We start from the raw sequence: 144,179 nt of genomic DNA on the forward strand, positions 1-144,179 counted from the left end.
TGGATTCTGGCCCGATCACTTAGAGTCACTCCAGGTTCAGTGCATGCATAATGATTTGTAAATTGCACTTGCATGTCTTGCCAAGAGTGGATAGAATTTGGTGGTAAATTTATATACCACCAAAAAGTTGTTTCAGTTAGTTTGAGACATGGAAAACATTCTCAAGTTTAAGAAATCATTGTCAGCTGCTAGTCTACACTGACAATTAAACCAAACTAAATGTTCCTCAGCAGAAACTCTATCATTGTCTGAGAATAAGGTAAAGTCGGGTATCTTAAACGTTCTAGGTAATGGATTGGCTCTATCAATCCATTCAGGGTAAGGTTTTTGACCTATTTGCCTCTAACTTTTCCTAGAGTTATCTCCTACTAGTCTTTGAACCAGTGCATCAACTTATGCCGCCAAAGGGTCCTGAATTTCTCCCTAGGTATCCCATATTCCCATTCCCCATACCTCCTATTTGATCATACATAGGCGTAGGGTTAGGAATGAAAGGTCATTGATTTTGATAATCTCCCATAAGGATATCCTGACAATGCATAAAATTATGATTGGCTGCTCCTCGTGCCATTTGTGGCGGGAATGTATGCTCATTTGTGGGCATCCCCTGCTGATAAGTGCCAGTTGCTTGGAATGGAGCTTAGGTTTGACCATAGCCTGGAGTATTCCTATAATGAGGCTTACTAGCCGTAGTTGGTTGGTTATGCATATAAGCGTAGGGTGTATAAGGAATCCCAGCCATTATATTTGGTTGGTTAAGAGGCACATGTGCATGAGGTGAGCGGTTGTTGTTTGAAAATAAAAGTACCTTGCCTTTGTCCTCCTTGTCATGGTCTAGATCGGTGTGTATTGTCACCAACTTGTCCACCACCTATGATAAACGAAGGTTGATGATGTCCTAACGCCTGGTGCCATCCTGGCTCCACGCCCGCTGCCATTCCATCACTTCTTCTAAGGTTTCCATGATTACCCTCTTTAAGGCTCAAGGGTATTGCCCTTGTTTGGCGCTCATGGAAGGAAGTTTGTGGATCACTTGAGACTAATGGATCTCTAGTTTCAAGATGGGAGAAATGTACCCTTGGTGGGTAACCTATAGGAGGAGAATCTGGCGTTATGCCACGACTTCCTCGTGTTCTATTTAGTAGGACTTCTTCTAAGGTTTTAACCAACTTCTTATTGAAGTGATAGTGTTTTTCGACTAGTGGTTCTAAACGAGTAACTACTTCAGTAGCGAGAGATTTAGACATTGTCGTGAAAGTTGCACTCATAGTAGTATCATTGATATCTACAAGTATTCGATCAATTTGCCTAGAGTTAATATCTCTATTCTCCTCACTTATCCTTTGGAGGATATATGTCAAGACTCTGGCAGACTCATTGGCTAGAGTTTTATAGTTAGAATCAAATTGTTGTATTTGACTCTTTATGGTCTCTAATAATAGTTTTACTATTTCTGTGAATTTTTCATACAATTGATGTACAAATCCACAACCAGTACTACTTGGAGATGAGATTTTCCTTTGAGGAGTCTCTCCATTTGACTCTTCTAGAACATGATGAATTGGTTCACCATTGTTCCCTTGTACCCTTGTACCCTTGTCTCTGATGGGATTTAACCACTAGTTTCCATGTTCTGGAAACTTGATTCACCTTGAGCAACTTCTTTATTCCTTTGAAAACGTGTGTCTGACATTTTTATGAAAATGACAATAACTGTTTTAGACAGTTAAATTGTAAAAATTATGAAGAAGAAATTTCATAATTTGATTATGAATCTTTCTCCTCCCACCGTGGTCGCAAAAAAACTTGTTGGTGCAAAATAAGTTTGTTGACTTTACAAACAAGTCAATGCACATCCAATAGTTTTAACTGAATGCCACAGAAGGCTTAGTCCTTGGGGGTTTTTAATTAGATAAAACCTTGCTAACGTACTTTGTTGTAATCTAATTTGTTAAACTACAACGCCTAATAAATTTAGGATAAAAGCAATAAATAGAACAAGATGGAATAATTAATCTATTAATTATAGCCAAACATTCCCATTCACACCACAAACTTTAAGAATAAATTTTGCAACACATATGAGACAGGCCTGGCTGGACAACTAAAGAGAAAACACGAAGATCATTACCTCTATGAGTTCTTGCTTCAACTGGAGAATTAAAGAATTTGTCGCGATTACATATTCTAAATCTAGTGAACTTAACTATAACCCCAGAAGGGTGTTGGCTAGGCTAACATCCAATAGTTGTGTGTTGTGTTTATTGCCTTCTGCTTGATGATCTTCCTTATATTTATAGATCAATGTGCGTAAGTTCCTTTGGAGGGAAAACATTTGAATCATCTTTGATTCAAATCTCAATCGTCTTCTGGCGCTGAGTAGTTGTTGCGCACGTTATTTCTTATGTGAGCTCATCTCGTGATCATTCTCTCAACTGCTTGTGCCCTTGTTTTTCCTTGACTTTCATCTCATGAGACCTTAATTGACTTTAACCTTCATTAACTTTCTTTCATGGGCTTTATATTATGATTGGACATTCATATTAGAATAGAGATTAAACATTTTGAGGTCTAATACAATGTACCATAATAAATGTTATCATGCATCTAGAAATGGTAGTAAAGAAAAGTGACTATTTATATTATTAGATCTTAGTATTTTGTATTTCTTCAATCAACGAACTGAGAAATAAATTAAATACTTAAAAATGACAGTACGCATATTCTTACCAAGATTACCTCTAACGGACGACAAGCAGTAATGGAGGAAACCATGGAAGAAGAAACTATGGGTTTTCCCTAACAAATCTTAGGGTTTTAGAAAGAAAAAGGATAAGTTTTTAAAAAGAACTAATTGAAAATCGGAGAAAGGGGAAGTTGAGAAGGATTGAAGGAGAAGAAGCAGATAGAGAAAGACATGAGATAGAGAAGGAGAGATACTGGTAGAGTGAGAAAGAGAACGAAAGGTTATGAGGAATGCCCCTTTTTTGGAAAATTACACCAGTGTCTTGTTTTTTTCCTTCTCAATGGCACGTGAGAATTCTCCAATCCACCCCTATTTCTTCAGTTTAAACCCCTCTTAAAATATCGAAGATACCCTTGGAGTCCGAAAAGGAGTCTGACTGTTGGACATTGAGCTAAGCTCTATTTACAGCATAAAGCTCAAGTATTCTGCGTAAGGAGTGCAGTCCAAGCAAGACACATGCGACAGATGATGTGATCAGCGGCGGAGCTACACTGTAACAAGGGGTAGCACCTGCTACCCCTGAATTTGTGAAAAAAGTTGAGTTTACCTTTTTTTTAAAAAAAAATCAGAGAGAAAAGTCGAAAAAAGCGTGTTTCCTATTCTGAACCTTAGCTGTTTCTGAACTTCTTCCCCTTTTTCTCTCTCCTCCAGTCCTCCTTACCTCCCCTTCTCTCTAATCTCTCTCAAAATTAACCGGTGACAAATCTAATTCTGTCTTAAAGCTGAAATGCCAAGTTAGGGGACTAAGGTTGGGGCTTTTAAATTATGATGACGAAGATCTCGGGCTGCCGAGTTGCTCCATGCCAAAGTCAGTGCTTGGACTTCTAGAGTTGGTAGTTTAAAATTCTTTCTTTCTAAAGTTCTTTAATTGGTTTTCCATTGAATTTAAATTGTTGATTATAAATTACGGTAAATGATTCGGAATTTTGGGTTTATGAATTTGTTGGTTCGTGATTAAAATTTACAGATTTGGGAATTTTATTAATGAGTGAAATTATAGTTAATTTGTAATTTTTGGAATTTATAAGTTTGTGAGTAAATTTTAGTCTTGTTTACTTTGTTAGTATATTCTAATTTGTAAATCTCTTATCTACATTGATTATAGCTACAGAATTATACATTTAAAGTATACAACAAATTTATAAGAAAAACTAAATTAACAACAGATGATATAAGTGAACAATTGTAATTGAGCTCTTGTTATCAATGTAGTCAACAATGGAGAGGAGAGAGAAATAAAGGGGGTGAGAGATGGAGGAAAGAGAACCAGAAGAACTCTCGTGGGAATTGTGAAGAAAGTAACAAGTTGGCTAATGTGTTTTTTTTTTTGGAATCTGAAATGAATTGTGTTTGAAATGTATTTAGAAACTACAATAATGTGTTATCACTCAAAGGCGTATGAAATTAAACCAAATTTAAAATCAAATATTTTCGATTTATAAACGGTTGAATTGGCATTTTTATTTGGTATTGATCCTATCGCAAAATTACGCTACCCCGTGCTAGAAATCCTGGCTCCGCCCCTGGATGTGATGAACATTTTGTGCGTGGTTGGTAGTGTTCTTGCCGCTGCATGTTTCTTTGATCTTCACATTATATATATCCTTCGCTCGTTTATTTGGCAACTACCTGATGGCTATCATCCATGCTCATTAATCATCATCATCATCCACCACTTTATGAATATCATCGTTATTTTTTCTACGAATTTTTCACCAAATACCCATGAGTTACTGCGAAATTCACCATCTGCTATCAGAGTTTTGAAAATTAACCAAATAACTCCAAACCACAAAAGAATTTCCTATTTAATCGCAAAATTTTGGTGGCCACAGAAACCCCTCTACTCCTAATGAACATCACCCTTAGCCACCAGCATGGTCAAAAAGAGAGTGATGACCATTAGTTATTGAGGGATCTGGTATATTTTTGTAAGCTCGAGGTATTTGGTGATTTTTTTAAAAGTTCTAGTATATATGGTAAATTTCGTAAAAACACGGGGATATTTGGTGAAAAATCTATATTTTAGAATCACAATCAAGCCCCGTAAAATTAAAAAGCTAGCAGCATTGAACTATAATTTTACAATACATTAAAACAACGCACATCATCTACAACATATTTTCCGTCAGTTTATCAATTTTTGAAGGCTCCATTCAATATATCAATCTAAAATCCATATATATAAACAACACATATGAAAGGTATAAATTTCTGAAAGTCCTTTACTTATTTCAATTCCAATTTATTTACTTATTTCGATTGCAGTTTATTTACTTAATTCAATTCCAATTTATTTATAGAAAGTCACTAACATTTTTTTTTTTTTTATGATGGAGATTCTAATACGCGTTCCGGGCTATAAATCTCTATTATATACGCCAAGGGATGAGGTGTGGTGTCCTTTTTTGAAGTGACTAAAATACCCTCTAATAATTTAAAACAATGTTTTTCTTTTTACAAAAAATTGAAAAATGAGAATCAATGAAGCTTGCCATACGAGTAGGTCAAAAATGAAATATGCAATAACATTAATAACTTGACAAACTAGACTGACACAATCATTCACGAAATCAATTAAAATCTCCAACCAACAAAAGTTAGCAATATATCGTGATAACATAATATTTCATATTTACAAAGTTCAAACAATATGGTTTATTAACATTTATAATTGTTAAAGAACTTTACTAAAGTCATTGAAATGGAAATTATTAATTCATCAACCAAATTTTACAGTGACGATATTGAACAGTTCGTTAAAAATCAATCACCTTTAGATTAAAAAAACCTCAATAATTTTCATCACTATCAAAATAATTTTAAATAACAAAAAAAGTCAATTTGTATATAATAACTACATAAGATTGTCGACGCACGCATCGCGTGCATATGCAACTAGTATTATAATATTGCAATTAACTTCTTGCACATATTTTATTTTCTTTTTTTTTTTTGTTTGATCTTCATGTATATTTAATTTTTCATGATTGCAATATTATCCACCTTGTATATTAATTTTAGTAATGACCTGATTAAATTTTCTAACGGCAATACTAGATAACAACCATACTAGGTAACTTGTAATTTGTTTGTTAAATTAATGTGGTAAAATTAAAAAAAGATATTTGATGTTTAAAACATACTTTTAGCATTATTGTCTTTTTTTTAGGTTGCAATAATTCATTAATTTCGTGTATACATTTTTATTTTCAATTTAAATTGTCATTAAATTAAGTAAGGGTATTCACCCCCAATCCAAATCTTTTTATTATGTGGTTTATTAGTTTTTTTTTACTCTGTTTTACAAAAATAAAATTGGATAGGTCGTAAGATTTTAGATGACTATAGGTATTCATCGGGTCTAACCAGTTTTGGGTTGATTTCACCTCGGGTGCAATCTGTACAGGATCTGAATTATCGGTTCGACCCATTAAAGATTGAGTTATGGTTAGTATAGTATTACAGGTCGCGTGTGGGTTTTTGATTATTGGGTCATGTTGTTTCATGCTGAGTTATAGATGCGAATGAAGTCGAAACCCGATCTTCTCGAGTCTAACAAGTTTCAAATTGACTTTAGGCTATATATCAACTGGGTTTGGAACAAAACTCTCTCGAGTCGAACCAGATTAATTATGGGTTAGGTTATGGTTAATCCTTGGGCCACAGTGGCGGATCTAGTGTGGGCTCAGTGGATTCAACTGAACCCATGAAGATCCACGAAAGAAACTGACATTTACAAGAAAAAGAAAAACAATCTATATAATAAAAAAAATAGAAATTGCACAATAAAGAGTTTGATCTTGTGACCTTAAGTTCATATACTAAAGTCTTAATCACTAGACCAAGTGGTATTTAGTGTTAACATTTTAAACCACAATATCAATAAAGGATAATTTTCCTTACTCGGGGGATAATACAAGCCTAATAACTAGTTTATAAGAAAAAGCGCCAAATTCATTTAAAGGTTCTGAAGATCAGTTTATTTCTTATAGTTCGCATAAAGCTTAATGCCTTGGTGTGCTGAAGGTCCCGGGATCGATCCCAACAAGGACTATGTTGTATTTTTTTACTTCCTTTTTTTCCCTTTTTTTTTTTATTATTACTACAACTCATGTTTTGTTTCTTGGTTTTATTATTTCTTTTAATTTGATCCTCCATTTTCATGCTTTCTTTCTTCACAAATAATCCCCTCCCATCAAGTACTAATATACTAATAGGAAATGAATCTGGTTTAATTTCCACTTTCTTCCAATTTTAGTTGCTCAAGCGACCAATTTAGATAGCATTTATAATCTATTAGCCAAATTATATTGCAAAGACCTTGATACTGGTGAGTCGTTAATTATTAATAGCATTAATAATTTAGTAGTCAACATCTATAAGTGTTTTTAACACCTTTAAATACAAGTATTAATAGTAAAAATTTGTCACGTGATTTGCTTGCGTATAAGACTAGTTTTTGTTCTTTTTTAAACAAGTTTGAACTCACATTGTTCAATTCGTGGATCCGTCACTATTGAATCATAATAGTATTTGATATCAATAGTGGTTGGTATAAAGAAGGGTGGATTTAGTTAGGTCTAAGTTGGTTCGGGAGGGAGGGTAAACCTACATAATCCTTATATCTATATTTTAAAGAAGAAAAAACAAGATTAAAAAAACTGCAATATGCCTATAAGAAAGATATCGATCTTGGCTCTTTGCACCTTGCTCAGATTTTAAACTACGCATCTTATTGTTTACCTTATCTCCAGTCAACTTTCGACATATAATATGGTACTTGTTTGGATTAGCAAAAAAAGATGCATGGAAAGGACAAATCAGGATAGTATTTTAACCTTAATCACCTATACATCTCCAACTAATGAATTATGGGTGAACTAAACATGAGCCTATACAATGCCAAGTAACCGATCATACCGATGCAATATATACTAGGTGGTAAAGTAAATATTTCAATTGATCCCAAAAAAATGTAAATGTTTCAATTGATCAAAAAAAAAAAAAAAAAAAAAACGTAAAAGTTTCAAAAGTAACTAGTGTTTGGGCAAAGCATGAGTTATTTTTTAGTCATGTTAACTCAAAAAAATTATCTTCGATGTAACTTGTTACACCATAACTTATCGTATATCAATATATCACACGTGTGAACTCTTTCATGTCGTTATAATTGACTTCTATGTCATTATTATACTTAGCTATATGCTATTATTACTCAGTTTTATGTCATGTGTACTCACTTTCATTTTTCAGCAAAGATGTATCATTTTCTCGTATTTCATTTTTATTTGTCAACTTTTTATATGTCATATCATTATCACTAATTTTTATATCATTATTGTCGTATTTCATATCATTTTTGAGCTGTCTCATGTTATTTTTTTATAAATTTATTTTATGTCAATTGTGAAACTCTTTCATGTCATTCTAACTTACTTATATGATTTTTTTTTAGCAAACCCAGTTATATGTCATGATTACTCGATTCTGTGTTATTTTTCACCAAACTTGTATCAATTTTCTCTATTTTATTAGTATAGTCAACTTCTTAAGCAATATATCATTATTACTCATTTATGTGTAATTATTACTCATCTTTATGTCATTATTTACATTCTACATGTAATTTTGGAGTTATTTTTTAAAGGTAAGATGAAGTCTCTTGCAAGGAAGGGGGGAAATTGGGGATCCCACCTTGCAAGGGGTGAGACTCAATCCCTTGACCTCTGGGAATGGAGGTGATGCCAATACCACGGCTATCACCTGCTGCTCATGTAATATTGGAGTTGTCTCATGTTATTTTGTATTAATATGTCATATCATTTATAGAACTCTTTTATGTCATTATTTTTACTTTTTGTGACATTTTTTAATAAACTTATGTTATTTTGGAGGTAACGTAGGTGATTAAGTAAAAAAAAAAGGAGGAGAGAGAAGATTGTAATCAAAACTTTAAATTCATTAAGTTTAGGAAAAATTGATTCAAACAGTCTCAATTATGAGCACTCTAACAAAAATAGTCACAACTTCAATTTAATATTGTTTGGTCCTAACTTTAGGGGGTATTTTACAAATTTGGGTCAGGTTAACAATTATTAATCGGTTAAACATGTGAAAATTTTTGTTGACTTTTTTTATCAAAACAAAGGGGGATGTGTGGCACTTGGCAGGGAGGGTGTTTCAAGGTAATGGGATGGGGTCGCGGGGGAGGGGGTTTTGAGGACGGGGGAGAGGGTGGCGGGGGACGGGGAGAGAGTGGCGCAGAATGTTGTTGATATCAAACTTCAAATTCCACATAAACAACTCTAAGATATTTGGGGTAATTTATTTGAAAAGATTAAACAATATAAAAGATTATAAAAATAATAGCTCACATATAATAAGGAAGCACTTATTACTTAACCTATTACATGAAACTCTTACACTACTCTTTTAAAATCTTTTAATTTGCTCTCTCTTTTGGAGCTTGGCACAACTCACATTAGTTTGTTGCACACTTTGCAACCAATGCACTAATCTATTTATACTACTATACCATATTATTCATCTTTCAACTTTCACACTAAAATTGTTATTTGTCAAACTTTCCAACTATAGCATGTACGTGGGGGTAATAGGTGGCTTCAAAAAAATTCACTCAAGCATTAAATGGTAGCACCAAATCTTTTACCAAAGAGAAGAGAGTGGACGGTGATGTTTAACACCCCCCCTCAACGACTACTATCTCTCATAGTTAGTCCAGAGGTCATGCCAAGTTGTTTACGAAACTTTTCAAACTTTGGTCCTCCAAGACCTTTTGTGAATATATCAACAACTTGGTCCTCCGTGTTCACTTGTTCAAGTTCAATCTTACCCCATAGAACCTTTTCTCGGAAAAAATGATAACGTACCTCCGCATGTTTTGTTCGCGTGAAAAACAGGATTTTTCGCTAAATCTATTGTAGACTGATTATCACATGCTAAATTGATTCCCCGATCAATTGGTTGATGCAGATTCCTGAGTAATTGCGTCAACCACACACATTCTTGTGTAGCCATAGTTACCGCTTTATATTCTGCTTCCGTACTTTATAGTTACACTGTTGGTTGTCTCTTGCTACACCAAGAGACTGCTCCAGAACCAAGATTAAACACATACCTAGTAGTCGACGTACGTGTGTCGAGATCACCAGCATAGTCAGCATCACAGTATCCGACAACTTCAAACTCTTTGCCATTACGGTATATGATTCCATAGTCGATGGTCCCTTTCACGTACCTCAATAACTGTCGTACTGCCTTCAGGTGACGTTTCACCGGTTTTTACATGAATCGACTAATCACACTTACTGCATATACAATATCTGGTCTAGTTAATGTGAGATAGATAAGACTTCCCACCAATTGTCTATACATGGTTACAACTTCTAGATCTTTGCCTTCGACTAAACATAACTCTGTATTAACCTCCACTGGAGTTGACATAGGCTTGCAATCGACCATTCCATATTTTTCTAAAAGATCACGACCATATTTCTATTGGCATAGAAATATCCCATCCTTAGTCCCCTCCACTTCAAGACCAAGAAAGTGTTTTAATTCTCCGAGCTCCTTCATTTGGAATCGTACTGAAAGATTAGCTCTTGTTTGTTGAATCTCCTCTTCAAAATCTCATGTGATGATAAGATCATCAACATATACAAGAACTATTGCCAACTTTCCATTTTGATCTTTCACAAATAAGCTCGAATCAGCTGGTGCTACAGAATAACCACTATGTAACAGAAACTCCGCTATCTTTCCATACCAGGCGTGTGGTGCTTACCTCAAACCATAGAGCGCCTTCTTTAACTTGCATACATAGTGTGGATAAGAATGATTCTTGAACCCTTTAGGTTGTTCCATGTATATTTCTCTATCCAACTCGCAACGTAGAAATGCATTTTTGACATCCATATGCCAGAGCATCCAAGAATTACTACCTGCAAGTGCTAGTAAAACACGAACTGTAGTAATCTTAGCAACTAGACTAAATGTTTCATTGTAGTCAAACCCATATTGCTGAGAAAATCCTCGAGCTACCAACCATTCCTTGTACCTTTCAATGGTACTATTAGGTCTAGTCTTCACTTTGTATACCCATTTGCAAGAAATAGGTTGAACTTCTTTAGGCTTTGGCACTAACTCCCAAGTCTCGTTCTGGTGCAGAGCTTCAATTTCTTCTTCCATGGCTTTTTTCCAATCTCTTCTTTGAGCTGCCTCATTATAGCTACTTGGCTCTTTTACATCCTCAACCATTGCAGCATTTGCATATCTTTTTTTTTGGTAAAAGGTAAGTAGATTTCATTAATGCAATTACCAACAAATGTTGCCTGCCTAATAACAGAGCAACCAAACCATTGCCAGCCTACAAAACAAAAGCTGCAACATTACAAGGCTACAACAAAATAACCTAGTTAGACATAATATAATTCAGTCTAGCTAGACCTTCAAGCCACTCCTTCTCTTCCGGACTTCATTTTTCATTAATTAGCTGCCTAACTCTATTACAGAAATTATGCATAACAGTATCAATAAGTACATCAGGTCTTGGAACTCTTTTCTCCCAATAGGCACAATTTCTAGAATGCCAGATTTGATATACCAGGGCAGCTAATGCAGCTAGAAAAATGCTCCTCTTTCTCTTGCTTGCATATTTCCTCTTCCATTTTCTCCAGCAGCTGTTAATCTGATCCATAGGAGTAGATGAAATAGCCAGCCATCTGCATATCTACACATAATATTGCTGACTAATACAGACATTGAAAACAACAATGATCCATGCTCTCCTCTTGAAGTCCATACATCATACATAAGCTGTCATTAACTACTCCAATTCTAAACAAGTGAGCTTTAGTTCTCAGCTTACCAAGAGCAGCCACCCAAGCAATACAAAATGCTTTGGGATGTTATATTCATTCCATACCCAGCTACTCCATGGTACATTCCTAGAATCACCTTGTAACCACTTGTAACCCTCCTTTATGGAATAAGAATTCTGCAACTGAGTAGTGAAACTTGTCTTCATTTGCTCTTTAACACTGCAAACCTGCTTCCAACCTCAACCTAAATCGTCATTTGTAGGCTTGTAGTCCCACCAATCTCTCGTTTTAAGGTACACATGATGCACCCATTTGACCAAGATCATTTCAGGCCTGTTGGCATCAAACCAAACATACTTCTCTAGAGCTGATATGTTCCATGTCACACAATTTCTTATCCCAAGACCACCCTGACTTTTTGTTTTGCATACCCAATCCCAAGCAACAAGAGGTGGTTACATCACATAATTAATTTATACAATAACATAACGCAGCAGCTGAACATATATCACGAACTTTCCAGACTAAGCTAATCTTTGAACTTCAGTTCACTCCTACAAAACAACTGAATCTGCCCCCACCAGGACAGGTTCGAAGGAACAAAACGGTCAGCTTACGCTGGTACACAAGTCCCACCATTTACCGATTGCGGCATAGGTGTCAGGTTCCTTTAGATAGGGTACCTCCTGATTTACACTCTCATTGGATCTACTTGAAGCCATCTACACAGAATTCTAATGTTTATACAATCATCACATACATACTCTATACACATAAATTTGATGCACATAAACACATATTCACATCATCACATAAAGTTATTATTATTATTATTTTTTTTCGAAAATATACTTAAATATATATATCATTATTAATTTCAAAATCCAAAATACTTGGTTTTTGAAGTTTTCAAATTGTTTGCTCTAATACCAAGTGTAACAGCCCTCTCTAGTTAGCAGCTTATTTAAGACTAACTCTAATTAATTAAAGGATTAAGCTACTAATTAGAGATGCTGTTAATACAGATTCCTAACCACCCTGCCCTTGGAAGGTTAAGAACCTGCATATATATGAGCTTAGTTTACGAAATCCACTTAAGATACTTAATTATTACATCGTAGTCTAAGTATTTAAAGGTTTGAATTCAAAAATTTAAGTTACATCACAACATTAATTTATACAATAACATAACGCAGCAGCAGAACATATATCACGAACTTTCCAAACTAATTAAGCTAATCTTTGACCTTCAGTTCACTCCTGCAAAACAACTAAATCTGCCCCCACCAGGACAGGTTCAAAGGAACAAAATAGTCAGCTTACGCTGGTACACAAGTCCCACCAATTCCCAAATAATAAGGTGGCGAAAAATAGATTTTCATTTTTAAATAGTATCATAGTCAATGAAACTCAATATTTCTTTTCTATAAATATCATAATACTCCTTCTTCGTAATTAAACTAGTATAATGGCGTCCACACAACATAACAAATAACTTTCCATTAACAACACTTATACTTTTCCAATACTCACTTAAATACATTAATACAATATTCAAAATACTTTTACTTTGGGAAGGAACACGAATGGAGGGCAATCAAAGCCCATATCTCCAAACTTTTTGAGGGACGTCTCCCTACTTTTCCTAACTTATGCTTGCAAGACTTCCCAGGTCATGTCCCTATATAACAGAGCAATACCTGCTCCAGAGCAATACCCGCTCTAAGGACTCAAAGAGCAAACTCGCTCTACAAATGTTGTTCATCACTGCTAATGCAGCTACTTCCCTTTTAAAAATGGTTCTATGCGATGAATTACTAGGACTTCTTGAATTTAGCCAAAGTTTAGGGTTCCAACTTCATATATATATAAAATACAGTAGGTATTCATTAAGAGAAAAACATTGAAAGGTCGAAGGCACAATGGTTTACAAGTCCAAAAGTGATTAAGCGAAAAGTCGAGTTTTTTTTAGGTGTTGTTTACTTCTCAAAAGAGGTTATATTCAATCTAAGAGGAAGATGTGATACAAGGTTGTGATACAAGGTTGTGAAACAACAATATAAGTACTTTTACAGTAGGTTATCATAGGAGGGCAGCAACAATGGAAGCACTTAATACCAAAGCACAATCGAAATAGAAACATGGTTTAATCAGTTTTAGAGGAAGTTGACATGCAACGATTTTTGATTCACAAATCATCAACAACAAATTATAATTAACACATTGAAATCACATACTTATAACTTATTATCAAAACAGTAAGTTTCCTTATACAAAACATATTCGTAGCTCCATAATTTTCATAAACAAGTGTTATGACAAAAATTGAGAAAGTAAGCTTCAAAAGTGGTTCTTGTGTACCTTAACTTGGTGTTTAGGAAATCAAATCTTGCTTAGCAAATTTTACCACTTCTCCAGCAACCTCCTAAGATCTTAATAGAAACATTCATCACCTTAAAGTTAATAATGAACCCAAAGAAATCAAGTTTAAAACCAATATACCTCATGCATGCTGAATTTCAGCCATAACTCACCTTCCTTAGTTTTTCTTAGGTTTACAGGGATGGAACCTCAAAACTAACGCTTTCCCAGTGAGGAGGACTCCTTGATGAACCTAGGGATGTGTTTGCATGCAAGAATCAGAGCAAGGAACAAAGAGAAGCAAGCTGCCAAAGTCTTCCCTGCAGCTCGCCAGATATGGTGTGAGAAGAGAGAGAGTGATGAATGTGTGTTTCTTGTGTTTGTTTGTGAAATGATTCTGATGATACTGAATGAGGACCGACCTTCCTCTCACATATATGGAGAATGGGTAAGGATAAAAGCGTGATTTTCGGTTTAGTCTTAGGGGTAGAATCGTCATTTCCCATGCTTATATACTAACCAGAATTTCTTAAGGGGTCAACTTGGATTTTCCTTCTCAGTTTCTTACTAATCCTTAATTATTCTTAACTGAATCTCTCCAAAAAATGAAGATATATTAACCTAATAAATCCCTAAATCTCACTTCCTCGAATAACGAATCGATATCAAATACTAATACAATTCTCATAACTCCGAGACGATACTCAATGTTCTTAGCATAATTCATGAATTACTCAATTATCACATAGCTCATGTTATTAGTTAGCTAATAACACATAATATCCACATTAGCAACAATTTCACTTAACATACATTTACACTTTAAGATTTCGGAGGCTATCAATCACAATTTAAATTAATCATCATTAGCTTAATTGATTGTGGATTATAAATTCTAATATTAGCTTAATAAGTCAGGCTATTACAATAAGATAGATGTCTAGAGCTCCAACATCTAATCTTCATTAACATTCTGTCTACTAGCATTTCACAATCATGCTTGTTTAAAATTTTCGAATATAAAGGAATCTCTAAGTATCTCACAAGGAGGGGTACTTTCCTAAAACCAGTTACATCTATGATCTCCTGCTGTATCCTTTCATCCACATTACCATAATATATGGCAATTTTCTCTGGATTAGCAACTAAATGAGAGACTTGACCAAAATTCTGCAAAGCTTGAATTAATAGCTTTACTGAATTGAGATTGCCTTTGCAAAAGAGCATCAGGTCATCAGCAAAAATCAAGTGATTTACCCGAGGTCTATTGCATCTGTAATGAAACTGAAAATCCTCGTTGCTTGCAATCTTTTTTAGTAACCTTGACAAGTATTCCATTCCAATCACAAATATGAGAGGTGAAATGGGGTCACCTTGTCGAATTCCTGAAGCTCCTTTAAAGAACCCATGGTTACCCGACCCCCATTTACATGCAAGGTGTAGCTAGGGGATGTTATGCATTCCATCATCCACCTTGTAAACTGCTCCGGAAAACCCAAACCAATCATCATGTCCTGAATGAAACCATAGTCAATAGAATCATATGCTTTCTGCAGACCAACCTTTATTGTGCATCTAGGGGGAAGATTCTTCCTGTTATAACCTCTCAAGATATCCTGACATATCATAATGTTTTGTATTATCACTCTCCCACTTACAAAGGCCCTTTGAGCTTCATTTATCAAACCTGGGAGAACCATTTTGATTCTACTGCACAACAATTTTGAGATAATCTTGTAAACAGCATTGCAGCATGCTATAAGCCTAAAGTGCTTAACACTTGTAGGTTGATCTATTTTGGGAACGAGGGATAATGTAGTGCAGTTTAATTGTTTCAGCAGCTTGCCATAACTGAAGAAATCTAAAACAGCCTTAGTAACATCTTCTCCCACTATATGCCATGCTTGCTTAAAGAAGAAACTTGTGAATCCATCAGGCCCTGGAGCCTTATTGTTCCCAATTTCAAACAAGAGATTTTTCACCTCCTCCTTCTGAAACCTCATACAACGTAACTCTTGAGGGTCCCATATTTATCACTATTCTTCTAATTTTCAGTCTTAGCCCATTTGCACTACCAAACAACTTCTGATAGTATTCCACAAAGGCAGCTGCAGTAACATTTTCTCCCTGGACCACATTACCATGAATGTCTTCAATACTAAATATCCAGTTATGTATTCTCTTTTTCCTCAGTTGTGCATGAAAAAAAAGTTGAATTACAGTCTCCATCATTCATCCAACGAGTTTTTGCTTTTTGAGCTAGTAAACTCAATCTAGCTTTATTCAATCTTGTGAAGGATTCTCTAGCAATCAACTCATCTGTAGTTGATGCCTCCCCTTTCTTGAGTTTCAACTGAATTTTTTTCAAGTTTGTTCCTTGCATCATCAGCCTCAGCCTCTATATTTGAGAGACATTGCCTATTTAATGTTTCAAAAGGCATTTTCAGTTTCTTAATTGTTGAGACCACTTAAAACGTCAAAGTACCAGCAAGAGGATCTCTCCAATTCTCCTCTACCATACTTAGGAACCTATCAGATTCACACAATATATTGAAAAATCTAAAAGGCTTGGCCCTTTTATTTAATTATCTATGGATTCTCACAATACAAGGACAGTGATCATATCATCCTTTTGGCAAGAAAGAAGCTTCAGTGTATGGAAAGCATAGCTCCCATTGTCCATTCACTAGGACTTTATCAATTTTGGTGGCCACATAATCATCCTCCTGCTGCTTATTGGACCAAGTAAAAAAGGGTCCAGTCATTTTAGCATCACCTAAGCCACAACTATCCACACAATTTCTGAAACTTTCTATTTCATTAAATGGAACAGGCTGACCTATTCTTTCATTCAAATTCAAGATACTATTAAAATCTCCCATCACCACCTATTAAGTGTTCATGACATCTATACTGCACTTAATCAAGTCATTCCACAATTCACATGTTTTTTCTTTCTCATTATGGCCATACACCATACTCAAACATAATTGAACTCCAGATGCCTTGTGATTCACTACACCATAGATCATATGATCTGTCACCATTCTCACATCAACTGTAAAGCAAGAGGGTATTCATACTAGCCAAATCCTACCTCCAGGATGGGTAGAATAATTAGTAACAATTGACCAATTGGGCCATACTCTGGGGAAGACCTTTGTAAAATTACCAGTCTTTACCCTAGTTTCTAGGAAGCTAAAAAGTCCTACATTATGATTTTGGATAAATTTCCTAAGATCAAAATGCTTCCATGGACTATTTAGGCCCTTAACATTCCAAAATCCAAAGTTATCTATTGAGAATGAGGGCGTCCACCCCAGATTGAGGTACTCCTTCATTCCCACTCACCATCTATCCTTCATTCACATTATGCTCCTTAGTCATATCATTAACTTCTGAAAGAAGTTTATTTCTTGATTGATTTCCTTTACAAACTAAGTATATATACAAAGATAATTGCCTCACTAACTAAGGCTAACTTTTAGGCAACTAATTATACACAGTTGACTAATTCAAATTATTAACATAATTTACAAATATATACTCTAACACACCCCCGCAGTCGAAACGGGAGGAGGTCGAACGTTGAGACTGTTGCGAAAATCTTCAAAAAGAATCAATGGAAGCCCCTTCGTAAAAATATCAGCTATTTGATACCGGGATGGTACATGGAGAACTCGAACTTCTCCACGGGCCACTTTCTCACGAACAAAATGAATATCCATTTCAATGTGCTTAGTATGTTGATGTTGTACTGGATTCCCGCACAAATAGATAGCACTCACATTATCACAATAAACCAATGTAGCCTTTCTGATAGGACAATGAAGCTCAAGTAAGAGATTATGGAGCCAGCAGGACTCCGAAACTACATTGGCCACGCCCCGGTACTCGGATTCTGCACTAGAACGAGACATAGTGGGCTGCCGTTTAGAGGACCACGACAATAAGTTATCACCGAGGAACACACAATACCCAGATGTGGAACGCCGAGTATCAGGACAACCACCCTAATTAGCATCAGTGTATGGAAGAAGGGTGGAAATAGATGATGGATAAAGATGGAGACCATGATCAATAGTACCCTTAACGTATCGAACAACACGTTTGAGGGCCTGCATATGCGCATCCATAGGCTGATGCATAAATAAACAAATCTGCTGCACATCATAAGAAATATCTGGGCGAGTAAAAGTGAGATATTGTAAAGCACTAGCAAGACTCCTATAGAGAGAAGGATCGGAGCATGACGAATCAGAAAGGGCACTCAGCTTCGGTTTTGTATCAATTGGAGTAGGAGAGGGTTTGCAAGATGACATTCTGGCACGCTTAATTATCTCCTCAGCATACTTGCGCTGAGACAAAACCAAACCACCTGCATGACGGGAGACAGCAATACCCAAAAAATAACTCAAAGGACCAAGGTCCTTCATAGCAAACTCTGAAGCAAGGAGATCCATAATAAATTTCCGCAGGGCAGTAGAAGAAGCAGTCAAGATGATATCGTCAACATATAGAAGAAGATAAGCAGTGTCAGTACCATGGCGATAGATGAACAAAGAATTATCGGATACTTGCTATTGCTAAAACCAATCTGAGCCACAAAATCAGCAAAGCGACGATACCATGCCCTGGGGGCCTGTTTGAGCCCATATAAAGATTTCTTCAGAAGACACACATGATGCGGATATTGAGGATCTCTGTAACCCACTAGCTGATGCATATACACTGTCTCATGCAGATCACCATGTAAAATTGCATTCTTCACATCCAATTGATGAAGATCCCATCCTTTGGATAATGCAAGACTGAGAACAGTATGAATGGTAGCCGGCTCAACAACCGGACTAAATGCTTCACCACAATCAATGCCCACCTGTTGAGTTTTACCATCACCTATAAGACGAGCCTTATATCGCTCAAAAGAACCATCAGACCGTACCTTATGAGCAAAAATCCACATAGAACGAATAATATTAGCATCAGATGGACGGGGCACCAACTCCCACATCTTATTTTTAATAAGAGCATTAAATTCATCATCCATAGCCAATTTCCAATTCGGGTCACGAAGAGCACACACAGGGTTTTTGGGTAGGGGAGACCGGTTTACTGAGGAATGGAGTGAAAAAAATTTCTTAGGCTTAACAATGCCATGCTGGCTGCGTGTGGTGGGTCGTGAGCCGGAAGGAGGATTGGGGCGAGTGGATTGGCGAGAGGGAGGCCGCGAGTCTGGGGCAGCAGGGGAGATAATGGGCTTCAAGGTGAGGGGCGGCCCAAGTGAAGTAGGATGGGCAGTAGGTGAGGGAACGCGCTGGGAATGTGGGGCAGGCCCATGCGTGAGATGAGGAGATAGGCTGGCTGAGTGGTGAGGCATAGAGGGAGGGGAAAGCTCGGGTAATGGGCCACGCATAGGATGGGCAGTGAGCCTCTCAGAGTGGACTGGGGGAGGAGAAGGTAACTCCAAGGCAGAAACCAGAAAATCATAAGTGTGAGTATGTGGGCTATGTAATTTAGCAAAGGGAAATTGGAGTTCATCAAAAATCACATGCCTACAAATAATGATTTTTCTAGATGAAAGATCATAACACTTATACCCCCTATGGTTGGAAGGGTACCCCAAGAAAATACAAGGAGTAGAGCGGGCTTGTAGCTTATTAATAGAAGTAGATGGATGAAGAGGAAAGCACAAACACCCAAAGACCCGAGATGGGAATAGGAAGGTTCTTTGTGGAAAAGAATTTGAAGAGGAGAGTGATATGCTAAACTCTTGTTGAGAAGAATATTGTGAAGGTATGTAGCCATTTATAGTGCATGATGCCAAAAATTGGAGGGAAGCGAAGAATGAGCAAGAAGAGTGCGAACCATATTATTTATAGAGCGGATTTTTCTCTCTGCCTTACCATTTTGGGAAGAGGTGTAAGGACATGAAAGTAGAAAAGATATGCCATGTTCTTTACAAAACATCCAAAATGGGTCATTATCAAATTCTCTACCATATCACATTGAATGTTTTTAATTTCCCGTTCAAATTGAGTGTGGACATAAGCTCGAAATTGCAGAAAAGTGGAATATACTTGGGATTTTTTTCGAGATTGGAAAAGTCCATAAATAATTGGAATAATCATCTAAGACAACCAAATAATAACGATGTCCCACTGAACTCAAAACCGGAGATGTCCAAAGATCACAATGAATAATATCAAATGGCATCAAAGTAGTAGTAGTAGAAGCAACAAAAGGCATTTTAATATGTTTCCCAAGAGGACAAGAGTAACAAACAGTAGAATCACTAAGTTTATTACATTGAATGAGATTATTACGCCTAAGACTATCTAGAATAGGAGCACCCGGATGACCCAGACGATCATGCCACAATGAAGGTGCAAGAGCAGCAAAGCTAGAAGCGGTATGGGCTTGAATATTGTGGATGGCAGAAAAAATGGGATAAAGGCCCCCCTGACTCTCACATCTCATGATTGGACTCCCCGTCTGTAAATCCTTCACAACAAACCCAAACGGATCAAATTCCACAGTCACAGAATTATCAGCAGTAAATTTACGTATAGAGATCAAATTTTTAATGAGTTTGGGAGCATGCAAGAAGACAGTTTTAAGAGCTAAAGGGGGATTAGGGGAAGGTAAGTGTGCATCACCATAACCCGAAATTGGAATAGAATGACCATTTCCGACAATAATACCATCATTTTTGCTCAAATTAAAATAAGACGAGAGAGTACCTTGAGTGGAGGTCATGTGAGAAGTATCACCCGTGTCCATATACCAGTTGGTGTCCGGTGGGTTAAGCCCAAGAGTGTACATCGCTGCCTCGATGTCCGTAGAAGCCTGAGTAGTATCCACGGCATAGGCCTGTGGTCGTGGCCTAAGGATGGACTGCCCCTGCTGCTGTTGTGATGGTCCAGGTGGCCGAGAGGGAAAATTAGGCCGAGCCCAAGCAGAAGTGGGATACGGGCAGGGGGGAAAGGCCCACCCATACTGCCAACCTCCCCATGGAGCAGCAAGAGGAGGCTGCTGCCCCCGTTGGTTGCCACGCCTGCGCCGGAAACTGACCAGAAAAATACGGTCCGGTGGGCCGGCCACCTGACTGCTGCCGGTTACGGCCACCACCCCGGCCACCTCCCCCCGAATTTTTATTTTTATTTTTGGAACCCGTTTTCTGATGATTATGGTTACGGGGAGGTGGGGATGTATCCAAAGAAGAACCCTCAGGGAAAGACGCCACAAGGGCCGAGGAGGACGTACCTATGGAAGCCTTTTTAGCCAAACCCGCTTCTTCCAACACGAGCATAGAACGGGCTTGATAGAAAAGGGGGAGAGGATCACTTTGACGTAAGAGAGTACCAACACCGTTGTAAGCCTCAGTAAGACCCGCAACCAACTGCAAAACGAGTCTATTATTGGACACCGGAGCACCAACATTTTTAAGTTGATCTGCCAACATTTTGAGACGTTGACAATAGGCCGAGGCATTGGGAAAAATCCTCCATGGAGGTATTGGAGAATTCCTGCTCAAGAGTGACGGCCCGAGATGACTTATTATCCTGAAGTATGTCACGAAGACGCTCCCATGCGGCTTGAGCAGTAGAATCGGGTTCAAGAATGGTGTTTAGAAGGTCACCGGAAATTGTGCCATAGATCCATTTCAAAACGGTGGCATCAATAGTAGACCACTCATCCTTTTCTTCATCCGTGGAAGGAGCTTTGGCCGTGGACGAAGGAATAATATGATTGAGAACACGATTTGAACGTGCATGAACTTTAAACAATTCCGCCCACGTAGAATATTGCACGGTTTCCATATCAAGAGTGATAGGGATGATGTGTTTAATATTGGAGGCATTAAGAGAAGAAAGAGAAGGAGAAGATGTAGAAGAAGAAGATGAAGAACTCGAACCAGTCATGGTGGTTCGTGGTGGTGGGCGACCGAGTGTACTAGGGCAGCGGAAGAGGAGAATTTTCAAAAAAGAATAACCCTAGAATCTGATACCATGAAAGAAGTTTATTCCTTGATTGATTTCCTTTACAAAATAAGTATATATACAAAGATAATTGCCTCACTAACTAAGGCTAACTTTTAGGCTTCTAATTATACACAGTTGACTAATTCAAATTATTAACATAATTTACAAATATATACTCTAACAACTTCATCCACTTGAACAACTAGCTCACCATTCATTGTATTCAGAGGATGATCAATCACTCCACATGTGACTTCACCTTCATACATCCCCATCTGTGCCTTCTGGTCAGTTTAGCTTCTTGTACCTTATGTGGTACAATAGCTTTTACCACCCATACCTTCTTTATCTTCAACTTTTTTCTCTCCTCTTGAACCTCGTCCTTCTTCTTCCTACACGCCTCACCATTATGACCAATTCCACCACATTCATCACATTTTATTAGCCTTCACTCATACTTGATCATTTATGAGGTTAGGACACCATTTTCATTTTCAAATTCAATCTGATCAGGCAACTCGTCACCAAATTTGACCTCAACCATGACTCTTGCAGCATCCCATCGTTTTTTCTGAGCTGTTACTTTATCAGTTTTAATAGGCTTCCCTATTCTGCTAGTCAATTTCATCAAAGTATTTGGTCCCAAATACTTAATATGTAAACCAGGTACTTGCACCCAAATTAGTACCACATGAGTCTTCATACATTCTAAGTTGAGATCTACAGTCCATTCCTTCACCACCACTGGTTTACTATCAAACATCACATGATCCAGCTCTAGTGCTTTGATTTTATCCACAACAGTTTTGAATCTAATCAGGAAAATGCCATTTCACCTTACAATAATTCTGTCTATATTGAACTTACCCCAAATTCTCCGTGCATACGTACAAAGTACATGATAAGGTGGTTTAGCACCAACAATATAGCAAGCAATCGCCGAACTTCAGAAATTAATCTCCTCAAAATATCCTCATTTTTAATTTTAGTCACATCATTACAGTTCGATTTCATACCTTCCAGATTGAGTCCTTCATCTCTCAAACCATGAAACAAGGTATTACTCCATCGCTCACCTTTTTCAGAGGTTATAGGTTCTTTTACCGGTCGTCTTATTGAAGAAATCCATTGATTGAGAGTTTCATCAGCTGCCTTCCTAGCTTCAATTACTTGTTGATGGATTCTTTCTGAATCGAACAATCTGATTCAGAGTCCTTAGACCACTCTAATCGTGGAATTAACATTTTCTCTCTCATCGATCTAGTCTTACTTTTATTACGAATCAATTGTCTTCCTCTATCACTCCTGGATTGTTGGTCATTTCCCTTTGAGTTACCACCAGTTGGCATAGCCTCAACGCGAGCTGAATGGTGCTACTTCGCGAAAAATTTGAAATTCTAGAGAGAAGGTAGAGCTTCTCTCTCTAACTTCATTTAGACCAACTATTTGATATTAGCATTTGCATATCTTAGATTTGGCTTTCTATGCCTTGTAGACCTGCGTAGTGCCAGGTGAGGTTCTTCTTCTTCAAAATCATCAGTTTGACTTGGCCTTTCTTCTTCATATTTCTATGATGTGCTCCTATTTGCCATGGATTTTTCTGTCTTTCGGCTGATGTAGGTTGAGATATCTCAATCTTATGACTACCACCATCTTGACTAGACTAACCTTCGTCTTTCTCGTCCATCTTTTCTTGAAGCTTTTCCTCGATCTTCTTCGAGTCTGGCAATACTACAACTCGTGGTGACCACCAAGATGATGCTTCATCAAACACCACATTTCGTGACACATGACATTTATATGGTTGTTGGATCACAACACCTCCAACATTTCCTCTGATCATCATATCCCACAAAGATACATCGAATAACCTTTTTATCAAACTTGCTAGGCATAAGCTCAGGAACAAAGACGTAGCATACACATCCGAAAACTCAAAAATGGCTCACTGTTGGCTTCATCTTTCTTAGCTTCTCAAATGGTGAGACAAAATCTAGTCTCGCCTGAGGTAATCGATTTTTCACATGTGTCGTTGTTCTCATACACTCGACCCAAAAACGTGGTGGCACGTTCTTAGCATGCAACATACTCCTGCATGTCTCATCAAGGTGACGATTTTTTCTTTCATCTACTCCATTTTGTTGTGGAGTATTTGCATAAGTGAGCTATGGTGTCGGATCTTGCAATATTGCAAGTATTGGAGAATTCTCTGGATGTATACTCTCCTCTGTTGTCTGTACGTAGGCATCGAATTTTGCCACCAACTTCTTTTTCAACTTATTCCTTAAACAATTTGAAATTGTCAAATGCTTGAGATTGCTCTTTCATGAAATCAATCCAAACATATCTTGAAAAATCGTCAATGAAAGTGATCATTTGGCGTAAACCACTCGCCATGTTTTATTTTCCCCTACTTTCTCATCCTGTTGTCGATCTTGTCGAGCTCCCCCTCGATGGAAGCCTCCTCTACGTTGTCCTTTTCTAAATCCCCCTGAATGTCTGTTTGACTTGCTAGGTTGATTACTTGACTCGCGTGTCTTATCACCTCCCTTATTTGACTTCTTGTTGCCAAAAGGAGCTTTCTCTTCATCCTTAACGGAAACTCCGGACATCTGATTTTCTAGAGCCCCCTGGTTGGCCAACACATTCTCAAACTCAATTAGAGATGGTTGTGTAGCCCAACCTCGGATCACCGTGACAAGACTACTATATCCAGGCTTTAAGCCATGGACAATAATCCTGCGTATCCTCGTCTTGGTGATGGGATTTTCATGATCTAACTCTGTGATTTGCTCACACAAAGTTTTAACTTTGGTGAAATACTGGTTCATCGTCATGTTATTCTGCTGGATCGACAACAACTCATTCACGAGAAGCTGAAGTTGAGCATCGTTCTTCTCTGAGAACAGAGCTGCAAGGGGTCCTACGCCTAGAGATGGCAATGGGTCCTGGACCCCATCCAGACCCGTTAGGACACTAGTGGAAAAAATCCCATCTGATGCGGTCAAAACTGGACTTACTGATGCGGTTTTGGTCTGCACCAGGTGGGCTCGTAGCAGACCCCATTTGTTTACTGATGCGGTTTTTACCCAAAACCGCATCAATGAATCTATTAACTACTGCGGTTTTGACCCAAAACCGCAACGGTAAATGATTAACTACTGCGGTTTTGCATCAAAACCGCAGCAGTTGACCACCCCAAAAATCAAAAAAACATTTTTTTTTTTTTGCATTTTTTCATTATTAATCAATAAAAAATTAGTAATATATATCAGTAATCATTTTATTAAGCATATTATACTCAATTGAAACATAAATAATTAGATACATGAGAATATTAACTATATTTTTGCGACACATAACACATGAACTAATTTGTTGACCTTGGTCTCCCAAACTGTTTGCATGGGTGGCTGCCCCCCAATTGTTAGGACTACCAAATATCTGGTGAAGTACAACAATTTTAAGGCATGATTCTCATCGTTGCACTCTCCATCCTGTGATTGAAGGCCCCTCATCCAGGTCATATGGGGACATGTAACATGTACAACCCTGCATGAAGAGAATGACACACATATCTCAAACCACATGAGAAGCAAATATGTAAGGCAATGCAGCAAATGAATTGTTAATAGAATCAACACATGGATCGAAAATAAGATAAATCACCAAATGACCCATACACCAACCCACATACAAACATTGACATCCAAGGTTCCTCAATTTTGCCTCCCAGACTACAATTGTTGATGGATTTACAATAGGGACGCCAGCGACATGCATTAAGACAAATATATTCCTCAATTTTGCCTATCAGAACTTTCATAAACTTTCATTTAATACATTTCAAACTGACAAATCAACCTGACATACTTCATGCTTAAACTTAATGAGACCAATCAAGCACAAGTAAGTATATGAGGAATGACCAATTGATAGTGTAATGTGGGTGAAAACGTACATTCAAGAAACAAAAGGGCCTAGGTTATGTTGGAATTGGGCATTCATCATCCTTGAAAATCATAACAACTTTTAGTCATTTGGTATAGCTCCTCATTTGTCCCTTTCCTAGCTCCCTCTGAACGAAAAATTTCTTATTCTTTGACTGATGGGGAGGGGAGGAGGGGGGTTTATACCATACACCAACCCATATACATATATTGACATCCAAGGTTTAGAAAACAAGACAGGAAATCACAATGAAGTAGAAAGATGATTAGTGACATATACGAAACTTACAGCATAAGATTTGCGCCTTTTCAAAGCTTCGCGAGCAAGTTCTTCATCCCCTTTACTAGGTGCAAGTTGTGCCCGTTTATACCTTTGAACCCATGAAAAAAATAATAAGTATGATTAATGAGGAAACATAATATGATATTGAATATAATTCAGCCCCATGATCAACTTACCAACCGTCTGAAGCCCGCTGAGCAGCTTTACACTTGTTCTCCAATTGCTTTTGAGACGCCAAAACCTTAAAAAAAAAGGAAAGGTGAAAACATTAACCTTATTCGGTGGTGGCCGTCAAGCAACACACTTGCTGTCATGATTAAGCTCATGACTTCGAAGCCAAGGAATAGATAAATCCAAAAGGGGAAGAAAGAAAGGAGAAAAGGGAAATGTAATATCCATAATATTCACTCAATCTAGGAACTATCAAGAGAAAGATGTACCTAGGCAGTAGACTGACGCATTTTGGTCAAATATTCATTCATCTCAAGAACAGTCTGTTCTAGAATTTTCTCTGGATCCTCAAAACTGGTTGAAATTACGTTTGCAGACAACTATGAATGAAAAATACGACAACCCGTCAGAAAAAAAGAGTCAAATGTCATTAGTGAAAAAGATACACAACAGTAAAAAAACCTGACTTCTATAGACAAGTAACTTTTAAACTCAAACCTTGACAACTCGAGCAAATCGATCAAGGAGGTTCATTTGTGAACTAATAGAGCCCCCACCAAGGCCATTACATCTAGACCTATTAGAATGTAATAATTGAACTCCACTCAATCTCAATGCTCCAATTGCAAGCTCAGCAATGTAATATGTTTCCAATCAGAAACAAACACTAACATAAAAAACATTCGCTCAAACCAAGAACAAGAAATTCAACATAATTCATCAAAACACCCACTAAAATATTACCCATTGCAAAAAAGCAATAACTAATTCTCAATCATTTTGTTCCAAATCACCCCTCAAATCACACGTGAAATAACCATTTCACCCAATTCTTCAAATCACAATAACTAAATCCCACAAATATATTACTAATTCCTCCAAAGTCAATTGTTATACATAACAATTTCAATTCAAAGAGCATACCCATATTCATAAACATTCAAAGTGAATTGTTGTGGAAGGAACTTCTCCTCAAATGTTGACGTCAAGCTCATATTATTATTGGATTTTGCAGAAAGCCACCTATACTGATCAAGGATAAGTAAAATAAAGTCATGTCAGGGACCAAAAGGTACCTATAAGCTAGTAATGGAACAGATAATAACAGGTACTTAACGTAAACCATCATCCAAAAGAAAGGGAAATTGACTATCTACCAAAGATGACAACCGGAGAACAAAACTAAATTTCTAAAAATATGTTTCAAACTGGACAAGATAAAAGAATCGATCAACAACATAACATATGCAGAAAATATGGGCTTCAGATATTATAAATGGCATGAGAAAAGACTGTTCCCAACCTGAAAGTTGCGATACATCACGGAGCACAAAAACCACAGACCATGTAGCATTTAGGGAAAATGAGATGCAGATCAAGCATTGGCATCAAAATTTCATTGAAGGTCATCTCCTTCTCTACCCATCCACCCCTTTGCCAAGTCATTGATCTCTCATCTAGCCACGTAATACCACCAATTTACCCTTCCTTAGAAACAAACCAAACCCAATTAAGTGCCTCTAGCTTTCATGACTAATCCTAACCATATAAATGATTAAATTCACTCCCTCACAATCTAACAAAGCATAAAGTTTACTATTAGCATATACAAGCAGAATTTCGATCCAAACTAAAGAGTTATTTACCTTCAAAGCTGCCTTGCTTACTCGTATAAAAGGAGTTGAAAAGATTGTGGAAATTGCTGAATTCCGAAAGAACATAACCGCAGTAGGCCAGCTGACGAAAATTCCAACGAAAAAACAGACAAAATGAAATAAACGAAAATTCCAGTCCAACCATGAATAAATCATATATACATATATACCATAATAACACATATATACAAAATTACAGTCCAACCATGAAAACAAACGAAAATTACAAAAAAAAGGGGCTTTGCTAAACGCCGCCCTGGATTTTCCTACTAACGCGCTGTATTTTAGTACAAAAATACATGGGTTGTTTTTTTAATACATGGCTTTCCCTCCCTCCTTTCCTCTTTCCCTTTCCTTATTTAAACCCCCCACATTTCCCATGTTTTCCACACAATTCACTTTCATTTTCCAAACTTTGTTTATTGACTTTCCTTTTCAAGAAATTTCCGGCATTGACCAAGGTGTTTGGCGGCGTTGACCAACATTTACCGGCCTTGACCAACATTGACCGGCGTTGACCAATCCAGAATAAATTCCTCTGGCATCATGGCAAACAATGTGAGTTTATGTAGACGGCAAAACTGGTCAGGCGCCTAATTTAGGCGTTTGACCATGTGGTAAGGCGCCTAATTTAGGCGTCTAACCACATGGTGAATTAGGCGCCTTACCACATGGTGAGGCGCTTAACTTAGGCGTCCAACCATGTGGTGAGGCGTCTAACTTAGGCGTCCAACCATATGGTGAGGCGCCTAATTTAGACGCCTTACCATATGGTTGGACGTCTAAATTAGGCGCCTCACCATATGGTCAGACGCCTAAATTAGGCGCCTCTCCATCTAGTTTGACAATTATTTTAGGCACCTCACTTGTTTTAGAGTTAAGTCAAAGCATGATCTTATATGCTTAAAATATCCGTTTAGAATATGTAAAACAATAATATCTTTACATGGTAGAATATTTGTAAAAATTTACTATGTTTGAGCTGAAATGTAGAATTTACATGAATATATGTAGATTTTTAGCATATTATAATAATTATATTTACATTTTCAACATATATCACATGTAGATGTCTTATATGTAGATATTTAGCATATTTGAGTAGTTATATTCAAATTTTTAACATAATAAATGTTCAATTACATGATATATTATATTTAGATTTTTAGCTATAATAATAGTTATATATAATTTTTAACATATTAGATGTAGAATTTACATAAAGTGATATATGTAGAATTTAATAATATTATAATAGTTATATTTTCATTTTTAACATGTTAGAGTAGTTAAAATATAGTAGACATAAATTATTTAAATTATAATATTTTGCATATTAGACTAGGTTATAAGCTCATCTTAAATTATAAAAAACATGAAATATGAAACTATACAAGAAATCATACACTCATCCACTCCTACGCCTAGAGATGGCAATGGGTCCTGGACCCCATCCAGACCCGTTAGGACACTAGTGGAAAAAATCCCATCTGATGCGGTCAAAACTGGACTTACTGATGCGGTTTTGGTCTGCACCAGGTGGGCTCGTAGCAGACCCCATTTGTTTACTGATGCGGTTTTTACCCAAAACCGCATCAATGAATCTATTAACTACTGCGGTTTTGACCCAAAACCGCAGCGGTAAATGATTAACTACTGCGGTTTTGCATCAAAACCGCAGCAGTTGACCACCCCAAAAATCAAAAAAACATTTTTTTTTTTTTGCATTTTTTCATTATTAATCAATAAAAAATTAGTAATATATATCAGTAATCATTTATTAAGCATATTATACTCAATTGAAACATAAATAATTAGATACATGAGAATATTAACTATATTTTTGCGACACATAACACATGAACTAATTTGTTGACCTTGGTCTCCCAAACTGTTTGCATGGGTGGCTGCCCCCCAATTGTTAGGACTACCAAATATCTGGTGAAGTACAACAATTTTAAGGCATGATTCTCATCGTTGCACTCTCCATCCTGTGATTGAAGGCCCCTCATCCAGGTCATATGGGGACATGTAACATGTACAACCCTGCATGAAGAGAATGACACACATATCTCAAACCACATGAGAAGCAAATATGTAAGGCAATGCAGCAAATGAATTGTTAATAGAATCAACACATGGATCGAAAATAAGATAAATCACCAAATGACCCATACACCAACCCACATACAAACATTGACATCCAAGGTTCCTCAATTTTGCCTCCCAGACTACAATTGTTGATGGATTTACAATAGGGACGCCAGCGACATGCATTAAGACAAATATATTCCTCAATTTTGCCTATCAGAACTTTCATAAACTTTCATTTAATACATTTCAAACTGACAAATCAACCTGACATACTTCATGCTTAAACTTAATGAGACCAATCAAGCACAAGTAAGTATATGAGGAATGACAATTGATAGTGTAATGTGGGTGAAAACGTACATTCAAGAAACAAAAGGGCCTAGGTTATGTTGGAATTGGGCATTCATCATCCTTGAAAATCATAACAACTTTTAGTCATTTGGTATAGCTCCTCATTTGTCCTTTTCCTAGCTCCCTCTGAACGAAAAATTTCTTATTCTTTGACTGATGGGGAGGGGAGGAGGGGGTTTATACCATACACCAACCCATATACATATATTGACATCCAAGGTTTAGAAAACAAGACAGGAAATCACAATGAAGTAGAAAGATGATTAGTGACATATACGAAACTTACAGCATAAGATTTGCGCCTTTTCAAAGCTTCGCGAGCAAGTTCTTCATCCCTTTACTAGGTGCAAGTTGTGCCCGTTTATACCTTTGAACCCATGAAAAAAATAATAAGTATGATTAATGAGGAAACATAATATGATATTGAATATAATTCAGCCCCATGATCAACTTACCAACCGTCTGAAGCCCGCTGAGCAGCTTTACACTTGTTCTCCAATTGCTTTTGAGACGCCAAAACCTTAAAAAAAAAGGAAAGGTGAAAACATTAACCTTATTCGGTGGTGGCCGTCAAGCAACACACTTGCTGTCATGATTAAGCTCATGACTTCGAAGCCAAGGAATAGATAAATCCAAAAGGGAAGAAAGAAAGGAGAAAAGGGAAATGTAATATCCATAATATTCACTCAATCTAGGAACTATCAAGAGAAAGATGTACCTAGGCAGTAGACTGACGCATTTTGGTCAAATATTCATTCATCTCAAGAACAGTCTGTTCTAGAATTTTCTCTGGATCCTCAAAACTGGTTGAAATTACGTTTGCAGACAACTATGAATGAAAAATACGACAACCCGTCAGAAAAAAAGAGTCAAATGTCATTAGTGAAAAAGATACACAACAGTAAAAAAACCTGACTTCTATAGACAAGTAACTTTTAAACTCAAACCTTGACAACTCGAGCAAATCGATCAAGGAGGTTCATTTGTGAACTAATAGAGCCCCCACCAAGGCCATTACATCTAGACCTATTAGAATGTAATAATTGAACTCCACTCAATCTCAATGCTCCAATTGCAAGCTCAGCAATGTAATATGTTTCCAATCAGAAACAAACACTAACATAAAAAACATTCGCTCAAACCAAGAACAAGAAATTCAACATAATTCATCAAAACACCCACTAAAATATTACCCATTGCAAGAAAAGCAATAACTAATTCTCAATCATTTTGTTCCAAATCACCCCTCAAATCACACGTGAAATAACCATTTCACCCAATTCTTCAAATCACAATAACTAAATCCCACAAATATATTACTAATTCCTCCAAAGTCAATTGTTATACATAACAATTTCAATTCAAAGAGCATACCCATATTCATAAACATTCAAAGTGAATTGTTGTGGAAGGAACTTCTCCTCAAATGTTGACGTCAAGCTCATATTATTATTGGATTTTGCAGAAAGCCACCTATACTGATCAAGGATAAGTAAAATAAAGTCATGTCAGGGACCAAAAGGTACCTATAAGCTAGTAATGGAACAGATAATAACAGGTACTTAACGTAAACCATCATCCAAAAGAAAGGGAAATTGACTATCTACCAAAGATGACAACCGGAGAACAAAACTAAATTTCTAAAAATATGTTTCAAACTGGACAAGATAAAAGAATCGATCAACAACATAACATATGCAGAAAATATGGGCTTCAGATATTATAAATGGCATGAGAAAAGACTGTTCCCAACCTGAAAGTTGCGATACATCACGGAGCACAAAACAACAGACCATGTAGCATTTAGGGAAAATGAGATGCAGATCAAGCATTGGCATCAAAATTTCATTGAAGGTCATCTCCTTCTCTACCCATCCACCCCTTTGCCAAGTCATTGATCTCTCATCTAGCCACGTAATACCACCAATTTACCCTTCCTTAGAAACAAACCAAACCCAATTAAGTGCCTCTAGCTTCATGACTAATCCTAACCATATAAATGATTAAATTCACTCCCTCACAATCTAACAAAGCATAAAGTTTACTATTAGCATATACAAGCAGAATTTCGATCCAAACTAAAGAGTTATTTACCTTCAAAGCTGCCTTGCTTACTCGTATAAAAGGAGTTGAAAAGATTGCTGAAATTCCGAAAGAACATAACCGCAGTAGGCCAGCTGACGAAAATTCCAACGAAAAAACAGACAAAATGAAATAAACGAAAATTCCAGTCCAACCATGAATAAATCATATATACATATATACCATAATAACACATATATACAAAATTACAGTCCAACCATGAAAACAAACGAAAATTACAAAAAAAAGGGGCTTTGCTAAACGCCGCCCTGGATTTTCCTACTAACGCGCTGTATTTTAGTACAAAAATACATGGGTTGTTTTTTTAATACATGGCTTTCCCTCCCTCCTTTCCTCTTTCCCTTTCCTTATTTAAACCCCCCACATTTCCCATGTTTTCCACACAATTCACTTTCATTTTCCAAACTTTGTTTATTGACTTTCCTTTTCAAGAAATTTCCGGCATTGACCAAGGTGTTTGGCGGCGTTGACCAACATTTACCGGCCTTGACCAACATTGACCGGCGTTGACCAATCCAGAATAAATTCCTCTGGCATCATGGCAAACAATGTGAGTTTATGTAGACGCAAAACTGGTCAGGCGCCTAATTTAGGCGTTTGACCATGTGGTAAGGCGCCTAATTTAGGCGTCTAACCACATGGTGAATTAGGCGCCTTACCACATGGTGAGGCGCTTAACTTAGGCGTCCAACCATGTGGTGAGGCGTCTAACTTAGGCGTCCAACCATATGGTGAGGCGCCTAATTTAGACGCCTTACCATATGGTTGGACGTCTAAATTAGGCGCCTCACCATATGGTCAGACGCCTAAATTAGGCGCCTCTCCATCTAGTTTGACAATTATTTTAGGCACCTCACTTTTTTAGAGTTAAGTCAAAGCATGATCTTATATGCTTAAAATATCCGTTTAGAATATGTAAAACAATAATATCTTTACATGGTAGAATATTTGTAAAAATTTACTATGTTTGAGCTGAAATGTAGAATTTACATGAATATATGTAGATTTTTAGCATATTATAATAATTATATTTACATTTTCAACATATATCACATGTAGATGTCTTATATGTAGATATTTAGCATATTTGAGTAGTATATTCAAATTTTTAACATAATAAATGTTCAATTACATGATATATTATATTTAGATTTTTAGCTATAATAATAGTTATATATAATTTTTAACATATTAGATGTAGAATTTACATAAAGTGATATATGTAGAATTTAATAATATTATAATAGTTATATTTTCATTTTTAACATGTTAGAGTAGTTAAAATATAGTAGACATAAATTATTTAAATTATAATATTTTGCATATTAGACTAGGTTATAAGCTCATCTTAAATTAGACTAGCAGTTGAGGCTAAATCTGACTCGCAACTCACAGTGGGTCAGGTCTCAGGCGAGTACGAAGCTAAGGAAGACAATATGCGGATGTATCTGGTCAAGACCCAAGAATTCGTCACGAAGCTATCTCACTTTCACATCAGCCACATACCACGCTCGAAAAATCAACAAGCTGACGCCCTCGCATGCATGGCCAGCTCAGTAGAGGGGTCTGCACCTCGGACGATAATGTGGGAGGTGCTCCACCAGCCGAGCATAAACACTAAGGAACAGTGGTCAGATATTTGAGGGATGGGGTACTTCCAGAGGATCCCAAGGAAGCCGATAGAATCAAACACCAATCAGGATGGTTCCTATGGCATGATGAGCACCTATACAAGAAATCATACACTCATCCACTCCTAAAATGCGTAACTCCAGAAGAGAGAAATTACATTCTAAGGGAGATACACCAAGGGGTATGTGGTAGCCATCAAGGCAGAAGAACCATAGCCGGAAAAGCCCTAAGGGCGGGATATTACTGGCCCACCCTCAAAGCAGATACCCAGGAGTTGGTGAAGAGGAGTCCTTCCTGCCAGATCCATTCGGAAATCACGAGATCATCAGTCACTCCCCTCGAGTCCCTTTCCCCCGGCCTCGAGTCAGCCCAAATTCTTGATAGTGGCCATAGACTATTTCACCAAGTGGACGGAAGTTGAGCCGCTCGCCACCATCACTGACAGGCAGGTTCAAGCGTTCATATGGAAGAACATCATCACCATATTTGGGGTGCCCAGAGCTTTAGCGCAGATAATGGCAGACAATTCAATAGCGAACCCACTCGGGAATACTGCGCTCGCTTCAGCATACAAACCAGGTTCTCGGCAGTTTCCCGACCGCAAACCAATGGCCAAGCCGAGTCCGCCAACAAGATAGTGCTCAAAGGGGTCAAGAAATCCTTAGATGAAGCAAAAGGAGCTTGGGTGCATGATTTGCGTGGGGTGCTTTGGTCGGCACGGACAACCACTAAGGAAGCTACTGGTAGTTCCCCATTTAGCCTAGTGTATGGCAGTGAATCAGTCCTCCCTGTAGAGGTCGGCATCCCCTCACCTCGGATTACTTTCTACGACTTCGAGAAAAATGAGGAAGAAAAGCCCATCAATTTGGACCTACTACCAGAAACGAGGGGCAACGCCTTGTTACGATCAATTCGTTACAAGCAAAGAGTAACTCGGTAATTCAACCGCCGAGTAAAAACTAGGCCCATCAAGCTCGGTGACTGGGTAATGAGGAAAGTCGAGGCAACAGGACTCTCGCATCTTAAAGGGAAGCTGGGAGCCAATTGGGACGGCGCTTACAAAGTCAATGAAGTTAGTAAGCCCGGCACATTCCGATTGGAGAATCCTGAAGGAATTCCACTTGCTCAACCATGGAACGCGGACAACCTCAAAAAATTCTAAGTCTAGTGTTCGTCACTTGCAATCGGGGCATATATGTACAATGTATGAATAGCCAAGTATATGGCTTGTAATGGCTCAGACCAATTTAAGGTCAGATATATGAATTGACTTTACTAGTCAGCCAAGACTTAACCGGTTAATTTGTTATGTATATTCAAAGCAAACAAAGCAAATATGACTTAACCAGTCCAGCAAAACAAAACAAAAACTTAGCGAATGAACAAGCTCAAAACAACTCAAAGTTGGTCGGGCAACATGACAGATTGCAAATGACAAACAAAGAAGTTAACGAAAAAGGTCATATTTCATTTCATAAGCAACAGATTACAAAATAAGGCCTGGTACTACCAAAAGCCAACTAAAAAATATAGTAAAAGCTAAGTACAAGGAGAATCTGAACAGCAGGAGGATCATTGGTACTTCCAGTGAGCTCCTCGGACCTCACCACCTCGGTTTGCGGATCCTCCTCCTCGGCTTCGCCCGACTCTTCATCAGAAAGCCTAATGTTAAGCTCACCAAGGATGGCAGCGTCCTCGGCATCGGTCAAGACTTTGTAGCTAGCCATGGCCTCGTCCCAAGCAAAAGTAGGGTGGGACTTAGCCAGCGCTTTCTTCATCCTCTCCAAAGCATCGTCCTCCCCCATCTTTTGGGCTGCCGAGCCGACCTGGTTGGAAAATAGCCTTGGACTCTCTCCAAGAGTTGAACCATTCCTCTTCAGTGCGAGCGAGCTTCTCGACCTCAGCCAGCCGAGCCATCAGCTCAACTACTTGCTTTTGGGGCTCGAGTGTTTTCAGCTCGTCCACCAATTGGGCCAACACCCTCCTCCTTTGCTTTGATCAGGCCGGCCCTTTCAGTCGCCCACTTGTCTCTTTCGCCCTGAAAGTCCTCCTGGTCCCGTATTATGCAGCGCTCGATGTTGGCTAAGTTGGCCTCGGCAATCCTCTGGCCTTCCTTCGCATCAAAGACCTCTTTGAAGTGCTTCTTGCTTTGCTCATTCAAGACCTCCACTTCCTCGGCTAGATAAACCCTGTCCTTGGCCACATTGGCCAACCAAGCAAAAAACTAAAAAGAGCAAAAAGAATGGAACAAATGAGTTGAGGAACAAGTTATAGAAGACATTAAGTTCGGAAAAAATAGCGAGTCACCTCGACCCAGCAATGGAACAGGTCGTCGGTCTCCTGACCATCGTTCATGTTATTGATATACTCCTGGTCGGCGAGGCCAAAAAGATAGTCCACGGCGTTGGTCCAACGGGTATCCTACCCGTGGGAATCCAACTCAGAGAAGGGCTTCGCCAAAGCCAGACTTATCTCCTTCGCGTCATCGGTTGGCCTACGAGGAGGAGATGCTAGAGTGTACTGTGGACTCCCAACTGGGCAGAAGTCGGACGAGTGGAGCGATATAGCAGCCCCTCCCGACTGTTGGATGAGTGCCTCAGCCCATGGACTGTTCACCTCCACAAACTTGGCCTTCTTTACTCGTTCGGCCTGGGCCTTAGCGACTGCCTTTTCGGTCTAGGCGACCTTCTCAGCGGCCCTCTCCTTTCGCTTCTTAGAAGCCTTGGGCTTCGAAGGGTCCTGAAATGTATCAAACGGGTTAGTCGGACATCCAAATCACCAAGTGAGATCATTAAGTTAAAAGCTAACCTTTGGTGGAGGGGGAACGCCCAAAGATTTTTCCTTCAGCTCGGCCCTCAGCTGGGCGGCCCTCATGGCAGCATTGTTCAGTTTATCTGCCATTTCAGGGTCTGACTCGAGTAAAAACGCTAAGGAAGAAGCTGTAAAGAAAGCAAATGTTAGCATCACAAAAAATCACAAGAAATAAAGAAGTAAGCAACCCCCTCTGCCAATTACCCTTGGGGAACGTCAAACTCAGTCCCACCGCATACAAGAGATGCTCGTTTCAAATAAACGACAGCTCGGCAGCCACTTGCTGGCTACATAGATCTCGCCCCCTTGAAATAATTTGGATTCGGTCTGCATATAGCAAGCTGCAACCGCCTCCTCATCAGATAACTCCAGAACCCTAAAGTTCAATTCGAAATTTGGTTCCACCTCCAGTCGGACGGTAGGAACCCCTAGTCACCTCCAAAAAATACGAAGGCAAATTCCCTCCTAAACCCTTTCTGCGAAGAGGGCAAGCCGAGTACCGCCTTATACCCTTGGCGGATCTGAAAGTACCACCAGCCGGGGACATTTTCACCCGCCATCATCTCGACCAACTTGAACATAAGCCTCCACAAAGTGAGAGTTGGTCGGACGCTCAGCATGGCACCAATCATCTGAACCGCTATAATGCCTCCCCATGAGTTCGGAGATATCTGGCTGATGGTGAGATTGTAAGCGTTGAGCAGGTCTTTCACAAATTGAGTTAAAGGGAAGCGAAGCCCCATCTCCATCGACTTATAGTAAAGCGCGGTGCAGCCTGGAGGGGGAGTCAGCACCGTGCGAAATGCCTCCGGTCGGACCAGCATGTAAGGATCCCTTATTTGGAAGCGGGTAGCTTGCCCCCTCGGATCGTCATGGAAGCCTTTCATCAAGGAGGACAAAGGAAACTTGGAACCCGGACCTCCCTTCGGATCTAGGTCTGTATACTCCGGTTCCGGAAGTTGATGTCTCCTCTTCACTGCCCGACATGGTTGCCCTCACTAACCATCAATAAGATACTTGTCTAAATAACTCTTAGATGAAGGAAAGGCAAGGGATACTTCCCAAGGGAAGGGAATAGTGCCCTCGGCCTCCTCCTCCACTGACGATGAGGGGATCGGAAGTGGAACCGCGTGGGGAACGGCCGAGGGATCCGGGCAGCTTATTAAGGTGGACACCAGAGTTATTCCCATCCCCCTCACCTCCTCGGACAATTTGTAGGGAGGCGAGGCCGGAGATGTCACCAACTCGGACAAATCTCCCATTCTTTATGGACAAGGGAGTCGCCCGAGGTTATTGAAAAGAAAAACGAAAAAGCTTAAGAGAGCAAGAGCGTACCTGGTCAGACGACTGAAACCGGAGAAATTGCTGGAAAGGTAGAGAGAGGCGAGAGCTTTTTAGAGAAAGAGAGAGAAAGTGCAAATTTAAGAAATGAGCAAATGATCCTTCTCTCTCCTCTCCATACAAATATATAGGCACGCCTCGGGACGCGTCCCTTCATGGGTGATGTGTCCAAGTTATCCGCCAATCTTAGGCGGATTTGGGGTCGTTTTTGGTGTCGGTTCGAGCTTAGTATCGGGATTTAGGAGAGATTTGACGTTATGAGGTGTTGTCGGAGGATGTGGCGATTTGAGGAGTCTAGGGAGTGGTTTGCATGGTGGCATAGTCGAGGGTCGATCTTAGCCCTCCGATCACTTTTTGTACACCCGGGTCCTTGTCCGTGGTTCTTGTTTTGGTGGTGTTGGAGACAGACTACACGTCGCGACCCACGACCAGTGTCGCGTGTCGCGACCTGCCCATGGTCGCGAGTCGCGAGGGTTGTCGCAAGTGGCGACCCCTGCGTCAGCGCCTTTATGTTTTCTTTTCGTCCCTTGGAGGGTTAGGTTGTGAAAGTTAGTTTTCTAGTTTTTGTTCTAACTACGAAAGGAGGGCGAAAAAGAAGTGTGCTCTGCAGGGTTTTTTTTCTCTTCTTTGGTAGATTTGTAATGAACTCTATGGCTTTGCTAGCTTAAACTTCTATCTTGGATCTGGTTGTTGAAGCACTAATCTATTTGATAGAACTTCTTACTCTCTATTTTCTCTGTGGTCATTGTGATGCTTCTTGTATTTATTTCCATGATGTTTGCATAATCTTTGCTAGGAACGTTGCTAGTATTGTTGTGTAAATTATCTAATGCTAATTCTAGGTGCATAATCGGATTGTTGTGTTCCTAGCTCCATGTAGCATACTAGTTGTTTGTTTAAATGCTGAACATTAATCTTGTGCACTTAGAGAAGCATTGTTTATTACTTGAATGTTATTGCTTTGATAACATTAGTAATCCTATTGTGTTCCTCGGCTTTAATGCTACTTTGGTTTGGACTTAAGTGCGATTCATTTGAGTTAAGTCATAGTAAGGGCGGTTCAAACCACGCGGATCGTGTGTTTAGCCACGATCTAGGAGGATAGAGGTCTAGACTTCTTGATAGGTGACCATAGGAAGTGTTGTGGGTTAAGGTTTTGTGATCACAAAGTAGGTTAGGGTGAATGCCAATCGAGTCGAAGGCCTTTCTATATTGTAATCTCTTCGTGTTTTAATACCGTGCATAGTTTAGCTTACTTACATTGTTCCAAAGCCCCCAATTCGGTTACTTTGGCCTTAGCACATACTAGGGCTCTTAATTCACTATTTTCGATCTAGTTCCTTTGCTCCTGGTGGATACGATCCCTACTTCCATTATACTTACTTAGTGTGCATGAGAGTAGGTTAATTATATTTGGTTAGGAGTACATGGCAAATACCTACCAAATTTTGGTGCCTTTGCCGGGAAGCAACACATTACTTGTTTGTAATTAGTGAATTTTTTATCCTTTAGGTTGTATTGCTTTGTAGTTTATGGTTAATACTCGTGCTACTAACCAACATCCTTTGCAGTACGATTGAGATTTGGAATTAACTCTTTTCAGGTTGAGAAGAGAATGACGTGAAACCTTCAGGGAGCTTCCTTTTGCTACTGAAATAGAAGAAGAGATGCCTCCGAGTGTCAAGCCACGCACATTGAAGGAGCTCACAACTCCTAACCTTGATCAGTAGCCCTTATGCATTACATTCCCACAAGAAGATGAAGGGGAGACTTTTGAGCTGAAATCGGGGTTAATACATTTGCTTCCGACATTCTATGGGCTAAATAGTGAGGATCCGAATAAGCATCTTTCGGAATTCCATGTGGTGTGTAGCAACATGAAACCAAGTGGAGCGTCGGAAGAGAAGGTGAAACTCAAAGCCTTTCCATTCTCATTAAAAGGTGCGGCAGATGATTGGTTGTACTACCTTCCACCGGGTAGCATTTCCACATGGGCTGATTTGAAAAAGGCTTTTCTCGAGCAATATTTTCCGACCTCAATATCTTCGGTGTTGAAAAAGGAGATAAGCAACATTGAGCAAAAAAGTGATGAAACCTTTTATGAGTACTGGGCCAGATTCAGGAAGTTATGCGCTAGTTGTCCTTATCATGGCTATGCAGATGAAGACTAAGTGTTCTACTTTTATAATGGATTATGTGGTGAAGATGCACGAATGGTGAATGCAGCTAGTGGATCGATTGTAAATAAAACCGCACAAGCTACTAAAGACTTGATAAACGAGTTGGCTGAGGGCTCGAGACAATTCACTAGAAGATCAGGAGCTCGTCGTGTGGCTGCCGAGAGTCCTGGAACTTCTAAGTTAGAAGATTAAGTGCAGGCTTTGACATCTATGGTGCGGGAATCCATGACAAAGGAAAAGAATACTCAACATGTGAAAGCTTGCGGCATTTGTTCTTCGAACCATTCCACAGATTTTTGTCCTCATTTGCAGGAGGAAGCGAGTGAAGAGGTAAAGGCGGCGGGGTTTCAGGGCCAAGGTTTTCAAAAGCGATATGACCCGTATTCGAGCACATACAATCCTGGGTGGCGAGATCACCCCAATTTGAGATATGGGAATACCCTGGGAAACCAGCAGGGGCCGCACCAGTATAACCGTCCTCCACCTCCTTATCCAAGACACCAGGAGCAAAGAGCTCCACATTTTAGGCCACAAGGCCAAGTACAGGGACCGAGTAACAGCATGTCAACTGAAGAAATGATTAATGCTTTAACTAAAAATGTGACTAACATGCAGGGAAATATGGTTCAGTTTCAGGAGGAGACCCGATCAAGCATCAAGAATTTGGAGCACCAAATGAGTCAGGTCTCTGGAGCAGTGAGCCGGTTAGAGGCTCGAGATTCGGAAATAGAATGCAAGTGCAATCACTTTGAGGAGCGGAAAAGAGATAAAGGGAAGAGATAAAGAGGTCGAGGAGGAGATTGTTGTTTATGTGCCCGAGCGCGAGCCAGAACCTAAGCCTTCCACATCTCGTGAGAAGCCCAAGCAATCACCACCTCCACCACTTTACGAGCCAGCTCCTCCTTTCCCAGAAGCACTGCGAGATACTCGGAAAAAGGAATGTGATCGTGACATTTACGAGACTTTCCGTAAATGTGAGGTAAATATTCCCCTTTTGGATGCTTTAAAGCAAATTCCTAGGTATGCTAAATTTCTTAAGGAAACAAAGGTTAAGGGGAGCCCAAAATGTAAAGGTTAGCGAGCATGTCTCTGCCATGTTCCAAAAGGCACTTCCTCCGAAGTGCAGTGATCCAGGCATGTTCGCCACCCCTTGCGTAATTAGGAACACCACATTTCCTAGGGTTATGCTAGATTTAGGGGGTTCGATTAATGTCATTCCATATTCTTTATATGAGTCCCTAAAACTAGGTACCCTGCATGAAACTGGTGTTGTGATTTAGTTAGTCGACCGCTCTAATGCTTACCCGAAAGGGATAGTGGAAGACGTGTTGGTTAAGGTCGATAAGTTAATCTTTCCTGCTGTTTTTTATGTTTTAGATATGGAGCACGATAAGCACGCCACTCCTATTTTGTTAGGAAGGCAATTTCTAAAAACTGCTAGAACAAAAATTGATGTGCATAGTGGTTGTCTTACTATGGAATTTGATGGAAGCCATGTACAGTTTAACATCTATGATTCCATGAAATTCCCGAGAGATGACCACTCTTGTTACTCCATAGATGTTATTGATTCATACTCGCAGGATGTTTTCAATATAGGTGGTGAAGATTCTTTGCAGGTAGCTCTTCAACATAGCTTGGAAGGAAATGATATTGAGTATGTTTTAAGTACTAACTTGCAGGAAACAGTCCAGGCTTTGGAGGAACATGTGACTCTTCCACTCATTCCCTCCTTTGTAGGTCCTTTGCCTTTGACTATCCCTCCGGGGAAGCTTTTACCATCTATTTTGTAGGCACCCATAGTCGAGCTGAAATCATTGCATGAGCATTTCAAATATGCATTCCTTGGAGATGGAGATACACTACCGGTAATTATATCAAGTAAGCTCTTCGAGGAACAGGAAAGAAAACTCATCGAGGTGCTAAAAGAGCATAAGGAGGCGATCGGGTGGACTATAGCAGATATTAAGGGAATTAGCCCAACCACTTGCATGCACCAGATTTTGTTGGAGGATGATGCAAAACCCGTGCGACAGCATCAAAGGCGGCTTAACCCACCTATGATGGAGGTGGTGAAAGCCGAGATTCTGAAACTTCTCCAAGCTGGTATGATTTTTCCAATTTCTGATAGCAAATGGGTTAGTCCGACCCAAGTTGTTCCAAAGAAGTCTGGAGTCACAGTTGTGGAGAACCAAGATGGTGTCTTAGTGTCTACCCGTGTCCAAAGTCGTGGGTGGAGAGCACAACAAGAATGTCACTCCTTTCCGTCCGCAAAAATCAGACGCTAAAAACGTGGAATCGGACGCTAAATAGATTAGCGTCCGCCAACGGACGCTAAAGGGCTGATGCAAAACCCCTGGTCGCTAATTCTCCAAATAGCGTCCGCCTAGCGGACGCTAAATATTTAGTGTCTGATATTTCGAAATTAGCGACTGCCAACAGCAGTCACTAATTAGCAACCGCCTTGGCAGACGCTAATAAGCGACCGCCAAAAGCAGTCGCGAATTAGCCTTGGCAGTCGCTAATTAGTGTCTGCTGTTGGTTAACATTATTGCACTTTTTTTTGCTTTTGGTTAACTAGTTAGCGACCCATGTCATTACATTATTGCACTTCTTTTTGCTTTTGGTTAACTAATATTAAATGTAATAGCTTTTTGCTTTTAATTAATTGATATTAAATGTAATAAGATATGAAATGATGCAAATACCATACTTCTTCTATTAAGGTAAACAAATTAATCAATTCACTTATTATTGATAATAAATGTAGATACAAGTAAAAAAATAATTCTAGAACTAAATTATATTATACTTAGAACAAAATCTAATACAAATCTCATATAATTACATGTACACTTTAAACTCCACAACAAAAATCTGGAACTCAAACGCAAATCTGATAACCCTGCAAATCAGCAAAAATAAAGAAATTAATGAAATTAACCAAAAAAAACAATTATTAACAAGAATTAAATGAATAACTAAATAAATCTGGAACCTATTTTACCCCAACCCCCACCCGAGCTAGCCTAACCCACCACCCAGCCCACCCAAACCCTAACACAACCAACGACCCAGCCCCCATCACCCACCCGAACCCATCACCCAGCCAAAATTTAGACATAGGTGTGATTGTGTTTATGCATTCCTTTTAATACTGAAAGAGCAATGAAGCATTCCATATCACATTATAAATTGAACAAAGAAAAAACTTCATACACAGAAACAACTATCCCCTGAAATCTTTACACAGTTACATGCAAATCTGATACTTCCACATCATTTCCTCACTCCACATTATTTCCTCAAGGAAACACTTAGATCATCATACTAACAAAAACCCACCAAAATTACAGATCCAATTACCTCATTCATCATCAAAACTAGATCCACAATCCACAATATAAACAAAACGTTGTGCTAAATACAATATCTTCTGCATACTTCAAAGCAGCCTGGTATACCTTCAATTATCATACTTGAGCTCATGTTATTATGTTTACATCCCAGGAATTGCAGGAAACAGGAGCCAAAACATTGTGCATTATTTTTCCATCATTGCATTTCAAGTTCTTAACCTCTACACAATTCATTAGACCAGACTCATGTACTGTACTTCTATATGACTATTGTATTAGCATGCGACTGCTGCCTTTCTTTGTCTTTCTTATATTTGTGATATCAAATCCACAATTATAGGTTATATAATGTAAAACACCTACTAACAAATTTTTCTTCAAGGTTGGTCCAGTTCTTTAAATCTGAGGCTTAGATTCTGACCCAGTTCAAGGAGGCAAAAGCTAATATAGCTTTTCATTAGAAGGAAAAAGGATCCTCTGCCTTTTTCCTAATTAGTAACTATCATTGTTTTCTGAAACTTCATTGACACTTTAATCTATAAATTTTCTGAATCCTTACAGCATAACAATGCACTCATTCTGTATGGAATCTAACAGCAAAGGTATACACCATACATGACCTAGTGCCTCCAAACACCCCCACCCCTTCATACAACTATTAGTCATCACTGCCTCCAAAGTAAGTCTAATATACTCTTCTAGTAAAAAAATTCATCCAACTTAAAATTAGCAGGTGCAGTTGGACAAAATATATGCAATACTACCCATCACCGCAATTATATTTCAACTTTTCAATCACATTAACCGCAAGAGCTCCAAATCTTACACAATGAGCAAGTCTGTGTATGTTGGCTATTATCAAGGATTGCCACACTAATGCAATACCAATTACCACCCAACAACTTGAATGTTCGTCCATATTTACAGCAAGTGCACATTATTTAAGTGACCCACCAAGAATTAGGACAAAAATAACCAATTATTGCAATACACATTCAAATCCAACTTACTTTCCACTGAGTAGAACTTATAGACATTGCAAAAATTCCAACAAAAAAATTTAAAACCCACATAAAATCTGTCATTTCTAAACATGATCTCATACACAAGAACACAATATAAAATCTATAGAAAACTCGAAAGTATATAAGAAATTAAGAATGAAGGGAAATACCAAATGCATGTCCAAAACTTAACCAAAGATTGAAAGTCACCATTGAATCTAAGAACCAGTGATGAATGCTGTAAATTTTTTAGCTTCTATCAATGGTGATACGATAATGGCAGGAAAAAACAACAAGATGATGGAGCATTAACCCCAACCCACCCAAAAACCCATCTGAAACCCTAACCCAAGACCCCAGACCCACCGCGCTCGAAAACCCCCAAACCCAACCCAAAATGCGAAACCCTAACCCCAAATACCCAAACCACCCACGAACCCAAAGCCCCACCCACCCGAACCCCCACACGAGCCGGAAAGCACCACCCTCCTAGAACAACCCCACGAACAGACCCGCCCAAACCAAAACAACAGATCCAATCTCTTTATTTAAAACCAAAAATGAAAATTCAGAAAAACGAAAATAAAGAAAATAAAAATTTAATAAGCGAAAATTAAAAAATTGAAAATTGAAAAACGGAAATCCAAAAACTGAAGACGGCGATTATGCTCAGAGACAGAAGCGGCGATGATGCAACCAACTGAACAAAACCCTAACCACAACCAACTGAACAAAAATACCAGATCTAAACGAGAGAAATAACGAAAACCATAATTTTTCTGAGGAAAATGAATAGTTTGAGGGAGATGAAGAGTCAGGCAGAGGAAAGAATCGAGGTGAGAGAGAATTGAGCGACAGAGAGAATTGAGTGAGAGAGGATTTTATTTCTTATTTAGGGGTATGGAGGTATGGACAGACGGTTTGGTCGATTGATTTTGGTAAGATCGACAAATTAGCGTCTGCCAAACGGACGCTAATTTACTTAACAGATGCTAATTAGTGTCCTTTTTGTAAACAGACGCTAATTAGTGTCTGTTTACATGAACGGACGCTAAAAACACAAGAAAGCAGACGTTAATCTGCGTCTGTCATATATCAGACGCTAGTTTTGCATTAACCGTCCACTTAAACTGTCGGACGCTAAATTCAGACGCTAAAAAGGCGGATTCTTGTTGTGGAGTCTGCATTGATTACCGTAGGCTTAACGCCGTAGCTAGTAAGGATCATTTTCCATTACCTTTCATTGATCAGATGCTCGAAAGATCAGATGGATAGAAACATGTCATTGTTGAGAGTCACCTTATTGTGTTTGTTACTATGTAATTGATAATGTATTATGGAACGTGGAATTTGGAAATGTAATATATATATGTTTGTTCAACAAGAATATTGCTGCTAAGTATGCTATGATTGGTGTGATTGTTGAACTTATGTTGATTGTGTGAGAGTCGTTTTCAAGTAAAAACCACCAAAGCATGTGTTACTCTTGTTTACGGGTCAGTACTCAGCTTTGCTGATGTGTATATGTTGTTTTGTCATTTCTGTGGCCTGTCACTTGGTGGGTGGCAGATCTTAAATGTTTCAGGTTGAAGCCTGTGAGTTATTCTTTTGCAAGTTGAAGCTAATACAAGTTGGAGCAGTATTATAGTTGCTATCGAAGTGAGGACGCTTGACTTTGTAATAGTTAATTGTTTATTTTCTATAATCTAATTCTACAGTTAAGAGTCGCTAGTTAGTGCTCCTGATTCTCTATCGGTTGTTGCTCCGCGAAAGCGTTGAGGTTGTTGAACTTTGGGATTTGGAAATATTTTATAAATTGAAATTGTAACAGGTTTATATTATTTCTCGCTTTTGCGTTGTCCTATTTTCAAAGGAAACTCTGCCGGATTTTCTGTAGAAATTTATGGGAATAGAGTATGAGAATCAGAGCGTAGTTATAATAGTTAATTTATTTGAATAGAGTTGGGATTGAGTTCCACACTCTCCGATTTAGTTCGGTGAGTGTGATGGTAATAGTCCGGGTTACCTTGACTAGAGTCTCTTTCACTGTGCTTAATCCTTTGTAAGCTGGTCGGGAAATTCGGGTTGTTACAGTTTTCATGGACGATTTTGCCGTGCATGGAAACTCCTTTTAAAATTGTTTGGAGCACTTGACTATGGTTTTGAAACGATGCATTCAAACTAACCTTGTGCTTAATTCTGAAAAGTGTCATTTCATGGTTGAGTAGGGAATTGTGTTAGGCCATGTGGTCTCTGTGAAGGGTATAGAAGTGGATAAGGCAAAAATTGATACTATTCAGTCCTTACCTTACTCGACTAATGTGCGAGAAATCCGTTCTTTTCTTGGTCATGCAGGTTTCTACCGCAGGTTTATAAAAGATTTCATCTCCTTTTGCAGGTTGTTGCAGAAAGATGTAGAGTTCGTGATGGATGAAGCATGTAAGAAGGCATTCGAGGATTTGAAGGGAAGGCTAGTCTCAGCTCCTATCATTCAACCTCCAGATTGGTCTCTTCCATTTGAGATTATGTACGATGCAAGCGACTACGCCGTAGGTGCGGTGCTAGGACAAAGAGTTGGAAGGGTGCCACATGCCATCTATTATGCTTCTATGACACTGAATGAGGCACAGCGTAACTACTCTACAATTGAGAAGGAGTTGTTAGCCGTGGTGTTTTCACTGTAGAAATTCTGATCCTACTTGCTCGGGACAAAAGTAATTGTTTTCACTGACCATGCAGATCTCCGCCATTTAATGGCGAAGAAAGAAGCCAAACCTAGGCTAATTTGGTGGATTCTCTTATTAAGCGAGTTTGATTTGGAAGTGCGAGACAAGAAGGGGACTGAGAACTTGGTTGCAGACCATTTCAGTCGATTAGTATCCTCTTATGATCTAGAACCAAGTTCGGAGAAGCCATGGCAAGAGCCTATTCGAGAAGAGTTTCCGGACGAGCAATTAATGACCCTAGGATGCTTACACCCATGGTATGCCGATATAGTCAATTTTCTTGTTTCTAACTGTTTTCCTCCTCATTTTTCCAAGGCACGGAAGGATAAGCTCAAGAGCGATGCCAAGCACTATGTATGGGACGAGCCTTATCTCTGGAAGCACTACGCAAATCAAATAGTAAGGAGATGTATTCCTGATGAAGAGGTAGCTTCTATCCTTACCTTTTGTCATTCTCATGCATGTGGGGGTCATATGGAGCAAAAAGGACGGCACGAAAGGTATTGGAATGTGGTTTTTATTGGCCGAGTCTTCATAGGGATGCATTTCATTTCTGTAAATCTTGTGATAATTGTCAAAGGGTCGGGAATATATCCCAAAGGAATGAAATGCCTCAAAGTGCGTGCGGTTTTGTATTGTGAAATTTTTGATATGTGGGGCATTAACTTTATGGGACCTTTTCTGACCTCTTTTGGTTTCATGTATATTCTTTTAGCAGTGGATTATGTATCAAAACGGGTGGAGGCTAAGGCCACTCGTACTGACGATGCTAAGGTGGTTGCAGATTTTGTGAAATCTCACATATTTTGCAGGTTTGGCATTCCAAGGGTGTTGATTAGTGACAAGGGAACCCATTTTTTCAATCGAACCATTGGTGCGCTGCTGAAAAAGTATCATGTAACTCACAAGACCTCAACGGCCTACCATCCATAAACAAATGGCCAAGCGGAGGTATCTAATCGCGAGATCAAATCAATCTTGGAGAAAACGGTCAATCCAAGTAGGAAGGATTGGAGCTTGCGATTGGAAGATGCACTATGGGCATATAGGACAGCTTATAAAACCCCCATTGGTATGTCACCATACCGATTGGTGTTTGGAAAGCCGTGTCACCTTCCAGTAGAACTTGAGCACAAAGCATATTGGCCGTCAAAAACTTCGACATGGCCTTGGATGAAGTTGGATTATATCGGAAGTTACAGTTGCAAGAATTGGAGGAGATAAGGAACGAGGCTTATGAGAACGCAACAATTTACAAAGCAAAAACTAAGGCATGGCATGACAAGCTAATTATAAGGAAAGAGTTTAAGGTGGCCAAAAGGTCCTCTTGTTTCAGTTCTGCCTACGTCTTTTTCCAGGAAAATTGTGTTCTAGGTGGATCGGGCTATTCATTGTCGTGAAAGTGTTTCCACATGGAGCTGTGGAAATCCAAAGTGAAGCCACCTCAAAGATTCTGAAGGTAAATGGGCAGCGGCTTAAGCCGTACTTTGAAGGATTCAAGCAAGTTGGAGCCGAGGATGTTCCTCTCGGTGACCCGGAATATGGTTAGACCATGTGGTTGTAAGTCGTGTCGACGATGGTAAATAAACGAGCTTGTTGTATATAGTGTATAAAGTTAGTTTTCTTTTGGTTTTTGGAAGATATTATGCTTTTGGTGTTCGTTTTGCAGGGAATAGAAGAAAAGTTCGTGACTTGTAAAGTTGTTGTGTGTAAAAATGTTGATGAGCGAGTATCAAAAACCAAGAGTTGGTTATTGATGTGTGAGAAAAAGCATAAAAGAACAATAAGATTGATAGGTGGACAAAAGTGAAGAGGGAGCATAGAAAAAGTGAGGGACGTTGTTCAGCTAGGAAGGAAATCAAAGAAGCAAACACAAAATAACAAAAAAAAACAGAAGACACTCGCGAGCCGCGATGAACTTCGCAGGTCGCGACTCGCGATGTCATCAGGTCGCGACTCGCGACACTGTTCGCGACTCGTGACGGCCGTCTGTTTATTTTTTTTTTTAGAAAGCTCAAATGCGCCTTCCTTTAATCACTCCCAAACATATTACACGAAGCCCTCCCTTCTTTCAGCACTCTCTCACTTTCAAAAATCACTCATCTCATCTTCCACACTCCAATCTTCACCTCAAATCTCTCCTCTAATCTTCTCCTTCTCACCTCTCTACACAAATTCTGCACTTTCTACTCTCCTTCACATCATAATCTCTCCACATTTTTTGAAAATCATCACCTTCTACCAAACCCTAAAATTTGAGGGTTTTTTATTTCGAGCAACACCATCCGAATTGAAGCTTGAAGGATCATTCTACATGCTTAGGGAAGCTATTCACAAGTTCTAATCACCTTACATAACATTACTTCACCTACATTTTGGTATAACACCCTCTTTCCTACTTCTCTTTAATTTTGCTTGAAATATCTTGTTCTTGCTTAATTATAGAGTTGTAGCTTGATTAAGTCATTGTTTGTAGTAGTTGATTGAAATTTTTGAGTTGTGTGGTGTTGTTGGTGTGATTGTTGAACTCATTTGGGAATTGGTGGTTGGTTATTGGTGTGTGGAGGGTGTTTGAAGTGTGAAAGTGTTATTGTTTGTGTTCGTGTGTCTAACCCTTGCTGTTGTTAGTTCTCATAAGTTGAACATTAACTCCCGTGGCCTTAAGAAGCTAAGTGACCAAGCTAAAAGGCGATGGGACCGCCTTGATAGACCGGGGAGGGTAATACAAGAAACTAAGTTTGCGGATCACCCTACCCTAGAAAAATTGGGGTTAGCTAGCTCGGTAGAGTTTCTTCTCGACAAGTTTGACCTAAAAAACTTTCTATGGAAGAGAGCCCGAACTTATGAGCAGTACACCCTCGAGTTCCTTTCTACCCTACTAAAGCATGCTGAAACCAAAAATGAATCTGAGCACATCACTTTTTCTCTTAATGATAACCAATACAAGATGAATTTCCTTGAGATAGAGAGTGCTTTTGCTTGGGATTTTATGGCCGAGGATGACTTTTTGGAGACTAAGAACTATAATACTGCTGTGTTTTGGTATAGAATCACTGGTGGTCACACGTGGCATAGCCACTGCAAGAGTAGCGCCATTCCCCACCCCGCCTTACGCTACATACACCGTCTTTTATCTATGACGGTCTTTTATGCAGGAGAGCCCACAAATTTGCCGAAATTTGATCTTAAATATCTATGGGCCATGACACCACAAGGGGAGGGGTGTCCAGATTGGGTGAAAATCTAGGTGGATAAGTGCTTAGCTCAGTCTGCTGAGGGGAAGACTTCAGGGAAGTTGAGTGTGGGAGGCATGATTAGCCTTTTAGCCTCCCAACTAGGTGTCCAGGTGTCAATGGACAAGAAAGGCACCCCCATATTGTCCCCTTTAGGGACCGCTAGTGGTCGGTATTCCCGTGATTCTAACTGCTATGATACCATTGCCTTGAGGAGTATTACCATGCTTCAATTTAACACCATAGGCAATGAGACAAGATATGTGTGGCTTTTTGGGGCGAGAAATGTCATGTATATGGCTTTACCATGAGAGGAGTATGGAGACGAGACCTACCCATGAGGAGCACTCCTTGCCCTTAATGCGAGGTATGCCGAGGGGGTGGTAGAGGAATTAGGTCAGAGGGACCCTGAAGAGGTCCAACCCGTGCCTCAACCACAACCATAGCCACAGCCTCAGCCACAACCACAACCTCAGCCACAGTAGTTCCAATACCAGCAGTTTCAGCAGTACCACCAACAGTACCATCAGAAGCAGGGTTACCTCCCTCAAGCCCAGTTTCAGGCTCAGGTAACTAAGCAACTATCCAGTGTTAGGGGCGATTTGGGAGAGATGCAGGATAGGATGTACGGGATGGAGGACCAGATCTATTCAGTTGGTTCCATGGTTTCGGCGATGAACAACTTCTTTGTGTCCCGCTATCCACCCCAGGGACCGGAGAACCAGGACTCCTGGTACTCCGATCCCACATCCGAGATTGAGGCGGCACGCATTATAGGCTGTCAGGAGAGAGAGGCCCGTAGGGCAGCCCGCGGATTTGAGCGCGGGGGCCCTCGGGATCTTAGAGCTTTTCCCTTTTCCCTTTCCCTCTTATTTGTATTTGTCCTTCCTACATTGAGGACAATGTGCATAATCAGCGTGGGGGAGAGACTGATTAAATGTGGTGATATTCTAACTTATTTTAGTTTGTTCTGTTTTGGTTTGTTTTGTATATATTGTGGTAATTTGATGAAAATTTTTTTAAAAAAAAGTATGACAAAAAAAGTGACAAAAAGAAAGAAAAAAAAAAGAGAAGAATCCCGCTGAGTTGAAAATCGGCAAGGGCGGACGACTCGGGCAAAATTGGGGGCTCGGATAGGTCGAAAACCCGAAAGGGCGGCCTATGCAAAAAAAGAGCTAATTGAGCGGGTGAGTTTTGTGAGCCAAAAAAAAAATTGAAAATGAGAAGCTAGGATGAAAACCCGGAAGGGCTCCTAGGCAAAATGAGAGAAAAAAGAAAAGAGAGAAAAGAAAATTTGCTTTGATCCGCATTTGTCAGTGTCTGCGTCTTAAGGTGGCGGAATTGGAGTCGGTGTTTTCGGGTTAGATTAGGTTCTTGTTTTGTATCCTTTGAGGGTGGGGTGTACATCTCTTTTTGGCTTGTTTTTCTTTTATTGCTTATTATATGATTTGGTCAGAGCAAGAAGCTAAGCGTGGGGGAATCACTCACCCTTGTGCCTTAGTTTCCTTGCATTTTGGGTAGATTGGAGTTGGGAGGTCATTGTGGATGATCACGTCGCGAGACCTTTCGGGGTTCGAGGTTCATTTGAAAATTCTTTTGGGGTAGATTTTGCCGATTGGCTTTTGTGTTTTGTGGATGGGGATTCCGGAAATTGGCGTGGTATGGCGTATTTTGGGGCTTGGGTGTGTTGAGTTCTCTTTTTCTTTTACTCGGGGTCGAGTAAGGTTTAAGCGTGGGGGAATTTGATGTGTCCAAGTTATCCGCCAATCTTAGGCGGATTTCGGGTCGTTTTTGGTGTCGGATAGAGCTAATCATCGGTAATTAGGAGAGATTTGACGTTAAGAGGTGTTGTCGGAGGATGTGGTGATTTGAGAGAGTCCAGGGAGTGGTTTGCATGGTGGCATAGTCGAGGGCCGATCTTAGCCCTCCGATCACTTTTTGTATTCCGGGGTCCTTGTCTGTGGTTCCTTTATGGCGCATTTTTCGAGGTTTCCGAGCTTTGTTCGAGTTTCGAGGTCCGTGGTTCAAGCTTCGTAGTTGTTCGTCGTCCGGGGATCTTCTTCACTCTAGTTCTACAGCTTCATGGCTTACTCAAAAGCCAAGTGACTTCTCTTTTTCCTCTTCGTATTTTGTTTTGGTGGTATTGGAGGCAGACTACACGTCGCGACCCGCGATCAGTGTCACGTGTCGCGACCTGTCCATGGTCGCGAGTCGCGAGGGTTGTCGCGAGTCGCGACCCTTGCATCAGCGCCTTTATGTTTTCTTTTCCTCCCTTAGAGGGTTAGGTTGTGAAAGTTAGTTTTCTAGTTTTTGTTCTAACTACGGAAGGAGGGCGAAAAAGAAGTGTGCTCTACAGGGTTTTCTTTGGTAGATTTGTAATGAACTTTATGGCTTTGCTAGCTTAAACTTCCATCTTGGATTTGGTTGTTAGTATTGTTGTGTGTATTATCTAATGCTAATTCTAGGTGCATAATCGGATTGTTGTGTTCCTAGCTCCATGTAGCATACTAGGTGTTTGATTAAATGCTGAACATTAATCTTGTGCACTTAGAGAAGCATTGTTTATTACTTGAATGTTATTGCTTTGATAACATTAGTAATCCTATTGTGTTCCTCTACTTTAATTCTACTTAATTAGTTTGGACTTAAGTGCGATTCATTTTAGTTAAGTCATAGTAAGGGCGGTTCAAACTACGCGGATCGTGTGTTTAGCCACGATCTAGGAGGATAGAGGTCTAGACTTCTTGATAGGTGACCATAGGAAGTGTTGAGGGTTAAGGTTTTGTGATCACATACTAGGTTAGGGTGGATGCTAATCCAGTCCAAGGCCTTTCTATATTGTAATCTCTTCGTGTTTTAATACCGTGCATAGTTTAGCTTACTTACATTGTTCCAAATCCCCCCAATTCGGTTACTTTGGCCTTAGCACATACTAGGGCTCTTAATTCACTAATTTCAATCAAGTTCCTTTGCTCTCTGTGGATACGATTCCTACTTCCATTATACTTGCTTAGTGTGCATGAGAGTAGGTTAATTATATTTGGTTAGGAGTACACGGCAAACACCTACCAATGGGCCTGTCAAAGGGTGTCGTTTCTATCTCGAAAAGGCGGGCCATGGAAGTCGAAACGTCAAAACTTCTTAAAACTCCATCCAGCTCAACCACCCAGCTAGCATGAGTGTCATGTGGCGTATGCGATTAAAACGCCTTGCTCGGCGCCATCCGCTCAGTTGCGACAATTGCTCCAAAGGGGTGCAGGTTGCTATAGATCTAAGACCCCGGTCGGACAAGAAATGAACCTCCAGGTCTCCTTCACTTAGTTAAAATTCACTAGGTGCAAAGGGACACCTGGTCGGCCTCTCCAAGGCTTGTTAGCCCCTGTCCGAGTAGTCCCCGGCATTGGGGAACCTGGTCGGTCACTCTGGGGCTCCCTAGCTCCTAGTCCGAGCAGGTCTCCTCTTCTTCTATCCTTCACTTAGTTAAAATTCACTAAGTGCTAGGAAACATGTGGTCGGCCTCTCCGGGGCTTGTTAGCCCCTGTCCGAGCAGCGCCTGGCATTGGTGGAACCTGGTCAATCACTCTAGGGCTCCCTAGCTCCTCGTCCGAGTAGGTCTCCTCTTTTTCCATCCTTCACTTAATTAAAATTCACTAAGTGCTACGAGACACCTGGTCATCCTCTTCAGGGCTTGTTAGCCCCTGTCTGAGTAGCGCCCGGCATTGGTGGAACCTAGTCGATCACTCTGGGGCTCCCTAGCTCCTCGTCCGAGCAGGTCTCCTCTTCTTCCATCCTTCACTTAGTTAAAATTCACTAAGTGCTAGGAGACACCTGGTCGGCCTCTCCAGGGATTGTTAGCCCCTGTTCGAGCAGCGCCCGGCATTGGTAAACCTGGTCGGTCACTCTAGGGCTCCCTAGCTCCTCGTCCGAGCAGGTCTCCTCTTCTTCCATCCTTCACTTAGTTAAAATTCACTAAGTGCTAGGAGACACCTGGTCAGCCTCTTCAGGGATTTTTAGCCCTTGTCCGAGTAGCGTCCGGCATTGAGGAACCTGGTCGGTCACTCTGGGGGTCCCTAGCTCCTCGTCCGAGCAGGTCTCCTCTTTCGTCCCTTTATACTTGGCCAAACCAATTAAGTATTGAGAAACACATGGTCGGTCGTCCTGGGGCTCCCTATCCCCTCGCCGACCAAGTTCCCCAAAGGGATACCCGCTCGGCCATCTACAACAAGCTGGGACCTGGTCGGATGTTCAGGAGCTGGTCTGCCCCTATCTGACCAGGTCCCCTGCTATCTCCCCCGGTCAAAAGGAGTCTCCTCGCAACATGGTCGGCCATGAGATTAGGTAGGGGACGACATGGATAATTATGCCACGAACGAGCATCACCCGGTCGGACGACCCTTCCGCCCTTTCCTGGCGTGGGGCTAAATGTTTGCGTCCCTTAAACCCAGCTAAGAGTCCTGCGCCAGCTAGCACCGTCATGCAAGCATTGTGGGTCCCACTCACCATGACGTGGCCAGCAACCTCTTGGACTCCTAAGGAGCTCACATGAACCATTTCTAGAAAAATCTACTTCACCAATCCCTAGGAGGTCCACCCCATCAAAAAGGTCCCCTCCTAGGAATTCCCACTGCTATAAATACCCCTTGTCCCATCAAGGAAAATGTATTGAATTCTTACCTAACTAACCAGTGCTTCTCACTCTAGACTTTCTCTCTACCTCAATTATCAACTAACTTGAGCGTCGGAGGGGCGACCCCGGAACAACCCCCGGGGCAGTCTAACGTATTTTGCAGGTCTCCAGTGAACAGATAACCAGCTCAGGATTCGTATTATTGAATTGAGAACCTGCTCATCACAGATCATTAACCTTAATATCTAGACAAAAACAACGTACCTTCAATATCGATCCTATTTACTTTCAGTCCATGTATAATAAAAGTCAATAGTAATATTCAACTAGGAATGGGGATTTCACAACAGGTTAATCGACTATCAACGGCAAATTGGCTATATGCAACACTGTAACTGAAGACTAACATATGCTCATCATATTTTTGAGGTTGCAGCGATAAGACTTGCAATAAATTTGGTTTTTTTAACATAAACAAGCACCATTTTTTAATCAAACAAAGGATGCTCAACATATATTCACAAGATATATTGACCAGAATAATCATAGTTATAAGTAGAGCCGATAAAAATTGATACACATGAATTAGATACGAAAAAATTGGGTTAGTGTTGAAAATTTCCAACCCATTTTGCATGACACTACACATCGTACTAAATGGCTTGGGTTAGTGTCGAGTTTCTCAATACGAAGATAACACGCTTGAATCCGTCAACACACTTGCTTCACAAAATAGGATATCTATATATTAAATTGGTTTAAAAGTACCAAAAAGTAGCTTTACAACATCACACAAATCGGACACGAAAAAAGTGGGTTAGTGCTGACATATTTCAACACTATATCTTTAATCAAACAAGTGAACACAACATAACACATTTATTAGATGGATTGGGTTAGTGTGAAGGGTTTTCCAACCCGTATATATATGACATGGACACAGACACGACACAAGTACCGACCTTTTGCCAGCTCTAGCTATGAGTGGTCCTTCCATGATCATGCCAAATTTAGGTTATCTAAAAGAAACCACAACTAATGAGGGGCCTTCTTGAACGCTTCATAATCTCACTAATCTATTCACTAAATGAGTTTTTAAAGGATGCAATATTTGCATAGTACACACTATCCAATGCACCGCTTTGATCCTTAGTAATTTCAATTTTATTTGAAGTAAAAATTATAAAGACATGAAATATATACATTTAGATTAATCATAAAAGATCCCACATGACTATATTTTTTCTTATACATTTATAAGAAAATATAAGATATAGTTGGTAGATAAATAATAATTATCTCAAACACTACACTCCTTTCCCTTAGATGAAAACATTATCTCACTAGGTTTTTTTTTTCTAACATGGCAATAATCAAAGTGTCTACAAGATTAAATTAAGGGTATGCACTACACTCCTTTAGCTCTAGTTTTTCTCACTTCGTTCTTCTAGCAGAGCTTTTTGAAGTAATTGATCCATGAGTAATGTTGAGAATAGTCCAAAATGGTGAATTTACCATGAGAATTGTCAATCCATGCATGCAACACTCAATAGTAACATATACTTCCTTACCAACACACGCTTAGATCAACTGGTAACGGAGTTTTTCTAACTTAACCAGAGGTCTCGTGTTCGAGTTCTGGGAACGCAGCAGTGTGTGTTGGGAGAGCTTTCCCCCCAATTGGGGCCTGAGCCGGCTCGAATCCGGATTAGTCGGATTCAAAAATGGATTTCAGAAACCGGATGGGTTCACCAAAAAAAACATATACTTCCGTGAGAAAGAGCAATTAATTTCACAGCATTATAAGCACCCTATAAATTGAGATTACAATTTATCTTCTCTTTTTTCTTCTTACTTCTACATCCTTTCTTCACCCTCCATTCTCAGTAATCTCATATCAAATTTTCAAACCCTCTTAACATCTGTACTAGGGGTGTTAACGAGCCGAACCGAGACCGAACTTAACTAAGCTCGGCTCGGCTCGAGCTCGAAGCTCGTCGAGCTTAAAATATTAGGCTGGGCTCGAGCTCGAGTTCCAAAATTACGGCTCGGCTCGAGCTCGTCAAGCTCGAAACCTATCTTCAACGTAAACAAGTCCAAGGATATATGGAGGCCCAAACGTTTTAAGAGTGAAAGGCCCAATGTCCAAACTTGTTGATATGCATAGCCAAGCAATAAGAAAGCCAGCTGTGGAGTAGTGAGATGTCAAAGATTTCTTTTATAGAGTTTTGAACTCCCACCCTCATACTACTGCAGGGATGTGGGACGTCCAAGATGTAACACACTTTTTCGCCATCCTCTTCTCTCAGTCTCTCAGAATGTCCCATACCTCTCACTGCACTCGGTCCTTCTCGCTGCACTTTCTCTCTCCTTAACTCAGTTGCACCAACAAGCTGCGAACCAGAGATGACCACCTCCATCTTCGCCGGTGCACTGTCTTGCCACCGGTGTTCCTACTATAACTTTACTTTCTGGTTAACGTTGTTGAGGTTTATGCAGAAGGTTTGAAGGTCAAGTATCTTGCCGATTTGCCGTATTGGTACCCCACTTTTCAAAGGCACATAGTATTAAAAGTTTAAAACCGTAAAACAAAAGGCTGGACTGAGAAATGACATTGAAATTTTCTAATCACATAAGAAGGGAAGTTTGTTATTAAAGTCAATTTATTGAAGATGAAGATTTAAAAAAAAAATTGAGTCAAAGGGTACTATATATATATATATATGTAGTTTTGCTTTGTTCCTTTTGAAGGTTTTCATAACATTAGGGAAAGTTTCATATACGACACTCTACATGAATTTTGATTATGTTTTATTAGTAACAATACTTATCTTTCAAATTTAAAACAACAACTCAATATTTAAAAATATTATAATTATTAACATAGTTGTTATTAACCATAGTTATTCATTAATTTTTTATTTAATATTAAATATTAGTGAAAATTTTTAGTAATTAAAAAATTATCGAGCTTGTTCGCGAGCTTTCGAGCCGAACTTAAGGTAGCTCAAGCTCGGCTCGTTAAGGTATCGAGCCGATCTCGAACTCGAATCGAGCCCGCTCGAGCCGAGCTTTGACCGAACCGAACTCGAATAGTTTGCGAGCCACCCTGGCTCATTAACACCCCTAATCTGGATCATATATTAAAAATTGAGATTAACTTAAGAACATGAACAACATGTGAGATTCTTCATATCAAATACCATCAAACTTTTTTTTGTCAATAGAAAAGTTCCAAGACAATAAAGACAAAAACATATAAAGAAATAAAAATGAAAAAAAATTCCAAAAAAATAAAAATAAAAATGAGCAAAAATCCCTTTTTGTCTTAAAAATGATTCCTTCCTTGGTCAGCTACTCTACCATTCGTGTCTCGCTTCCTTGCTTCTCCTTCCCCATTCTCTCTCTCTTTCCGTCGTCGTATTATAGCAGAAAACAGAGCAGCCCAAACACCCGAAAGCAAACAAACCAAACACACCACAAAAAGAATTTCCCCATCTCTCTCTCCTCGTTTTTTTTTCTCTCTCTGATCACATTCTCACACCCAAACAAACCTCAATCGGAAACTTCTGAATTCTCATCTTTACCCCACTTTCTCTCTCCTCCCACCGCTTCACTTCCTCCATTTCTCTCTCTCTCTCAGGTTCGCAATTCTTCGATTTTTCTCATCTTATTTTCAATTCAATTTTGCGATTTTTGTGTGTGAATATTTTTTTTGTTATTTATATTTGCGAATTGTTCTCTTTTTTCTAATTCTTGATTTTTGCTGATTTTTGGTAGCAGGGATGCAATCTAAGGTGTTGTTTGGAAGTAACTTTAGCTTGTGGAGCTGTAAACCGAAAGAAACATGCTGGTTTTTGGTGTTGTTATTCGATTGTATAGCTTAGGAGTTAGGAGTTAGGGTTTTGTTTGTTTGTTTTTGTTGGATAAGTTGAATTGAAGTGATTGAACTTTTATTATTTTGTTTTGTTGTGTTTTGTGTGTCGATTTCGAAGTTGGTGAGAATTTAAAGGGATAGTGTAATTGTAATGGGGAATAAGCTGGGGAAGAGGAGGCAGGTGGTGGATGACAAGTATACAAGGCCACAAGGGTTATATCAGATTAAAGATGTTGATTATAAGAAGTTAAGGAAGCTTATTCTTGAATCTAAGCTTGCCCCATGCTATCCTGGAGGAGACGAGTGCGATTGCGGCCTTCTTGAAGAATGCCCTATCTGTTTTTTGGTTTGTATTATTCCTCAGTTTCTGCATTTCATGGATTTGTTTTCATTTAGATCATATGGTTTTATATGATTGTTGTAAAGGGAGATATACTCGGTTCTCCTGAAGGGTTGGGGAATGATATGCTTAATTAATTAGGGTGAAACTCTGTTTATATTTTTGAACAACAGGAGAAAATTGCTTGTAGTTGGCTGATTATCATGGAATGATGTTCCTTTTTTTTAAATATCTTCTAAAAGGAATATTATAAATTTCCTACAACCTTTTATCTATTTGTTGGCTTGGATTTTTGTGTTTCCAAAATGAAGTTTATTTGGTTTAGGCTATTTGAAGTATGAGTGTTTGCGTTTTTACATAGTATTGCTGCTGAAGCCTTTGAGTTTGGCATTTTCTAAGTAAGCTGTTTTGTTTTTGTAGTATTATCCAACTCTCAATCGGTCAAGATGTTGTATGAAAAGCATATGTACAGGTACCTATACATAATTTCCTTTTTTACAATTATTCATTTCGGTAAGTGGATGTTGGTGTCGATTTCATCAAGAGGATTTGGCTTATGTATTTCTTTTGCTCCTTTTGTTTGCAGAGTGTTTTCTGCAGATGAAGAATCCAAATTCAACAAGACCGACACAGTATCCTTCTTTATGAGTTGCTCCTATACCATTGTGTTTGATTTGCTGACTTACATGGGATCGTGCTTCCTAAATGATTTCATCGGGCCTCCAGGCAATTGATTTCTCTTAACTTGTACATAGATGCCCATTTTGTAAAACCTCAAATTACGCTGTGGAGTACAGGGGGGGAAAATCCAAGGAGGAGCGGGGACTGGAGCAAATAGTAAGACGTGGTTTTTCATATTCTTTATTTACTTGGATTGGGGCTTCAGTTGGTTATGGACAAGTGTTCATGTTTCTGTTGAATGTTTATACAGGAAGAGCAAAAGGTCATTGAAGCCAAGATTCGGATGCAGCAGCAGCAGCTCCAAGAGGAAGAGGAGAGATATCATAGAAAAGAAGAAACGAGCTCTTCAACTATAGATCCTCGGACAGAAAACATTGATTGTAGCACATCTGGAGGTATAGAGTGTGAGGAAAGTGCCCCCTCTCTAGATTCAAGTGGTACACAAATGCTCAGACAGCCTCAGTATACCAGACATGGCAGGTGAGTCCGTGGTTGATGTCTTGAGCCTTGGTGCACTGTGCTTTACAGAGTTAAATGCATATTTGTGGAACTTTTCTCCTTTTATGGATGATTTACCAAAGCAGTAATAAATGATATGCAGTTTGTCTTCAGCTATGATTCTGAAGAGGAAAATAATTATTGATTAGAAGAATTATCTCGCTGGCCTCTCCTATTTGCTTGCGTGTATACTCTACACCAAACACTTTCTTATGATGTGTATTTTGATGAATTTGTGAATATTATAAAGGATACATGAGAATGTTTGTTTAGCATCTCTAGATCTTTCAAATACAAAATTTTCCATGCCCTTTCAGTTTCTTTGATGTGCTAGTTTGGTTTGAATGGAATGTCAACGGCCATATGCATAGGATAAAAGTTCTGGCACACACAAACTTTGGGTGTTTTTAGTAGCCTTTGACACAATTAAAATTACTCATTCATAGAAAGATAACAGAAGAGTTTAGGAATCATCTTACGCCCGAACAAACACTCACTCAGCTCTCTGTCTCTCTTTCTTTCTTACATTCACACATGTATGGATCTCTTTCGCTGGTAATGTGGAAGGATTGCGGCTTTCATAGTCCAAGTTGCAGTTGTGGTAAGCCCGAAGCCCTTCATGATGCTGTTGCAGTACAATGATGTTGCCAAAATTTAATAGCATACTTTATCATTTGCCTGTCTCGGTATGTGATGGCTAGGGATGTAGTCACCGGTTTTTGGTAGCTCCATTATTATTAGTGCTTCTAGAGAAGCTGATATGGTGTCTCTGGAAGAAACATAAGCAGCCGTTATCATTTATTAAGAAAAGTTGAAATTTAAGGGAGCTTGTTCAGGGACAATATAGCGATTTTCTATGAAAGCAAAAATGAGAGATAGCTGTGCTTTTGTTATGAAGAGTGGAAACCCGTGCAGAAGCATCTGCAATTTATACCTAGGAGAAGCAATAAAGCCTTTGCTTGGCTATTTTACTTTATAGTATTAAAATAACTCATTTGTCTAAACACTGATGGAAATGATGGATATATCTCAAAATCAGTGCCCCAGAAAAATATTGTCATGATGTATATATCTCAGATCTGTGCCAGAAAAATCTTGTTATCCTGAAGGACTCATTCTTGTGCGAAATGAAGCTATTTTAGTCAGGACAATTGTAATTTTATGTGGAGCGCTGAATTTTTTCCTGAAAATGTAGTAAAAAGGAGGTAACTCTTTGTATGGATGATGGAATGTAGAAGTCAATTCTGCTGCATTGTGTAGCTTTTCTGCAGCTTCTCTGGTTACTTTTTATCAATAATAGCTGGTTTTGTCTCATATAATTTTAAGAGAATAATGTATTATGTCCTTTATCTAGGGCAGGACAAAAGGATTTTAAATTATTTGCTTGAAGGTGATAGGTGATTTTCGATAAGTTTGCTATTTAGAATGATGATGAAGTAAACAGCAAAAGTTACCATGCACAGTTTACTCTGCGTAGAGTGTAGTTTGTTTCAAATGAGTATATTGGGAAAATGTGTGTACTTGAGGATGAAAGTTATCACTTGCTCTTTTGGATATTTTAGTACTCTTCATGTTCTTGTTATGCAAAGTACTTCTCCTTATTATAAATTATTTGACTTGTCTTTATCTTGCAACTAACACATAAAGTTCGTTCTTAAGGTTCGCAAGGTAAACACTGTATCAGGATAGATAGTCTGCTACTTCTTTTATTTTTTTATTTTTATCATAATACAGTATTTGATACATTCTTACGAGCTTGTTTTGGATAGTTGTGAGTGTACAAAGATGAGTTAGTGAACACTATTGATCTTAGACCTTTTATTGTGCATCATATCTAGTAAGCTGCGTCATTTTTCTTCCTGGGTGTGGATGGTCTTACCATGACAGCAAATTTAGCAAATCTTAATACTGAGGACTGATCAGAACCATCCGAGCCCACGAAGCTTGGTTCTATTCTTGATCTTAAGGTTTTTAGTAAAGCAAAGTAGAATCCACTTGAATTGGACTTGGATTGCTAACCAGAATGTGTAGTTCCAGTTTAATTCATTCAAAGTGCTTAGACATGATGTCTTTTGAATTCTCGTAGTGGAAGCTTTGTTCATCTTGTTGGATATGTGGTATGTGGTGGTGACCTTAGAGCAGAATCAATAATAAGTTATTCTTACTCTTCCTATCACTCCTGGACACAAACATTGTCGATTTTGAACTTTTGACTTTTGACTTCTGTTATGCTTATTTCCGCCCCCAATTTAGAGGTGGGTTTTCACTTCCTCTTTACTCCTTTTTGAGTAGTTACAATAGCTTTCTTATGAAGATCCAGGAATATTAGTATATTGTCACAATGTTCTTAAACTGGCCATATATGATATATTGGCTTGACGTCTAGAGTAGGATTTGGTGAAACCATAATATCAATCTAAATAAATGAGATGATATTATGACAATTGTTATAGAATATGAACCAATAATACCTAATATAGGCTGTATTCCATAGTGACTTTTGAATTTTTTGAGTCATGAACACGAAACATAGAGCTTACGGGGGCCCTTTAATAACTTAAAGGAGCCTTATAGGGTGAAAATTTCACTTACGGCTCAGGACCAAAGATTCTTTTAATCGAATAACGGCCGTAATAGATAGCTCAATCCGAAGGAAATTATGCGGAAGCTTTACATAATTATTATGAAGCTATGCGACTAGAAACCGATTTCTACAATTGAAGCTATATACTCTATAATATAGGCTTTATTCTGAAGATAGTAATGCTGCATAGTCCAGAATTATATCACGCTTGTGTCCAGCGAATAGTCTAGGGACCGATTGAGGACATTTGAGCAGACAGTTGAAATTATCTCAAGCAACACAACATGAGCAGCAGTCTAGAGTCTAAACAGCTTATGTACCCATATGACCATGGATCATTTCATACTGTTAAGTATTTTGATCATTTTTTACTGTTGTGTCAATCTTAGAAACATGGATGAAGCTGGTGGCATTTGAGTAAAACTCGAACATCGGTTACTGTTGAAGAATGAAAGTAGTGACTACTAATGTGGAGTTATGGACATGTGTTGTTATGTTGTCATGGTCATTCCATATGTGAAGTTTGTTAAGATCAATCACAAATTAGGCCCCTGGGACTACTTTAACTTGGTGCAGCGTACTGTCGGAGAGACCACTCAAAAACCTGATAATTTTCGTTTGTTTCAAATGTGGCTTGTTTAGGCAGGAGAAAGTAATGTAGTATTTGGAATATTCTTGAGCTCCATTTTGTTTCCTTCTAAATGAGTTTAGTGCTTCCCCTACCCACTTCCCCCCCCCTCTCTCTCTCTCTCTCTCTCTCTCTCTTGGTAAGCATGTATGAAAGAATTTTTTAAAAGTATTTAGGTATTGGGTTTTTCGAGAAAAGCAAGGGCTATTTTAGCAGTTTAGGTGTGTGCTGTGACAATCTATCATTTTCGTGACTAATTGAATCTAAATGAGTAAATTAGATTCAGAAGAGTATCGGTGTGTATTAAATGAGCCAAGTGAAAAGGAAAGGATTTTCCTCCTGTAAATATTAAAATTTCTGGACATGATGCAATTTTTACTGAATTATTTGGACTCTGACATTTGCCACACCGGGCCTCCGGCTACTCCCTTTTTAATCTGAGAGGATTTCATTTGTCAAGCAGAAGTATGAATCACTACATTTCCATTTTATGGAAGTGCATTAATTTTGTTCTCACATATCTACTTTTTGACTTGGTATTGGGGACTGCTTGTCTTCTGCATGTCTCTACTTTTTCCATTGCCTTAATACGTGTGCCCAAGTTACATATAGTGATTAATAGAGAATGAAGGAAGTATGCCTTGTTGGCTGTGCTGTTTCCTGGTCTGCTATGGGGTCTGTAGGAAGGTGATCATACTGTATACTAGCTACCATTTACCACCTGGAATCTATTAAAAACCATGATTAAGCTTATCCCAGACCCATATCTTCTTGGTGGCGCTGTCAACATTTGTCCTTCAATAGTTTGAAACTTCTATGAGTTCACTTATTACCAAAGAGGGATGTAGTTTGCGTTCTTGTATCTTATTTTGTAACAGTAATAATGTGTTGGTGTCAAGACGTTTGTGACTCTTGCAGCCTTATAATTTTTTGTAATTCTTGTATCTTCTTATCTTGATGCAGAGATGATGAATTTGACCTGGATCTTGAAGATATTATGGTTATGGAAGCTATCTGGCTTTCTATACAGGTAATAATTGCATCTGTAGGTATATATAAAACGCATACCAATGGCAATAATGTAATGTGTTGTTGTTACGTTTCACATTTAAGCCCACTTATGAAAGACGTATATGAATTATTCATGTTTACTGATTCCAATGATGCGCAAAGGATTCCCAGATGAAGAGTCTGGAAAAAGTTTAGTTGGTGTCAGTGTGGTCTTTATCATTAGATTCATTTTATGATTTAATAATCATCTTTCCAAATTCTTAAAAAAATTACAATAATAGTGTCATAATCAGTATTGACTATTAAGTCAGTAGTAGTTTCATCATAAATTCTTCCTTTGTGGATTGTGGTATATATCCTATTGGAACCATGAAGTGTCATTATTCTTGCACATTTTTGACAGATGAGATTATCTTCATTGCAACCTTCCATGCTTGTTTAGTAGTTCTTGTTTAATGACTTGTCGTTATGTGTCCATATGACCATATGGTCTCCTAGAGAGTGTTGTTCGTGTGCATAATTATCTCTATGCTTTGTGAAATTGTAGAAATGGCTAGAATCACTTGTCTTAGGACAAGATACAGAGGTCTTAAAGCAGAGATTTGAATAGGAGTTATAGGACTGTACTTCAGTTGAGAATGATTGAAAGTAATTTGACTTCTTAGTCTTTCCAATAAAACTATGTATGATCTCTTGTATATGTTTCTTGTGAACACATGGCCCAGATTTACTTTGTTTAGACGACCACCTTTGGAAACTGGGAACTCAACAATGCTTGTGTGCTCTTGATCTTCTAGTGTTTCTGGATTGCAATTGATTCACAAGGGAAGAACATATGTTGAATACAAATCCCTACGAATGGATTGGAAATGTACAAGGTCACCAACTGATTAGTTTTGGTGAAAAACAAATATTATTTTTTCTGTATAATGCAGTGTTCTGTTCATTTTTGGAAGTAGTCATTCGTCGATTATTAAATTTAGCAATGGTACAGTGTCTAAGCCAGGTCGTCCTAGAAAAGCAAAACAAAATGATGTGAACAGAATAACCCTGTAAAGCATAATCAGATCCAACTCACAGAGGTTAGCACTGGTTTTACTGTGAAGTCCGTATTATTTCCTCTGGAAATGCTTGGTAAAATTGTGGGCCTACCAACTTTCAAATACATGAATTTCAATACTAGCACATATTGTGAACGTGTGCATGTTTGCTCCTTGAACACTGGATATCATACTGAATGAGAGAATAGAGTCTTACTGAGGGCAAACCCATATTGACTAAAAGACATTCAAGTTCTGAGGGAATTGAATGACCTAATTCTAAGTGCTTGCTCTTTAAGCACTATATAATATGGTTGGTTATGGGGATTTGATCTTTTGTCCTCCCGCTGATATTAAATGACTTTTTTATGGGTACAAAGGCAATGTAAATATCCGAGACCTTCCTGCTACTATTTTAGTATCAATACTGTGGGTTTACAGTCCTATTTGAGTTGAGATCAAGCTGTGGTATTCTGTAGTAAATATCTTTCTGTCAACCCTTTTCACCTACACAAACACACACTAAAGAGAAGAATAAGGTAAAAAAGAAGAAGAAGAAACATAGCTGCCTTTGTCTCAGCTGAAACAACTTTGATCGAGACTTGTACCAATATAACCTCTAGTGCTAGTGCGCTCATGACGTTCCAGCCTCTTAAGGCTCTGAGAGTTGGTCTATTTTGTTGAAGGGGGTAAAATTTGTTGGATTATTGGTGGAAAAGGCAAAGAGGCCATTCTACAATTGTTTTTTTTTTGTTTTTTTGTAAATAATTAATGTGAGGAGTCAATTTGTTTTCGTTATGTCAAAGCTAAAAGTCTTTTGAAGCACAAACCCTAATCTTAGTACTATGTGATTGATTTGAAGAAACTTGGTTCAATATATTTCATCTCTTCATGGAATCATCCTAATTCTTCTAACCTGGTGATCTTCTGTTCTGTTTTGCTTTTTTCTAAATTTAGGAGAACGAAAGAGCAGGACAATCACCTTCTAATGATGCAGTTCCCGAGCCATATACAATTGGAGATTGCTACATGTCACCACCAGCAACAGAGCAGATGGCTGGATCATCATCATCCCCTTCTGGTGGTCTTGCTTGTGCGATTGCAGCTCTTGCTGAGCGTCAACAGTTGACTGGAGAATCTTTGACCAACTATAATGGACCTGTATCACCTTTAGACATGTTACCAAGCAGTAGCAGGAGTTCCAAGAGGATGAAAAAGAGTCAACGAAGACCCACAGAAAGCTCCTCTACAGAGGAAATCTGTGGTTCAAGAATATCAGCCGAAGGATGCGAGGTTGGTCCTGCATCACAGATTACTGAAGTGGGAACTAGCTATGTTGACTCAGATGACTCTGAAGCTGAGATTGTTATGCTGCCACCACCACCACCACCACCACCATTGTATCATAGGTGGAATTCCAAGAGGGGAAAGAATATCCAAAGAAAATACTCTCTTGGGAGAGCCTCTTCCAAGAGTTTGCATGGTCAAAGGATGGTAGCAGAAGATTGGGAGTTTGATCGTGGCTCTGAGGTTGCTGAGGCTGGGACCAGTTATGGTAGTTCTAGTGAGTCAAATGAGGACATTGAGGCCACTATACTGCCCCCTCCACCACCACCACCTCTCTGCCGCCATACGTCGTCGGTACTAGCAGTGGCTGCTCTGCTGGGGGAGAAGATCATTGTGAGTACGCGCTCCCTCCTTTACCGCAACCATATGTTGCAGATAGTGGATTTCAGTCTTCCATACCAGGCCCTATAATTCCCGATAGCTTTGAGGAACAGATGATGTTGGCCATGGCTGTTTCACTAGCTGAGGCTCGAGCTAGGACTACTGCTCAGGGAGTCGCATGGCACTAGGTTTACCATTATTTGTTCTATGTGCTCCTCTACCTCTACCCTTGACTGTCCTGCTTCCATCAACAAAAGCCCAGAAAAAAAAAACTCAATTTTCTCCTTTCCCCCCTTTTCAATCACACACGTACACGTATGTAATAGGAAATTGAAGAGCATATTTTAGCGAGTGATAGGTTTGTTGGGTTTATGATGTTCGAAATGGTTAATGTGCCTTGGGAAATATTTTTCATCTTTTTTCTGCCAGTATATATGTGATGGTTGTTCCAAATCATTTTCTAGCTCTATAAGTGTTTGAGGCTATCTGGTCCTGTAATGTTGTCGTGGCTAGATTTGTCATGCAAACTTGAGCGCAGGTTTGCGGAGATCATATTAAGCAAAATTCATGCTAGATGGCTTAGATTAGGTTTGCTGTGACGATGACCAATATTGACTACCTATAGAAGTACAGAACAAATGTCTCTTCCCCACGAAGGCTAGTAGGTGCGGTTACGCATGGTCCCAAATCAAGTGGCGTTAGATTATCCCAGTAAATGGTAGCGAAAAAATTCGCAAGCAGAATTGGCAGAATACAAATTCTCACATTAAGTTGAACGGATACATGTTGATGGGAATAGTACCATGTGGTACTTGGCGTGGTGTTCTGATGCTCTGTGCAACCTTAGCTTGCGAAATCAAATTCCATTAGATAGTGTATGAAAACTTGTATTTCATTTTAAATAGTGGAATTGAATTTGGAATTTAGAGGTTGCATTTCAATTTCTAATCACTAGAGGTGCCCAACGGGCTGGGCCTAACTTAATGGGGCGGGCCAGGCCAGGCCCATTGCATAAATTAAACGGGCTGGGCAGGATAAGTTACAAAATCATACAGAACATAAGTTAAAATTACACAACAAAAAAAACACTAGTGTAGAAGTTTATGCCTTGAATATGTTTGTTGAAATGCGTCAAAATACGTCGAAGAGTAGCTTTGGTGCACCGCCCGATCGGGCCGGGTGAGGCCGCTCGATCGGGCCCATAACGAGCTGAGTGTTGGAAGTGAAAAGAAGAAGCGCCCGATGCCATTAGGCATGTTCGCCCGATCGGGCAAAGTACCGAACAACGACTGGGTGAGCTTCACTCGATCGGGCGCGCAACGAAACTGGGAAGGAGTAAAAAAACGGCCCGATCGGGCGGCTGCCCGATAAACGCAAAAACGCGTTTTCTGACGGGAATATAAATATGTTATTTATATTCTAGGTTTTAGACTACGAAAAACACTCTATTCTCTTTGTAATCTGTTCTTCTCACATAATTAAATATTCTCCTTCTCTCTGCCGTGGATGTAGCCAAATTGGTGAACCACGTAAATCTGTTGTCTGTTTCATTGTTTTTGCATTCATAATTTGTTTCTCTCTCACGTCGGTTATAACAAATTGGTATCAAGAGCTTTGGTGATCGATCTGTGTGAGAAAGATGTCTGGGATGAATATCAAAATTGATAAATTTACTGGGAGGAATAGTTTTAGTCTGTGGCAAATCAAGATGCGGGCTTTACTGAAGCAACAGGGGTTGTGGGCACTGTTGGCCAAGAAGGCAACGGATTAAGTTACCGTTGAGATGGAAACTCTGGAGGAAAAAGCGCATTCAACAATTATGTTGTGTCTGTCTGATGACATAATTACTGAAGTTGCGGAGCTGGACACTGCTGCTGGTCTGTGGTTGCAGTTAGAGGGTTAAAACATGACGAAATCTCTAAACAACAAGTTGCTTTTGAAGCAACGTCTGTTCAGCCTGCGTATGCAGGAAGGTACGTCTCTAAGAGATCACTTAGATAAGTTAAATACTATCTTGCTAGATCTGCGAAATATTATTGTTAAAGTAGATGATGAGGATGCTGCTTTAATATTATTGGTATCTTTGCCTGTATCATATGAGAATTTTGTGGATTCTTTTATTGTTGGTAAAGATAGTATGTCGTTAGAAGAAGTAAGATCTGCTCTGCATACTAGAGAAGTCCGTCATCAGGCTTCTGGGTCTAGTACAGAGAATCAGGCATTTGGATTAGTAGTTACTGGAGGGAAGGGACAAAAGAAATCTGGTAAAAAGAAAACAAACTTTAAAAATTCGAATTCTAAGGGTCCTAAAACTACTGATATCTGTAATTACTGTAAGGAGAAAGGACACTGGAAGAATAAATGTCCTAAGAAAAAGAAACAACAGGATAAAAATGAAGGTTCTGCTGCTCTGGCAGAAACTAGAGGTGATTCTGAGGAAGATATGGCCCTAGTAGTTAATAGCCAGTCACATTGTAGGGATGTGTGGGTTCTTGATTCTGGGGCATCGTATCATATTAGTCCATGCAGGGAGTGAATTTCAACTTACAAGCAGATAGATGGAGGCAAGGTTTCTATGGCCAACAGTGTTACCTGCAAAGTAGTTGGAATAGACTCTATCAGGGTGAGGACTCATGATGGTACATTCTGTACCTTGAACGAAGTTAGGCATGTTCCATTAATGACAAAGAATCTGATATCTTTGAGTCTTCTAGATAGCAAGGGTTTCAGTTTTCAAGGTGAAGGTGGAGCTATGAGTGTCTACAAGAGTTCAAAGGTGGTTCTGAAAGGTATTAAAGTTGGTACCTTATATATTCTTCAGGGGTCTACTATGACAGGTTCTGCTGCTGTTGCATCATCTGGGGTTCACAAGGAGGAGTTGACCAAGTTGTGGCATATAAGACTTGGGCACATGGGTGAAAGGAGGATGCAAATTCTGTCAAAAAGGGATCTTCTATGTGGGCACAAGGTGCAGAACCTAGAGTTTTGTGAACATTGTGTGTTTGGGAAGCTTCATCGTAGCAAGTTTCCAAAGGATGTTCATACAACTAAAGGTACTCTTGATTATATCCACTCTGATTGTTGGGGACCTTCCCAAGTTGCATCTATTGGAGGTCACAGTTATTTTGTGTCGATGATTGATGATTATTCAAGAATGACTTGGGTGATTATGATAAAGCATAAAAGTGATGCCTTCAAGAATTTCAAACAGTGGAAGGTTTTAGTGGAAAATCAAGTTGAAAGAAAGGTCAAAAAGGCTGCGAACTGATAATGGTCTGGAGTTCTGTTGGTCTGAGTTCGATGAGTTCTGCAAAAATGAAGGGATTGCTCGCCATCATACTGTTAGAAATACACAGAATGGAGTTGCAGAACGCATGAATTAGACATTGTTGGAGAGAGCAAGGTGCATGCTCTCAAATGCTGGGATGGCTAGGAGTTTTTGGGCAGAAGCTGTAAGTACAACTTGTTATCTGATCAACCGGGGACCCCATACAGGTATTGACTGCAAGACACCTTATGAGGTGTGGTCTGGTAAGCCTGCGGATTACTCTTTGTTGAGAATTTTTGGTTCTACTGTTTATTATCATGTAAATGAGGGAAAATTAGAACCTAGAGCTAAGAAGGGTGTATTTGTGGGTTTTTGGGAGTGGAGTTAAGGGCTATAGAGTATGGTCACCTTCTGAAAATTGTGTCATACTTAGTAGGAATGTTATATTCGATGAAAATTCCATGCTTAACTCTCCATTGAAGTCTACTGTGGTGTCCGTCAGTGGAGATGTTGATAAACAGGTGGAGCTGCAAGTCACTCAGGCTAAGAGTGAATCACAGCACCAAGGTGGAGAAGATCAACATGGTGAAGAAGAGTCTTTTAGCTATCAGCCATCTGAAATTCATCAACCAAGCATAGCACTTGATAGAGCTAGAAGAGTTGGTGTGGGGCCTCCAAAGAGGTATGGTTTTGAAGACATGGTGGCTTATGCACTTCAGGTTGCTGAGGAGGTGGAGGTTGAAAACAATGAGCCATCCACCTATAAAGAAGCTGTTTCTTGAAGTGAGTCTACTTTATGGCTTGCTGCAATGGGAGATGAGATGGAGTCTCTAGATAAGTATCAGACTTGGGAGTTAGTCAAACGTCCTAAGGAGAGGAACATTGTAACATGCAAATGGGTCTTCAATAAGAAAGAAGGGTCTTCACCTACTGAGGAGGTTAAGTATAAAGCTCGGGTTGTTGCAAGAGGGTTCACACAAAGGGAAGGGGTAGATTATAATGAGATTTTATCACCTGTAGTCAGACATACTTCTATCAGGGTGCTACTAGCAATGGTTGCACATCAGGATCTTGAACTTGAGCAACTAGATGTGAAAACAGCTTTCCTACATAGGGAGTTGGAAGAGGAGATTTATATGACACAACCAGATGGGTTCCAAGTTACGGGAAAAGAAGACTATTTTTGCAGATTGAAGAAGTCCTTGTATGGGCTAAAGTAGTCTCCTAGGCAGTGATGTGTTCATTATTCATCGATCATTCGCTCTAATCCCCTTAGTTTTGATAGTCGATTTGGGCTCTTTTGAGCTCTTTTCTTGTGGATTTGATGTGTTTGGAGCTCTTGTCGTATTTTGCAGGTTTTGATGCAGATTAGACACTTTGTGCATTTATCTGAGTCGCGACACGGAAGTCTAGCACTCACACATGGTCCAAGGAACATCCGGAAAACCACGCAAGCATTTCGGTTGGATTCCACGAAGAAAAAGCTAAGGAAAAGATTTCGCCCGGTCGACCGGGCGGGGTGGCCCGACCGGGCGAGTCTTCGAACTTAGCTGCTGATTGAAATGGAAGCTTGAACCGCTTGCGCGCCCGACCGGGCGGATTCGCCCGGTCGACCGGGCGAACTTCAATACTTGGGATTTTTTCATCTTTTATTTCGCCCGGTCAACCGGGCGGTTAGACGAAGAAAAACGCTTACGCGCCCGACCGGGCGGTTTTCGCCCGGTTGACCGGGCGGAATTTTTCCTTCGTCGTAAGTGGGCGATCACCGTCGCCCGACCGGGCGGATTTCGCCCGGTCGACCGGGCGGACTCTCAGGACGCGATTTTTCGGGTTTTTTTAGCCGGTTTTGTATTTAGTATAAATAGGTTTTTAGTATTTTCGGGGAACCTATCTTATTTTCTACGTTTTTTTAGGGCTAAACACTTAGATTATTCTCTCTACTTTTGTTGAACTTTTACATTGGAAGATTATATAGATCGTCGATTTCCTTTTCCATCGTTCTTCAATCATTTGGTATTCTTCTCTACTTAGTTTAATTTCATGAATTCTTTTACTTTGATTATGTTTATCGTTTTTAATATCATCATGAGTGAGTAGTCTATTTCTAGGGTTTAGAGAGGGAAGCCATGTTTATACCTTTTTGATTGTGATTTGATGTTCTTCAATAATTGGATTGAATTAGAATAATTCCTATTGATTTGTTATACTTGTTAATTCATGTAATTGCGCAATATCATGAGTTATGTTTAGCTAATAAGAATTAGAATCGAAAGATCATATTCATTAGAGGCTTGTTACAATAGGTAGATTTGATTATGTTGAGCGACCGTACTGGCATATGTTAATCTAGGAGTTGTTAATGCCTGACCAAGGATTAGCGAAATACTTCATTTATTTAACCTCAATCCAAGTGTTGTTGAACTATATTATATTGATTAAACTGGTATAAGCATGGTGGACCGATCGATTGCCCTAGGCTTTTAATTATTTGATAAATTCCCATTTTTCTGCGTTCTAGTTTAGTCTAGTTTAGTTATTAATTACTCAATCATTTCCTCTCTGGAAGTAGTTAGATAATTGAACATAAATCTGTAGAACTCCTCTCCCTGTGGATCGACCCGTATTTGCCAGTTTCTGCTAAACAGACACCGTGCACTTGCGGTATATTTTAAAACACATCAAGTTTTTGGCGCCGTTGCCGGGGAGACGGCTAGTTTCTATAGCTTTCTGATTAATTATTTGACTATTTCTGCTGTCTCATTGGAACTTCAAGTTCCAATTGAGGCCATCTCACTGCACATTTTTCTTTGTTTCTTTTATGCCCAGGTCTAAAAGAACAGGTTCTCCAGTTCAGACTGATCCTGATCTTGAGAAAACCATCCGGCAGCTCAAGAAGACACAACAGAAGAAAAAGCAGTCTGCTAATCAGAAAAAAGCCACGGAAGAACCAACTGAACCAATTATGCCTCCTAAGTCGCTGAAATCTTATGGGGTACCTTCTCCTGGCAATGTTCCCACAGGCCCTACTATGCCTGATATCCAAGCAGTCAACTTCGAAATCAAGCCTGGCCTCATCAACATGATCCAGCAGAATCAATTTGGTGGCCATCCATCTGAAGACCCTGCAAATCATTTACAACGGTTTCAACAGCTTTGTCGTACCGTTAAGCACCAAGGGGTCACTCCTGATCAGTTGAAGGTTATGGTCTTTGAATTTTCACTAAAGGACAAGGCACAGAAGTGGCTGAATGATGTTAATGAAACTGAGTGGAGTGCTATATCTGAAGCATTCCTGAAAGAGTACTACCCTCCCACCAAAACTGCAGAAATAAGACACAAGCTTGCCACCTTCCAACAAGAACCTGATGAAACATTGAAGGAAGCATGGAATAGATTTAAGGATCTGCAGAGAGAATGCCCACACCACAATCTGGATAAGTGGTTCATCACCCAAGCATTCTACAATGGTCTACAACCTCATATCAAGAGCACAATTGATTCATCTGCAGGGGGTCTTCCTAGATAAGGGGGTAGATGAAGGATATGATTTTCTGGCCAACTTAGCAGCAAATGATCATAGTTCCTCCAGGACCACTACAAAGAAGAAGTTGGATGCTGATGCATATGCTTTGTTGTCCTCACAAGTAGCACAGTTGAGCATGAAGATGGACTCATTGAAATCTTCGCAGTCCACTACTCCTCCCATGAGTATTAATGCGATGTCCTCCATGGCTCCTATTACTTCCTCCTTTTGTGAAGTGTGTGGTATTCAAGGTCACTTTGGTCATGATTGTTCCTACAGTCAACCTGATCCAATCAGATGGAGCATGCCAATGCTTTCAGCAGAGACCACACAACCCCTATTCAACACTTACAACCCAGGTTGGAGAGATCACCCCAATTTCTCCTATAAGAGCAACAATGTCCAAAATCCTCAACCTCCACCACAATCTTCCTACCAACCACCACATCAAAACCCACCACAACATGCTGCTAGACCACCATATTATCAAGGGGCTCCTCAGAACCCCCTCCTGGTTTCAATAGGCCTTCACCCCAAGGCTATCAGCAGCAAGCTCCTCATAATAACAGTCTCAAGAGCCTACTATGTCTGATCTAATGAAAATGATGGTTTCTATGCAGAAAAATCATGAGGAGAGCATCAAGGAGCTGAAGAACACCACCAAGCATTTGGAGACTCAACTTGCTCAGGTGGCTGGAAACAATGCACAAAGGCAACCAGGTCATCTGCCGGGGCAACCAATTCCTAAAGAAACCGCTAATGCTGTCACTCTTCGAAGCGGTACACAATATGATGCCCCACCTATGCCTACTGATGATTCAATACCTCCAGTTCAGAATGATGCTGTGGATGACAATGAAGGTGAGGATAGCTCCAGAACTGAAGTTGAGCGCGGGAAAGTGGATGAACCAGAGAAACGCAAGGAGAAGGTTACTGATTCTCCTACTCCACCACTACCTTTCCCCCATAGGATGCAAAAATCAAAGGTCGATCAACAACTTGGTAAATTTATGTCTATGGTCAAAAATCTTGAGGTAACAGTTCCTTTCACTGATTTAATTTCTCAAGTACCTGTGTATGCCAAGTTTCTGAAAGATATGATAACTAAAAAGAAAGATTTTGGTGGGATAGATAGGGTTGCTTTAACTGAAGAATGCAGTGCTGTTCTGCAAAATAAAATTCCACCCAAATTAAAAGATCCTGGTAGTTTTTCCATCCCTTGTTTATAGATAAGGCTTTGTGTGATCTAGGTGCTAGTGTATCTGTTATGCCTTTATCTGTCTGTAATAAACTGAACTTGGGTGCTTTGAAGTGCACACAGATTACTTTACAGATGGCTGATCGATCTGTGAAGTATCCTTTGGGTATTTTAGAGGATGTCCCTGTTAGAGTTGGAAAATTTTATATTCCTGTGGACTTTGTAGTACTTGATATGGAAGAAGATAGTCAAATTCCCATTATTTTGGGTAGACCTTTTCTATGTACTGCTGGTGCTGTTATTGATGTAAAATCTGGCTCTCTGACTTTGAGTGTTGGTGATGATACTATTACTTTTAAGTTAACCAATGCTATTAAGTCCCCTATGCTTGAGCACACATGTTGCAGGATTGACATACTCGATGAGATCTCTGGAGTTAGTTTTTCACAATTTCTGTCTGATGAATTATTGGAGACAAGTCTTGATCTCACTGATGATCTTGACATTGATACGGTAGCAGATTGTAAGGTAATGGAGACTATTTGCTCTACTTCCGAACCCAGGTAAAGAAGTTAGAACTTAAACCTTTACCTTCTCATCTCAAATATGCATTTCTTGATGATGCTGAGGAATGTCCTGTGATTGTCAGTACTAAACTCACAGATAGCCAGCTTTCACAACTTCTTACAGTGCTTCGCATGCACAAGAAGGCTATTGGGTATAGTATTGATGATCTAAAGGCATTAGTCCTGATTTCTGCATGCATAGAATTAATTTGGAAGAAAATCACCGCCCTTGCATACAACCTCAAAGACGTTTGAATCCTAATATGCAAGAGGTGGTGAAAAAGGAAATTATGAAACTACTTGACGCGGGCATCATCTACCCCATCTCAGATTCTAAGTGGGTGAGCCCGGTTCAAGTTGTTCCTAAAAAGGGGGGGACTACTGTTGTTAAGAATGATAAGGATGAACTAATTCCTACTCGTACTGTTACAGGTTGGCGGATGTGTATTGACTATCGCAGATTAAACATTGCCACTCTGAAAGATCATTTCCCTCTCCCTTTTATTGATCAGATGTTAGAAAGATTAGCAAAACATAACTTTTTCTGTTATTTGGATGGATATTCAGGTTTCTTTCAGATTCCCATTCACCCAGCTGATCAGGAGAAGACGACGTTCACTTGCCCCTATGGCACTTTTGCATATCGCAGAATGCCATTTGGTTTGTGCAACGCCCCTGCCACATTTCAGAGATGTATGATGGCCATTTTTTCTGATTTCATTGAAAATATCATGGAGGTATTTATGGATGATTTTAGTGTTTATGGTTCTGACTTTGATGTGTGTTTGCATAATCTCTCTCAAATTCTGAAACGTTGTTCTGAGGTTAATCTGGTTCTTAATTGGGAAAAGTGCCACTTTATGGTGAATGATGGAGTGGTACTTGGACATCTCATATCTGAGCGTGGCATCCAGGTGGACAGAGCAAAAATTGAGGTGATTGAGAAACTTCCTCCTCCTGTGAATGTCAAGGGAGTGAGAAGTTTTCTGGGTCACGCGGGTTTTTATCGCAGATTTATAAAAGACTTTTCAAAAATTGCGAAACCCCTTACTCAATTGTTGCTCAAGGATGCCACCTTTGATTTTACTGATGCGTGTGTGGAGTCTTTTACAGGATTAAGGAAGCATTGATCACTGCCCCTATCATACAACCTCCAGACTGGAGTCTTCCTTTCGAGATCATGTGTGATGCTAGCGATTATGCGGTTGGTGCTGTGCTTGGTCAACGGAAAAACAAAGTCCTCCATGCCATCTACTATGCCAGCAAGACCTTAGATGAGGCCCAGGTCAACTATGCTACTACAGAGAAAGAATTGTTAGCCATTGTGTATGCTCTTGACAAGTTTCGGACCTACCTCATAGGTTCGAAAGTGATTGTTCATACTGACCATGCTGCGCTAAAGTATCTCTTGGCCAAGAAGGAGGCCAAACCACGACTTATACGATGGATATTGTTACTACAAGAGTTTGATCTGGAGATCCGTGACAAGAAGGGTGCTGAGAATGTAGTTGCAGATCATCTCTCCCGGTTGAGGTTTGAGTCAAGTGCTGACGGTCCCATAGATGATGCTTTTCCAGATGACCATCTTTTCGCTGTGTCTACTCAATCTCCATGGTATGCTGATTTTGCTAATTATTGTGTTAGTGGTTCTCATCCTCCTGATTTGACATACCAACAGCGCAAGAAGTTCATCACGATGCCAAGCATTATTTTTGGGATGACCCCCTCTTATACAAGAAGTGTTCAGATGGCTTGTTCCGACGATGTATAGCTGATTGGGAGATAGTTGGCATTCTCCAACATTGTCATAGTATGCCTTGCAGTGGACATCTGGGCTCACAAGCCACCGCTTATAGAGTTCTCCAGAGTGGTTTTTATTGGCCTACCATTTTTAAAGATGCTCGTGTTTTTTGTCTCTCTTGTGATGAATGTCAACGAACGGGTAATATTTCAAAGAGGCAGGAGATGCCCCAGATGGGTATTTTGGAGATTGAACCCTTTGATGTATGGGGTATTGATTTCATGGGACCTTTCCCTTCTTCTTGTGGGAACAGGTATATCTTGGTTGCTGTGGACTATGTGACTAAGTGGGTTGAAGCTGTGGCTTCCATTACCAATGATTCTAAGGTAGTCATGAAGCTCTTCAAGAAGGTCATTTTCCCTCGATTCGGAGTCCCGAGAGTCTTGATCAGTGATGGGGGATCTCACTTTCACCAGCGCACTTTCAAAGCTTTACTGAAGAGATATGGAGTCACTCACAAAGTTGGTTTAGCCTATCATCCTCAGACTAGTGGTCAAGTTGAAGTCTCCAATCGTCAGATCAAGCGCATTTTGGAGAAGGTAGTCAACAGGTCAAGGAAGGATTGGTCACAAAAATTGGATGATACTCTGTGGGCTCTGAGAACTGCTTTTAAGACACCTCTAGGAACCACCCCATATCGATTAGTCTATGGCAAAGCTTGTCATTTACCAGTTGAAATGGAGTATCTCTCAGCTTGGGCAGTTAAAGAAATTAATTTGGATTTGGAGGCTGCAGGGGAAGCAAGACTTCTTCAACTGAATGAGTTAGATGAGCTTCGACTGGAAGCATATGAAAACCACAAACTCTACAAGGAGCAAACCAAACGATTTCATGACAAGATGATTGTAAAGCGGGAGTTTCATGTTGGTGACAAAGTCCTATTATACAACTCTAGACTGAGGCTTTTTCCTGGAAAGCTTAAGTCAAAATGGTCTGGACCTTTTGTCGTCACTGACGTGAAAACACATGGAGCTATTGAAGTGGCCAATGCAGCTGGAACGAAGTTAAAGTGAATGGGCAGCGTCTGAAACTGTACCATGAGGGCGCCTTCATCGGCCAAGTAGAGGTCTGTACCTAGACACTCCCTGATTTTGAGAAGAGGTACTAAGGTCGTGCGGGACCATCTAAACCAGCGCTTTGCGGGAGGCAACCCGTCTTTTCTTTTCTTCTTTGTTAGTTTTGATTTTTGTTTTCTTTTGATTTTTTTTTTAGTTTACTTTTTCTCAGTGTGGTGAGGGAGAGTGTACTGATATTTGGACGAGTGTAGTGTATGCAGGAGGCAAATTTACGGACTTTGGAAAATTTTGACGGAAAAACGCGAAAAATTTAAATCGCCCGGTCGCCCGGGCGAGTTCGCCCGACCGGGCGCGCAAGCAGTTTTTACCAGAGTGAACGGAAAACGCGAGAAAAAAGTAAAGTACTTTTCGCCCGGTCGACCGGGCGAAGCCGCCCGACCGGGCGCGCAAACGTATTTTGGGGTTACATTGCCCGGTCAACCGGGCGAAACAAAAGTGAGCAATTTGGAAATCGCCCGACCGGGCGGATTTCGCCCGGTCGACCGGGCGGAATTTCTTCTTTCGCAAACCCAGTTTCGAGAAAAAGCAAAATCCAGAAAAAAAAAAATTTCGCCCGGTCGACCGGGCGGGTTGGCCCGACCGGGCGGATACCCCGACAGCTTTCTTAACCCTCGAATTCACCTTCCTTTTCATTCATTCTTTTTCCTTCTCTCAAAACCTTCATCTTCTCCAAACCCTTGTTTTCTCTCTCCTCACTACCTCCATCTCCATACCTTCTCCTACCTCTCTTCTCTCACCAATCTCATCCCCTCCTTCAAATTTTCTTCAAATTTTCCTCACTTTTCTTCATCTTTCTCACAAAAACAAAAGAAAAATTCAGAAAATCTCCATCTTTTCTCTCTCTCACTTACATTCACTTTCACATCAAATTCAAGCATGTCAAGGCCAAGCAAGAGGCGGCAAAATTCACGAGGGGAATCAAGCACTCGCATCCCCACCGGATTCCAACTTCCCCGAGGTAATCTTCAAATCTCTAGAACAAAAAGAAAAATTTCAGAAATTGAAACATAGAAATATTGTTCCTACTAGATTTGTTGATTCGCAATCTCTACATACATTGGGAATATTTAATGATACAAAGACTTTTTTGAGAAATTGGGTTTGGGTACTATGTTTGGCATGTTTTTCTGGACCTATAGGCACCTAACCCTCGAATTTTGAGTTCCCTAGAAGTAGGGAATAAAAATCAGGTGCTTCATTTTCGCCTCATGAATGAGGATAGGGAATTAACATTGAGCCAACTCTGCTATCTTTGGCCTACCCCTAACTGGGGAACATCGTCACCCCCAGAACTTCGCATAAACACACTTTGGACGGCCTTTACGGGTGAAGATGAGGTCAACACCCAACATATGTCTGCCGATCATTTGCACTTTCCCAGTCTTCGCTACTTGCAGCGATTTCTGGGATGCACTTTTTGGGCGAGCTGAGCCCCACTCCTGTCAAAAACAGGAGATTTTTCTGATGGGGGCTATTTGTTTCCCGAGCTTGACTATGCTTTGTGCCTGCCATATTTGTTTGTCTCCCAGCTCAAACGGACCGCCACTAGCTTGCCTGCCCAATTTGAGGATGGTAGTGTCAGGGGACAACCTATTGTTGTAGGTGGACTTATAACTGCTATTGCTGTTCACTTTGGTTTTGTGCCTGACGTTAACAATGCAGTAGTTGGCCCTGCGAGATTGGCATCGATTACATGATCAATGCCAAGTGGATCACTGCCCAGTCGGCCAACAAGTTTAGGTGGTACATTGCCAAGAAGGAGTCCATCCTTCTTCCTGACCGCGCCCAGACCCGCCTTGAGCCTGGAGTAGGTTCCTACCTACTTCCTTTGCGGGGTCAGGAGCCCATTGCTCGACGACCCTTGAGGACCTACCATAGGCAGTCGGCGGGGGAAGCCTCTTCCTCCGCTCCTGAAGACCCTATGATGGCCGCCCTTACTCGCATCGAGCAGGGACACAGTCCCTTACCTCACAGATGGGCCGTCTTGAGTTGGGTCAGGCCACCATTCAGACCCACCTGACCTCCTTGGACACACGGTTGACCACCGTGGAGTCCGACATGCACCATGCCCTCTACCCCATCTACCATGACTATTCCACCAGGGGCTTATCGCCCATGACCATACCCATCCGTCTTGGTATACGCCCACACGTCCCTGACCCACTGACCATATGGGGGAGGATGCCTTTGGCAATGCTTTTTGGTGCTGCAGGTACTTCTGGAGGCGGTTTTACTGCTGATATGTCTGACGATGAGACATGAGTCCTCTCTTCTTCCCTCTTGCTGCAATGAGGTCATTGCCGAGTTCAGCTTGGGGGGAGATTTGCTGTAAGTACACCCTCTTTTTATTGCTTTTTAGTGTAGTCAGTTTAGTTAGTGTGTTTGTTATAGTTTAGTTTCATTGCTTAAAAAAAAAAAAAAAAAAAAAAAAAAAAAAAAAATCATATATTGCTGAAAAAATACCAAAAATACGAATTGACTGGATTGGTATGATTGCTTCCCTGTGCCCCATGATATCTTTGAAATGTATTTGGGCTCTTTATCTGGATAGTTGGGACTTGTGATTGTGATGCTGTGGAATGTGAACTCTAAAGCCATGACCCTCAATGAGTTTTGATAATAAAGCGCTTATCTTGACTGCATACTTGATTGGTTAGACTGTGAGGATTCATTTTGCCAATGGATTCATTTCTATATCCATTCTGTTTTCTTGTGTGTTAGTTCCTCATTAGCTGACTGATCTTGACTTTGACATCGTACGCATTGAGATCTGATGACTTGTGGCAATTGCTGTGATAGAGGCGTTCTTTTGTCTGCTTTTTGAGCCTTAAAGTGATTTTCTGATATACTTTTATCCTCCTTAGCCCGCTGAGCCTAATGACTGTTTCATGTTACTTAACCTCATTACATGCCCATATCCCTGTTTTGATACTAATCCCAAGCCTAGCTTGGGGGAGCATATTGTTGAGTTAGCATCTGAGATAGTTTTTATGAGTTACTTTGGATGGAAAGATTGTTTAAGGTACAAAATTGAGAAAAAGAAAAGAATGAGCAAAATGAAATACATGTGATTATGGGATTGAAAAAATGCAAAGAGAAAGAAAAAGAAAGATTGAAAAGAAGAGAAACGAACAAAAAGTCAAAAATTCTTTCTTTTCCAAGTGCTTGCAAAGAAAAAAATTCATCACGCTGTTTAGAATGAGTTTATTGAAATTTGGTGATTTATAGAATTGGGAAACTATTATTGGCTATATCAGGTGATACTTCTATAAAACTTGTGCTCCCCTATTCTTGGTTTTTCCACCACATTTCCCATACATAATCCATACCCATACCTAAGCCCCATTACAACCCGAAAAAGTCCTCTTGAGCTTGCGCTTATATTGTCTATCGGATTGATGTGGTCAGTTTGTCAAGGTTAAAGAGTACGTTCGCTACTTGAGTCGACATGTTAGGTTGAGTGACATTATCACCTTTCTAAACACATGAGAGTTGAGTGGGAAGGGTCATTATGGTTGGGATGGTGAGCGATCGGGCACATCTTTTGCCTGCCACAAAATGTCGAGAGGAGTGACACCCCAGTGAGTACCTTTAGATTTGTACGTCATATAAGGCAGCTGCATTGGATTGGTTATTTTGGGTGATTGGTAACTAGAGTGATCTGAACAGTTGAACTTGAATTGTGCCTGCTTGAATGATTTGTGAGCCTTATAAAAAATTTTGATCTCTGTTTTCATATTTGAAGGGGTGAGGCAATCATATTCTTGTTCATGTCATGATTTTGCTTAGGGACAAGCAAAAGGGTAGCTTGGGGGATTTTGATGTGTTCATTATCATCGATATTGCTCTAATCCCCTTAGTTTTGATAGTCGATTTTGGCTCTTTTGAGCTCTTTTCTTGTGGATTTGATGTGTTTGGAGCTCTTGTCGTATTTTGCAGGTTTTGATGCAGATTAGCACTTTGTTGCATTTATCTGAGTCGCGACACGGAAGTCTAGCACTCACACATGGTCCAAGGACATCCGGAAAACCACGCAAGCATTTCGGTTGGATTCCACGAAGAAAAAGCAAGGAAAAGATTCGCCCGGTCGACCGGGCGGGTGGCCCGACCGGGCGAGTCTTCGAACTTAGCTGCTGATTGAAATGGAAGCTTGAACGCTTGCCGCCCGACCGGGCGGATTCGCCCGGTCGACCGGGCGAACTTCAATACTGGGATTTTTTCATCTTTTATTTCGCCCGGTCAACCGGGCGATTAGACGAAGAAAAACGCTTACGCGCCCGACCGGGCGGTTTTCGCCCGGTTGACCGGGCGGAATTTTTCCTTCGTCGTAAGTGTGGCGATCACCGTCGCCCGACCGGGCGGATTTCGCCCGGTCGACCGGGCGGACTCTCAGGACGCGATTTTTCGGGTTTTTTTAGCCGGTTTTGTATTTAGTATAAATAGGTTTTTAGTATTTTCGGGGAACCTATCTTATTTTCTACGTTTTTTAGGGCAAACACTTAGTTTATTCTCTCTACTTTTGTTGAACTTTTACATTGGAAGATTATATAGATCGTCGATTTCCTTTTCCATCGTTCTTCAATCATTTGGTATTCTTCTCTACTTAGTTTAATTTCATGAATTCTTTTACTTTGATTATGTTTATCGTTTTAATATCATCATGAGTGAGTAGTCTATTTCTAGGGTTTAGAGAGGGAAGCCATGTTTATACCTTTTTGATTGTGATTTGATGTTCTTCAATAATTGGATTGAATTAGAATAATTCCTATTGATTTTATACTTTAATTCATGTAATTGCGCAATATCATGAGTTATGTTTAGCTAATAAGAATTAGAATCGAAAGATCATATTCATTAGAGGCTTGTTACAATAGGTAGATTTGATTATGTTGAGCGACCGTACTGGCATATGTTAATCTAGGAGTTGTTAATGCCTGACCAAGGATTAGCGAAATACTTCATTTATTTGAACCTCAATCCAAGTGTTGTTGAACTATATTATATTGATTAAACTGGTATAAGCATGGTGGACCGATCGATTGCCCTATACTTTAATTATTTGATAAATTCCCATTTTTCTGCGTTCTAGTTTAGTCTAGTTTAGTTATTAATTACTCAACATTTCCTCTCTGGAAGTAGTTAGATAATTGAACATAAATCTGTAGAACTCCTCTCCCTGTGGATCGACCCGTATTTGCCAGTTTCTGCTAAACAGACACCGTGCACTTGCGGTATATTTTAAAACACATCAGGCAGTGGTATAAGCGGTTTGACAGCTACATGATTGAGTTAGGCTACAACAGAAGTGAGTATGATTGCTGTGTGTACCATAACAAGTTGGGTGATGGTTCTTTCATATATCTGGTTCTGTATGTAGATGATATGCTTATAGCTGCTAAGGCTAAGTCTGATATTCAGAGGTTGAAGGGTCTTCTCAGTGCTGAGTTTGAGATAAAAGATTTGGGTGCTGCAAAGAAGATTTTGGGGATGGAGATCTATAGGGAAAGAGGTCAGAAGAAACTTTTCTTGTCACAGAAAGGTTATCTTCAGAAGATTCTGTCAAGGTTTGGCATGACAACTGCAAAGCCTATAGACACTCCAAGTGCTTCAAATAATCATTTGTCTGTGGCTTTTGCACCCAAGACTGCTGAGGAGAAGGAGTACATGAGTCGGGTTCCTTATGCTAGTGCAGTAGGGAGTTTGATGTACGCTATGGTTTGCACTAGGTCGGATCTTGCACATGCAGTCAGTGTTGTTAGTAGGTTCATGGGTGATCCTGGTAAGGAGCATTGGCAGGCAGTCAAGTGGATGTTTCGGTACCTAAGAGGTACATCTGATGTTGGTCTCATCTATGGGAATGATAATCAGTGTTTAGTCACTGGTTATTCGGATTCTGATTATGCTGGAGATGTTGAAAGTAGGAGGTCAATGACTGGTTATGAATTTACTCTTGGTGGTTCTATCGTTAGTTGGAAGGCATCTTTGCAGGCTACAGTTACTTTGTGTACTACTGAGGCAGAGTATATGGCGTTGACAGTAGTTGCTAAAGAGGGAATATGGTTAAAGGGACTAGTTAGTGATCTTGGGTTACATCACGATCAGGCTACTGTGTATTGTGACAGTCTGAGTGCAATATGCTTAGCTAAGGATCAAGTCTATCATGAGAGGACTAAACATATTGATGTGAGATACCATTTCCTGAGGAGTGAGACTAGGATTAAGGTGAAAAAGGTAGGAACTGCTGATAATCCTGCTGATATGTTCACCAAGCCGGTTCCGCAGAGTAAGTTTCAACATTGTTTGGACTTACTCAATGTTCGTGATTGTTAATTGCCCTCTTGGGCAATTCTGGGGTCCTTAGGGACTAATCTGTTCTGGTTATCTTTTGGGACAAATCTGGTGTTTGGGAGATTCTGGGTGTTGTGATCAATGCATCTGGTTCTCTGGTTATTGTGAGAGGATTCAAGTCAAGGTGGAGATTTGTAGAAGTTTATGCCTTGAATATGTTTGTTGAAATGCGTCAAAATACGTCGAAGAGTAGTTTTGGTGCACCGCCCAATCGGGTCGGGCGAGGCCGCCCGATCGGGCCCGTAACGAGCTGAGTGTTGAAAGTGAAAAGAAGAAGTGCCCGGATGCTATTGGGCGTGTTCGCCCGATCGGGCGAAGTATCAAACAACGACTAGCAGGCGAGCTTCGCCCGATCGGGCGCGCAACGAAACTGGGAAGGAGTAAAAAACCGCCCGATCGGGCGGATGTCGCCACACCCGATCGGGCGGCTGCCCGGTAAACGCGGAAACGCGTTTTCTGACGGGAATATAAATATGTTATTTATATGGATTTTTTGTCAGAAAGTACCTTATAAATATCACTTTTTGTGAAAAAGTACCTTATATAAAAAATGTTGTGAACAAGTACCTTTTACCATCTTTTTTGTTGTAACTTAGCACCTTTTGCCGGATTATGAGCGTTGACTTGAAATTCCAGCGTTGACCCCAACACGTGCCAATCACGTGATCATTAAATGAACCAAAAACACCCCAAAAGCAATTAAAAAAACCCGAGAAACCCCCAAACCCATTTTCCCCCAACTTCCCCCCCAAATCCCTTCTTCTCTCTCTCCTTCTCTCTTCTATTCAACTGCATCATCATTGAATGAAGGTATTGAATCCACCCAAACCAGTAGCACCTTGTTCTCTCTCTATTCTCTCCTTCCCCCCAAATTCCTTCTTCTCTCTCTATGATCTCTCCTTCCCCAAATTCAACTTAGCACCTTGTGGTTTGGGTCATTACAAGAACACATGTAAGAATCCACCCAAACCAATAGAACCTCCAAAAGGCAAGACTGGAAGGCCAAGGAAAGATCCATCTGCTCCACCTGCCAAGAAGCAAAGAACAGCTCCAACTCAACAACAACAACAAGCAACAGCAGATCCAGTGCATCCACATCAACCACAACAGCTTGATTTGTGTTCTCAAGCTAGCAGTTCAGTTGGTCCTTCTTGCATTTCAATGGCTGCAAACTTCCCAAATGAAATGTAGCTGCTGTGTTAAGTCTATTAATGTAATGAAAATCTCTTTTGGCTTTTGATTTCAAGTTTCTAATGAACAAACACATGCTTATTGTGTTAGGCTATGTTCATATTTTGTAAAAACAGTTAGTAATGCAATGGAAGTTATTTGTTTGCAAATGCCACAATCAGTTAGTATTTGTCAATTGTTGTGAATGGTTGTTCAATGTACTCAAACAAACAGAAGATAGTCAAACAAAAACTTAACTTATCATAGAAGATGTGACAAATATCACAACATTGATAAATCAATTCCGGAATTCAGTTGGTACATTCAATGATGATGCAGTTGAATAGAAGAGAGAAGGAGAGAGATCGAGAAGACGAAATTTGGGGGGAAAATTGGGGGAAAATGGGTTTGGGGGTTTCTCGGGTTTTTTTTAGGGATTTTCGGGGTGTTTTTGGTTCATTTAATGATAACGTGATTGGCACGTGTTGGGGTCAACGCCGGAATTTCAAGTCAACGCCCAGAATCCGGCAAAAGGTGCTAAGTTACAACAAAAAAAATGGTAAAAGGTACTTGTTCACAACATTTTTTATATAAGGTACTTTTTTACAAAAAGTGATATTTATAAGGTACTTTCTGACAAAAAATCCTGTTTATATTCTAGGTTTTAGACTACGAAAAACACTCTATTCTCTTTGTAATCTGTTCTTCTCACATAATAAAATATTATCCCTCTCTCTGCCATGGATGTAGCCAAATTGGTGAACCACGTAAATCTGTTGTCTGTTTTATTGTTTTTGCATTCTTAATTTGTTTCTCTCTCACGTCCGTTATAACAACTACGTTGGCAGAAAAAGATGGGGTAAGAATATAACAAGAAAACCGCATATTCCCAAAATAAATTCTTTGCTATTCCAGCAGCAAAAATTTAGCAGCAAGAGAGGGAAGAAAAGGAGGCCCAGAAGAAAATCAATCAATGCTCAGTTATGAAAGAAAAATGTTAAAATCAACAATGACTGCCGCTCAACTTTGATCGTACCAGGAGAGAGAAAAGTGATTAAAACAGATATAGATGTAGATATAACAGAACATTAGTATAGAGGAGAGAGATTTTTAGGTTTTATGATTTGGGACAATTTGGGGGAAAATTTTTGGGGTTTAATTTGAGAGAAAAAACGCAGGATAGAAAACAGTAGTCAAGAGGGAAATAGGAGAGAGAATAACATGATTAAATCCAGCCCTTTTATTTTTATTACAACCTATTTAAAATCCAATTTTTTTCAATTCTAATATAACGTATTTTTCACCTGGCTCATTTTGAGCCCAGCCCTTTTATGAACGGGCTGGATGAGGGTTGAAAATAGGACCCCAGCCCGTTGAACACTTCTACTAATCACTGGTTCGATAATGACGAAGGGGTTTGATGGAGGAGAGAGTACAAGGCTTTTGACATAAGAGAGAGAAAATTGGGGTTTGATGGAGGAGAGAGAAAAATTTTGAAGTTTAGAATCTAACCCAATTAAAATCACTGTATTTGGATTTGTAAAACTTGAAATATGATCAAAAAAGTGGACTGCAGTCATTTTTCTACTTCTTCCACTATTCACTTTCCCTCAAAATTCTTCCAACTCAATGCTCGTTCTCCCAAAAGTACATCATCTCTCATAGTGATATAAATGAGTAGGAAATACACCAAGCATGCTAATTCCTACAATGATCAATCTGAAACTAAAAACACATTACAAGCAGCACATTAGTACTAAAAATAGCTTCAAAAACCGCAATTATATATGACCGATAATCAATGAGGGACGAAGGTAAATACAATATATAAAGTAGGCATATCAAGCTAGACTTTTGATTGTCCCCAAGCAAAGCACAACATGAACATGAACATAATTGTTTCACCCCTCGGATAGGAAATCCAAGCTCAAATATTTTTAATACTAAAAAACTTTCAAGCAAGCAAAATTCAAGTTAGTTGTTCAGATCACCCTAACCACCAATCACTCAAGCCAATAATTAAATGCGGCCACCTTACATAACATGCAAATCTTGAAAAGGTGTTCATCGAGGTGTCACTCCTCTAATTTGTGGCAATCATAATATGTGCCCGAACACTCACCAACCCAACCATAATATCCCTTCCCGCTCACACTCTCATGTGTTTAGAGAGGTATAATATCACTCATCCTAATCAGGTCAACTCAGATAACAAACTTACTCTTTAACTTTGGCAAATTGACTCAGTATCGATCCAGTAACAATCAAACACGTGCTCAAGAGGTCTTTCTTAGAGTTGTAATGAGGATCGAGTAGAGGTATGTTGTGAAGAAGGGAGAGGATATTGTGAGAGAGAAGATTGATGTTGTTGTCGCATCTTTTGTCATTCGCCCCAAACCCTAATTTCCTTTCCATTTCATTAATATGTTAAAACGATGTTACTTAAATTTTTAGGTTGTACTTAAACAATGGTGACATGTTCACTAGTACAGAAACGGCGATTTGCGTCAGATCTGAGGCGCCCATTTGCGTCGGACATGGGTGCGACGCCAAAGGCCTCGACGCAAATAGCCCAGACATGATCTGCGTCATATGCTGAACGACGCAGATATATTAGCAATTTGCGTTGCACCGTGTATACGGTGCGACACAAATTGGTCATTCCAGCCAAAGAACTACATGCAGGTAGGTTATAAAGGGGTATGAGTGTAATTTGCGTCGCACATAGCAGGGGGTGCGACGCAAATCAGTCATCTGCGTCGCACCATGCGCCATATGCGACGCAAATGACCCCATGTAAAAAATAAAAAAAATGCAGTACCAAAGCATGAATGCTTTAGTACTGCATTTGAGGACAAAAAACGAGACATACAAATTGTAAAGAAATCAGAACAAAAACGCAGTACCAAAAGAAACGAATTGTCTTGCATCGATTAAACGAGATAACAGAAACGAAATTAAACGCAGTAACAGAAACGAAATTAAACAATATAACATACAAATTGTCTTGCATCGATTAAGAAACGAAAAAAATCTAACAAATATCAAAAATAAAAAATCCAGATCTAACATACAACAAAAAAAAAACGAAATTAAAAAACTAAACCTAAAAAAAACAGATCTAAATTCGCCAAAAACCAATCTAAAAGACAGATCTAAAAAAAAAAAACGCGAATGGAACGAACGAAATTCACCAAAAACCAGATCTCGTTCTTCAATCTCGTTCTTCAATCTCTTTCTTCAAATCGCCAAAAACCAGATCTAAAATAAAGAAATCTCGTTCTTCAAATTTAAAAAATAAACATAAATATGACAAAACAAAGAAATTCAGAATAAAATTTGAACTAAAAAATACCTGAGAAATTCGCTGCTCTTCGAACGAACGAAAGGTGTTTTTTCAATTTTCATCGGTGCTCGTTCTTCGTTGTTGGTGTTTGAAGCGGCGGAGTTTAAAAAAAATCTGATGTCGTTGGTGTTTGAAGCGGCGGTGTGAGGCTACTGCTACTACGGAGATTCAAATCGAAGGCGAACGGATTTGAAGGCTACTGCTACTACTGCTACTTCGGTTGATATGAGAGTTGAGAAAGAGTTCAGAGAGTTAAGAGAGAATTAAAGGCGAACGGATTTGAGAGAATCGAAGGTGAAAACTGAGAGAAATTTAGGGTTTGAGGGAGACAAAAGTGAGAGAGAAAGAGGCACTGAAGAGAGGCGCTGAAGAGAGAGAGAAGAGGCTGAAGAGAGATAAAGAGGCGCTGAAGAAGGTGAGAGAGAGGGTGAGAGAGAAATTTAGGGTTCGCTCTGAAGATAAAGAGGCGCTCCTGTTTGAGACCTTTCAAAAGCAGATGCGTTAATTATTTGAGACCAATGTGCGTCGCATGCTCTACAGGTGCGACGCACATTAGCAATGTGCGTCCCCTCCTCCTTAGGTGCGACGCACATAGGTCCAAAAATCTCTCAACAGGAGCGCGGTATATGCGTCGCTCTCTCCTCACGTGTGACGCACATTGTTAATTTGCGTCGCATGTGAGGAGGGTGCGACGCATATTTTTGTGATTTGCGTCGCACATCTTCCCACATGCGACGCAAATCCTAACTGTGCGTCGTTTCCGTTTCTGTGCGACGCAAATGAAGGGACGCAAATCGTCCTTTTTCTACTAGTGGTTGCTACTCTTTACTTTTTATCATCTTTTGGATGTGTGAATCTCATCAGTTTCTGTTGATTATCTCTTTTATTTCTCATATATCTTTCATCCTTTTGCTTTCTTTGCTTCTTTCCTTTATCTTCTTGAACTTAGCTTGTGCATCATTCATGTCTAAGTGCGTTTATCTTGTCATTGCATGCTCATGAAAATGTCTGGATAGCTAGTATTATTAGATAAAATGTTGAGCTAATTTTCTTTTATCTTGTTGTCCTTGTTACAATCTTAGAGTACTGCTAGTTACTTGGTTGTTTTTTATGATGACAAAAGGGGAAGTAAAGTGGCATACTAAAAGATTCTAGTCTTCTTTAGTTTATGTAGTAATGGTTTTTGAGTTTTCTTTCCTTACTTCAAAAATGATTAGTCTTAGATTGCTTAGTTAGTTCTAGGTTTTGTTTTGTTTTAAAAGTTTTAGCTCTTAATTCTTTTGCTTTATGTTAGATTTTCTTTTGAAAGTCTTAGCTCTTGATTCTTTTGCTTTGGTTATGTTAGATTTTCTTTTCAAAGTCTTAGCTCTCGATTTTTTTGCATTATTTTATTTGCCTTATATATATTTGTCATCATCAAAAAGGGGGAATATTGTCGTATTCCATGTTTTGATGATGCCAAACAATTAGGCCTTGCATAGTTTTATTTTGAAAAAAATATAAAATCCCCGAAAAAAGTTCTTGTTAATTTTTATACATCTTGTGGAGTAAGATTAATGAGATTTAATTTAGTCAAGATATTATTTATATACCGTGGATTTTATTATATGATATGCTTAATGTATCTATTAACTTAGAATCTTTGAATAAAAGATTCTTAAGTTATTAGAGATATTTTGCTGTTGTAAATATTGCGCAAAATAGGTTAAAGTGCGTGGCTAAACTTGTGGAACAAATTGCTTGAAGATAGCTAACCACCTCAGCCCACTAGCTGATATGCGCCCACTACAACGACTAGTGGAAGAGGTTAATCCCGTTGCTACAAACGTGGAGTAAATGCATCAAATTGTGGACTATGAAGCCCACTATCATGCCTGAATAAGAACGTGGAGCATTACTCTTGCAGAAGAAGAAAATCGCAACAACTATTTAAAGAAGAAGACTTGTTTAAAGGACTCACAAATTTCAAGCATTACAAATTCATTATTAACTTTGAAATTTTTTATGTAATTTTCTTCTTCTTCTACAATAAATATCCTTGTAATATTCATAGTGTTTGGGTGAGTGAAAAATTTAGAATATCCTTGTAATCAAGTGAGAGAAAGAAAAATAGAAGACTTCGAATGAAGTCAAGTGAGTGTCATCACTTCGGAGGGAACTGAGTGACTAGGAACAAGTTCCTAGAGGAATAGAGAAAGATCCAGTAATAACTTGTAAAGAAAGTCTTTTGGCCTCTTATAATAAGCGAAGTATTGAGTCAAAATTCATTGGGGTCAAGGTTTTTCTTTCTATTGGGCATATGAAGTTTTTCTTGTAGGTTAAATCTTGTGTGTGATCTTTCTTTCATTCTAAGTTATTTCTATTTCGCAATTAAATCCGAAAATCTCCCCTCAACTACAATTCACCCCCTCTTGTAGTTGGTCTAGTGTTCATACTAGAATAACAACATTAAAATATAATAAATAACAACATTTAAAAGGTACAAATATAATAATATGGACATTAAAAGCATGATTAATAGTTGGTTGAGATGGTAATTATGCTATGTATAATAAGATGTTACGGGTTCAAATCTTATTGCAAGCCAAATATTTTTGTTAGTTGACATTACATATGTACACATTGGACAATTAGAGTATAGTAACAAAGATGTCACATGACGTATACTTCCTCCGTCCCAAAATACAGTTCCTATTTTCCCTTTTTCACGCTAATTTATGCAAGTAAAATCTAAGAGGAATAGTATAGATTTTTTTGTTTATTTAAATAAATGTTGTATGGGAAAAGATGATTTTAGGAGAGAGAGTGGAGAAATTGGTGAAAGAGCATCAATTGTAATATTTTCGTTGAATAAACAAAGGAAAAAACAAAATTCAAAACGCAAATAAATGATGGGACACGGTTTTTCTTGACAAATTACGAAAAAATGTTGAACTAAATATGAAAGTGAGAACTATATTTTGGGACACCCGAAATGAAAATGGGAACTACATTTTGGCATGGCGGGAGTATATGTTATCAGGTACACCTTTTAATCTATTACTTCCTGCGTCCCAAAACACAGTTCCCATTTCCCTTTTTTCACAGTAATTTATGCAAGTACAATCTAAGAGGAATATTATATATTTTTTTGTTTATTTAAATGAATGTTGTATGGCAAAAGATGATTTTAGGAGAGAGAATGGAGAATAATTAGTGAAAGAACATTAATTGTAACATTTTTGTTGAATAAACAAAGGAAGAAACAAAATTCAAAGAGCAAATAAATGATGGGACACGATTTTTCTAGATAAATTACGAAAAAAATGTGGAACTTAATATGAAAATGGAACTATATTTTGGCCTTTTGGGACACCCAAAATGAAATTGAGAACTATATTTTGGAACGAAGGAAGTAATATAGATATTATAAATAGAACATAATAATCTGCTTATAACATAATAATCATTAGTTGAGATTAATATTGACAGACGAACCATAATTGAAAATATTTATGTGAATTTTTCGTAAATTATATCACCTTAAAAAATAAGTTTGAATATATTTAAATCAGTTCATAAAATTTGGTCTAGATAAATCGCGAAGAACGCATCCATAAATTGGAAACCTCCATTAAAAGTAGTGATGGCCACTGGTGCGGGCTGGGCGGGTCGGACCGTGGGCCGGAGCGGGCTGGGTTGAGTTTCCGAGCCCATGACCGGACCGTGAAATTCATGGGTTGGGTGGACTGGTCTGCGGGCTGAAAAGTCTTGGCCCACACCGGTCTGTTACTAGTTTTCACGATTCGAGAAGCGGTTCTGGTGGTTTATGGGTCTAGTGGGCTGGATCGGGCTGGCGGGCCGACATGAGATATTTTTTTTCAAAATTATTTAATCATTGAAATTATTCATTATTGTTATATAAAATCTTTAAAATGAATAAGAATATATACAATTATTAAAATTAATGAATAATTTCATTAATTTAAAATTTGACTGAATTATAATGTATGCAATTTGATTAAAATATATACAATTTGATTAAAATATACACAATTTGGTTCAATGATAACTTGGAATGGGCCGGGCTGGTTCATGGGTTGGGCTGGACCGATTTCGTGGTATGGGCTGGGCGGTTTTAGTAGCGGGCTTTAGTGGGTTGGGCTCAAGAAATTTGGCCCACGGCCCACCCACCAATTTCACGGTTCGAGCTGGGCTGGACCGGACTTTTTGCGAGCCCGACCCACACGACCCACGAGATAGGCTGGGTTGGATGGGCTGGATTGGCCCGCACTGTTGGCCATCTCTAATTAAAAGGCATTAAACCAATTGACTTTGAACTTAATAATGAAGGTGGTGAAAATCAAACGGTCTTTTAAAGTTTGAAAACGGACAAAAGGACAAAAACAGGTGCAATGAAGAAGTGAGATACTGGGTACAGTGTAACGGCTGCTTTCCCAAGAAATTATTTTTACCACCATTTAAATTTAATCACCTCATTGTCATTTGTCCCCCCCTTCCTCCTCGTCTCTCTAACCACTGCTTTAATTCAAACGGACCAAACACTTCTCTTTCTCACTTTCTCTCTCTTAATTTAAAGCTCTAACCCACACATTCTGTGACTCTTCTTTGCTTTTCTTCCATTTCTAGCAAACTGGGTTTTTTGTTTGCTACACTTTCAATCATTTCTCATGAGAATTTGCTAACTTTTATTCCCAGGTTTGTTTCCTCTAATATTTTTAAGTTTATAAAACAATAATAAGCTTTCTTACCTTTTTTTTTTTATTCCTTCTGTTATTTTGCTTTCATTTTCTCATAATATGTTTGTTTCATGCTCTGTGACAAACTTTGGCTTTAATTTTCATGTCTTCTCTTTTGTTTGGTGTAAATAAGCGAATAATAATTACAGTGATGTAAACGGGATTCGATTTCAAGGCTTTACTAATTAGGTAGATAATATCCATCATATCCTTCCTATCTAGTGGCATAAAGGAGAATTATAAAAAGTTAAAGATCTGAGAGAATCATTGTACTTTTTTAGTTTAAGGGTCTTTCTTTGCTTATTTTGGTTTTTCTTTTGGGCAAAATTTCCTTTTGAAGTATTTTGCATACTTGGTTTATGTTAACGTAGATCTTTGGCTATTCCATTTTTGCTTTTATGGGTCTTTTTTGTGCTGTTCTTGCTCGGTTTATATCTGGTTTGACCAATGAATGTTCATGCGCATAAATGATCCGTTTGATAATTGATAGTGGGTAATAAAGGGTGGGAATAGTAATAAAGTTATCGGTAAACTTTATGTGTTATTTTAAAATTTAATGGGAATCTATGAAGGAAGAGAGGTACTCTGGATCCAACTAGTGTTATTGAGCTAGATTTTCTGTACAAAACTACCTATAAATTTAATTTACTATCTTGTCCATTATTACCCTTTATTACTCCAATACCAAACGGGTCGGAACTCGAAAATTACATTATTCATAGTGTCAGTGTGTCACGGTAACATGTACTTAAATGTCAAATACTTCTTCCGTTTCTAAATAAGTGCAACATTTGCATAGTGCTTACTATTCACAATTTAAACTTTAATTAGTTTTGGTGACTCACATTTTAGGAAAAACATAATCATGTGGGATCTTGTTAGATTCGTATGAATGTGAATTTTTTTAATATCAATTTTTTATAATTTTTACTTATTGATAATTGAAGATATTAATGGTTAAAATAATGCATTGGCAAACGTGAAAACAAAAAGTGTTGCACTTATTTAGAAACGGAGGAAGTACATTTTTTTTTATTTGGTAATTAACTGATCAAGTAGACTCAACCTTCGTGAGTTAGGAGGTAATAAGGGATCCCAAATTCCCAATCCATAAGACAACTTTTAGAGATTGGAAGGTGAAAATTTATACCCACAAACAAATATCCACACAAACACTCCAAATTTGGGTTAATGAGAGTCGACCTCCCGGTCATGAGGTTGGGAGGTGGGAGCTCCAACCATTGGGCTCCCACGTGATTCTCTAATGTTAAATATATTATTATAAGTAGAATTTTTATATGTTATTTTATTATTATTAATAATTTAATAAACTGACATGCACCCTTAACACAATATTTGGAGACATGACTTACCCCAATCAAGAAAGAGTTGTACAAAAGGGCATTTTGGGTATTACAGTTGGAGTGTACTACTATTTTATGTGGCTTGATAGCCTTTTTAGAATTATATTTATTCATTCATTCAGCCTTCAGGTTGCAGTAGTTTTATTATTTTCAATCAACTTTTGGTATTATCATGAATTAATATACTACTCCTAAAATGGGGAATATACTAAATGCAAGTGAAATAGGAGGACGGAGAAAGTAAAAATTACTTTTCAGGAAATTTGTTGCTTTGGTTGAAAGTGCTTTCAACATCTTTTAAGGAGGTTAACTGTTGTTAGTAAAGGACTTATTGAAGCAACATGCTTTGGCTTTTGCACTTTCCCATAAATTGGCACTCCATTATTTTAAGAAAAGGCACTTCTTGTATCCTAATCTCAACATAAATTGCATGCCTACGTTATTCAACCGTTTATTTTTAACATTAGTATGTTCTGTCTATTTCGTGATCGATAAAGTTTTTCGTCTTTCAATCCAAGGTGAACACCTTTTTTTTTCTGATATTATCCGATTTTAATTTTTATTGCCATAGTTTAGCAAGTATTAGTAGTAATTTGATACCCACCTAAAATAGGTGGATAGCTATTCAAATTCGAATTTGAATTATGATCTTAGGGCCTGTTATCTCCATCTTATTTTCAATTCAGTTTAGTTCAATTCAGTTTAGCTCTGGTCAATACTTTTACTCTCAAACATCACTATTCATTTCAATTCAATTCAGTTCAGCTATTTTATACCGAAGAGAATAATCTCTTAGTGGTAATCTAATTGTGTACCTTTTATTTTCCTTTTCATTTTATTGATACTTTGACCTAAGTGTGGAATTCTGTGGTTACAAATGTTCTAGCTGGTTTATTGGTTTTGTTGCATCTTGTATGGCACCCTTATTTATTTGAGACGGACGTTTTAGTTTTGGAACATCTACCATAACTTTGAAAACACTGTTTTAAAATGTGAATAAAAGTAGGATTTAATTAGAGTCTAAAATATAGGGAAAAAATTAGTTAAGTTTTCATGTTTCCCTAATCTTGAGAATTTCGTTTCTGCGTGTCCCAATTCCCCATTTTTTGTGCAACATAGCTTAGAATTTATAGTTTGTATTTTTAACCTCTATTCTCCAAAGAAACTAAAAAAGTTCACGTTAATCATGCAGCAGATAGCCAGATTCTGGACAACTTCCTCTTCTAGTCCAGTCGTGCAGAGCTGAAGACATGCCATTATTGAAGTAAGAAATCTGATATATCATGTAACCATTCTTTGTTAATTAAGTCTTTGTCAGTGTGTATTAACCCAGTGCGTGATTGTATTGATGAACAGGCCACCTGAAGGGCCTCAAAGGCCATCATCAACGATAAGAGGTTCACGACATGTTAGGACCTCGAGCTCCGATTCTGATCCACTCCATCGTTCAATCACAGATAGGACCCCAAGGCTTAGCGACCATCGATCCCCGAGGGGCACTCAGTCAGACCCGTTAAACCAGAAAAAACTCGGTACTCGAATCATGGATCTAGAAACTCAACTGGGACTAGCTCAGCATGAGCTTAAGAGTCTGAAACACCAGTTATCTTCTGCTGAAGCTGAAAGAAAGCATGCCCAAGAAGAATTGCATAAGAGGGGCAGCAAGAAAGAGGCCACAGTTAGAAAAGCTGTTCGGCGAGTAAAGCCTACTCCTGTTGCAGAAACCCGAAAGAGAAACTCAAGGGACAAGCCTGGAGATGATGCTCCTGAAGAAATTCATCGAGAAACTGATGTTTTTGAGGTCCCGGTGGAGAAAATGTTAGTTGAGTCCAAGGCTGAACTGAGCCACTGTTCTGTCGAGGATTTGAAAGACACCAAGTCACTAGATTCTTCAATATCAGAACCTGAAAAGCCTCCATTGTGTGTTGAAGATGAAGCAGACTCGAAGAGCGAGGAGATAGATCAAATGAGAGCCGTGTTGGAAGAGAAAGTCAAGGAACTACAGGTGGTAATTGAAGAAAATGAGACCCTGAAGAAACAACTAAATGAAGCAAAATCAGAGATAGCCTTGGCTTGTAGCAGGGAAGAAGAGATGGCGCTAAAAGTGGATCAACTAGGGCAAGATTTAGAAATGAGCAAAGCAAAAGAAGCTCATTTAAAGGAGAAGCTAGTTGATACAGAAGCAGTAAAAGAGTTGTTGGAGATTGAGATGAATAAGATGAAGGTGCAAACCGAGCAATGGAGGAAGGCGGCAGATGCTGCTGCTTCTGTGCTTGCTGGTGGGGTAGACATGAAAGGGCGTATCTCGGAGAGATGTGCTTCCATGGATAATCACTTCAACAGCATTTTTGAGCCGCCACCCATCACTGGATTCGGTGGGTATCCTGTATCACCAGGCGCAGGTGATGATCCAGATGACAGTTATGGGGGCGGAAAGAAGAAGGGTTCAGGAATTAGGATGTTGGGGGACTTATGGAAAAAGAAGGGACACAAATGAATTTATTGATGAATTGTGAGCTATTCATGTCAGCTTTGTGAATGTTGCCGTGTTTTGTGCAGAAAAATGGTTGCTTACCATTTCGTAGGTGCTTCATTGTAGTTACAGTCAGGAGTACTAATTAAAATGAGATTGTTTGCCTTTGTAATAGCTTTAAGACTATGACTTAGATATCACTGTATTTTTATCGCATGGAAGATGGTTGGTCCTGCAAATATTGCATTGATGCTGTTCAGGAATTTCACAGATAAAGGAACACTGCAGGTGGCTGATAATTCTTTGTGAATGCTTGAAATCTTGTTTTTACCTCTGTAAAATCAGATATGTTTGTCAATCATTGCAGAGCTTTACTCACTAGAGGATGCAAAAGAAGGCAACAGTATTTAGATTTGTGTAAATTCTTTTTCCTTGAGCATACAATATGCCTTCAAGCTTATTTGGATTTTCATAATTTTGGGCAACGATTTGGTGCTCATTGCTAGGAATTGCCATGTCTCCTTGTTGCTCAACTATTAGGTCACTATGTAACAAATTCGGCGCCTTTATTGAGATGCTATATTAAAAAAAAAAAAAAAAAAACTTTGCCAACATTGCGAACGGGTTTGTACAATTTGAGGCTAATTAGATTATTATACTTATTATTTTCGGGTCCTTTTTGTGGTTTTGTGAACCTTGTGATTGTTGAGGCATTTATGTTCAAAATATTAAGATAAACTCTCACTTCCCTCAACCAAAATGGAATATGAAAGTGGCCTCCAAGGACAATTTTGGCCATTCCTAGGACAACTACCTTGGTGTATCATGAATGGATAGATCATAGAGAAAGAAAAAATATATTTTGGCGAATGGGGTTGTGAATAGAGTTGAGTTGCTGAATCAAAACTTGTACTCAACTCGGACAAAGTAACTGAAATTTATTGGAAATGAGGTTTTAATGAGTCGAGTTGAGTAAGCCTCAACCCGACTTGACTCGAATATTCAGACAGTTTATGAAGACTATCATATTCAGATGTTAAAAAATTTCATGGCCTACATTGTTTTGTTTAATTCAGACAACTGACAATCAAATTGATTAACTAGTAGAAAAGAGCAATAGATTAAGACAACAAGATCATACAGTTATGGGAGGTTGTAAGCAGGCTGAACATATGCCTTGTCAACCTTTTATGATAAAGCAAAGTATCAAGTCCGAGCTATTTCCTTAATCTGTTGTATAGTCCACAAAAGTGAGATAGCCACTGAGCTTGACCGTCGAAGTACACCAACGAGCAGAACAAAATCTGTACACACACGTACACAGTGAAGATCACGAGCAAATGTCCGGTGAAGAACAAGAAGCTTCCATATGTAACGTTGAAGATTACAATAAGAGGTTATTTCTTATAAAGGTAATTGGCTTGATCACTAGAAGTACCATATTTCCTTCTAAACAAGAACAAGAAATAGACCATCCATTTAGGAAAAGGAATAGAAGGATTCTCACTGTCTTAATTTCAAGCAACCTTAATAGTCTGCTTCGGTAAGACGTAAGACAAGATCGAAAGAGATGTTGAAGATGTTCATACTCCAAGCTACATAACACACACCAAGAATCCACCAAAATACGCTTTTTATTCAAACTAGTTTTAAAGTGAAACACCATTATGGCAATAATATCCAAACAAAAAATTTCAATTCTAAGGAAATGTTCATCAACCTAAAAAATTGAACTTTTAGAATTAAAGATGGGTTTAAAATCATTTTGAATCGCTAGATTTCTGTAGTCATATTTAATATGACCATCTAAAATCATCCTTATTTTTCCTCTTGATAGAAGTGTCTCTTGGTAGAAGTGTATAACACAACCTTTCAACAGTTCCACTGCATCAATTATCAGACTTCGGAGAGTGACACTTACTCAATGAGTTGAGTTACACTCTTTTTGGCATCTTTGTTATCGCTTCTGATTGATAGGAGTCTATATCAGGATTCATAACTCCAAGTTTGAGAAAAGAGGGCCTATAATATAATTAAATCAGTTTTAATGTATTAGATTTGCCACAGAATTGCAACAAATACCGACTAGAATAGCTGTCAATACTGAGACTAGACATTCAAACTCTTTATATGATCATTTTATAAAGATATTAGAGTTATCAAAGGCATTTTTATTCTTAGAATGTACTGTACATATATAATATATTCACTTCCAACATAATTTTTCTAAAATCCAAAGCGTCTAAGACAAACGAAATCTTAAGAATATGAGCTGCCTGTATGGGTTGCACTATAGGCTCCCTTGATTGACGTCCGCTCTTGCTTGCTCAATCTTGCTTTCCCTCACATCATCATGAGCAACATCATATGTTGCATGCACACCCACAAAAAGATAGTAAATTAGCATAACTGCACTACAGATGAAGAACCTAAGAAAGGCTAGATAACCCAATGATCCTATCAAAAAGATGTTCATTGCAATCGATAATGATGGTAACCATGGAACTAGTGGAACCTCCCAAACCTTTGCAGCTCGCTGCTTCGCCAGTAACTGCATTGCCAAAGTAGCAACAAACCAAACCGCTCCACACACAGAGTAACCAATCCAGCTGTGGTTGTTTAGATTCCATATTACTGTTAAGCCAACTGAAGAGGCTCCAATCAAGAATAAGCATGCAAGAAATTTGTATAGACCCTGCTTTGGTGTGATATCTGCAACATAGTAGCGCCTAACTAACAATGCCACGGCCATCAACATAAAAATGAAAAGAGTACTGAACGAGAAGACACTAGACAGAACATCCAAACTGGAGAACAAGGCAATTACAGCACTGAGAATGGTTACAAGCAAAGTGGCATTAATAGGAGTTCTGGTTTTCGGATGAACAAGTGCGAACCATGGAGGTATCATATGAGCCCTAGCAATTTGTGTTGTATAGCGAGCTTGCCCAAGAGAACCCACAAGCAAACTGGTAGTCATCCCTTTCAGAGCTACAACAGACACCAAATACTTTGCCCATTTCATGCCAATCCGTTCAAAAACAACTGTGTAAGGCGCGTTAATATCAATATCAGTGTACTTCTGCATCATAGTCAATGTCAATGACATCAAACAATAAATCACAGTTATCATCGACATCGATCCAATCAATCCTATAGGGATATCCCTTGCAGGACGCTTGGTTTCTTCCGCCATGGTAGCAACCATATCAAACCCAGTATATGACCAATACACAACAGCAGCAGCCTGAAATACCCCTTCAGCCCCAAATGGAAAAAAGGGCACTAAATTCTCAGATTTCGAATGGACAAACCCAACAATGATAATAAAAACAATCACCAATGCACTCATAATCGAACTCAACCAATTCAAACACGACGTGTGCTTAGTCCCTGACATTGCAATACCATTAGCCACCAACAGCACAACAACAGCAATTGGGTCCAGAAGATTGAACCCATCAGCAAACGAATGAACACGAATTCGGAAGAAATCAGAATCATTCTTAATCATACTAGCGAAATACGAAGACCATGATCTTCCTAAACCAGCAGCACCCACAATTGCTTCAAGCAGAATATTACTAGCAGCAATAAAAGCAATGAAATCACCAAGTTCAATCCTAAGAAAAGAAAAAGACCCACCAGCAACAGGAACTTCAACTGTAAATTCAGTGTAACAGAACACAGATAACAATGCAGAAAACCCAGAAATTGCATAGGACAGTACAATTGCAGGACCTGCATGATTATGAGCTTCCTGACCTGTAATGCTGAATATACCTGACCCGACAACGGAACCAAAACTTAACCATATTAAGTCCCACCAAGTCAAGCATTTGCTCATATTATTAACACTCTCTTTTTTCAACTCAACCAGCTCGAAAGAGTCCGAGGAACGGCTCAATAATCGGTCTTTCAAACGTGGGCAAATCTGGGAAAGAGCTGTTTTGTAGTCTGATAAAGAATTGAAGGAACTTTCTGGGAAAAAATCCTGTTTTTTCCATGTCCAGTAACTGGTTTTGGGATGCTGATTTTCTTCAGTTTCAATGGTGGGTGATACAGAAGAGGAAGCCATGTTATTGAGAAGTGGAAATTTTTCAGGGGTAAGGTTTTTCATTTTTGGTTTTTAAAGAGAGATTCTGGGATTTGTGATTTTGGGGTTCCATTGCAAAATTTATCTTCTCATCTTTTTCAGTTAGTTTCTTAGAGTTTGGAGTTGAGTCAATTCTATCTCTGCATCTACAGCTAATGTAATTGATCCGACTCCCCCTCAAAAAAAAAAAAAAAAAAAAAAAATTGATCCGACTCCTGTGTGTCTCGGCATCGTCGCATGTTTCACATGTTATTTCCTACTGTAACTCTTATTTGTTGAAGGGGTTCCTTATTTTTTTAGTGGGTAAGATAAATGATTATACTGAAGTGACATTTCGTACATGTATAATCAATTAAGTTTGCAGTCAGCAAGCCCGCCCTGTGCCGGTCTAAAGTGGGATTCAGCATAGGTATCACAATTAGAGGGTCTTAATTTTTTTAAAAAAAAATCTTTAAACTAATCCGTCCAAATTTTTCTCTCCTTACTTTATCTATCTCTCAACGAGTACTTTTTCTCTTACTCTCTCAAGTCTCAATTACTGGACTTTTTCTCTCTCCTCTTTTTTTCCCATTTCAAATTTCATTTATTCTCATACTAAGTACTAACCCAATAAACACATTAGTACAGTACTCAGTAGCACCACACCCCTAACTTTCTCTCTCTTCTTTCCTCTCTAATCAAGAACTAAAACTCAAAATCAAAACCCTAACCGCCATTGTTATGCCATTCATTTTCTTTGGTTTTTCATGCTCTTGTTAACAGCACTCTGTTCTTACTATCATGTTGATTCTACCATTGACGAAGTAATATTGAAGCAGCATTTCTGCAAGTATTATTTGCGCTGCAATCATACGCTTGTTGATTGTGAATTTGTGATTCTCACTGTCACCTCTATTTTTGAATTTTTCACTTTAATTCTTTACGAATTTTTTTTTATCATCGTTTCTTTAAATCATTGTGAAAATTGGCAAAGAGTACAGGTGCCTCGTCCTTATCGTCGATATTCTTAACCAAAATAGAGTATGCCAATTTTCTCTCTCCTCTTTTTTTCCCATTTCAAATGCTCATTTCAATTTGTTTATTTTCATGTATTTTGGTGAGTGAATTTTATTGTCATACTGTTATTTCATGATGTGTTAGATTTAGATTTTTTTTTTTTTGAATTTATGTTAAGAATGTGGATTAAGGTTAGTTGGAAATCGATGGATTGTTTAGTTATTTTAATTATGCCTTCTCAATTTAGAAAATACGATTCCGAGCATGAAAAACGTAAAAAGAAAATGAGAGTTGAACAATAATTTGCTTTTGAATTTTTATACATAGGGCCTCTTTTTTATATCAGCACAAGGCCCCCATATCTTTTGGGTCGGGGTTGGCAGTCAGACTCTTTAGAGTAAGGGAGGGGGGAAGATAAGGGAAACCTCACCTTCAAATAACCCCTAGTGAAATTTGAAATTTTGGACACATAATCTTGAAGTTATGAGTTCAAATTTTTACCACTAGTTCAAACCTTGCTTGGTTAAGGGTTTCTTAAATGACGCCCCATAATGTCCTATTTGTATCCTAAATACATAACACCCATGTATTTATACACTACATCCATTCCCTTACCCTCTCTCACTCTCTCTCTCTCTCTCTCTCTCTCTCTCATCACCTAAGAACCTCCAGCCACTAACATTATCTACGGCAACATGACCTCCAGCCACTTTGCCGATAAGACCATCTCCAGCAAAAATCTGACAAACTAAAAGATGAAATTCAATTTTTTTTAAAAAAAAAATATATGATGAGGTGTCTACTATAGGCACTCTACCACCGTTGCAGGCACCTATCATAGATGCATGTGCCGGTGGTGGGGCGACTATAGTAGACGCCTCACCATATTTTTTTTCAAAAAAATTTCAATTTTTTGAAATGAGTTTTCCTCGTGCATTTTGAGTTTTCAAAGATTAGTTTTTATTTTTGCGTTTGTACGTTTACTGGGTTTTTGCTAGTTTTGAAGAATATGGTATTTTTTCTGGGTTTGATTCCAATTCCTTTTTTCTTCACATTCTCATACAGTAATTTTCTATTTTTATTGTGAGTATTTTATGGGTACAGTTTTCTTTTGTAATATAATAAGTAATTACAATCTAGCAATTTTGGTGAAATAATCTGATCATGTTCTTCTTCTTCAAGATTTCGTGAAAATGTCTACCATGGTGTATTTTTTTTAAAGACGTAGTGGTGGTGGGGACTCCAGCGGTGGTGGTAGGAGAAGAGAAAGGGGAAGTGAGGGAAAGGAAGGAAGAGGGAAAAGAAATGAAAAGTGTAATGAAAAGAAAAAAAAAAGTATAGAATACAGTATAAAAATACTATGTATCACTAGTGGAAAAAACACAAGGGTTATAGCGCAAGGTGCGGTTTTTGAAAAACGCGACCCTTAATAGTGACGGGCTGCTGTTGGCCGAAAATCCGCAACCATTCGGGGCTACGGTCAATGCGAAAACCGCATCCCTTTTAGTGAAGGGTTGCGGTTAGCCGAAAAACCGCAGCCCTATAAGTAATAAAGGGTTGTGTTTTTTTTTTGGTAATCGCAACCCTAAATGTTCAATACTCAGTGCTACGGTTTGTTCGAACTAAGTTGGTGTCTCTCCAACTAGCTCTCCACACTCTCTCTCCTATTCTCTCTCTTCAAGCTACTCTCAAGAGCCATGTCTAAAAACACCCAACAACAATAAAACCCTTTAAAGAGCTCTCCATTCAACTTTTCATTATTTTTGTGGTCCCCATGTCAATAAATGAACCTCATTTCATATTATGGTCAAAGTTATATAAATTAAGTTATTTATGTAAATTAAATATAATTACAAATTAATCTTTTTCATAATTTAAGCAAAGTAGAATTTTTAAAAAACAATATAATTATGAGTGCTAATATTTAATTTTCATAAATTTGGCATGGAATGAAGAATTAACCTACAACATGAAAAACTAATTTTTAAATATCCAATATTAGGCTCATTTTATAGATAAAGGAAAATTATACTTGTTGGCATAATAATTATTACCATCTTTTTTATAATTTTTATAGAAAAGATCATTAAATGGTTGCATGAAGAAAAAAGAATTGAAGTAATTACAATAAAAAGTGGGTCCCACACATTGGAGAGCCATCTCTCCATCAACCCAAATGGTATCTCCCCAAGAGCCCTTTGGCAAAGTGTTTTCATGGAGAGACACCCAAGACACACCCAAGAGCCCCATTGTTGGATAACAGGTGGCTCTCCATTTTCTCTCTCCTTGAAGAGCTAGTTGGAGAGCTAGTTGGAGAGCCCTATTGTACATACTCTAACAAATCTCACAATCTCCTCTCCCTGATTCTCTCTCCTCTCTCACAAATATCACGTCTATCATCTTCACTCCACAGTCCTCTCTTCCCTCATTTCGAACCACCACACCACAATCCTCTCCTCCCTCGTTTTGAACCACCACAACCCTCTCCTCCCTCGTCTGTCCTCTTCACTCCACAAACGAACATAAACTATCATAACCCTCTCCTCCATTGTCTCTTCTCGCGCACACCAACACCAACGAACACCATCACGACTCGCCGTCTCGTTTCGCTCTCGTCGTGCACACCAACCCCAACAAACATAATCACACCACTCGATGTCTCGTCTCGTCGCCAGAATCTAAAGTTCGTTTCCTTCGTCGTTGCTGCTTCCAGATCTAGGGTTTGGTTGAGATTTAGTTTTTATCATTTTTAATTTTTTTTTGTAATTTATTTGTTACTTGTGATATTTGAGATTTAGTTAGAGTTTGTGATTGTTTATTTTTTGTATTTTAGGTTTTTTATTTTGTCGAATTAGTTTGATGTTCTTGTTGATTCGTTAATTTATAATCTCGTTTCGTTTTGTTTGTTTTTTCGATTGTTTTACGTTGCTGATTCGTTTTTTGATTTTCCTTGGTTTATGTTGTTAATCTAGGAATTAATTTGCTTTTTTTTCGACTGTATGTAATTTCGACTGTAAATTTCGTTTATAGAATTTGTGATGTTCTTGCCTTTTCCCTGATTTATGTTGTAAATTTCTTGACATATTTAGGAGTAAAAAAATGCAAAAAAAAACAATTTTTTCTGGTGAAAAATCATAACCTTCATTTTTGTCGAAGGGCTGCGTGCCAAAATCGCAGCCCTTGCGTTTTTTTCCACTAGTGTAATTAGGTGTTAGTAAGAAAATCTAGAACGTCGAATTACACAAAAAAAAAATTATGAAAAAAAAGGCATGCATTACTTAAAAGTTACTGCCGGACAGCAGGAGGATTCATATCCTTATCATTTGTTTCAGTTACAACTTAAGTTACAACATCGAACAACCAAAGAAGTTCCTCTAGGGTTTCTCTGTGCGAGGTTTTTGTCTTGGAAAGCCCTGGTTTTATCTTCATTGAAGGTCATTTTTTTCAAGGTATTCTTGAGAATTTCAGTAATATCCCGTGTTTTTTTTATCAACATTTCATAAAATAAACTTAATCTTTAGTATAGAAGACATGAGGAGAGTCAAAGAAATATAAAACTTGGAGAATCCCTAGAGACTGCTCACCAATGAGTCATCATAGGATCAATAAAGCATAAATATGATTAACATGTACACAGAAAACACGTAATCAGCAAAGCTGAGTACTACATAATAAATAAACAATTCTAACATGATACTAATAAATAATAAACAGAGATAAATAATAATAAAATAACATTGCATACTACTTTTACTGAACTAAACTTCACAATCAATAGATTAAATAATTTAGATGGAATAATCAATGGAACGAGTTGTCTAAATAAAAACCAGTCTTCAATTTAGAAGACAAAATACATGCGCGACTCTGTATTCCCCTTACCTACGATATCGAGGAACCTTAAAATAAAAATAGGACACGGTGATCAATCCGGTCCCAAGAAAAGCCATGGACTACCACCATGTACTCCAGCTCATACTTGTCCAAGACTTCAGACGTGCACAAGTGTAAAGTTATTGTTATCCACACTTCACTTTACATGATTAATAATTTATTCACTTGTCATGACTCACAAGTAGGACAAATAATATAATCAACAAACAATCATAAACTTCCATTTTTATCTCAGGATTTGATAAGGTGATCAACAACAATTTAACAACCCAAGATTAATTCCAACTTTAATTCATAACCTTCCTTTATTCGTTGAACCAAGTCAACAACCCACGACCTTTCATATATATAATAATCCACTTACTAAATAAGGCTCTCTGTCCTTACAAAGTAATTAACACTAGAGGAAAATAGGCCAAGGGCTGCGGTCAAAAGTTGCCTAAGGGTTGCGTTTTTGGACCACAACCCTTGGCCTAGCAGCCCTTAACATTTGTGAATGGTTGCGGTTGTTAACCGTATCCCTTAATTGATAAAGGGTTGCGGTCATGGTCAAAACCGCAACCATTTTATCAATTAAGTGTTGCGACTTTAGCAAAAATCAACCCTTGTGACAAAAAAAAAATTGCATTTTTTTGTCCTAAATAATCCCCAATCAATTATATATATATAAAAGTATCATTTTAATTGCAAATTATGTTTTTCATACAAATATAGATTACATTACACTTGTAGAGACAGAAGTAATGACAATGGAGAAAATGCCTTAACCCCTTCCTTTAGGTTGAAGAATTGTCCAATGGTCATCGGAGCTGCAGGTGCAAGTCCCCCAAAAACCTTTTATAAACAGAGGTCAACCATAACACAGTGGATGGAGGAGGCTATTTTGTCTGACCCCCTGATTCAACCTGATAATAATGACCATAAAAAGTACAAAAAAGAAAAGCAATAATTAGTTCATATGCAATCATATACATATAATGTAGTATTCACTTCCTTGTACATTACTTTAAAAAAACCCCCACAGTGAGTGCTGGAAGTAAGAAATCTCCACTGCAACTTCGATTAGTGAAGTTCACGGTCCTAAGTGGAACAATGCAAACCACTGATACAATATTTGTTAAACTATGCATGCAACCCTAAGTGGAACAATGCAAACCATTGATATTTTGCCTACTGCTATGGATATTCACATCAATCTCCCATAAGTTTTAGACTCTAAAGATGCAATCCATAACCATTATCGATATGGCATTTATTAACCACCTACAAGATTAAGAAAAAACTATTTATAGCAATTTTGTGACCATTTCCAGACAAACAAGCACCATGAAGACGTCACTCGATATAAATCTTTAAATCGATGCATAAAGTGGTTTGCGAAAGAAGAAACATAAAATCAAAAACATAAGACTAACCAGCTTCTGAATATCAAACCACCTTCTCCTCACCGTGTTTGTTGACGTCTGATTATGATGATCCCTCTTAAGACTGTCTATATTCCAATTCCATTGAACATTTGTGGGACAGGCACCTGCAAAATCTTTTTTGTCAAAGCTTTCAAATCCATAAAGATACCAGTTTTGCATCATTGAAGCATAGAAAAAAAAACATCCCAGTCACTTCACTGTGCAACTGTTTATATAAGCCCCAAATATATGCATGAGAATGGAATTCTTATGTAGTACTTTCGAAACCATCATTGAGTAGTATTTGAGTTAGCCTTTTCATTAGATGGCTTGCCCTTTATGAAGATTTTAGCTTTATGTAATTGAAAATATAGTCATAGTTCTACTGAATATACACGAGCTCAATGCTTTGTAGGATGCTAACAACATGAATAATTGAATATTTAGCCTTTTGTGCATAGAACAACAACAAATCATGCACTACAGGCACCAGTAGTTGTTCGATGATAAGGGCCATAAACAGCTATGATCTTTACCAGACCCTTCACATTTAGTATATAATTGCAACTAAGAACAACTTAAATATTAAGGTTTAAACATAGTAAAACTTTAAGCATCTCATTTTAATTAAAAAAAAAGGTGTGCAAATGAAAAGAACAGAGCACACGATGCTCGAATAAATCCTCAAGCTTGAAGAATCCTCAAGCCACTAATAATGCAACATTATGAAATTGCAATACCCTTATACATGATATTAAACAGTAAATTTCAGGAGTTTCTTACCCTTTAGGCCTAGAGTAGGATTCTTTAGCCTTGTTAGTTGACTGAGGTTTGAGATATGATCGGATAAATTGAAAATTAATTGAGGTTTGGAGTAAGATTTTCTATTAGTATGGGTATTTCGTGTGACATTTAGAAAGTTTGAAGGTATAATGTGGAGAGTTCAAAAAAAACGGGTACAACGTAGGATCTAAAAAAACACAGGGATACTACATAAAAACCCAATTATAATTGAGTTTCAAATTTCATTTAAATAACTAAACAACAACAACAACAACAACAAACAACAACAAGCAACAAATCTAGGCATATCTCCTTCAGATCGTGATCCCCACTGGTGATTTATAGAGAGAATAACCAAATCATAAATTTAAACAAAGAAACTTAAACATCAGATATGGAAAGCCAACAAATTAAGTAAAAGTCATTCATAATATCAGTATCAATTACGCTTAAGATATAATCAGGAGGGAGAGAAGGAATAAAAGGAAAAAAATACTCATGAAGAATTGTACATAATACTTGAAAAAATAAAAATCAAAGCTTTGTCCACCAAAATCAAGCAAGGGCTCAAGACGATGTACAATTGTACATAAACGATAACCAGTCCATGTCACACCTCAAATTACTCGCTCTTAAATTAATAATTTAGTAAATAATATTTGAGTAATTTAGGAGTATTACCGTCATGTGACTAACACGTTTTCGGCAACCAACTACTAACTAACAAATAACTTGCAACGAAAGACTTTAACCAAAAATATTAATACTTCTTATTAATAAAAGTAAATATTATCTTAATGCTCGAAATAGATAAAAATACCTAATCTAGGTGAAGATCCCTTTCCTAGTATGCTCTCATGCACATCCAAAATTTACCTGCAAAATTGCTTACCAAAAAGGTAAACAGAGCAAAGCCAAATAAGAAAAAGGAAATACGCATCAGTATAAAACTGAGTACAAATATACTAGATAAGTAACACATTTGTTAGTTCGCAACATTTTCATTTCGAAAACTCCATCACTAAATAATTCAAGAATTGAGAAAAAACTATTTTCAAACACTTTAAGAATAACCTTTTAAGAACAAACTCTTACCAAACACTTGAATAATAATTCAAGAATAACCTTTTAAGAACAAACTCTTTCCAAACACTTGAATAATAATTCAAGAATAACCTTTTAAGAACAAACTCTTTCCAATCAACTTGGATTAAAGATAATCTTGAAAACAATTCCTCTTCTTATCTCCCCTTCTATTTTGCTAACTGTGCACACCCCCAAACTAGTCATCCCATCACGAAGCTATATCAAGGGGTAACTATATTTGCCAAAAAGTGGACTTTGAAACTCTTGATGTTAATCAAGCGAAAATAATAATATGACTTGTAAGTCATGAATAAGCCTCCTTTTCTCATAAACAACTTTTTAAACATTCAAAGTTCATAAAAACCAATTAACCTTTCCTTGTAAAAATAATTTAATTTTTCAAAAAGGATAACAAAACTTCTATATAAAAATGATTGATAAAAGCATTCTTTCTTTTCGCTCCCAAGAGTTAATAATAAAATATTTTAACCATTTTAAACCAAATATCCGAACAAATCCAACCATAAAATCAATAAACAACGTTATCACATAAAACCACATTTCAAAAGACATAGCTACATACCATACCTTGATCTTGCACAACGAGTACACTAGTATCTCCACTTAGTCTTAATCTTGAACGATCTCCTAACAAACCAATAATATAAAAATCTAATAAGTAACGTATCACATGAACTTAACCATGAACATAATATTTTTGAGTAAGAAACATGTAAAAAAGAAAAATTCTTAACCCAAAGAAAAATGGAACTTGAATAAGAAATATAAAATTAGAATATATAAGAAGAGAAAGAAGAACCTTGAAGTAAGAGTATGGATTTTCTAAAGTTTTTGTGTGGAAAAGATGGCTTAAAGTATGTGGTATTTGTAGGAGTATAATAGGTAGTACCGTAGTACTTAACTTCCAAAATTAGGAAATTAAACCAAGATTTATAACCTCCATCACAAATTTGGAAGTTATAGAAAAAAAAAACTCCCTCAAATCACTACCGAATCCTGTAGGAAAATATGACCCAAATTTATTTATTTTTTGGGTATTCAAAATTTTTTTAACTAGGATTTAATACCAAAATCTTAACAAATTCAATTTTGGCGCCATATTCCTGCCAAAATAATTTAAAACCAGTGAAAACACTTAAATACCCTTTGCTTAAAATATTTATTTTAATAAATAAATATAAAATAAATATCTAATTATTTAACTAATTACTAAAAAATATGGGGTATCACAATCTAACCCCCTTAAAAGAAGTTTCGACCTCGAAACTTAAGACAAAAAGTCATAACACTTTCCAATAACGTATTAAAATCTCAAAATTGTAGTTCCTGAGTCAAATGCTCATGTCTAAAATGCATATAATGACTCAAAAATATGCTAAAATGCAACAACTATAGTAAAAGCGCGAAACTCTATTGCATTCTACCCCGTAACTCGACAACTAACCTTGGAAAACAACGCCAGATATTTCTTGCGTATATTCGCTTCCGCTTCCCATGTTGTTTCCTCAGTCTGATAGTTTGACCATAATAATTTTACTAATCTTACATCCTTAGTCGGAGTACTTCTAACTTTACTATCAAGGATTCTTACAGGTCTTTCCTCGTAAGTCAAACTAAATCTAATTCAATGGTCTCAGGTTGCAACACATGAGACACATCCGGAACATATTCCTTAACTGAGATATATGGAAAACATCATGGACTCAACTCAAATCATTTGGCAAGTCCAACTTATATGCCACTTTTCCAATCTTCTTTAACCCCTCATATGGCTCGATATACTTAAGGCTTAACTTTTCCTTCTTCCCAAATCGCATCACCCCTTTCATTGGAGATATTTTCAATAATACCTTCTCTCTAACCTGAAACTCTTCATCTCTTCGCTTCAAATCAACATAACTCTTCTGCCGATCTTGAGCTGCCTTGATCTTTTCTTGAATCACTTTCACTTGCTTCACCTTCTCTTCGAGGAACTCAGGTCCAAGCACCACGATTTCAATAATATCATTCTAGCAGACTGGACTCCTACACTTTCGACCATATAAAGCCTCAAACGGTGCGATACCAATACTTGCATAATGATTGTTGTTGTAGGAAAATTCTATCAAATCCCAGAAATCCTCCCACAAACCCTGATACCACTCCATAATACAAGATCGCAACATATCTTCTAAAGTCTGAATTGTTCGTTTTGTTTGCCCATTTGTAGCCAGATGAAAAGTTGTACTCGTTAACAAATTAGTACCCAAAGCCTTCTGCAAACTCTGCCAAAAGTTGGACAAGAACCGTGAATCACAATCGAAAAGATATCCTTAAGTATACCATGATATTTCACCACCCACTTCACATATGCTTTAGCCAATTGATCCATCGATCAAGTATTCTTCATAGGTATGAGTTAAGGATTTAGTTAAACGTTCTACCAATTTCCAAATTTTATCATTTCCAGCCTTTGTTCTTGGTAATGCAAACACAAAATCCATTTATATAAAACAATATTTCCAACTCGGAATATCCAGAGGTTGAATCTTCCCTTGCGGCCTCTTATGCTCAAACTTGATATTTTGGAAAGTAAGACACTTAGCCACGAACTATGCTACCTCTCGCTTCCACCAGAATGTTTGCTTCGGGTCCTTATATAACTTATCACCACATGGGTGTACTGAATAAGGTGAGCTATGAGCTTCTTCCATTAATTTCCGCTTCAACTCTTCTCTATTACTTGGTATACAACACCTCCCCTTGAACCGGATACTTTCATCATCGGCTATCTGGAAATCCGACACCTGGTCATCCTGGATGTTCTCTCGAATCTTTTCTAACTTTTCATCCTTAGATTAACCCTCCCTAATATCATCATATATTGAGGGTTGAACTGAAAAGGAACCCAACAATTCATCAACACCTCCTTCTTCTAGTACCTCCAATGACAATTTCTGAAACTCGACACATAACTGACTAGGCAGCACCATTGCATTAACTGAATGACTCGACTTTCGACTCAATGCATTAGCAACAACATTAGCTTTCCATTCATGATACTGGATCTCCAGATCATAATCTTTGATCAACTCCAACCACCTCCTCTGCCTCATGTTCAACTCCTTCTGAGTAAAAATATACTTTAAGCTCTTATGATCCATGTACAACTTACACGTTGCTCCATATAAGTAGTGTCACCATATCTTCAAAGCAAACACTATTGCGGCTAATTCAAGATCATGGGTTAGATAATTCACCTCATATGGTTTTAACTGCCTAGAAGCATAAGCTATGACCTTCCGCATCTACATCAATACACACCCTGGCCCAAATTTTGAAGCATCATTATAAACATCATACTGCTGACTTTTATCAGGTAGAGCTAAAATAGGTGTTATAGTCAACCTTTCCTTCAATGACGAAAAATCTTCCTCACACTCCAGAGTCCAGACAAACTTACATTCTTTCTTCATCAAGCTAGTAATTGGTCTCGAGATCTTCGAGAAATCCTTTACAAATCTTCGATAGTAACCAACTAACAGGAAACTCCTTATATCAGACACCGTATTCGGTGTCGGCCACTCGCGCACCGCTTGAATCTTAAAAGGCTCCACCGAAACTCCTTCCTTTGAGATAACATGTCCTAAAAATGCAACCTCATCCAACCAAAACTCATACTTAGAGAGCTTGGCATACAACTTATGCTCTCTTAGGGTGGACAAAACTTCCATCAAATTCAGCTCATGACTGCTCATATCCTTCGAATATATCAAAATATCATCTATAAACACAATCACGTATTTATCCAAGTATGGCCTAAAACTCCTATGCATCAAATCCATGAACACTGCAGGTGCGTTGGTCAGACCAAAAGGCATCACTGTGAACTCATAGTGACCATAACGCGTCCTAAACACAGTCTTAAGAATATCACCCTCAGCAATCCTCAATTGGTGATAACCTGACCTAAAATCTATCTTCGAGAAAATCCCCGCTTCTTTCAACTGATCAAATAAATCATCTATTCTCAAAAGCGGATACTTATTCTTGATTTTCACATTGTTCAACTCCCGATAATCAATGCACAACCTCAAACTACCATCTTTCTCTTTCACGGACAATATAGGTGCACCCCAAGGAGACGAATGGGTCTTATATACCCTTTTTCCAACACTCCTCCAACTGAACTTTTAACTCTTTCATCTCAACTAGAGCCATTCTATACGGAGCCTTTGAAATAGGTCTGGTTCCTGATATTAAGTCTATGGTGAACTCAAGATCCCTAATAGGTGGCACACTCGGTATCTCTTCAGGAAACTCATATACGACTGAGACCTCCCTATTCTCATCTTCATTTTCAATCCTCTGAATGCCACATAAGAATAACGGACACCCCTTCTTTGCACAAGATTTAATTCTCATCGCAGAACTATCTTCATCCATTCTCCTTCCCAAGCTTCCTATAAGTCACCCTTTCTTTCTTAGGGTCGACTAAGGACACCTTCTGGGCCTCACAATCAATCTGAGCCTTGAATCTTCCCAACCAATCTACCCCCAAAACTACATCAAGGTCTGACAAGTCAAACTCAACTAAGTTAGACGGAAAGTTCACCCCAACTATCACTAATGGTACTTGTAAAGGTACTTGACTATGCAACCTAGTACAATTAAACATCTCCCCTGATAGCAATGCAATTTTTAAGTAAATACAATGGACTGCTTAACTGGAGCTTTTCTACTAAAGTGCTAGAAATAAATGAATGAGATGCCATTGAATCAAATAACACTTTGACAGACAGGGAATTAATGGAAAAGGTTCCAACTACTACCTCGGAAACATTATGAGCCTCACGACGGTTCATGACGAAAACTCTGCCTTTAGACTGATTCCGCATCCCTGGTTTAACACCATCATTTGAAGAAACTAACTTTGTTGATCATTTTGAGAGGGCTTACTACTCGGGTCAGGTTTGACTAGAGGTTCTCCACTAGCTTTTCTAAAGCACTCATACTATCGGTGCCCCAATTTCTGACAATAATGGCATGTCACCATTGCCCTGACAATACTTTCTAGGGTGGTTCTTATCACACCTTTTGCAGAATAAAGGCTTTTTTCTCATTTCCTTGGTTCCCATTAGGCTTTCGACTAGGGTACCTATTGTCTTTCTCAGTTTGGTAATCCACCATTACGCTTAGGCTTCTTATCTCCACTTTGTTGGTTCCCATTGTTGTTATACTTCCTCTTTTCCCCAGAGGAGGTCCCTTTAAGCTCTCTTCCTTTAATCCCATATAAGTGAGCAGCTCGACCATAAATTTCATCAAGAGTCTCAAAAGTTACACCTCCCAACTTACTTTGGAGAGTTAAGGTTAGCCCTTGCTCAAACCTTTGGGCCTTCAAAGGCTTAGATGGTACTATCTCAGGTGCGAACCTCATTAACTCCAAAAATTTGCTATAACACTCATTAATAGACATATGCCCCGTCTACAGATTGGTGAACTCCATAGCCTTTTGCTTCCTTAAGTATGGAGGATAAAACTTAGTCCTCAAGGCATCTCTAAACTCGTTCCACCTCAAAGTCCGAATCCTCTAAAAAATCATCCTTCTTTTGTTTTCACCATAGGTCTGCCTCATCTCTCAAATAATAAACAACATTATTAACTCTAAGGTTTTTAGGGCACACTATGGCATCAAAAAGCTTATCGAATTCTCGGATCCAGTTTCTAGGCTAGCTGGGTCCTCTTTCCCATGGTAAGTCAGAGGTTTGACAGCTGCTACCCTCTTAAAGACCTCGCCAAAACTATCAGTATCTCACTATGCTTGGTTTCTGGATTAGCTATCACTTGAGTGATGTTTTCAGTTTTCTTTGCTAGACTTCTAACCATAGAACTCATACTCCTTTATGCCATTCTGCTAGAAATAAAAGTGTTCGAGACTAATATATATATATATATATATATATACACACACACACACACACATTTATAGAATAACTGTGTATCTACCAAAGAATTCAATAACCATGCCAGTATAACTAGTTCAAAACATAGCAATCACATATTTCATATACCACGCCCAAATATGAGGCCTTATTTATAACAACTACTAGAACATTTGAGTGTATCAAAATATTCTTAAGACAACTAGGCCGTTCCATGGCCGAAACAAAACTATATATTTCTTTGGTTACTGGAGACTTCAAACTCCGGGTAGCCCGCTTCAATAACATTCTCCAACTCGTCAATAGCCTTATAATCATATTGGTCTGGGTATTCTCGAGGGGTATATTATGGGATATCAGGCTCAGATGAACCTTCATATCCCATGCTATCAACTGAAGAAATTATGGATACTGGGCTAGGTAGGTCAATATCAATATTCCCACCCTTTTGGGCTCCATCTATTTCTATATATATTAATTCGGTGCCAATATGAAGAATAGCGGCTAACCAAACTCCCTGGAACTCATGATTATCTCTGTTCCACTCCCCAGTTGGTAAGACTACGCTAGCGTAATTATCATGGAGGATTTGGTATTTGGGTGTCTGAGGAAGGTCAATTAAGGCTAATAGAATTTGGTAGGGTTCCTCCCTAACCCATGACTCTCAGTCAAATGAATTAATACCACTAGCCTCAACAATATCATCTATAAAACAGGGATCATTTTTCCTTCCAAAAGAAGTTCTTTTGAGTAATACATGTCCCTCATATGGTTAATCATCTGTTAACAAAATTACACATTAAAAGAAATATAATACACATAATACTACTATTTGCTTGTCAATGCAACATGACCTCCTTGCTTATCCCATAGATATGGAATAACATAAACTTTTTCCTCTACTTCCAACAACAATCATATAAAAGTAAGAAAAAATGAGATATCACAAGAACATCATAAGAGTAATACTAATATATAGTTCAAGATTTATACTAGATGTACGACTATTGCTTAAAATATTTATTTCAAAAATTTTAAAGTGTACTTGATTTAAAGATATAGAATAACCAAGGTGATTATAGTTCCTAGGTAAGGAAGTTACCCACAACGTCGGGGAGAGCCTTCCTAATCGTAGACAGAGCTTGTCACCTCAACATATCTACACCCTTCATCTTTCCAAATAAAAAAAAATATATACCTTTTTGTAGCACTAGCAAGATGCATCTATACAAATTGTCAAAAAGAAAATAATTAAACTTAACAAAAACAATATAGAATGCAAATGCGAAACTCTATATGCCATCTTATGTCTACCCATCAATTTTAATGTTCAACTTTGACCCTTTGAAGACCTGAAAAACTGATACCACTTTGTAAAACCCCAAATTACTCACTTTGAAATAAACAATTTAGTAAATAATATTTGAGTAAATTAGGAGTCTTACCTCCACGTGACTAACACGCTTTTGGCAACCAACTACTAACTAACAAAATAACTTGCAGCGGAAGACTTTAACAAAAAATATTAATACATCTTATTAATTAAAGTAAATATTATCTCAATACTCGATATAAATAAAACACCCTAACAATTTAATAATAATCTAAGAATAGCCTTTTAAGAACAAACTCTTACCAAACACTTGAATAATAATTCAAGAATAACCTTTTAAGAACAAACTCTTTCCAAACACTTGAATAATAATTCAAGAATAACCTTTTAAGAACAAACTCTTTCCAAACAACTTGGATTAAACTTAATCTTGAAAACAATTCCTCTTCTTATCTCCCCTTCTATTTTGCTAAGTGTGCACACACCCCAAGCTAGTCATCCCATCACGAAGCTATATCAAGGAGTAACTATATTGCGAACAAGTGGACTTTGAAACTCTTCATGTTAATCAAGCGAAAATAATAATATGACTTGTAAATCATGAATAAACCTCCTTTTGTCATAAACAACTTTTTGAACATTCAAAGTTCATAAAAACCAATTAACCTTTCCTTGTAAAAATAATTTAATTTTCCAAAAAAAGGATAACAAAACTTCTATATAAAAATGATTGATAAAATCATTCCTTATTTTCACTTCCAAGAGTGAATAATAAAATATTGTAACCATTTTTAACCAAATTTTTAAACAAATTTTTAAACAAATCCAACCATTAAATCAATTAGCAACTTTATCACATAAAATCACATTTCAAAAGATCTAGCTACATAACGTACCATGATCTTGCACAAAGAGTATACTAGTATCTCCACTTAGCCTTATATTGAACGATCTTCTAACAAACGAATAATATAAAAATCTAATAAGTAACTTATCACATGAATGTAAACATGAATAACCTATCATGAGCATAATATTTTTGAGTAAGAAACATGGAAAATCCTTTTTTTCTTAACCCAAAGAAAATTGGAACTTGAATAAGAAATATAAAACTAGAATAGGTAAGAAGAAAAAGAAGAGCCTTCAAGTAAGAGAGTATGGATTCTCTTAAGTTTTTGTGTGGAAAAGATGGCTTAAGTTATGGGGTATTTATTGAAGTAGAATAGGTAGTACTTAACTTCCAAAATTAAATAGTTTGTAACCTTCACCATAAATTATGAGATTAAACCAAGATTTGTAACATCCATCACAAATTTGGAAGTTACAAGAAAAAAACTCCCTCAAATCACTATACAATCCCGTAGGAAAATATGGCCCTTTTTTTTTTTTTTTGATTTTCTAAATTTTTTTAACTAGAATTTAATACCAAAAGCTTAACAAATCCAAATTTGGCACCATATTCCCGCCAAAATAATTTAAAACCAGTGAAAATATCTATTTTAGAAAATAAATATAAAATAAATATTTAATTATTTAAATAAATACTAAAGAATATGGGGAATTACACACCAATTTACAAAACATTTTAAAAGCAATTTCATTGAAGATTTTACAAAGCAAGTAAACAACCAATTAAGAAAATTGTAACTTTCACCTTAAAAAAGAATAATGTGATTTAATCACTCCTAACTTTGGGCGTCCTGACAAAAAACAGTCCCAACTTTCGTTTTTTATTGCTCATCCCAACTTTTGGGAATACTTTACACGTGTGGGCCTAGCAGGTAAACACTAGTCACGTGCTTGCACGTGACTTTTTTAGTTAACAAAACCCATAAGTTTTTCCCCCAACACATTCTCCTCTTCTGCGAAAGCCCCAAAATACTTCGACTTTGGAAGAGACGTTCTCCCATGACATCACAACATTCATCAGGGTCAATCAATTCAAGGGGGAGTGGAAGAGATGTTCAACTGAAATGCTACCATAACATCCCTGCAAGATAGAGAACCTGCAAGCATGGAGCGAACACGGGGAAGAAATTTTTGGGTTGTTCGAAGTGGCCTGTAAGTTTTAAATATTTCTCCTTTCTTTATTGAATTACGAAAATTATCAATTTCTTTTTGCTTTTGTTTAAGGTTAAATATTTCTCCGTTCTTTATTGAATATTTCTCCTTCAATAACATAAGCTTCATTGGAAGTAACCTCTGCATTGGGTACATTAGCACCATGAATTGAAGCTCCAAGCTTACCTTCTGATTCTTTTTGAAGCTGTTGAGCAAGCTCATACAACTTACTACAACATCCTTTCACTCTTTCCCTTGCCTCCCTGAATTCATCATCATCACTATCACCTTCATCAGGCTCATTCACAGTTTCCAATAGATCTTCACCATATTTCAACTCTTCATCTACACTAACTACTTCTTCCTCTAAGTCTAATTCCCTTAAATCATCACCTGAACCCTCTGTCTCAGGCTCATATAACCCATCAGACTCACATGAATAACACTCATTCTCACCCACTAACTCTTTCCAAGGAATAGGACTGTCTGGCCTATTATCATACCAATCATAGAAGTCAGGTGGTAGGTTCTTTGGACCAGTTTCAGTTGTTGGGAAAAGAGCTGGGTTAGTTTCGGCTGAGTTAGTTGGGGGAACAGTTGTTATTTCAGCTTCTTTGGGTGGGGGAATTGTTGTATCAGTTTCTGTAGGGTGGGAGGTTTGAGTGTGTGAAGCTGCAGATCTAGTGAGGGGTTTACTAAGTAAAGCTGCTGTAGAATATGGGGTTGCACAAAATGCAGGGGGTGCATTTAGGGTTAGGGAACTAACTGCTGTTGTGGTTGTATGCTTGATGAATTCATAAGGTGTGATGATGATTGCAGGCTCATCTAGGGAAAGTTTATTAGCTGATGTGGATGGTCTTTTGGTCAGCTGCCTGGGACTACACCTAAGTGGATTATTGGGGGGTCTTTTTTGTAGGTTTAGTGACTTTTCTGTGCGAGGTCAACTTTTTAGGGGGGCCTTTTGATGAAGTGGATTTATGGTGGGGACCAACTAGTACTTCATCATTCTATTTTGTACTATCACCAACTGGGGTGAAAATTATGGGCTGCTCAAAATTTACAATTGAGTCACTAAGGTGGGGCTCATTTGGGTTTATTCAAAGAACTGCAACAATGGGCTGATCAGAGTTGTTGGGCGCATTTGGATGATTCAAAGGGCCTGTTAGGATGCCACATTGGAGTCATTAAGGTTGGACTCATTAGGTGGAACTCCCTCAATGTTGCCTTCCAAAAAATTAATAATTTCAGGTTGGTCAATCTCATGCTTCACTATAGGTCAATGCATTTCTCTTTGATCACTATAATACCCATTTCCAGAACTTCTTTGTCATCATACACCCTCCTTAGACCAACATCCGAATTCTGTCCTGGTAGACAGTCGAAAACATGTTCAATACCTGCATACTTCCCACATTTTTTCACTAATTCAACAAGAAACCACCAGCACAACTCATTTGGGTCGATCTTAAAAGTTCTCCCTTTTTCACCTACATACTCCAAATACCTCAGTCTATGTCTCCTAAATACACCTCCATGCCAAAACCTCAAGCACACAAATTCATCCATACCCTAAAACACCCTATTAAAATAGTAAACAAAAATAAAACAAAATTCAACCACATAAATTTCAAACACAACAACTAACAAGCAAAGCTCATCACAAACACTTACAACAACAACTACCAACCACAATTTCATGATCAAAGCACACTATTTGGAAATATAATAGAAACGCGTTAAACGAATTACATGAATTATACAAGGAACTAACCTGCACTCCTTCGAATTTTGCAAAGCAAGGACCTTTCCTTGGAATTTCCGTAACCCTAAAAATGAGGCCTTTGTAGAATCTACTGAATTCCCAGTACCCAGAATTTTGTTCAACCCTCGCAATTATTTTGGACAGGCTTTTAGTTTAATTTTTTTTTTTTTTGAAGAAATCTTCAGATGTGGCTATGGAGTTGCATAGGTTTTAAGTTGCAGTGGAGTTCAAGAATTCTGATTGGAAGAAGAGAGGGATATTAATTCGTATTTAGGAGGGAAGAGGGGACCAATTAAGGTAAATCAACAAAAGTAAATTGAACATAAAAATCAAAATGGGGCGTTATTTTTTTACAGGTTTAACAGATAACCTATGAACCTGGTCCATGCGTGTAAAGTATCCCCAAAAGTTGAGACTGAACAATAAAAAATGAAAATCAGGACGCCCGAAGTTGGGACTGATTAAATCTATTTTTCCCTTAAAAAATGAGATAACACAACAACACTCATCAGCCACAAACCACATTGGCAAAACCCAATTCATCTAATCTTATTTCATATAAAATTACACAAACAGGGGAAATTTCCTATGACTAAAATAACGATAATAACCTGTAAAAAATTGAAATTTTTAAAACTAACAATTTTTTTAAAGAGAATACCTTGGAACAGGTACTTGTAGATCTGACTTCGGTTCTTCTCGGATGATCTGTTCAAAAATGTCCCGAAATTGTTAGTAAAATTTTAAGATTAAAATTGTTTTAAAATTTAAATGAAAAAGAGAGAATTAAAAACAATAACTATTTTGATCCTGTTTGGCAAATAGAGTGTATGGACCATCTATGGAGTCTAGGGGTGTTCACAAAAAACCGAAACCGAAATCTCGTACTGAAAAACCGGTTAAAATGGGCGGTTACCGAATCGGAAATTTTGGGATTGAACGGTTTGGTTACCGAACCGGCAAAAATAACGGTTAAACGATACGATTACGGTTATGATTTTTTATAAAACGGTTAACCGAAAAACCGGATAAATTTATTTATTATTATTATTTAATTTTTTATACTTCATCCGTTTCTTTTTACTCGCTACACTTTCCATTATGGGAAGTTTCACATTACTTGCTACACTTCTTTTTTGGGTAATAAACTCTCTCTATCTCTCTCCTCCCACATGGGTCCCTTTTCTTTTTACACTCTACCTCTCTCTTCTCCAAAAATTGCCTAGGAGTCCGTGAAATGAGAAGTGTAGCGAGTAAAAAGAAACGGAAGAAGTAATGATTTTATATTAATTTTTTTTATTGAAGGCAGTAATTATTAGTAAGTAAAGTGTAGTATGTGACTTCTTGTATAGTGAAAAAAACGTAAGTCACTGTCTAAGGGCTAAGAGAGTAAGAGCCTAAGAGGAGAGTAAGCCCAAAGTCCAAAATATTAGTTAGCCCAAAGTCCAAATTAATGAAATACCTCTATGAGGCAGTGATTTATTGATTTGATTTCGGTAGATAGTCTTCACTCTTCAGCTCTAAGTAGCAGCCCTAACTTTTCTCTTTTTTCCCTGAAAAAAGATGAAGCAAAATTAGGGTTTCCATTTTCAACTCTCATCACTTCATCACTCTCTCTCTCTTTTCAACTTCGACTTCGAGCAATAGTCGACAACCATCTTCGACTTCGAGCAACAGCAGCAATTCGAGTCTCCATCTTCGAGCCATAGACAACATCAGCAATTGGAGTCTTCCTCTTCGAGCTACGGACAATAGCAATACATCACCTCGAGAGTTCGAGTCTCCTATCTTCGTCTTCGAACCACACAACCGAAAGCAAGTAAGAATTTCCCATAAATTTCCTATCTTCGTCTTCATTTTTCTCTTTTTTGTTCAAGATTTTCTCTTTTTCCCCCTAAATTTCCCTAAAGTTGAATATTTTCTGATTTTTAGGGAGTTCAAATTGATTCTAGCACTGGAGATTATGATGTGGTGATTCCTATGTACTATTGAAAGATTTGGATGACAATGTACAAGAGGTGCTACAAGTGCCACCAAAAAGTAAACAAAAGGGGAAAAACGTGCAAACTCTGATTTAGATGCATTGGCAGCAGGTCGAGGAAGGAAGAAACCACCATATTGGAGCCATTACGATAAAACAGAAAACGTCAATCTGGTGAGCTGCAAGTATTGTGGCAAGCCTATTACTGCATGTTCTGCAAATGGCACTAGTGGTATGAAAAATCACACTTTAAGGTGTAAATTGTTCCCTGCCAATTTAGATAAGAAACAGAAAATGATTGATTTTGAGTCTAGGACAATTGTACATGATGATGGGATTTCTGAAATAATTAGTATTCCAAAATTGTGGGTGTTTAATTATGAATCTACTAGGATATCTCTTGCTAGGATGATCATTGTTGATGAATTACCTTTTTGTCATGTGGAACATGAAGGTTTTCGTTCCTTTTGCAAAGAAATAAATCCTGAATTTATTTTCCCTTCACGTTCAACTGTGACTAGAGATTGTTATAGTTTGTTTATTGAAGAGAGGAAGAAGCTAAAAAAAATGTTGAATGGTTCATCTTCTAGAGTTTGCCTTACTATAAATACTTGGACTTCAGGTCAAACTTGAGTTATATGTGTCTTACTTGTCATTTCATTGATAAGGATTTGAAGTTACATAAAAGGATCATCAACTTTTGTCCCATTGCCGGCAATAGTGGTGAACTAATTGGTAGGGCGATTGAGAAGTGTCTAATTGATTGGAATATCAAAAATGTTTTGACAATAACCATCGACAATGCTAGTTCAAATGACTTAACAATCTAATATCTGAAAAGAAGGGTTAATCATTAGGGAGGCAATGTACTTGAGAGTAAATATTTGCATATGTTGTGCTGCCCATGTTTTGAATTTGGTGGTAAAGGATGGTTTAGGTGATGTGAGTGTATCTGTTTTGAAAATACGTGCTGCTGTGAAGTATGTGAGATCATCCCATGCAAGACTTAATTAATTCAAAGTATGTGTTAGTGAAGAGGGGTTGCCAAGTAAAGGTCTTGTTTGTTTAGATGTTGATACAAGATGGAATTCTACTTTTTTTAATGCTTCAAAGTGCATTAAAATTTAGGAAGGAATTTGATAATATGCAGTCTAAATGTGGTCAATTCATTAAGGATTTGAGAAAATATGGTGGCCCACCTAATGATGATGATTGGAATTATGTTTAGAACCTGCTCCCATTCTTAGATATTTTTTATAAGGCTACTTTGAAACTCTCTGGTTCTCTTTATGTGACTGGTAACTGCTATGTGCCTGAGATTTGTTGTGTTGGGTTTTTAATATGTGATTATTGTGGTAATGATGATGTTGACATAAGTAGAATGGCACGCAAGTTGTTGATAGCATTAACATCTTGCTATTTATTGCATTAATTCTTGATCCTTGACATAAATGGGATTATGTGGAATGGGTCATCAAGAGTTCTTATGATACAGAAAGTGTCAATATGTTGTGCTCGAAAATCAAAGTTGATTTGCGTTCTTTGTTTGAGTTCTATGGTTCTTCGATACCTCAATCAAGGGGAAAATCATCATCACAATCTCACTCTATCCCTTCTTCGGCTATTAGTTCACATGAGGGGGGAGCTAGCACTTGATGGGGAACAACTTATGACTATGAGATATAGGAGGAAAAAAGGAACTCTGAAAGATGGAGAGAAAAAGAATGAATTGGAAAAATATTTAAGTGACGTGTGTGAACTATTCGATGCTAGTTTTGATATATTAGGATGGTGGCATGATCAACCAAGAAGGTATCCTGTTCTTTGTAAGATGGTAAGGGATATGCTTCTATTTCTACCATCGCTTCCGAGTCTGCATTTAGTACACAACAAGAATCCGCCTTTATAGCGTCTGAAATTAGCGTCCGTCAAAGTAATCAGACGGTATATGTCAAAATACCGCCCGTCTTTCACTCAGATGCTAAATAGTGTTTGTTTTTCAAAATTTAGCGTCCGACTACAAACCAGACGTAAGTTTCCGTCCGTTTCTAGAGTTCAGCGTCCGCTTTCGGACGGACGCTAAATTTAGCGTCCGCCTGACAGTTGCTAACTGGGGACAGGCGGACGCTAAATAGGCGGATATATCAACAGCTCACTCGACCCTTGCAACCACATTTCGACGACATCTCACACAAATTTCGCCAAACCCTTCCAACCACATTTCGATGCAGTTCACTCGACCCTCTCCATTGTCGCCGACGAACCGCCATCCTCCATTGTCGCCGGCGAACCGCCATTCTCTATTGTCTCTGGCGAACCGTCCGCCACTCGCGCCGCGCATAGTACTCGCGCATCGCTCTTCTACAATTCTAGCGCCGCTGCCCTTGCCGGAGCATCACCGGCGCCCTGCCGCTGCTAGCGCCGCCGTCACGCTCTTTTCTACATACAATTGCTTAAGGTATGAATTTATACCTTAGTTTTGTTGATTTTTGGCTTGAATTCCTTGTTGTTGATTGGGGTTTTTGGTATTTTTGATGTATTGTTGTTGTTCATAGTTGTTGTTGATAGTTGTCGTTGTTGTGAGTGATGATTGTTGTTGTTGGTGTTTTCAATCGCATTGTTGTTGTTGTTGTTAAGTGAATTTGTTGTTGTTGTTGTTGTTGTTAAGTGAATTTGTTGTTGTTGTTGTTGTTGTTAAGTGAACTTGTTGTTGATAATTGAATATGTTAAGTGTTGTTGTTGTTGATAATTAAATATGTTAAGTGTTGTTGTATGAAATATATTTCATTAGATAATAATAGCTCATGCCATGTTTTTTCCGAGAATGTGGCTTAATGTGGTTGGAGTTTCATAGTGAAACGTGAATGTTAATGGGATGTCTATGCATTGCTGGAATTTCAGGGGTGAAGTAATATGTAATATGTTGTACGAACTGTACCTAAAATTGGTATGTTCATCTCTCATTTTGTTGCCCAACTTAATCCATCCGATATCTTTAAGTAGCAACCCAAGTATCATAAACTTCAGATTTTGGTAGTGTTCCTTTTGGACATTCTCTTTGATTAAAACCCTTGTTTTGGGTCGACGGGAACCAGTCTCTTGCTTACTTGAAATATAATAAATATAATACATTCCTTTTACGTTGACCGTTATGCTTATATATTTCTTATTGCTTGAAAAGTTCATTTATTTTGGTTCCATAATAGGAAAATTATGTTTTAAAAAGATTAATTAAAAATGTCTAATTTATTTTTACTAATTTGATTAAATATATTTGAATTTCCAGGTTGTCATGAATGAATAAATGGAACGATGCGTTCAATAAAGTGGTTGCTTGTAGGAAGGGATGAATCGAAGCACTTTAGATGTAGCGTGGTTTATTCGAGCATTTTACATGTAGAAGATCTATTGAAGAGAATTGAGAAACCATAGATTTTATATAGTTTATTAGTTAATAAACTTGAAATTTGTCCATGGGCGCATGAATACTCTATGCTTAATTTTTCTTCTGTGTATCAATCCTCAAAATAAATTTATAAATATATAACTATTTATATCAATCTATAACTATTAGACTACTATGGTATTGGAGTTGCATTAGCTATAGAGGTGTTGCAATAGGTACTCGAATGAGGTATTATATTAGTAACAGAGGGGTTGCAATAGATATATGATTGTGTTGCAATATATATGGAGGCGTTGCAATAAATACTAAAATGGGACACAATTAGAGTAATAGAGGTGTTGCAATAGCGATTAGATGGTGTTGCAATAGCGATTGCATGGTGTTGCAATAGGCACTATTGCTGATGCAACGTCTATTCACACCTATTGCAACGGTTCTATGACAGCCGTTGCAATAGGCCTAAAAGCCGTTGCAATATACCTAATGCAACGACAGCAACAGCAACGGTTGTTGGACCGTTGCAATAGTGTTATTGCAACGGTTTTGGGCTCTATTGCAACAGTTTTCAAGGGTTGCAATAGCTCATTTATGTAGTAGTGTAACTTAGTCCCTAAAATCAGGTCCTTCGTGCCATGACAAGTGACGATGTCACTCGAGCTCTTGCTATGGGTCCTTCCAGACAAGTAAGAACGTGGAATCAGTTCTTTGTGAATGGATATAACTTTCATACACACGAATATGGCAAGAACAAGTCAACCATGAATTATGGTGTATGTGTACAAGCTGTTGATAGAGCTGATTACTTTGGCATTTTGGAGGAGGTTATCGAACTGGTGTACCATGGTAATTTGGCTGTTTATAAGACAATTTTGTTCAAGTGCAGTTGGATGGACTCGGACAAGGGTATGAACATTCATGAATAGTACAGACTTGTGGAAGTCAATCACACTAAGAAATACCCAAAATATGATCCGTTTGTGTTGTCTTACCAAGTTAGCCAAGTATACTATGCACTGTATCCCAGTCTTAGGAGGGATAAAGTGCAATGGTGGGTTGTGTTTAAAACGAAGGCAAGGTTCGAAGTTGATGCCCCGGTTGATTTGGATGTTCTCCAGGAGGAAAGAACTGATACCGCTGCAGTTCTTTGTGCTCCGGATGAGATACCAGATTATAATGCTGGTGACGACAACAATAATGATGAGATCATGGAATTTGAGGCGCTGAATGAACAAGGAGAACCAAGTGAATATGAAAGCAGCGACGAGATTGGTGATTTGACTGACGATGATGATGACGAGGATGATTTGTTTGATGACGTTTAGTGTGTTTTGTTACCTTATGTAGTTTGCTTTTGTTGTAAGACAATATGTTTGTCATTTTATCGCTTTGTCATATTCTATGTGTAAGACATATTATTTATTTCTATTATATGTGTTTTAGTCATTTAATCTTTGTTTAATTTGAAGCTTTTTCCAAATTGATTAATTATGTGATTTTCAATATTTTGTACTACGGTTTTGTAATTTATTTATGATTAATTTCATTGTTTATTGATTGTAATATGTGATTAATTTCAAGCTTTGCCATGCCTTCAATCTTTGTTGGTAATTTATTTTGCAGATGTCATCATGTGCCGGATCTCGAGGTGGTCCTCGTGATGGGGGTAGTGGCAGAGAGGGGCATGAGCCTCAGCCTGAGCGTGATGGCGAGTTGAAGAGGGACGAGGACAATCATGAGGTCGGGGTAGTTGACAATGGAGCGTAATACTTGATCCTGATCTTTGGTAAGTTATACTATGAGCGTAATACTTTATTACTTTAATAGACTTTATTGGTGTTGTTCACTTGGTTTTGATTGCTTTTTATCAGGTTTGAAGACAACGGAGTCATTCGCGACATGAGTAAATGCTTCAAGCAACATTTCCATCATCCATGGAGGAACTGGTCGCAGGTTGATGACGACACAAAAAACCATTGGTTTTCTCTTTTCAAGGTGAAATCGTATTTGTTAAGTTTATAATATGTAAACTAACCCTTTGTGATTGGTTTTCTTATATATGTAAACTAACGCTTTATACTTAAGTTTATAATATGTAAACTAACCCTTTGTGATTGGTTTCTTATATGCATGTAGACCCTATATAAATGGAGGGAGGAGCTTCAATCCCAAGTGAGGTCTACATTCGACAAAAAAATGGCCAAAAGGTTGAAAGATAATTACCACTTGATAGTAAAGAAGAAGGGTGGTGTACGTCCAACGTGGTTGTCTGTGAGCGTTCACGAGCAGATGATGAAGAATGCTCAAGACGAGGAGTTCAGAGCACAATCTCAGAAAGCCAACAAGAATGGTGTACGTACTGGAGGTCGTGTTTTAGATTCTTTTCGCACATTGACTCCTAGAATGGTGGAAGCACTAGTTTGTGGGCGAAATTGGTTGCGGTCTCATGGTCCTCTTTCAGTAGAGGAAAGTCTCCTTGCATTAGAGAATTCGGAAGATGGTAAGTTAGTTTTCTTTTTAAAGTTTTGTTTTCATATTTTGTAGCTTATAAAAAGGAATTAATTATTTTTATTTATGCAGAAATGGGTGATTTAACACTAGAGTAGCCTACAATAGAGATTGATGAATCTCTTTTGATGGCGGGAGACTAAAAATGTTCTGTGCACTCACTGGAGCAGCCCACACTTGCTGCTGTTTTTTTTTTATCCTCTCACTGTGAACTACAACTTATAATAGTTTAAGGTTTTTGTGCTTGTTTTTTCTTAGAACTTTGAGATATGTATTTCATTATATCATAATATTGTATGGTCTGGCCGGAATGTTTTTAAAGATGATTGTCTTTTATAGATAATCTTGGTATTAATGGTATATTATTTATGTTGAGGAAAAATTGAAATCTAATATATAAAATAAGTAAACTGATTTGATAAAAATTGAGTAACGGTTAATGGTTAATAACCGGAAAGCCGTACCGAAAACTAGTTAACCGTTTATGCAGTTATTGGTTTGAACGATTACAGTTACAGTTCGCAAATATGGCGAACCGATACTTCCGTTTATCGTCCCGAAATTTTATTTCGGTACGGTTAACCACGCATGAACACTCCTAATGGAGTCGAGACGGGAAAATCTAGATCGGATAAGTCCCTACGATTTTCCAATATCAATTTAGGTTTATGAGTCTTTCTTTAAAGACTTGTTGGCGAGTTCAAAATAATTTTCAATAAAACCTTTACAATGGGGTAGTAAAATCTAATAGGCGCTCATCCCGCATAGGCGTAAAAACACGCCTACAATAGGAAAGAAAAATAGACAATATTGAGTTACATCTACATATCTCATGTTTTAGTTTATTTATTTATTGTGCTACATTTTTTGTTAAATATGTAATGTAATTCTATATGTAAGTATAATTGCTATTGTTTAATGCAATATTTCTCAGTTTATATATTTTGTGATTAAATGCTTAAATCTATTGTATTAACCAATTTGGAATACGATTAATTATTAAATTACCATATTATTTAATTAGTACAATATAAACGAAATTAAATTAGGAAATATTATTTAATTACAAACATATAAGTTGAATACACTAAATAATCATTAATCGATTTTTATATAATTCATAATAACTGTTGTTTGGTATACATGGAAAATTAATTCCGATAGGAAATCAAATTTTCTAGGAATATTTCCTTTATGTAATTCTCAAGAAATAGCCTTAATATATTTGGTTGACATTAAGGAATTTGTACTTCCCATTAATTGATCTGGGATTTTGTGGTGATTTTAATTTTCAAAGGAATTTTTATTGCCCTTAATTTTCTCGCTTCCTGTCAACCAAACAATTACCCAAATTAGAAAATCATGGGAATTTATATTGCCTATAGTATCCTATGTACCAAACAACCACTAAAAACATGGGATGGAGAGAATATATAGCAGAATATGGTAAAAAGTAGAAAAGATAATGTGAAGATCCAAAATTATAGATCATCCACTTGGGATACAGAAACCATAAAAACTAATGTAGATCATGAGTAAGTTGAAAGAGAGATAAAGTATTAAAATAATTAATGATCCAAAATTTTCGATTTAATCATTGGGTCTACTCTAAGAGCCAAGTTCATGAAAAAATTACTGCATACTAAACTATTAAATCAGACGTACCATAATAGCTTGTCGAAAATAATTTATTTAAATAAGTTTTGCCACCTTGGGCAATGCGCGTGCTAGCATGCGTTGCAACAACTAGTTATAGATAAATAACAGTTTCAATATTCCTTTCTCAAACTTATATGGATTATCTATTATCTTAACTTCTAAGTCCTGAGTTCTATAGAAACATGCGCGTGATTTCTGGCATGATGGAAGCCCATTAATATTAGCCATAAGTACTCAAGTGATATTCTCCAGAGAATCTCATTTTGTAAAAGGGGATAACATGCATGAGTTTAATCATAGCATGTCACCTTGGATTTAGATATCAACTAGTTATTAGGCCCGGGCTATGCCCTGGGTAAGAAAAATTTCATTTATTAATATTGTACTTTGATATGATATCACTAAATACAACTTGGTCTAGTGGTTAAAACTTTAGTACATGAATTGAGGTCATGGGTCAAAACCTATACCATGGAATTTCTAATTTTTTTTTACTGTACATGGATTACATGAACTAAAACTCCCTAGGGAGAGCGCCACGTGACACCGTTCCTGGTTTACGCACGCCTTTTAATATATTAGTATAGATTCAGTTGGACTATATATCACAAAATACTAAAAACTACCGTATGCAAAATAATAAAATATTTGAAACCAGATCAGAAAGTAATCATGATTCAATTGCCTAAGAATAGAAACTAAAGTTATTTTGATTTCTCAAGGTTGGAGGTGGATAAAGGCTATACATTATCTTTTTGTTAAAAATTTACAAACTTCGTTTGTTTACACTATTACAGTATTTACATATTCCACATTGATCACTAATGGTGATTTACATGTAAGAAAATTGATAATCTTGCCCGATTTTCTAGATTTATCTCAATGTATATTTTCACAATATCAACTTTTCATAATTTTAAATATCAACCAAAGTTATATGTTGTCGAGTATTCAAAAATAAGGTATACAAATTATAAAGAACATAAATTCTTGGATGTAACAATTACACCATAACATATAGTGTAACAACCCAGAAGACCGCTTCTCCTAACTTGTCTGGAATATCGGTTCCCGCAACTAGCAGAGATTTGCTCACACATCTCGAAGTGTACAACATGCTGGTGGTGGATTTCTTCTATTGAAGAACAAAGCCTTTGTTCTCGAAGAAATTGAGGGTTTGCCGTAATTCATACCTCATAATTTGTAGTCCACAACTCACGATTCTCTTCTACACCTACCATAGTTCATATTTCAATTTCTTTTTTTTCAAAGGTTTTTCTTTAGTTTTGTTTTATAGTTGAGAGAATAAGAATCAATGATACAATCAAAAGGTGTCTGATAGTGAAATTAGGGTTTTGATGGCGGAAGATGACAGGATGCCCATGAATTCATGAAGTGGCGGAAAAGCGCCAGCGAGGATGCTGCAACAGATTATTGATATGAAGGAGGAGAGAGAAAATGTTAGGGGGTACGAGTTTGTTTTGGTTAGAAGAGGGAGAGTGATAACGGTTTAAAAATAACATGGAATAGAACATAAACGATATAAAAAATATCAATAATGATATAATAGATTTAAAATGACATGAAATAGTTTCGAAATAATAAGAAACATACCCAATTATGACATGAGACAATTTAAATTTCCAAAATGACATGGAACCAAACTATAAATGATTTAAAATATACTAACAATGACATGAAATAGATTTTAAAATTACATGAAATATTTACAAAATGATATGAAATATACCAATAAGGAACTAAATGTGCTTCATATATGATATGAAACAGATTTAAAAATGACTTGAAAGAGCTTTATTAATGACAAGAAACTGTTCCAAAATGATATGAAACACATCTATAATGACATAAAATAGTTTTATAATGACATAAATCAATTATGCTAGTTCATGCATGTGAAATTTTGTTATATAATAAGTTATCCTGTAACATGTTACACTTAAAATGTACTCTAAAAAGAGACATTAGTAATTCATTTTCTGGGAGAAAATAAGAGTTCAACCGATTGTTTTAGTAACTACGGTATATAGGAGTAAAGCTTGTTTAATATCCGTCTCTTGTAATTAAATTTACATCTCTTATGTATTAAATTGTTAATTTTAAATTTTTATTATGCACAAAAAAGCTTATAAAAATCAACGGTCAGAAAGTGTGGGACCCTCCAGCAAGTACTTACAACAAATCACATCCTTCCACGTGTTCGGTGAGATTGAATTCGTAGTACTTGTCTTAAAAACATAAAAGAGTTTCTTTTTTTAAAAAAAAGGGTAGGAAGAAAAAAATAACAAATTTGTCAAGAGTGTGAAGAGAAAGAAAGAACAAGTGAAAAACCTCTCACAGAGTCACAGGCACAGCAGCCAGCACATACTGTTCACTTGGATGAGAGAGAAAGTGAAAGGACACAAGGTTTGTTACCGTCAGCGGAATCAAAGTATCTCTTCAATTTGAGGAAACGCCGCAGAAATAATAATATACACCTTCACGATAGTTTTCATAGTTATTGCATTAAGGTATTTATTACCTCTTTTTTTCTTTTTCTTTTCTACTTTAAATTTATATTGAAGACTTATACTGAAAAATTTCAAATCTAAAAATGTTCCATTGAATTTATGAAAAAATTGAATGCTCTTTTCTTTCTGCAAAAGAAATGAGTTGGGTATATGTGGGTTTGGTTCCTGGAGTGCTTTGAAGTGATTTATTGGTTTTTAAGAGGTATGATCTATGAATTTGTGTTTGTAGTGTAAAATGAAGATGTTTTGTCCAAATGGGGTTTGCTCTATAATTTAATTTTATCACATGGGTTTATCATAGATTATAGATTTCTTTTTATTTTCTTAATTTATGTGATATTTTAGCTGTTTAGGGTGGTATATCTTGTACCTTAGTTTTACATTTGACATCTTGATTTAATGAATGTTGTTTAGTGTTATTCCAGATTAAGTTTCTGTCTTTGGTGCATTTTTTTTTGCTGTTTTTGTTTGTTGTAAGAATTTTTTAGCCTGTGTCTTGTATAGTGCTGGATGTGTTGACCTCCCCAGACCATTTCTTGGCAGAAATCAAACTGGGTTACTGTTAAAGTGTTAATGCTTGTTTTACTTAATAATATGTCCAAAGTGACTGTTTTTGTCTGATTTTGAACGGTCTTCTCAGGATACGGACTGCATTTACGTGCAGCTAGCGTGGGGTTTGGTTGCCAGACATATTGTGTCTGTCTACTTGTTGTAGAAAAGCGATTTGAGGTTGGTATACTTTTAGTAGATTAAGAAAATTGGGGGAGAAGGGATTGCAAGCGTTGTGTCTCATGGTTTCTATCTAAGTCCTTTTGGGTGAGAGACGATGTGAATTTGTTGGACTTGCAAAGTTCAGAGAGCAGCTGTAGTTAAGCAGTTGGAAATAGAATTGGATATGAGTATGCTGAAGGGAACATGCTTCAGCCAAGGCAAGCTGATTTACCTGCCCTGTTTCTGGTCCTGGTTGTGCTACCTGTGGTTTTGTACATCTTACTTGGCAAATGGAGTGAGGCTTCAAATAAAAAAGAGAGGATAAATTTAATTGTTGAAGAGGCATTTGTGGATTCGTTCAGACCAGAAGCAATGGCAGCTGCCAGTGTTATACCTCCTGCTGCACCTACTGCAATTGCTGCTTTTCGGGAGTGCGCTAGATGCCGTGGCCCAGCAACCACACGTTGCTCTAGATGCAAGTCTGTGAGATACTGGTACGAATATATTGGTTTTAAGAGAATAATGTCTTCATTATGCAAATTAGTGATTTCTTAATCTTTCTGTTCTTGTTTCTCTACCAAAAGAAAATGATTATTTTTGATGATATGATGGGTTGACATACCTTATACAAGATTTCTGTATATGATAAGGCATTGCTGTCCTCTAGATGATATTATTTTTCTGTTAGATAAAGGCATCTTCTGTTTCTTGGCTGCTCATGACGTCGTGTTGTAGTGGGACTAGCTAATAAATGAAGGGAGAGGGAAAAGAATGCCACAAAGTTTCACATTTAGAAACTTACTTGACAAATACAAGATTGTTTCTAGATGAATGGTTCCTAAATTTTGTTGATCGTATATCTTCCTTCTTTATGCGCCCTATGTTTCCTTCTTTCTTTTGGATATTTGAAGTCTTTAACTAATCTATTACAACATTGGATACTTGAATTTAGAAAATGACGCATTAAATAGGGCTTTCTTGACAAATGTGCTAATCTCAAATGTGGTCATGTTTGCGATAACTTTCATGGGCAATGCAGATGGTCTATGTGGTGTTATGATGTAGTATCGGGAATTAATACTTCATCTTTGTACTGGAAACTTTTAAAATTAAATTTTTGGATCATGCTGCAATTATGATGAGGCCTGAAGCCTCTAATTAGATTGTTAAAAGCTTGAGGACCCCACCCATATTTTGCACTTCAAATAAATAGAAATGTGTTTTACTGCCACTTAGAGAGTTTCTAAGGGTTGGTACTCCATAACAGATATAGAATCTGTTGGTTTCCATGGATATCTTCATCCTAAATTGGAATAACTTGATGGAGTGAAATTGTCTCAGTCCTAAACCAGTTAATTTAGTTATCTTTTGGCCGACATTTTTGAATTGGACTGAAAGGGATATAGTGCTTCTTCCGTATAGCTATGGACTTACGAACACTCGCACTTGAGTTGAATCTGAACTGAAAAAGTATAGGTGAGCATCAGGTGCTCTAAATAAAGAATTCCAAAATTGTCTATTAAAACTATCCAGACTCCATAGACCACAGAGGACCTTTATGAATTGCACTTGGTGTCCTTAAGTTTCTCATAGGTTCCTAAAGCTATATCCTCGTATACCAGTCTTTTTTGTCAGACATTGATATGCTTTGGAAACATATAGCAACAGGAAATTAGTTCCTGTTAGCCGTACTCACGCACAAACAGTGGACTTCTGCTTATTAATGAAATATCTTCTGTTGGCTTTCCCTGAGACTTGGAGCTTAACTTGTTAATCCGAGTGCAGTTCTGGGAGGTGTCAGATAATTCACTGGAGGCAAGGTCACAAAGAACAGTGCCAGCCAATTGATGATATTTACTCATCTTTTGAACCTGCTTCAATAGAAGAAGATGATATTGGGAGAGAATTTTGTCACAAAGGTGCATATCATCAGTTGAATGGCTGTCCATCACAGCTCCCTGATGCCAATTCTACTGGTGATTCCCCTGCTGATACTTCAGCTTCTTTGGGTGCTTGTCAGATGTCAATTCGAGAAAGGACAACCTCAGAAAAGCGAGTTTCACGTAAATCTTCTAAGAAAATGTTGGATAGCAAAGATAGAGCAGCACCTAATCTCACTGATGTCTACTTGAGGAGTATCCCAGATCCTTCAAAAGAGGACTGTACTAGGCATAAGGTCTTGGCATGCTTTATTCAATTTCTCATGTGTGTTTATTTTTTCTTGTAAATGCACTTTATTTCTAGAAAATCACCTGTGTAAACTGCAATTGGTGCAGTTAAGAGGTAGGGACTCTACAAAGTCAGAGGAAGGTTTTTCAGAAATTCCTGCCACCAATGGTTCTGCGACATGTGATATATATACCGATCGGAGAGCTGCATCGCAGCAAAGTTCCGGAATCAATAGTCAAACAAGAGAATCATTCTCTTCTGTTGAAAGGGGCATGAACACGAACAAAGTGGCTTCAGGCTACACCTTACCAATCAGAGAAGTAAGCAACTCTAGCGAAGAAGTTTCCAATCGGAGTGTTTTCTCTCATATGGTCCCAAAAAGCGAGAACATTAGACCAAAAAGTGCAGTAGACTCTGAATGCTTCAAATTGTCTGAATCTGCAAAATCAATGACTAGAGCAGCAAGAGAACAAACGCACTTGGACAAAGTGAGGAAGAGACATGGATTTGGTACATCAGGTATTTACAACCTAAATTTGATGCTCCCCTGATGCATTATGATTGTAGTTTGTAGATGTTAAATGGAAATTGTTTCATGAATTTGGTTATGCTTTAATCTTCCTCCGTCTGTTTTTTAGCTCTACCATTTCTACTCTACACATCTACCAACTTTGACAGGTTTCTCTCACCATTTTTTAAGAAAAAATAGTCAAGTGGGATTATGAACATGAACTTTTCATATTTTCTACTTATACTCAATTAGAGATATTAATGTTCAAAGAAAGTGTTGGAGCGCGTGAAAAAGGAAATGGTGCAACTAAGAACAAAAGAGAGGACTTATATTGTTTTGCTTAAAGAACCACCAATCTGAACGCGTTCGCACTAGTCTAGAACCCCTTAGAGCATGTGCAATTGTAAGCAACTCTCCAAGCGTTTCTTATTCTCTCCGTCCTACTCTACTTTCGTCAAAATCCCTCTTTGAAAACTTCTAACAATGGTGTTTGGCTCTCCAAATATCTCTTCATACTCTTTGACACTTTATGTGGTCCCACTGGAGAGAAAATAAAGACACCTGCCATAATTCCATGTAAAGTGAAGGCTCTCTTAAAGTAGTGTAAGAGATGTTGACATTTATCGCTCCTACACTGTAACTAGACAACTATCGTTCCCATTTAGTGGTTACTGTTGATAATCTTTAAATTAGAATTTCTGTGAAACTCTCTAATTAACACTATATTACTAGTTTAATATTGTTTGGTCACTAGTTTGAGGAAAGATCTTATCTTACAGAATTGATTTACGGGATGCTGAATTAGTAATTTCTGACCTCTAAAAGTTTCCATTTTGGTGATGTGGAGTAAATTAGGATAAGAAGGATGGGGCATGTGTAATGAGCTTTCTATGACTTGGACGTGTATTAAGTTAAAGTGTGTCGTAACTCGTAATGTGCATGATGATCTACAATGGTGAGATCAGCTATTAATTTTGTTGCAATCTGCTGAATATTGTTTTTGTTTTTGTATTTTGTTATTTTTATACTTGTCAAAAGTTCCAGGAATGTGCAATGTCACCTCGGTATATGAACCCAATAGTATCACAAGCATTGGACCAATGAAGGCTGTTGGTCTAAAGAAGTTATCAAAGATATCCAGAAAGGCTACCTCAGAAATAGATACTGGTGACTGCCATGAAATGAAGGTCCGTTGACATGATAGTGACTATGAGAATCATACATAATAACTCAGAAAATTCTATTTTAATTGGCTCACATCATAGTTTTATATGCAGATTGTTGTGTAAGGAACTGATAACTCAAAAGCTGATTAAGAAGAAGGAAAACTGTTCTTTCGTTGATAATATGAAGATTGACAGTAAAATAAAGATAGTGACAAGCATTCGAGAGGCTTGTTTCTATCCCAAAACTAAACTACTAAATCCTCAAATATTTTCTTGATGATCTCTTCTATCACTAATCTCCTCTATTTATAATCTTCTTGCCTTACTCCCCAAGCTAACATAATAACTAGTGTGTATTTCAAAATTATCCCTGCCCTCCCTAGGCTAGTCTATTACATGTTGATAATAACTCTGCTTATATACATGTCAGGTGCTATTCCCTTTCAAAGAGTTCACAAGGCTCTTTGAACTTGAGGTCTTTGGCTTGGTGCCTAGAGGCCTTCTAAATTGTGGAAATAGGTATGTCTTTGGTCCCTTAATTTTCTTTAATTTACGAGAACGGAGTATGAGATGCAATCAGAAGCTTCTTAGGAATGTTTAATGATTTCACATCTTTTTGTGAGTTTTTTTTTATGTTTGACATAGTTGATTATGCCTTTAGATTTTGTTGTTACAATTTGCAACTTAAGTGTGTTAAGGTTAGGAGATAGGCAGAGGGACACTTGAAGATTGAACCTAGAAGTTAGAACAGTACTCAGATACTTTCAGCAAGCTGTAGTCTCTGACTCCTGAACACCTTGGTGAGTCAGATACTATTTGCCATTAGTGACAGATGCAGGATTTTGTTGGGAGTGACAGAAAAATGAAGAAGTCATTGTTATAGTGGTGCATAATAACAAAATGATTCAAAAATACTTATGAAAAAAGGTTGCTTTTATAATTTGTAGAGAACCTTTACTAATGGCAGAAGAAAGGGGAATGACACTTGAGTTAGGGGCATTCCGGTCAGTTGATTAGTGGAATCAATGGCAGAGGGATCTCCTCAAAAAAAGAAGGGATAAGTGGGCATCTCCAAGTAGTTAATCAGAAAAATGCTAGTGTCAGCAGGTTTAGTGAGAGAAACTCTGAGTAAAAAGGGGAGGGTGTTAATGAGAGGATTCATTCAGAAATTTGTATAAAGTTTAGTCACTGGGAAGATCATCAACCACTGAAAGTCTGAGGGTCATGATTGGTAGAATTTTCCTGATTTATCTATACAGCAATTATCCTTAGGCCTTAGCCCTATATAGTCTGTCGATCTTCTTTAAATTTAACCTCGCAACTTACTTCTGAGCATAATTTTTTTTGAGGCATCTATACATTCCACTTTGGGCTCCTTGAACGAGCTTCACCTTCTTTTCTTTTTTTACTAAGATTGTGGCAATTATTGAATCATGACTTTCAGATATAATGGATAATAACGAATAAAAGTTTGACAAGTTACTAAAATTATAATGGTATTAAAAAAGTTTAATACTCAATCATCAATATGCTAACTTTTTAGTGTGGGGCAGCTTTTGTAAAATATTATTTCCTCTTCTTTTTTTACTCAGCAACGTTTCCCATATTTGGCAACTCTCTATTACTTGGCAACGTTTCTATTTTTTGGCAATATATTCTCTCTTTCTCTCTCCTAGCACATGAATTATTTTTTTTATCTTTCTCCATCTCTCTCCTATCCTTGGTCCTTGTGCAAAGGGAAATGTTGCGAATAATTAGAAACAGAGGAAGTATATCAGATTCCACTAATCGCATTTTGTGATTAGCATAGCTGTTTAATTTGTGATTTGTAGAGCTTTCACAGTCACAAGCTTTGGCTCAAAGTTTATTGGGCAGAGTGTCTTCTTTTATAAATCACACTGATAAGCTTTGGAGGGTCCTTTTTTCCTTGCCTGCCTCTTCTTCTGCTCTTGGTCACTGCAGGCTGCAGCTAATCTGTAGTAGGTATTCCTGTAACACAAAATACTTACATGGATGATAAAGAACTGAAATGGTTACTATTCAAAGTGATAAATATCCATCGACTTATAATTTTCTTGGAAATAAGATATATCCTGCATGCTTATGTAATCTGTTGTTGACTTCCACACATCGTTTAAAGAGAAATAACGTATCTAATTGATGCCTTTGAACTTATTGATCTAAATTTTTATTTTATTCAACATGCAGCTGCTATGCAAATGCCGTGCTGCAGTGTTTAACCTGCACAAAACCTCTTGTCGTCTACCTGCTGAGCCGAACACATTCAAGAACCTGTAAATAATCTATCATTTCCCCGACAGTAGATATTATGATGATCTCTCATATCTAACTTCCGTTTGCAATGTGCATAATAGGCTCCCTTAATAATTGGTGCCTAATGTGTGAGCTTGAGCAACATGTACATATGTTAAGAGATGCTGAAGGGCCTTTGTCTCCCAGCAGAATTTTAAGTCACATACGGAGTATAAATTGCCAGATAGGTGATGGAAGTCAGGAAGACGCACATGAATTTTTGAGGTTAATAACCTATGACTGTGCTTTCTTTGTTTGAGTAACCTTTTTCTTGTTAATTTGTGAACCAAATTGGAAGATATTGAATTCAACAGTCTGTTGGCTAATGTAATCCAATAAGAAATGGAAAGCAGTTACTTCTACATTTATAGTTTTTGATTGGTCATCATCCTTTTTATCTAGGCTTCTAGTTGCATCAATGCAGTCAATATGTCTAGAGGAAGTGGGTGGTGAGAACCAGGTTCATCCCATTTTGCAGGAAACGACATTTGTTCAGCAAACATTTGGTGGGAGCCTTAGATCAATGGTATAGACTTTCTGTTAAACCAGTGAAATCTTTTATAACATTGTTGTCATTTATTCAAAGGGGAGGGTGTTGATATCCCCAAACATTTAGTGACCTCTGAATTTGAACTGCTGGCTCTTTGTATCATAAATGTTTCATTTTGTGACAACCAAACATGTTTTCTAATATGGATGGACAGGTTGTATGTTTGAGATGCCGCCATGAATCAGAACGATATGAGAACATTATGGATCTGACATTGGAGATCTTTGGGTGGGTTGAATCACTGGAAGATGCACTCACTCAGTTTACTACTCCTGAAGATCTGGATGGAGAAAACATGTACAGATGTGGAAGGTTTGTCAACTTCTCGTCACTTTTGGTTTTGATGCTGTTTATCATGTTACTACTTTGGATCAAATTATCAATTAACACACATTTGCATCAAAAGGTGCGCTTCTTATGTTCGGGCCAGAAAGCAGTTGAGCATAGATGAGGCTCCAAACATTCTTACAATTGTTTTGAAGAGGTTTCAGGTTTTTGTTCCATCCCTCTGCATCACCTTAATCTATGCTTATCGTGTTTTTTTTTTGTTGGTTTTTTTTCATCTTGTTGTGCAATAGATACCATTAGAATAATATAGCATTTCCAGCAGGGCATGAACAATCCCAGTACTACCAATCATGCATATTGAAGAAAACTTCTTTCATCTTGGACTCTTTTACTGAATAGTTGAATTTCTCTGCCAATTTCAGCATCTAGGAAATACATATATAACGGCAGTTCTTTGGCCATCATAAATATTCGTGCTGTAATGAATATTATTGTGAGCATGTAGGAAGATTAGTGCGGTGTTATTACATGATTCAGGTGCTTGTTTCAATTGGTGAAAGGGTAATATATGTCTGGTTAAAAGGCTTTGAAGATCTAAACCAAATTGGTGCATATATGCTGGCTATGAGCATCATCACTTCTTGAGGGGATGGGACAAGGTAACTATGGGCCTCTTGTAATTCATCCGTGTTTAGTTTTGAGAGTTGGTATCCATGGGCTACAGTTGTGTCCATTATCCACAGGAATGGGACAACGTAAGTATAACAGAACAAGGAATCCAATGTGACCTCTGTTGCTTATTTGTTGACTTGTCACTATGCAAGTGCTTTGTCTACTCCATAGTCCTTCCATTCCAAACCAGTCTTTACACTTCTATCTTGGGAGGCCCCACTGTTTTTCTAATACGTCTCTTTTCCCCACTTTGGTCCACCAGTAACACATTCTAATACCCCCACTGTTTCTCTTTCAATTAAAACAAGACACCTTTCTCATTAATACTTCATTTTTTTTCTATTGCAACTTTGCCTATTTATGGAAGTTCAATGTTGATTGCAACACTACGAAATTTGTCTTAAACTTCTTTGTATCTCCTATCACATGAATTACTCATTTGCTCTTTCCATCTCTTTCCACTTACATGGCCTCCTTGATTTGTGTGCCAAGACTAGTGTCAAATAATTCGCTGATCGCTTGGGAACTCGGAATGAATTTGGAAACGAGAGTTGCTGCATATAGTTTTGACTTTATGGAGGAACCCCTTCATCCACGGACTGCAAATTGGAATGATCGAATCGATTCGCAATAGGAAAAAGACAAAGTTAGCAAATAAGAAAAAGATAAAGGAAGCAAATAGTTAGGGACCCACACTCTCCCCATATAAAACCCTCTATCTCTATTTGCATACTTCCTCTGTTCCAAAGAAGTGTTATGTTGAGTAAATTTACAAGACTCATCAACTAACTTTGGCTCTACTTTCTCGCTATTATATAAAGAAAAATATAGTCAAGTGAGATCTTGTTAGATTCGTCTCAATGTATATATTCAAAATATGAACTTTTTATAATTTTTACTTGTGTGCAACTAAAGATATTTATGATCAAATAAGCACATTGGGTTATGTGAAAAAGTGAATGGAACACTTATTTAGGCATAGAGGAAGTATTTCTTTTTTAGTCTAATAATAGTTGATAACTAAATAACAATTGATATATTTGAATCTATGTGCCATGTTAAGTGTTAAAATGACTATTTTGGGTAAAGAGAGTCTTTTTTTGGATTTTCAAATCTTTGCTTGTGTTGGTTATTGTTTGGTTTCTCCATTCTAACAGTACCAGGGCTTTGTTTGCCTCCAGTATTTGGCTTAGTTTTATTTTATGCTAACTTAACTTTTTTTTATCTTTGTGGAACTTAACCTATTTTTGCTTTGAACTTTTTATCTTTTGTTTAATCGGATCTATTTTTAGCCGAACTCCACTTGTCCCCACTCCCTGGAACATCCTGGTCGAACTTACCGTGGTTTCTGCTTAACTAAACTTAGTTTTGAACTTAAATTTGATAAACATAACTTATTTTTGCTGAAACTTAATTTAATAAGTGAAGACTGGAGTCTAGACCTTAAAAGCTTGCTATGTCTTGGGCTTTATGATTCTGGTTTTCCTTATGCAGGAAGGGAACTATGGCAAGATAAACAAATGCATTACATTTCCAGAGATGTTGGATATGGTCCCATTTATGACAGGGACAAACGACAGCCCTCCGCTTTACATGCTCTATGGTGTGGTTGTGCACGTGGATACACTAAATGCATCTTTCTCTGGACATTATGTATCTTATGTGAAGGATCTGCAGGGAAATTGGTTCAGAATAGATGATACA

General features: G+C 38.1%; 6 protein-coding genes, 2 non-coding genes and 1 pseudogene across 11 annotated transcripts in view; 3 read left to right on the plus strand and 6 right to left on the minus strand.

Annotated features, from left to right (window-relative positions):
* Window positions 1-17,963: 17,963 nt before the first annotated feature.
* LOC125496551 (uncharacterized mitochondrial protein AtMg00810-like) lies at window positions 17,964-18,413 on the minus strand. The gene has a single exon (XM_048642046.1). The coding sequence runs from the start codon at window positions 18,411-18,413 to the stop codon at window positions 17,964-17,966; it is 450 nt and encodes a 149-aa protein (XP_048498003.1).
* Window positions 18,414-21,395: 2,982 nt separating this feature from the next.
* LOC104899362 (uncharacterized) lies at window positions 21,396-21,773 on the minus strand. The gene has a single exon (XM_048642047.1). It carries the CDS (start codon window positions 21,771-21,773, stop codon window positions 21,396-21,398), a length of 378 nt encoding a protein of 125 aa, XP_048498004.1.
* An 8,907-nt stretch (window positions 21,774-30,680) lies between these two features.
* On the minus strand, window positions 30,681-35,979 carry LOC130591081 (membrane-associated protein VIPP1, chloroplastic-like; annotated as a pseudogene).
* Window positions 35,980-44,704: 8,725 nt separating this feature from the next.
* On the minus strand, window positions 44,705-44,810 carry LOC125497222 (small nucleolar RNA snoR103). Its single transcript, XR_007273855.1, has one exon. It is a non-coding gene; the product is annotated as a small nucleolar RNA snoR103 (small nucleolar RNA).
* Window positions 44,811-59,235: 14,425 nt separating this feature from the next.
* LOC104907346 (hypothetical protein) lies at window positions 59,236-68,238 on the plus strand. Its single transcript, XM_048642930.2, is given in 8 exon segments — window positions 59,236-59,678; window positions 60,093-60,144; window positions 60,259-60,304; window positions 60,428-60,509; window positions 60,604-60,833; window positions 65,027-65,093; window positions 67,072-67,732; window positions 67,735-68,238. Coding segments are annotated over 8 exon segments (1,569 nt in total). The 5' UTR covers window positions 59,236-59,483; the 3' UTR covers window positions 67,971-68,238.
* Window positions 68,239-74,375: 6,137 nt separating this feature from the next.
* On the minus strand, window positions 74,376-74,482 carry LOC125497173 (small nucleolar RNA R71). The gene has a single exon (XR_007273809.1). It is a non-coding gene; the product is annotated as a small nucleolar RNA R71 (small nucleolar RNA).
* Window positions 74,483-94,560: 20,078 nt separating this feature from the next.
* LOC104907347 (interactor of constitutive active ROPs 4) lies at window positions 94,561-98,893 on the plus strand. 2 transcript variants are annotated; one of them, XM_010696263.3, is made up of 3 exons: window positions 94,561-94,776; window positions 97,374-97,445; window positions 97,538-98,893. In XM_010696263.3, the coding sequence occupies exons 2-3, from the start codon at window positions 97,432-97,434 to the stop codon at window positions 98,676-98,678; spliced, it is 1,155 nt and encodes a 384-aa protein (XP_010694565.2). In that variant the 5' UTR covers window positions 94,561-94,776; window positions 97,374-97,431; the 3' UTR covers window positions 98,679-98,893. The 2 variants fall into 2 exon arrangements, with proteins under 2 accessions (XP_010694565.2, XP_048498888.1); XM_048642931.2 differs by having other exon boundaries at window positions 97,377-97,445.
* A 1,871-nt stretch (window positions 98,894-100,764) lies between these two features.
* LOC104907348 (cationic amino acid transporter 8, vacuolar) lies at window positions 100,765-103,471 on the minus strand. Its single transcript, XM_010696265.4, has one exon. The coding sequence runs from the start codon at window positions 102,772-102,774 to the stop codon at window positions 100,945-100,947; it is 1,830 nt and encodes a 609-aa protein (XP_010694567.2). The 5' UTR covers window positions 102,775-103,471; the 3' UTR covers window positions 100,765-100,944.
* Window positions 103,472-133,856: 30,385 nt separating this feature from the next.
* Window positions 133,857-144,179, plus strand: part of LOC104907349 (ubiquitin C-terminal hydrolase 15) — a 13,022-nt gene continuing 2,699 nt past the window's right edge. Inside the window, exons 1-12 of one of the 3 annotated variants that reach the window (XM_010696266.3) lie at window positions 133,857-134,095; window positions 134,736-135,300; window positions 136,592-136,982; window positions 137,083-137,494; window positions 138,525-138,673; window positions 139,083-139,171; window positions 140,861-140,946; window positions 141,028-141,190; window positions 141,368-141,491; window positions 141,670-141,827; window positions 141,922-142,006; window positions 143,970-144,179. The exon at window positions 143,970-144,179 is cut by the window's right edge and continues 3 nt beyond it. In XM_010696266.3, coding sequence (XP_010694568.1) covers window positions 135,011-135,300; window positions 136,592-136,982; window positions 137,083-137,494; window positions 138,525-138,673; window positions 139,083-139,171; window positions 140,861-140,946; window positions 141,028-141,190; window positions 141,368-141,491; window positions 141,670-141,827; window positions 141,922-142,006; window positions 143,970-144,179 — 2,157 coding nt within the window. In that variant the 5' untranslated portion in view covers window positions 133,857-134,095; window positions 134,736-135,010. Of the gene's footprint in view, window positions 134,096-134,123; window positions 134,298-134,735; window positions 135,301-136,591; window positions 136,983-137,082; window positions 137,495-138,524; window positions 138,674-139,082; window positions 139,172-140,860; window positions 140,947-141,027; window positions 141,191-141,367; window positions 141,492-141,669; window positions 141,828-141,921; window positions 142,007-143,969 lie in introns of those variants that run through there. The other 2 variants (XM_019252583.2, XM_048642933.1) reach the window with 2 other exon arrangements.

This window comes from Beta vulgaris, chromosome 4, assembly GCF_026745355.1.
Source record: "Beta vulgaris subsp. vulgaris cultivar EL10 chromosome 4, EL10.2, whole genome shotgun sequence".
Classification (NCBI taxonomy): Eukaryota; Viridiplantae; Streptophyta; class Magnoliopsida; order Caryophyllales; family Amaranthaceae; genus Beta; species Beta vulgaris.

Coding starts and splice junctions, on each gene's coding strand:
- LOC104907348 (XM_010696265.4), bottom strand. CDS start 102,774: ATGAAAAACCTTACCCCTGAAAAATTTCCACTTCTCAATAACATGGCT.
- LOC104899362 (XM_048642047.1), bottom strand. CDS start 21,773: ATGGAAACCGTGCAATATTCTACGTGGGCGGAATTGTTTAAAGTTCAT.
- LOC125496551 (XM_048642046.1), bottom strand. CDS start 18,413: ATGGATCTCCTTGCTTCAGAGTTTGCTATGAAGGACCTTGGTCCTTTG.